This window comes from Adiantum capillus-veneris, chromosome 13, assembly GCF_014529385.1.
Source record: "Adiantum capillus-veneris isolate H3 chromosome 13, ASM1452938v2, whole genome shotgun sequence".
Taxonomy (NCBI): domain Eukaryota; kingdom Viridiplantae; phylum Streptophyta; class Polypodiopsida; order Polypodiales; family Pteridaceae; genus Adiantum; species Adiantum capillus-veneris.
The window spans coordinates 23,359,907-23,504,085 of record NC_140943.1 but is presented as its reverse complement, the minus strand read 5'-3'; the positions used below and the strand labels follow the sequence as shown (position 1 = coordinate 23,504,085).

The 144,179-nt window shown below is 45.4% G+C and overlaps 1 protein-coding gene across 5 annotated transcripts; it reads right to left on the bottom strand.

Annotated features, from left to right (window-relative positions):
• Positions 1-26,206: 26,206 nt before the first annotated feature.
• Positions 26,207-134,522, bottom strand: PUM23 (pumilio 23). 5 transcript variants are annotated; one of them, XM_086526507.1, is made up of 12 exons: positions 133,989-134,522; positions 98,031-98,412; positions 97,647-97,937; positions 96,753-96,911; positions 96,527-96,670; positions 79,023-79,142; positions 78,738-78,923; positions 78,315-78,463; positions 78,051-78,233; positions 77,452-77,501; positions 30,179-30,255; positions 26,207-26,787 (listed from the first exon to the last, which is right to left on the bottom strand). In XM_086526507.1, exons 1-12 carry the CDS (start codon positions 134,186-134,188, stop codon positions 26,743-26,745), a joined length of 1,986 nt encoding a protein of 661 aa, XP_086382633.1. In that variant the 5' UTR covers positions 134,189-134,522; the 3' UTR covers positions 26,207-26,742. The 5 variants fall into 5 exon arrangements, with proteins under 5 accessions (XP_086382633.1, XP_086382632.1, XP_086382634.1 ...); XM_086526508.1 differs by lacking the exon at positions 30,179-30,255 and having other exon boundaries at positions 26,617-26,787; XM_086526509.1 differs by lacking the exon at positions 77,452-77,501 and having other exon boundaries at positions 26,648-26,787; positions 30,179-30,262.
• Positions 134,523-144,179: the final 9,657 nt, after the last annotated feature.

Below are 144,179 nucleotides of genomic sequence, written 5' to 3'. Positions count from 1 at the left end.
TGCTAGTCTCTTGTCTCGCTCCTGAATCTCTTGTAGTTGATGGGCTTGCATCTTTAAAACATTGTTTAGTCTGTTGGAGACATCCTCATTGCTCTCAAATACTGTCATCATAGGACCCATCTGGCTACCCATTAAGGCCAATGTGCTGCAATCACCCCCATATTGAACAACAGCGTCATTCTCATTAGTGTATTGTGCAACCAACTACCAAAGGAACCAATGCCCACGTTCCATGCCCCTTACACAACAAATATTTGTCAAAGGATTTACTAATAGGACAAAGGAAAACTATACTTGGAGCCTACGAAAGGCGAACCATACCTCGCATTGGTGTCCCATCCTCCTCTCGTGTCCAATCATCCTCTTGCAGTAAATCGTACCAAGCATCATCTGATGGAATGTCAATGGCCTCTGAAGTCCAAGTCTCTCATAGATGACACTAGCAACGTGCGCACGGTTCTACTCTTTCTTGCACACATGTGTCTTATACACAACCACATTCATGTGTTCTTCTCGCCAACCAACAATTGATGCCATATCTACACCATTCCATAACTATCTGACGGACAAACAACCAGGAACACACCTCTGTCATTGGCAATTGCCAATGCAAGTTGTGCGAGCTGTCCAAAATGGCATGCTTCCATCTTGTTCCAAATAGGAACTTCTGTTTCAGATAGCCCATACACAAGCACGTTTGATGCCAGGAAAAGAATAGATGCGTTCACCAATGAATCAAACACATGCCTGACATTGCTCAATAGTGCGTTTTTCAAGTCATCCTCTGTCTTGTCCCAACCAAGATGCAAAATCTGGACACGATCGCCACCGCCAGATGCAAAACCAAAACATATACTAAGCAAGCATGCTCTTGAATCATACTTAAACAACCATTCACCCAAGATTAGAAATTATCAGTGGATGGTAGTGTAACTAGTGGCAAGTTTGAGACATGCATATTTCTGTTTCCAGACTTGTGGCGAAGTCTACCACCTCCTCTGCAGACATCTCACTTCTTTTTTCTAAACAACAAGACCATATTAACAAGCTAAACAATAGACTATGATTCTTATGTAAATCAATAGAACTCGTGTTTCTCATTCATCCTAGCCTCTTGTTGTGAGCCCGAAGAGTGACCGGACTGTTCGATCCACATAACAAAGCTAAATTGCTTAGTGAAAACGAAATGCCACCACGTTGACGGTGCTCATAAGTGAAGATTTTTTAAACAATGGAATGATGGTACATGTGAAGTCGTATCAAATCCCTCTCCACCGGGCAATTGCACACTAGACTCTACTACTATGGACATTTCTGTACCTGCATGTGCTCTTTCTTCTGTTTCTCTCAGTGCATCATTGTGTGTTTTTTCCTCGCTTATAGGGAAACATCCCTCATCATATTCCAAGAACCAAGGTAGATCTTGGTAAACTCTTCCCTTGAAGTTGTGAGCTAGTTGCAAAGGGTTGAACACTTGCCCTGGTTTACTGATCTCAAGCATTTTTTGCAAGCTTGCAACACCTCTGATGTTGAACTTACACTTTCACAACCATCTAATACAGTTACAGAATCACAGGCACTCAAAAATATGTTTCATTTTTTTCAAGCAGTAATATGTAGTGATCTAACCTACAAAGGCATCTTTTTTCTGCGTCCGCCAATTCTTTGAGTTCCCTTTTTCATTATAGCCAACTCGTAAGTGAAGCTCTTTCCTCTATGAGAAAGCTTGGCATCATCGATGAACAAATCAAGGTCCAAACAAGGCAAGGATGTCAAATGTATACTATGAATGCTGATGTGTATATTTCCTGCTTCTCTTGCAATCGACGCCCAAAAAACCTCAACTTGTAGCCACTCCCTAAATACAACTCACTCTCCTGGGTTGTGAAAACATCTATCACGACAATTGGATTCCATGCCAAGCTAGAGAGGTAGACTGTTAAGGCAATGGCCAAATGTGGTCACTTGTCTGTGGTATTCCAAACTCTTAATGTCTACTTGGTCATTAGAAGCCATTGCACGAAGAATGAATGTTTTCTTCACAGGCAAAAGATCCACATGTGCCAACCTGTACGGTCTTTCCTCTGTTAGCCACTTTGGTTGGCTGGTCGACTCAATTGTTTGAAATGTCCTTCATTGAAGCCAACAGGGATCAATTCCATATTTTCCAACACATGAGAGGTCAAAACAATATACCTCCACCAATCAGCTCCTAAAACTAGATCAACAATGGACAAGGCATGTTTTGTTATTTTTTTGGACGCTGCATTTGTTTCAAAGAATTCCTTTTTATAATTGCTTTAAAACTCCAAAGGAAGCATTCTATCCTTCTCGAGGATGGTCTTTTTCAATGCAAGGGTATACTTTTCCTACATAAATTGCATTCTAATTAATTACATATTGCAATATTTGATGCAATCTACTGTAAAAAAACCATAGTGGCACTCACAAGATGCAGTAGTTGAGACATTAGAGCCACAAGCACATTATACAAGGTAAAAGACTATGTAGATGAGAAGTAGAAGTACCTGTGTGATCTTGGTAGTTTGAGTTACCTTGAGGTTTTTGATTGCTATCTTTAAAAGTGTTGGCAATGTTGACATCCATCTCCATGTTGAGCACTTGTCGATGGTCATTATCATCTTCAATCCCCTCAATAAAGTGTGAGGAAGGTGCTGACGTGCTTTCAAGACATTTGTTTCCTGTATATTCCATCTTGTGATAAGTGTAGCAAACAACGGTCTTCACATCGACTTTTTCATTATTCTTGTTGCCATTATTGTTATTGTTGTGATTATATGGAACCTTGTTCTATGAATTTATGAAAGTAGAAGATGAATGTTTAAAAATATTACTTGAACCATTATTATTTACCTTCCTTTGTTCAAAACCATTTTGATTGGAATTGCTTGATTGTGGTTGATATTGATTGTAATTTTGCATCCATCATTGTCCATTGGTACCTTTGGTCCTTGGTTGCGGCGTAGTAGGATATGTACATTGTGGTGGTGGAAGAGAATAATAACCCTTTCTGATTGGTTACCCTTTTGGACTTGGATTTTTATCTTTCATAGCTTCAGTCTCTTGAGCTAAAGAAATAGCTCTTTCCAATGTATGAGGATGAAATTTTGTGACCTCAGCACGCAAGTATACTCCAAATTGGAAATATATTTTCATATGAAAGTAGAGAGAGAAAAAAAATTCTACATTTTGAAGAGCAAATAGAATTTTCCAAAATCCATCTATGTATTGTGTAACAGTTTCCCGTATCTTAGAATGAAGAGTATCACATGCATGTTTAGATTTCTCTTTGTATTGAGAAGGGAGAAAGTACTTCATTACCATTCTTTGAAATTTCTTTTAAATTCATGGTCATTTGTGTCATTTGGGAGTCACGTTCCACCAAAAGCATGTTTCATCATTTGGTTTTCTACACAGTTGATTTTGTCTTGTTCGTTGAACATTTTATCCTTGAAAGTAGTCATCCAAGGATGATAACTAAGAGAAAAGCATACCTACATCCTTTCTTCCATCGCACTTTATGGAAGTGAATGATTTTTTTGAGATCTTATTTTATTTTGTTTTTGCTTGAGTATCCAAAGTATACTTCACTTTGCTTTGTTTGCCATCATCATGATTGCGCTTGTGGAAACTCTATTTTTGTAACTTACCATGATTTTTTTGAAGGAGAGTAGGTGCAACACGTTCCTTTTCAAGATCCTCAAAAAGAACATCAGTCTTTTGATCCATACAAGGGAATCTTTGGTGTTCATAGTTGCTTAACTCAAGCAAAAGAAAAATCAAAATATAGATGTAACTCCAAAATATATACAAGAGTTAAATTGCAAAAAGGAAAAAGATTATAAGAAAACCAATAAGATGATATCTATGTATGTTGAACGAGCCAAAAGGATTCCAAGAAGATCTCAAGTGAATATACAAAGTCTTTGAACAATCTAAAATGGTGGATAGAAGCAGTTGAGAGAGAATCTTCTTGTCTTATTGATGATTGTAGGCACTTTGACTGACTTTGAGTCTAATTTGCATTTGTTCTTTGAGAGTCTAAGTGATGCATAAACTGTCTTTGTTGATTTTCTTCAATTGCTTACATCGTTTCTTCAAAGTAGGCTGCTTGGAGTTGTGATTGAAACTATTGAGATGAGAAAGCTTGTTGTTCTTGCATCTTTATCAAAGGGAGAGTCTTCCAAAAGCAATCTTCTTGAGAGTATTCATGCTAGAATTTATTTGGTTTGCCCACAGGGAGCACTCTTCTTCTCTTCTACAGACTATCTAGAGCATTTTCAAAGCTCTACTACCACGATTGGCTTTCTGAAATCTTCCCAACACTTTCAACACAAATTTGATTCATCAAATGAAAATAAAATTAGCAAAACAATTAATTGAATAATCACAACACACAAAGAGAGCAACATAAACAAGAATCAAAACACAAGATGCCATACTGGTAGCAACCATCCCCCTCAATAAATATGATTAAGTATTTACCTTCCACCATCTTTATTCATGTCAAAAGGAATGAATTACAATAAGATAAATATATGAAATATAAGAGAGCAAGAGCTACACAATCAAAAGATTATATGCCATGATTACGAGAGAAAATTAGAATAAAAGAGGACAAAAGTGTATCTTGTATAGCTTTGCTATGATGGAGGTTCTGATGGCTCCTTTGGCTTTGAAAGGGGGGTAAAATACCAGATCACTTGGTCAGGATGCTCTCGGAGTTCTCACCTTTCTCATGAAGAGTTAAGAAACTTTTCTTGTTGAAAGGTGCGGTGCACTCGAAGATGCGATTTTGGGATTCTCTCTCTCTCTCTCTCTCTCTCTCTCTCTCTCTCTCTCTCTCTCTCTCTCTCTCTCTCTCTCTCTTCATGCATACACCTAGAAATAGAAGTAATTGCTTTTCACTTAAACTCTAAGAATAGTAGGTAGCGGAGAGTTCTATTTACATTGCTTCTTTTGAATGGTTTTTGAGAATAAAAAATAAGCAAAATCGATAAAATTTTCAAAAGTAGTAATAGTGATAACAATGGGGGACTTTTTGTTTCTTTATTTCTCTAAATTTTACACTCAATATTCCCCCATATCCTAATCTCCCCCCCCCCCCCACACACACACACACACATACTAATTGCATTGATTGGATTCATCAACAATATTCAATCAATTGATTGGGCATGAGATTATTTTTATTTTTTGGAGAAATAGACCTCTTAATTGCATCATTAGGTCACTCCTTTTGCAATTAATTTGTGTCTTTTCTCACCTTCTTGCATCCACAATCACTTCTCTTGGTAAGATCAAATCAGTACATCATTGATGTGTATGAAATATCCTTATCATTAACTCTCAATAAAACCCCTAAGCACATTTACACCTAAGGTTCATTGGAGCCTTATTAATTTTCTATAATTAGGTGTGTAAGAGAATTTTATGTATAGGAAGCTTTACTATAAAGTATGGCATAAGGTTCTCTTTTTTGGGTTACTCCCACATGCAAGTGATGGGGACTTTGTGGTTAGAACACCTAAAATAGGATGTTGACTTGGAGGTCATGGGCTCAAGGCTTGTGGATCTATTTCAGGTGGCAAGGTGGGCTTGAAGCTCATTACAATTCAAACCTATAAAGTGCCAAATCTTGGTGGGCTCACAGCCGGTGGTCATTGGTCCTTTTGAAATAGCATGTGGACACCAAAAACTTTACAATCAATTTTTTTTCTCCTTTTGAATTCACAAGAGTACCTTCCTGTGCAAAGGCTAAACCTCTTGTACTAAGAGGACATCCCCACTACAAGGCCTCCAAAGGCAATGTTTTTGGATAAGGGGAGGTTCCCACTTGAGAGCCATAGCCATCTTCTACTAAGAGGGAGTTTCCATAGGCACCAAGAATTTTTTCCATAGAGTTTAGAGCTTCAAAATAAGAATTCAAAGCACAAAGGAGAATCTTCTATGTCTATCACTCTCTTCTTACATTTGATTTAACCTCAAAATTCTTGCATTTACTAGGCACAAACCAAAATGTATGCCTTAATATTCATTTTTGGAGATCATGATTTTTTCATGCTTTTGTGAAGTGGGCAAACACTATAAAAGAAGAGTCTTTTTTATTAAGATCCCTCTATAGAAGTATGCTAACTTTTTGGTGATGTACTATTGGAACCTGAGGCTATGGTGGGTGTAGCCTGAGGCAAGCCATGGTGTGGAAGATGAGCAACAGAAAGAACGAGAGAGAGAGAGAGAGAGAGAGAGAGAGAGAGAGCTTGACACCAGTAAAAATAACGATATATGTTTTTGATTGATTGTAAGGCCTTATAAAGTAAAAATATGCCATGCAAACTGTAAGTGGCCTACATGCCTTGAGACTTGTTCTCACGGGCGTAGACATTATGGAATCCGGGCTTGCACACCCAACAATCTCCCCCTCAAGCCCGAACTGGATAAGCAACTCATGATACTTGGAGTTTTTGGTGTACTCATCAACCGTGAGTTTTAGGTTCTCTCACAACCAAGGAATTTTGGTTTATCCATAACCTGGTGCTAGACAGTAACCCCCCCTTGAACAGATAGGGTGTAGGCCAAAATATTTAGCTACCAAAAATATTGGAGTTTTTGGTTCATTGCCAAACCTTGGGTTTAAGGTGTACCCAGTAACCTCATGAGAAGCGGTAAAAACAGGTTGAGAACTGACAAAAATTGGGAGGTCTTACCACTTATCTGTGTGGTGGCAGTGTCTGTATCCCGTACAAATTTTTTATCATGGCATGACTGACAACAGATAAACTAAAAGAGGCTTTGACTGAAAAAGAGAATTTTGTTGACAAAAGACAAACCATAAGTCTATGACACTTAACAAGAAGAATAAAATTTTGGATTGTGTATATGTTGAGTGTTTTGAGTAAACCGTTGAAGGAGCTTTCCTTTCGTGCTGCATGAGCTTTGAATTTGAAGTCGTATACCGCATTTTTGAAGTGAACATCCATGCATGACAGTTGATGCTGCATATAAAACAACATAGCTCCAAATCTCCGCTTTATCATGTGCCTCGAGCACAACTCCAAAACAACCTTCAACACATCGCGAACTGAAATAGTTTGAAGACATCTCTGCCAATTGAAGAGGCATGCTTTAAGAGGTGATGAAGACTTCTCGAGCTTTATGTGCACTAGCACTAAGATTAAGTTACACACATGTATGAAGAGATTTTCCATGGTCACAAGAGCCTGGAGGAAGGGTTCATGGAGTCGTAGCTTCAAACCGACCAATTTAATCCACTGAAGCTTGAGAATCACAGTTGTAAGGTGGGCTAAGAGGCCAAACAACATAGGCATAGGGCTGTCTACTCGAAGGAGCATCGAGCTCGGCATTTGCAAGGTATGAATGGCTTTATGTGTGAGTTATCACACTGTGTGGGAACCCAAGTTTCAATAGGGGTGATGTAAGCAAATCCTTAATATATAAAAAAACGAGTCTTCATCTTAGAGACACAGCAATGCAGAGTTTGCCCGCCTTGCCAGCGCCAATACACAAGAATTGGGTTATGCTCGGCCTCGTCTGCACGCTTGCTTCCCTCTGTGATTCCCTATGTTGCGTGCTATAGTCGACCTTGCTCGATCTCTGGCAGCCTTTATTGCTCACGGGCTTGGCTAGCGTTGCCTTTACTGCTCACGGGCCTGGCTACGTCCGTTTGTTAGTCTTCCTTCCAGCCTGAGATCTTGTCGCTTTGTGTAACTCCTAGAGTAGCACCTTGTGAAGGCTCTGGGTTCGCCAATCAGCATGGGAATTTCCGCTTGCTAGCAGCGTTTTGAGAGGCCCGATTTGTCGGCTTACTACACGAACCACCTGCTGTAGCGAGCACCGAACTGCCGAGGAGCTACCGCGCTCTGATACCAGTTGTTGGAACTTGAGGCTATGGTGGGTGTAGCCTGAGGCAATCCATGGCGTGGAAGATGAGCAACAGAAAGAACGAGAGAGAGAGAGAGAGAGAGAGAGAGAGAGAGAGAGAGAGAGAGAGAGAGAGAGAGAGAGAGAGAGAGAGAGAGAGAGAGAGAGAGAGAGAGCTTGACACCAATAAAAATAACGCTATATGTTTTTGATTGATTGTAAGGCATTATAAAGTAAAAATATGCCATGCAAACTGTAAGTGGCCTGCATGCCTTGAGACTTGTTCTCACGGGCGTAGACATTATGGAATCCGGGCTTGCACACCCATGTACAATATCTCCACCTATTCTCCATGTCAATCTCAAACAACTTAAGGTGTCCATAGCCAATGCAAATGTTTAGAGCGATGTATCACAAGTATTCATGCAAGCAAAGGGTAAAAATGAGAATAGAGTTTTACAAGAGTGAGAGAAAGCAACCCTACTAAAAGATCAATAATACATCATCCGTCACTGCTCTATGATGACTGGTCATGCGGGAACCCTCCCTCTCCTCTTTGTGTGGTTAGAGTAATGAAAGCCAAGCTCTATACTAGAAACTACATGATTTTTCCAGTTTAATAAATTAGTTGTCTCAATAACAGATCACCACTAGAGAGAGTAAGCTCACTCATGCATATTATATTATACACACAACTTTTTTATCTAGATCCTCTATCAAATTGTCTAACCATCTCTACCTTACCCCTCTCTCTCTCTCTCTCTCTCTCTCTCTCTCTCTCTCTCTCTCTCTCTCTCTCTCTCTCTCTCTCTCTCTCTCTCTCTCTCTCTCTCTCTCTCTCTCTCTCTCTCTCTCTCTCTCTCTCTCTCTCTCTCTCTCTCTCTCAAAGAGAAAAGGGAGACTCATGTTGAGAAGGAAATTTGCCAAATCAGATTAACATAAGCTATGATTTTTTGTGTGCAGGAAGTACATACAATGGCATCAAAACGTCCAATCATAAATGTATGAAGAATGCCTTACCTTACAATAGCCAGCATATGAGCACAAAGCTGAGATCACGATATGTGACTAGACGCATGATAGATCAAGAGGCTTTCTCTAGAGTGAATATATTGGTTGCACCTCTAAAGAAGAGGGGATGCCTTAAAAAAAGTTGTCAATTTATTGATGACAAGGTGCAAGTGGATGAGGATTCTAACAATGTTAATGAAGAGACTAAAGCCACATGGATAAGAAATGCTTTCTGAAGTTTCTAGAATTAAAGTCACCATTTCTAGTTACATATTCATCTCTTTTCAAGCGAGGTTAATTTTCTTTCTTGAGATCTTTGTATGTATGTGCAAAGATTGAGTGAAAATGAATAGGTCATCAAGACAATGAGGAGGGTGGAGATAATGAAAAGAAGCAGTCAAGGAACTAGGCAAGCAAGTATCAGTGGTTTGATGAAGGATGTACTTAGTCAATTATATATCAAGAGAAATATCACCTCCCCTTGCTCCACTCTGTTGGACCTCAATTGGTAGTACATAAAATGGTCAGGCTTGCCATCAATGATGCCTAGTGGTTGATACCCGTATTTTACACTACCACCTATCTTCAGAACATGGGACATTTCTTGGTTTTAGTGGGAGGTCCTAGTGAGGGATCAATGCATGTGGCTACCCATAACCTTGAAGAGTGGGGCCCTATTTGGTTCCCAAGGCCAAGGAGTTTGAAAGGGATGTTGGGAAAGGATTTAAAGGCCAAGAACCTCCACAACTACTATTGGGCTTACAAATTGGCCAGTTGGTAAAACGGGCAAGGCTAGTTGTTGTGCTCCCCATGCTTGTTGTGATTGATGTGGACCATTTTGGGAATTCCCATGCAAAATGGCCTTCCTTGCCATAGCCTTTTTTGTTTCACTCCTAAAGGCAGTCATCACAGTACCCTTGTCTACCCTAGCATTTCTATTGTTACTGATAGAGCCTAAAGAAACAAAATTAGGCATTGCCACTTGAATTCCTTACATCATTCTCATGGGAAAATTCTCCCATAAGTGCCCCCTCCATTCACAATAGTCACACTTATTTCATCCAATTGTGGCAAGGTCATCCACCCTACAATGCACGATGCTACAAACAAGAGTGTGGCATGCATGCAAAATACATAAACTTCCTGCTACAAGGACTAAATCAACAAATTTGTATACTTGATTAATTTCATGTGCACCATAATCAAAGCTATACACAATGTGAGAGAGAGAGAGAGAGATTGATTGATTGATTTATCATCCATTGAGGTCAGATATGACCTTTGGGACCAAAGCAAAAGCTGTACAATGATTCCTTTTGAGTGAAGGCATGGGATACATATCAGTTAAGGTATGAGGGACCGTCGATAGGGTAAAAGAAAATAGCTTAAAAACTAAAGAAAAAAATGAAGAAGGGTCAAGGGATGGAAGCGTCATTTTAGGAGTTCGAAACTCTTCAATGACTGCTTTACCACCTAGGTAGACCGCCCATTTACCTTGCTTGCAGGCTTCGTGTATCTTCTTCAGCTCGCTTGCCTTGAGTTTGAGTTGGTTGGTAGTCAATTCCTCTGCCATCCAAAACTTGGTTCTTTTGAGGAGGCGAGATTGGCGTAATAGCTTCATCCGCTCCTCCTTTGCCTTGAAGGTGATGACGCAATGCTCAAGTGGCACACATCTTTTTGTGTTGTTGATCCAAGAGACTGTGTTGGGATCGATGGTGATTGGTTGGCGGATGTCATTGAGCTTGGTGATCGCATCCTCTAGTATGTCCTCATCAGTGCACTAAGGTGACGAAAGTCCCCAATTCTCACTTTAAGGCTGAGAGATTATCGTAGTTTGCGTTCTTCAAAGGCCACCTGTTTTTTGGCGTCAATCTTCTTTGTGATTCCATGTGCTACCTCGTGGACTTTCTTTTGAACAATTGTGACCTCGGCGAGGGAGGCTTCAACCTCATGTGCCTTTGCAAGCAGGGTTTGACTCTTCGCCTCTTGCGATCTCTCAAGCTTGTGTAGCCGTTGCATGAGGGCTACCTTCTCCTCTATGAGGACTTGGATCTAAGCTTCAAGAGCCGATATTCTTGTTTCTTAGCGGATGGAGGGATCCTTTTGAGGGGCAACAGGCACAACAAGGAAGCTCCGTGGGCAAGATGCTGGTGTGCCAAAGGTAGACATGCCACTTGTGAGATGTGAGGCTTGCTGCAATTCTATTAAGATCTTGGGCATAATGGCGCCCCTTGGAGGAGGGTCAATCCTTCAACTATGGGATTCCCAGTAGCGTTCTTGCAAGGAAGCTAACTGGATCTTCAGCTCTAAGTCGGCAGCGTGTTAAAAACACCATCCACCAATAGCTATATCTCCTCGCAGCAGCAAGCGGCACAATCTGTCAACAGAAAAACCTATCAGCTCTTTAGCTCCACAAGGGAGGTCATCATGACCATTGATATTATTATGAGGAGATGGAGGGCTATACCCTTCCTAGGAGTGCAAGGTTGTGGTTTAACCCCCAAGAGAGCAGATAAAAGTACATGCAAGTGCACCTCCTAGAGCGGAGTGCTGCATATGCATGGAGAGAGGAGAGGTGAGAGAAGAGAAGAATGACACAAAGCACTGGTGCAATCTCGCCCCGTACAAGAGTGAGCATTTTCCTCTTGTAGTTATTTACTTATAGATTTTTTGAATGCTCATAATGAGCTCTTTAATAATACAATATCAATAAACTTGGTATCCTTTTACATATTCCATAGACTAGCCTTGATTTTCCACCTCACCTGTAATGAATATATATAATTTATCATTTTCATTACATACCTCTTTGTTAGGAAAGCAACTGTCCTTAATTTCTATGCTATTAATCTACAAATCATGCTTGTCAAAAACAATGGTTTAAGTTATGTGGCAAATTGAGCTACTAAATTAAATTAATTTTCTTATGCCTTCCGTCATCCATATACTTCATATTTTAGTGTCCCATACCAAGAGAATAAGAAGCATATGTCATATCATGATGTATCAGGATATCATTGGTCACAATCATCCTTCAAGAATAAAAACTCATAAATTGCAATTTCAATTTCATAAACACTATTGATAGGAAATCATGATAGACCAAATACAAATCCAAATCTCATACGTGAGTAACAAAATCATACTAGGGGCCAGTGGTGGCCAGCCACTATAGCATGATTTTGTAGTCAGTGTTGCCTAAATTGGTGAATCGAAACTAATAATTTGTGCTATCTAAATTGGCAAATCTACACTTGTGCTACCTAAATCAGCAAATCTACATCGCTATTGTTTAAACTAGTAAATCTATTGTTTGTTGGTGTGAAGCAAGATGCGAATATGGGAGTATGTGATGCTTCCCTTCTGGAGCACGGTGAAAGTGATCAATTCATTCATGATCCCTTATATAACCTTTACTAGTCTACTTCTCAATCTAGCCAAGTGCAACTGGAAGGATTTCTTGAAATTAGTGAAAATATTCTTATGGGAAAATAACACCAAAAACACGATGCCTTAGCAGTGGGCCCAATGGGAATTTGTTGCAAGACCATTGGAGCAAGGAGGCATAGGGTTTCTCAACCTTGTTATCCATGTAGAGGCCCAGTCTGCAAAATTTCTAACAAAAATTCTGAACAAGACCAAGCATGGGCTATTATGACAAAGGACATGATTGGCAAGGCAAAACTATTCTCTGAAGGTGGCCATTGGAAAGGCCTTGAGGTACACAACAAGCTCTTGGCCCCTCAATGGTTTAGAGTTAGACTTGAACAACATGCAAATTAGTTAGGAAGTTTACTAGAGTATCGGAGGCATTGGGAGTGGGGAGAGCTAACCATGTATTTCCAAAACTCCACCAATCACTGGTCCCATTGGTTCTATTAAGAAAGAAACATACCTTTGAACCCTTTTGTGAGAGATACAACCAAAATGTTGAACAATAAAGGACTTAGACGTCTAGCCCATTTTTGGGACTACAACAACAGGTGATGGAAAGTGATTGACCAGCTGTCTTCACAGTTTAATCTCAGTGGGGCAAAAATTCATTAATCTAATTTCCGGTCATTAGAGTTTCGTAAGGGCTAGACAACTATTGTATGCCAGTGTGTGAGCCCAAGTTCGAGTGGAAATCCTAGCGTTGGTGGCCCAAGAGTAGACACTTTTTCAAACCAAAAATCAAGGATGTATACTCACTATTATGGTCTCTTTGATTGCTTCTCCCCCTAAAAAATCAATGGGAAAACAATGATTGGAGGCAAGATGGATGGTGATTGCAATATAGCATTAAGATTCCACAATGGCCACTGGTGATGAAATTATTTATATGGAAGGTATTATGCAGGGATTTTCCAATAAGAGTAAAGATTCATGCCAGAGGGATTGGCTTCGATAGATGTTTGGGCTACAAAATGGCTTGCGAGGTCCTTCATCGGCTATTAGCGGCCTCGCAAGGAAAATTTGCAAGTGGGTACAAAGGACCTAGAGAATAGGGTTCTTCAAGAATGACCTGCTCCTTGGAGGGATGGTGATGAAAATCCAAGTTCTTTTGAATGCACACAAATCGTTAAATTATGCTACTTTAAGCAAATCTGGAAATTGAAGAACTTATGGGTGTTTGAGAATGCTCTGTTAATTGCTAGCTTCATGGAGATCGTCCAATAAATCAAGGAATTGATTATCTCCATCGGTAAAAGGAAGGACGTGGATCAGTGGTGTAGGGCCATTGATGCAGTATTGAGTTGAGCTAGAGCATACCAGAAGTTGGGTTGCTGCTTGCCTCTTGGTGTAGCTTATCACTGTAATCTAGTATCCCTCAAGGCTTGACACAAGCTTGAGGTTGCTCTGTACATTTATTTTGGAGAATAGAATACATCCACTCACTACGGAGGGGAAGAAGGGTTGACCAAAACCTTGCTTCGCATGTGCGCACTTATCTACGTAGCACTCTCTCCTATGTAATGAGAGTTCAACCCTTGATACTCTTTTATATATGTTACCCAAGGTGAAATTGGTAAGTTCAAGTAAGGGTTGTCGAGGAATTAAAGTGCAAAGTCATAAGTTGGTTGCTTTAGAAGGTTAGTTTCTTATTCCATTTTATCAAGGCTCACCAACCTTTGATCATTATGATCAAGGTTGACCAAAACCCTAATTGGCATATCTGCACTATCAAATTCCTAATTTTCATGTGTGCACTAATCAATGCACAATTTAAAAAATTCCTTCTAGGGAAAGCCCTAGTGCTGATCTTGATGACATGGACCCACCTATTTTGGACTTTACAAGTGCAAAGAAAAAAGTTAATTTGCTTAGGCAAATACTTTTAAACTGTGAAATGTTTTGTTAAGTGCAAAGGGTTGAAAGGAAATTTTTTTGTGCATTCTTTACTAGATTCTAACCAGCCCTCATACTAATCCTAATGGTACTAAACCTTACTCATAATGATGTGAGGAATCTCAATTGTGGGGGGCTTTGTTGAGGGGTTTAGATCCTCTCTCAAAACCTAATCATGATTTCTCATAATTGTTAACATAAGCTCAATCTAAATGTGGGAGAACTAATGTAAGAAGCAGAACAAAGATAATTAATGGTGGTCTCCTTGATCAAGTCTGCTACCTACTTCCTAACAACAGTACCAAAGAAGGTTGTGTGGTCATTGTTGCATGATGCCCTCTACAAACAACCAAAATGTCAATACTAGGAGCAAGGAAGCTAACATTAACCTAGAGTATGGAGATTATATAATCCTCCCACTACACTAGAGGTCTCAAGAATCCTACCACGCTATAAATGTGAGCTCAATCACTCCCTTAATCTCAACCTAAACTACCTTGGGATGTAACCCAATGCCTAGACCACCCAATTCCCAGTCCTTCTAATTCCAAATCTTCTTTTCCTTGATGTTCTTAGAGAATTTATTCTAGATATCAAAAGAGGGATGTAGCACCTCCCTGAGTACCTAAAGATTCAATGATAAAACTCTAATGTGACCCTTCTTGCCTCTTCTACCCTAAGCCTCTTGTGCAACCTAAAGACAAGAGACTATCCAAATGGAACTCAAACACATTAGTAAGGGGTTCATCATAGATATAGTGGGAGTAGCAAGAGAAGGTGTTGAACATGCACTTGATTATGAAGATAATTTTCTTGAAACCATAATTCTCCCACTTTTGCACCCTCCTCAATGAGTTTTGTTATCTCTCTCTCACTTTCTATCTATCTCGCTCAAGGCCAGCATGTGGGGTGAGCGCTAGCGCTCACACCACACATGCTGGTCTTGAGTGAAATAGAGAGAGAGAGAGAGAGAGAGAGAGAGAGAGAGAGAGAGAGAGAGAGAGAGAGAGAGAGAGAGAGAGAGAGAATGAATAGAAGAGGGTGAAAGAGAGGGAGAGAGCGGGTGAATTTATAAAGAGTCAATAGATGAGATTTAGATGATGTGGGGCATAAAGAGCTATTAAGAGGTATGGCCTAGGAGATTCTTGAGTCATCCAAGCAGGTATCAAGCGGCTATGAACAAGGTGACAAGACATGTATACACTCTTTATCAATGAATTTCTCACTATCCCCCTCTATCTTGTCACAAACCTCTCTCTCCTTGTCCCGATTGTTCTCTATTGACATAATAATAAAATAGTAGAGTGTTATAATGTTTATAAGTAGAATGATGGTAATTTGGTTTTGGTTGATTCTGCAGAGTTTACTATCTTTGCATTAACGTCTAAAGCGAAAGATGGCCAAGAAAACCGATGATGGTGCATACATTGAATTTATTTATAATGGAGAAGCTATTGGTGTTGAAAAAATAGATAAGACTTCAAATTTGGCCAAGCTTCATGGAAGCAGATTGCCGGTTGGATGCTTCTCTGTTGCTGTGGTGGAGACTTATGAAGGGAAGGATACTCCCTTGCCTCATGTTCCTTTTGGAAATGAGGATATGACTACTTTGAAGAAGGGGGAGAAAAGTTTTGTTACATGGCCTAGAACTGATTTGGTAATTTTTGGTTTTATTTCACTAATGGATAGTCAATGATTTCCTCTGAGTGAATAGCATTTTGTGTACATCTGCAATGGGTTAACTTGTTGAATGATCTTTTCTTTGATTTTTGTTAAATAGAGGGTCACCAAGACTGCAAGGGTTGAACCAACACAAATGTCATGATGTGCTACTATCAGACACTACACTAGTAGTCAACTAGTTAGTGATGTCCCATCTCTGCCTGTTTCGTCTATGAAAAAAAACTAAAAAGGCTACAAAGGGCAAGACAAAAGTGCAGGAAGAGAAATCTTCTGTGTTTGTGAGAGACACTATCAGCTTGGATGAGGATATGGATGATCGAGAGATGGAGGCTTACATGACAGCAGGGGAAAATGTCGGTGTGTGTGTGGGGGGGGGGGGGGGGGGGGGGGGGGGTCTGATTAACAAGGATATCACTGTACGACATGATATTTTGTCCAAGCATCTTAAAAATTTAAAGGTTATTGTAATCCTTTGTATTGAACTTAAGCGGTGACTTATACAAATTAAGTTTTTGGACATAATTCGGTTATTGCAGATAGAGCATGAGACTCCGTTGCCATGAGTTCCTCTATGCCGATTGCTTAAACTAGAGAAAGCAAGACAGATAAGCTGGGATTCCAAGCGTCTCCAACCACTAGCAGATACGTTTTTGTTGGAGGGATATTATGATCCCAAGGGATGCTTCATATGCTCTATCGATGCAACGGGCTATCCTAGCGTCGATGTTGACGGCAAACATGGGATCCATTGTGGTGAATGGTGAATGAAGACTTTGAGGCTGAAATCAAAGATACATGTTGGGGTGACCTTTGTGGAAAAATATTATATACGTGAGATGGGAACCATAGGTTGGCTGCTTGGATGGAAATTCTTAAATAGAGTGAGTTTTGTTCTCTATGTAGTTAATCTGAATGGACGTTTTGGGGTGAATTGCTACATATATTTCATGTGATTGTGCGCGTGGCCTACGAGAAAGATATCAATTTGCATCCAAGGATTCGTGTCGAGCTTGTGGTGATAGACACTTCAAATGAGGCTGACATGATGAGCATAGTGATGCGTGTAAACAAGTAAGAACCTTTAGGAAGTTTCGATTCAAGTGTTGTCTTCAAAATAAATAATATTATAATTCCATCATTCTCAATCCAATGTAGATTGAATGAGACGGGATATATTGCAACATCCTACACTGATATGTTATGGATGGTACGGGCGATTGAGCTTGCTTTGACGGAGGCAATAATGGAGAAACTAACATGCGTAGTCTATAGTTGGATGCAAGTAGACATTGACAAGAGGATAGGGAGACAATCATATGCAAGTTCAGATTGGTGATGATGCATTTAAGTAATTATATATTGATGGGAGCACACATGATTTCATTTCCACACGTGTTGCACAAAAGTGAAATTACATATGACTCCCACGAATTATAAAGTAAAAGAAACTTTCCAAGGAACCAAAATAAATTGTGTGTATATGGTAAAAGATTTATAATACCAATTAGGAAACTTTGTTAAATCACAATATTTCTTAGTAGCACCATTGCAAAATATAGATTTAATTTTGGATATACCTTGGAGATATCATTTTAATCCAAAGATTGACTATGATAAGCATACACTCATCATCGCACGTACTGAAAAATCTTTCATATTACAAGCTAACCAAAAGCTATAACTAGAACCTCTTCTTAGTCACACTTAGGCTAAAGGTTAGTTCAAAAAGATAACAAACAATTTTTGGGTTAATGCAATGAAATTGAAACACACTAGGACCAATTGTCTTCTTCTCAAGAAAATTTTTTGATTAAATATAAATAATTTTTGTTGAAGATTAACTTTTAGTATTAAGTTCTTTTAGAGTGGAAGACCACACAATAGAGTTGATTCCATGGATTACACCACCTTGCCAAGCAACATATCGTCAAGATTAAGTTGAATAAAGATAAATTTAATATCAAAATGAAGAATTATTAAATTGTGGTTTAATTTAGCACAGTAGTTACCCTTCTGTGCACCTATTTTCTTAGTCAAAAAGAAAAATGGTACTTGTTGTTTGTACATTGACTATGTAGCACTTAATAAAATCATGATATAGAATCGTTTTTACTATTCCTCATGTTCATGACTTACTTGATAAATTAAGTAGTGCATCCATTTTAGTAAGATAGATGTTAAATTTGGGTATCATCAAGTGCGTATGATAGAAAGTGATGATCATAAAATTGTATTTTGGACACAATTTTATCATTATGAATTCCTTGTAGTGTCTTTTGATTTAACAAATACACTTGCTATATTTTCACGCATGATGAATCGCATCTTTTTGAAGCATCAAGATTGTATTATGGTTGTCTTTGATGATATTTTGGTTTTTATTAAGAATGAAAAAAACCATTATGCACATTTGGATTTGGTTTTTTAATTGTTGCATGAAACTAACTTTATTTGATTCCTGACAAAATCTTATTCTTCAAAAGTAAGATTTAATATTTAGGTCATATTGTCTCTAGTGAAGAAATCCGTGTGGATCTTGATAAGACTCAATGCATTAAGGAATGGCCAACACCTCAATCTATTCATGAGATTTGTTCTTTTCTTGGTTTGTGTCGTTATTATAGAAAATTCATTCAAAATTTTTTATACTTGGCTTTACCACTCATAAACCTTTTGAAAAAGAACACATCTTTCACTTGGAATGAATAACATCAAAAATCTTCTGAGAAACTCAAATATGCACTCACACATACCCTTGTTTTACAAATTCTTGATTTCAAAAGACCATTATTTTTTGTTATAATTGATGCTAGTGGGTGTGGTATTGCTATTGTATTAATACAAGATAATCATTCCATTGCATATGAAAGTAGAAAGTTGAAACTCAATGTGCTCAATTATAGCACTTATGACAAAGAATTATTAGTTGTTGTGCATGCTTTGAAATTGTGGGAACATTACTTAATGGGATATCTTGATTAAAATTGATCAACAAAGCAGTCGTCATTTGCTTTTACAACCAAGTATCTCTAATCGTCACATTAAGTGGACATTATTCATTCAAAGTTTTCATACACTCTTCAATATCAATCAGGACAAGAAAATAAGGTTGAAGATGCACTAAGTTGCATGCCATCAGTTAATAATTTTTTTCTTGTGTTTGCTAAAACTTTTTTTTAAAAGATTGATACTTATGACTAACTTTGCTAACATTTATGCTCACTTTTGTAACCATATATCTTTTTTTTAGGCACAATACTGATGATGGGTATTTGCTCTTTAGAAAAGTGTCTGTGTGTCTCCATTTCATTTCATCAATTTGTCCTTAAAGAGTATCATGTACCACCTTATATAGGCCACCATGGGATTGCCACAACTATTCACATAGTAGAATCTCAATTTTATTCTCCCTACCTTCAAAAAGATGTTGTTACATATATTGAACAATGTTTTGTTTGTCAATGAATCAAGCATCATCATGGTAAGCAATATGGTTTGTTGTTGTCTTTACCTATTATTAACTCTCCTTGGCAACACATATATATGGATTTTATTATTGGATTGCCACTCACTCGTGCATAAAACGATATGATTTGAACCATCATAGATAGATTTAGCAAGCATGCTTACTTTCTACCTTGTAAGAAGACCCTCTTAGCTAAGCAATCAGCTCTATTATTTCTTAAACATATTTTTGTTTTACATGGAATGCCTAAATCTATCTTATATGATTGAGATATATGTTTTTGCAATGATTTTTGGCTGACACTTTTCACAAATTTAAGCACTCACATAGACCACTTTCGTATTTCATCTGGAATCCAATGGACAAATAGAAGCAGCCAAACTACCATTCTAGATCTTTTACGAACATATACTCATGAGAGACCAGGAACTTGGGATACATATATTCACTTGATTCAATTTGCATGCAAAAACACTCCTCATTCATCCACAAAAAAATCGCCATTTCAAATTTCATATGGATACTCATTGCCTACTCTTTTGTCTCGCATTTCTCATAAAGTACCATATCCTAATGAAATTTCTTGACAGCACACCCAAATCTTGGAACAAGTAAAACAAGAAATTCACAAAGCACAACATGCATTCATCAAACAACAAAATAAAAAGAGACAACCCATGGAATGCAAAGAGGGAGATTTTGTGATGCTTTGCACTGAAAAAAGGCGTCTTAAGAGCGTAGATATCAGTCATGACATCATGCTAGCACCACATTATTATGGTCCCTTTAAAGTCACTCATCGTATTAATGATGATTCCTTTCGATTAGCTCTCCCTATTGCCAAGCTAGCACCACGGTATTATGGTCCCTTTTAAATCACTCATCGTCTTAATGCTAATTCCTTTCGATTAGCTCTCCCTGACTCGTGGAAAATTCAAAACACATTTCACATAAGTCTTCTTCGTCCTTTCAAATGTTCTCCACCATCACTCTCTATCATTGGTCTACCTTTTTTAGAAGAAGATTTTGAAATGCTTGTACGTGAGACCATCACAAACCATCAAGACACTTTGGCACGCAATGGTATATTCTACTTATACATAAGAATCATGGCCTTGAAAACACCAAGTCGATGCGAGAGAGACTTTTTCGCTCTCATCCTAGTATCGCGGAAGTTAAAAGTTGAAAGTTCATTTAGTTGTAATTTGATGCATTCTCCCTTTTACTGTTAGTTTGTGGTATTTGATACCTGAGGTTCGCCCTTTGACAACTATTCAGTGCATCATTTAGAGAGATAATTGACTGATTTATTGCCCTTTGAACAATATTGCTTTTCACTTATTTCATGCTCTTCTTGTCTTTGTTAGAGGTCCTACTAACAAAGCTCTCTTTCAATTTCGTAGATATTTGGATATGTAGATTGCATTTACCCTTTTCGTTTCCTCTTTCAAGATATTATGATGAGCAGTGGAAAGTCCCCTTTGAGTACTTTACTTGATTCAACATAAATTGTGTGGAGATATCCTCGTCTCCACACAAATTTTGAAGATTCCTAGTTTTTTCTATTTTCCACAACTGAGGGTAGTTGCTTCTCTATTGGGGAGGACTATTATTACTATTACTACATTTGGACATTTTATCAATTTTGCTTATGCTTTATTTTCAAAAACCATTCAAAAGAATCAATATAAATAAAACTCTCATTTTACCCACTATTCTTAGAGTTTAAGTGAAAAGAAACACTTCTATTTTTGGGTGCATGCATGAAAACAGAAACAGAATCCCATAATCGCGTCTTCGCACATATCGCACTTGTTTATCAAGAATCAGCTTCTTGACTCTTCACAAAGAAGACAAGCTCTCGAAGAGCATCTTGATTAGGTGACTCGTTGTTTTACTCCCCTTTCAAAGCCAACAGAGCAATCAAAATCTCCATCAACGCAAAGCTGTTGAAGTTACACTTTTGCTCTCTTTTATACTAATTTTCTCTCTTAATCATGGCATATATTCTTTTGATGTGTAGCTCTTACTCTCTTATCTTTCATATATTTATCTTATCGTTATTCATTCTCTATGAGATGAATAAAGAGACGGAAGGCAAATACTCAATCATATTAATTGAAAGAGATGGTTGGTACCCAGCATGGTGTCTTGTGTTTTGATTCTTGTTCATGTTACTCTCTTTGTGTGTTGTGATTATTCATTCAATTGTTTTGCTAAATTTATTTTTATTTAATGAATCAAAGTTGTGTTGAAAGTGTTGGTAAAATTTTAGGAAGCCAACACCCACATTGCTAAACCACAACTAAAATCCATGTAAAGAAACAACAAAAAACAAGAAAATATATCTCAAGCTTGAAGTAGAATTTGTTGCTAGAAGGGGAGAACTTGCACCAATTCAATTGTAGAGTTGAGAGATAGTCCACCGAGAATATGCAAAGAGCAAGAAATGGCATTGACCAAAGAACATGCTCTTGAAAGCGTCTTTCCAATGAATGAGCTTGAGGAGAAGCTAAAGAATGAGGTTAGCAAAGATCCAGTAAATGCTACTCTGAAAATGGTTTCTAGCAACTTGCCACTACATTACCTGTACGCATATGAATTTGAATTTCCTTTCTAAGTGGTGAGAAAGGCCGATGAGCGGATAGATCCTCCCAACATGCATAAATTCAAACTCTAAAGGGACTTGATCACAGGAGTCATGGTCTTTATGGAGCAATGTCTACACGCCAAAACCTAGGTTTGCTCCTCAAGCCCATATGAGAAAAATATTGCCATTGGAAAAAATATTAGATAAGGGATGATTTGTCCTTTTCACTTACACATAACCCTAGAATATGACTCTAGAATAGATAATTGGCCTCCTATGAGCATGTCACTATAAGGTGTGCTCAAAAATAGAGAAGAGAAATCCCCAAGTTTGCTTTTCTATAGTCAAGCTGCAAATTGGCAAAGAGTTGTTAGATGTTGACAACCCTTCGAATGCACAAGGTAGCGTTGACTATAGGAAGAGGGGTGTAACAATATAAGTTTCCCTCCATGGGAAAGAGAAATAGAGAAGGCTAAAGAAATGACATGCTTGATAACAAAGGTAGGCCTCAACCACTCTATCAATAAAGCACGGGAGCTACAAAAGGATCAATTAAAAATCAAAAGATCTAGAAAATTCCCAATGTTTCTCTTCTGAAGAAACCTATGACCCATTCTAGGAAGGGGGTGTGACACCTATCCACCTTCTCAGAGATCCCCCAAGGTAGCTACAAACCCTACCGTCTCATGGTGGAATGATAGACATGTAAAAGTTGGCTCCAATCTAAGCCAGCTACAATTAGTCAATCACAAGGTGATACATATGCTCGTGGACAGATATCGGTTAAGGTCCATACCTTCAATGGGAAATGACTCATCCCTATATGAAATTGACAAGGGTACGGTGCTTCAAGATTCTTACATTGAGGGATGACAATGTGGTAAGAGAGAGTAATAGACCCTATGGTATTCAAATACTTGCATGTCTCACGGGTCATTTCTATATAAAGAGATGTAAAGAAAAATGAGTATCACCCATATCTTGCATTTGTGATGCAAGAAAGGAACATGATCTAAGAGCTACCATGAGTCAATGCCTAAGCTTTGAGCAAGTGCCACGGTCCATCTCCTCCTACAAAGCTCACTTTCAAGATAATCCCTTAAATCAGTATCAAGAAGTCAAGTTTTTCCTCAAAAGGAAATGGAGCTTCGCATGCCAAAACTAGCCAAGTGTGAAATGCAAGCTCATTTGAGACTCTTGCAAAAAAGGGTCAAGGGAAAAAAAAGTACGTTTTTATTCTAAATGACAACAGTCTAAGTTTAAATGTCATGGGAATTCTTTTCAAATTATTAGCACACATGCCGTTGAAAAGCAAAAAGAACAACAAACTAAACTAGATCTCATTGAGAATGAATTAATAACTTGTTTAGAGCTTGCCACAAGCAATTTGTTAAGTATGGAGCTTGATTTACCCTTGTAATTCTTATTCTAGAAAAGCACATTTGTAAGGATCCCGTTATGAGGAAAAGCCATCGTGCATGAGAAAAATCGTGCGTCAAAAAACCAAAAATCAAACCTGGCTTGTCGAAATATTCCCTTTTTGTTGGAATATCTTGGCCGCACAATGGCCGAAAAGTGGTTGGCGGATACTTGACTAGTGGGCGGTGGTCAATGGTCGGTGGTTGTGGATGTGTGTGCACATGGGCAGCTACCTCTCTTGTGAGAGGGCAGCCCATAGAGGCTCCTTGGCATCTATAAAAGGAGGCCTCTTTTACACATGATGTAGAAGTTGGAAGTGCAAACTAGGGAGAGAACTAAAAGGGACGGCCATTGAGGGCTTTTAAGCTCTTTGTAAATTACTTCCAAGTTTGAAGTATAAAGCCAGTGAGTTGTTGCTTTTTTGTGGATGTAGCCCATACTTGGGTGAAGCACGTATACCATGTGTATGCTCTCTCTCTCTTCTCTACTCTCTCTTGTGTATGTTCTCTCTCTCCAAGTACATAACTCTAATTTCTACTTAGTAACCCCTTAATCCTATCACAATTTGACGAGGGAGAAAACTCCTCTAACAAAGTCAGATTCTATCTCGACAAGTGTTGAGGAACTGCATCAGACGCTCTTCGACAAGGTGACAAGTTACTAATGGCCCATGTGATAAACAACAACATCAAGCTAGCTGCAAAGACTTAATAAAATCATCAACCTCAAAGTACATTTGCATCTACAAAGAAAAGGAGCTTCAATGCCAAGCAATCATAGATCCACATTCGTAGGTCAATATGATGTCTTATCGCACATGGATGGACCAATCTCGAAAAACCATCTCTATTTATTCCAACTTTGATGCCTAATCCAAGAGAGTGTCTTGAAGCACTCACAACTGCTATGAACCTTAATTCCCATGAATATGTTCTATCCTTTATGCCACCTACAAAGCAACAAAAAATGTTGGAATCTACAAACTCAAAGGAGCCAAATAGTGCAATAAGCAAGTAGGTGCTTAAAGCCCCAAGGAACAAGGAAAAATCAATCTTTCCCCATAAAAGCTTGCACAAAGAATGAAATCAAGGACCAAAGAGAGCTAGCTATTTGCTATAAGCATAGCGAAGCTCAAGAATATCATATGGGTGAAATTAGAAGCAAGAATACCTTATATATAATAGTATCTCCACCAGCACTAATGAAGCCCAAGGGCTCCAAAATACTTGTTGCAAGCCAATAGGATGCACCAACACTCTCTCACCAAGATGGAAACCAAAGTATCAATCATTGAGAGCACAACAAAGAAAAACATGTCAAGTTTTATTGCCAAAATGAGCAGTAGAAGCACGAGCACTTAGTGACAAAGACAAGCACAAATGGATACAAAGCCAATCCACAAAAGTGGTGTCTTTGTGGATGCCTAACTAGTCAAATGAAACATGGATGCACTAGGACATACTTGAGAGAAACCCTTCTTAAAGTGGTAATAGCTTGTAAAGCTTATCTAAATGCTTTGATAGTTGCGCCTACTTTGAAACCCACTCATCAATAATCTCTAATAGCTCAACGTATTGTCCTCCATTGATTTTCTATGTAGACATATAGAGATCTCAACATTGGATGTATGCATTGGACACCTTTCATTTTTCCACCCATGCACTCACTCTCTAACAATGACACGACAACCAACCATGAAAACAATCTTCCCACGACTACCATAGCTATCACTTTTCTATTTCAAAGAAGTTCACTTCTACATTTATTTGTACTCTACGACAATTCCCACGCCTACTTTTAGAAGTCGCTACATATAAGCTACATGCATTCAACCAAAGGGACTCTTTTTCCATTGGGTTTGTTCCTTTTGCTTATCTCGATATTTAGGACCTGTTTTAGCTTTTTCAATAAAAATTTCTACACCAATAAAATCCCTTTCAATTTCACCCCAATGGCATCGGAACCTCTCTGCAACAAATTGACAATAGATCATTACCTCTCGTTCGGCAACCACCTATGTATGCAAACTCTCTTGACTAGATAGACAAAAATGAAAAATTGGCAGAACATTGGATAATAAGTTTTATCAAGCTTGCTTGGCAGTAATCACTCCCTGCTTCAAACTAACTCCATCACCATCATGATTACTATTAATTACACAGAACAAGTCAATCTCTTACCTGGCTAGTGAGTGAGGTCCGGATGGTATATAACTCAAGACATTGGGCAGCTTTGAATCCTTCATCAAATCCTCGGTCTTTGAATCCATGAATGCAACAAGATGGGTGTCAGGGGCAACCTCATTTTTTACTTAGGTGTGGCTTATCCATAAGCCTTCTTAAAATCTTGTTGGGCTCTTTGTTTCTCCTATTAAATTCTACACTTCACATGCCCTTACCATCATAGCTCATTAAGGCATTCTATGTACTGCTCACTTCGGCCAGAACATGTGTGCAAAATAATTTCCATAGTTTAAACTAAGTCTCTCTCTCTCTCTCTCTCTCTCTCTCTCTCTCTCTCTCTCTCTCTCTCTCACACACACACACACACACACACACACACACACACATTGTGTGAGAGTAGTGTCAGTGTTTGTTAGTCTATGTTAAACTCTAAGAAAGATAACAGGTAAAAACACAATAGCAAAACCCTGTGCTCAACTCGAGTTAGCATGTCTGATAGGTTTGATGTGATGCTGGGGCATGCAGAGCATAACTTCTAAGGTGACACAGCTATAAGTATTGATAATGTTAGTGATTGTCAGATACAATAAGAAAACTGTTGGTGATTGTCACATAGCAAGTGTCTATCACACATGGCTGCATGCCCTTTAATAAACCTACAAACAAAGATCAGTACACTTAAGGATCTCCAAAACTGCAGCGATCTAAAGCAATGACATGGTATCTATAGCTACCCATCAAAGTGTTTGAAACATACATTGGAGCACCTATGATGTTCATTTTGGCTTCTCACAAGACAGTATTTTGCATACTTCACATCAAATGGAAGCCTAAATGTTAAAGAGTAAACTTTTCAGATCGTAAAAAAGCTCCTTGGCAAGGATTTTGCTTTTGCTCTTGTTTCTCTTGATCTTCAAAATTGACAAAAAATACTTCTCTTTTAATTCTGCTGCTGCTTTCCATTTGTCCTCTCATGGCTTGTTTCTTCGTGAAAGGACCCATCATTGTACAGAAAAACCTTCTACACCAGTCAATTCTTCCTCTTTTTGGGGTTACTCAGGTCTGATTCGAACCCCATGCCTTTCCTTTTGTCTTTTTGCCTTTTTGTGGAGGTCTCGTTGAGATCAAAGACATCAGCAAAGGCTTTCAGTGTCCCCTCCTTAGAAATTAATCTTTTTCTCCAATGATCTGGGGCTTTGGAGTATCTGGGCACACGCAATCACAACAATATGTGTGTGAGAGAGAGAGAGAGAGAGAGAGAGAGAGAGAGAGAGAGAGAGAGAGAGAGAGAGAAATGAAATGAAATGATATATTAACGTCTACAAAAGGCCAAAATGACCTATGAGACCAACTGATTACAATGATGAGTCTAGTACCAAGTCTGGGTACAAACAAAGAAAACTACAAACAAGGAAACTGATAGGAGTGCTACCGACTCCTATGGGTGGCTGGTAGGCTGATCAATGGTATCATGCCATAAAGGTACAAAGTGGGGATAAATGTCACCATGATACAATATAACAGTAGCATGAAGCCTATCTTGATCGACACTCTTGGGTGTCGTGCTAGAATCCTGTGGATCCTCTGCCGCAATCTCCGCCGGTGCTGCGTGGCTCCCCTCCTCATCAGTCGCGGTTGTCTCGATCTCCCTAACTCTATAGCTCGATCAATGAGAGTACCGCTAGTGTGTGTATGGGTGGGAACCGAGCTCTGTGATGGTGGTGTCCCCTCTGCCTCTGTGGTACTCAGACTGAAGAAATCTGAGATGCGTCTCTGGGACTGTCTCTGTCTTTGCCCACTCAATAGAGCGTCTCTATGTCTCTGTATCTCAAGTAGGAATAATCCAAGACATCTTTGATCCTGATATCTCATGACTCTATCTAGCGAGTCAAAACCATCTTTGAATAAACAATGAAAGCGTCCCGGTATCTCATAGTAGACTGTGCAGCGACATATGTAGTGAAACTCTGTCTCTAGCTCTGCATGGCATAACTGGCATATCCTACTGTCTGCTGGTATGCCTCTGAATCTACCTGTCTCAATCCCAAGCTGGTGTGAAGATGTGCGAATCTGGCCTATAGCACATCGTAACCCATGAGATAGATGTGTGTCCATGTAACTGGGCCGTGTGACAAATCCGTCTGTCGTGAGTTGGAGAAGATGCTCTCTATAGAAAACCCTCTTCGTACCCAACTCCCGTGCTGGCTCTATCCATGTCCTCTTGCTATCAAGCTGGATAAGATCCTGCCGAATGAGTCTAGTAGTCTCCATCCGTGTAAGAGCCAAAGATGGTGCATCAAGAGAATACTCGAAAGGGGGCAGCCTGTCCATGCTGAAACCGTGCCTCTGAAACCATGAGCTCATATGTGCATACCAACATGATGTATCTCCCTGTAATGCCAGCTGTCTAGATGACTCAAGAGCAAGCCTGGCATACCTGTCCCTGGTGGTGTCCCATAAGCTGTGTACAAATGATACTTATCTGGTGAGAGCCTCAACCTCCATAGGTGGGGCAGCCAGCTCCGCTCGTATTATGTCATGTGGGACTAAGGCCTTGGCTCTAATCAGCCTAGAAATCATAGATATCAAGGGTCTCTCCATATTACTCCATCCAGCACTGTCAACAGATGGCCCCCAACCTGAACCCCGTAGTGCATAACTGAAGCGACCAAAGTGTCGAAAAGCCATAGCTTTGTTCGAGGTTCCTGGAACTGAACCTGCGAACAAATCCTCTCTAAACCGCCTAGGGCTGCATAGGCACGAGTCAATCTAGTGTCTGCTACCACTTTCAGTGTGAACCTCGGTCCACTAAAGACCACCCCAAGATGTGTGTATGCATCAGTGTACTCCATATTGTCCTGCCCATATGTGAAAGTAAGTGCCCATATGTGAAAGTAGGTGCTGATCTCCTAACCCACTGTGGCGTGGTATTAAATACCATGACCTTGGTTTTACCAAGGTTGACAGACAATCCACTATCCTCTGCAAAACTATGCAATGCGTCCAGATGTCTCTGCATACCCTTTGGTGAGTCTGATATCAACACGATATCGTCAGCATATAATAAAAGAGGGATCCATGTCCCAGCAAGCTGAGCACCTCTATCTCCTCCTCTGTCAATATAATCAACGACCTCATCAACATACATACCAAATAAAGTAGAGGACAGTGGGCATCCCTGTTTCACTCCGATAGTGGAGTGAACTATGTCAGATATCCCCTCTGATGTGCGTACATGGCCCATCACTGAACTGTACAATGCCATAATCCCCCATATCAGCTCTGTGGGTACCCCCAATTCTATAAGTCGGCGCATCAATCTGGCCCTCGGTACTGTGTCAAAAGCTTTGCGGAAATCCACAAAGCTGCAGTATATCCGTCTACCATGTGCTCGACCCTCCTCAATGATAGCTCTGAGTGTAAAGACATGATCTAGTGTGGAGAAACCCCTCCTGAAACCAGCCTGCCCAGGTGCCCGTATGCCCATAATCTTTGCCCAACTGCTTAGCCTATGCTCAAGGATGGATGCATATAAACGTGCCAATGTGTGTCCTACCATGATAGTACGGTAATTCCCCGGCACTGTGGGGTCTCCTGTCTTGAAGATAGGTACAATAGTAGATAATCTCCAAGACTCAGGGAAGCCCTCACACATGACACGATTGAATAACCGTGCAAGCATCTCTGCCAACAAATCCCCAGCATGTATAATGTGCTCTGCTACCAAACCCTCATGATCCTGTGCCCGTCTGGTCTTCATCCTGTCAATGGCCTCCTTTACCATCTCAGTGGTAAAGAAGGTGCTCGTAGCCGGACATGGCTTTGGTGGATCTGGTAGTGGTGGTTGTCCAGGTACAGTGTATAAAGATGCTGCATACTGCCCCCATATCTCTATAGAAGTAATCACTGGTGGGGGAGACTGCTCATGGAATAGACGCCAAGCCTCTCCTAAATCTCTACTAAGGAAGAGCTGATATAAATCTTGCTCCATCTGGACCAAGAAAGCTCGCTTCTTCCGTCGCACCAGTCGTCGTGTAGCAATACGAGACTATCTATAGGTGATCACTCCCAATGTAAGCTCGCGCTGTATCTGAGCTCTACTCTGTCGACACTCCACATCATACCAGCTGTTCTGAGGCATGTGCCCAGAACGACGTCTCTGACCAGGCTGAGCGTGTGGGTATGCCTCTGTCGCTGCCCCATGTAATGTCACTGTCAGCAGAGATGTGATCTCCTCCACTGTGTATACTGGCTCTGATGTGCATAAAAGCCTACGTATCTCCTCTGCATAGATTGAGTCAGTCTTTGGTGTAAAAGTATAGCGTGGATGTCTACCACCCCGTGAGGCCTGAGATGTACTGTACTCAAAGGAGACTGATAATGTCAAAAGTGCATGATCTACTGCTATCCCTACAGGCCTGAGAGAGAGACTCTATCCCATACAGCAAGCCAATTCAGGAGCATGTTGATTCATCCACAAGTATCAAAGTTTAACTGAAAGATCAAAGAGAGCACAGCACGTAAACGCAAACACAAAATGCACACACATATTTAAAAGACTGAAGACCAGGATTCAGTGAAATAAATGAGTCTTACTTCAAGCCAGCACCTCTTCCTTATAGGTAGATTAGTGTAGTTGCACAAGTGACGACCTTGGACCATATCCACTCCACCTGCGACCTTTCTCTTCATGCTTGAATTTTAGGGATGTCATGATTTTACCACACACAAACAAACCCCCCCCCCTCTCTCTCTCTCTCTCTCTCTCTCTCTCTCTCTCTCTCTCTCTCTCTCTCTCGTCGTTGGATAGATCTTTAAGGTCTCTTGGGATAGTTTCCTACAACGTTAAAATTCTCTTCTTCTTCTTCTTCTCTCTCTCTCTCTCTCTCTCTCTCTCTCTCTCTCTCTACTACTGGGGAGAGGAGCTACACAGCATCGACGGAGACTACAACAGAAGATTCGAGCCATACTCTCTCGACATCCAGAGTGCAGATGAGGATGGATCCTCACCATTTCTTCCATCTTTGTTTCACACACTGTTACATCCAGTTTACCGGGTACCTATTGTATCAGCTGCTACACCCACGTAGTTTTAGATTGTAGTAGTAGTAGTATTTTGTTCCACTTCTAGTTCTTTTCTAGTTCTTTTGTACCCAGACATGGTATTAGATTCACTATTTTGTAACTGATTGGTCTCATAGGTCATTTTGGCCTTTTGAAGACGTTAATATAACATTTCATTTCATTTCATTTCATTTTCTCTCTCTCTCTCTCTCTCCCCTAGGATGAGGACTAGGAGAGCATATGATCATGATGGTTTGGTGGCAGAGCACTTGATACATGCTAGAGATTTACTATCAGAGGTTCTTGCGCGGTTGTTTAACCGTGTCATGTGTGAGGGACTACCCGAGTCCTGGAGATTATCTACTATTGTACCTCTCTTCAAGGCAGGCAACCCCACGGTGCAAGGGAACTACCGTACTATTATGATAGGGCACACATTGGCACGGTTGTATGCATCCATTCTTGAACAGCAATTGAGTAAATGGGCGGAAAATGAGGGCATACGAGCAGCAGGACAGGCTGGATTCAGGAGGGGTTTCTCCACTTTGGACCATATTCTTACACTCAGAGCCATTATTGAGGAAGATCGGGCACATGGAAGACGGATGTATTGTTGCTTTGTGGACTTCCGCAAAGCATTTGACACAGTGCCGAGGGCCAGATTGATGCACAGGCTACTGAAGTTGGGAGTACCCACAGAGATCATATGGGGGATCATGGCTTTATACGACTCAGTGACTGGCCAGGTACGCACTCTTGAGGGGATTTCTGACATTGTTCATTCCACTATTGGAGTGAAACAGGGGTTTCCTTTGTCCCCTACACTTTTTGGTATGTATGTAGATGAGGTCTCTGACTACATTGAGAGAGAGGGTGACAGAGGCGCTCAGCTAGCAGGGACATGGATCCCTTTATTATTATATGCTGATGATATTGTGTTGATGTCAGAGTCGCCGAAGGGCATGTAGAGACAGTTGGATGCATTGCACAACTTTGCAGAGGATAGTGGACTGTCTGTGAACCTTGGTAAAACCAAGGTTATGGTGTTTAACACCACACCACAGTGGGTCAAGAGATCGGCACCTACACTCGTATATGGTCAGGACACTGTGGAGTACACAGATGAATATACATATCTAGGGGTGGTATTCACAGGACCGAGGTTTACTCTGAGGAGAGCAGCAGAGACTAGACTGTCCAGAGCCTATGCGGCATTGGGAGGGCTAGAGAGGATGTGTTCGCAGGTTCAGTTTCAAGAACCACGAACAAAGCTATGGCTCTTTGATACTTTGGTTGCTTCAGCTATGCTTTATGGGGTCCAGGTTTGGGGACCATCTGTGAATCATGACAGTTGGAGGAACATGGAGAGACCCTTGGTATTTATGATATCCCGGATGATTAGAGCCAAGGCCTCCGTACCACATGCGATTATTCGAGCGGAGGTAGCCGCCCCCCCATAGAGATTGAGGCTCTTACCAGATCAGTGTCCTTTACGCACAATCTATGGGATACACATAGAGGCAGATACACTAGATTGGCTCTTGAGTCCTCTAGACAATTAGCGATGCAGGGAGACGCATCATGTTGGTATGCGCAGATGACCTCATGGTTTCAGAGGCATGGTCTCAGCATGGATAGATTGCCTCCTTTTCAGTATTCCCTGGATGCACCCTCCCTGCCAGTCACACGGACGGAGATCACTAGACTCATTCGTCAGGATCTTATACAGTTGGACACCAGGAGGACATGGGTAGAGCCGATGCAGGAGTTGGGCACGAAGATGGCTTTCTACAAAGAGCATCTTCTCCAACTTTCGGGAGATGGGTTTGTGACTCGTCCGAGCTACATGGACACTCATTTGTCTCATGGTCTGCGATGTGCTATTGGTCAGATTCGCACATCCTCACACCAGCTGGAGATTGAGACGAGTAGATTCAGAGGGATACCACCGGAGTCTAGGATATGCCAACTATGCGGTAGAGAGCCAGAGACAGAGCTACACTACATATGCCACTGTACTGTGTATTATGAGATACGAGGGCGCTTCCATTACTTATTCAGGGAGGGTTTTGGACCCCTAGATAAAGTCATGAGGTATCAGGATCAGAGATGCCTTGGCTTATATCTACTTGAGCTACACCGACATAGAGATAGTATGCTGAGGAGACAGGGAGTACGACAGTCTCACAAAGACAGATCACAGACTTCTTTGGATTGAGGGAGCCAGGAGACCAACCACCAGCACAGGGTTGTACCCGCATTCATACCAGAGGCACCCTCATTGACAGGGCGACTGAGCTCGGGAGATCTAGACGACCACGACCGAGACACAGGAGCACACTCCATCGACGGAGACTCCAACAAAGGATCAGAGGCATTCTAGCACAACACCCAGATTGTCATTGAGGGCCTATTCTAGATTTTCACATTTCACACTTCACACTTCAATTTCAGTTTTCATCTTTTACATTCAGTACTACTTTTTGTACTTGTACTTCAGACATTGTATTAGATTCACCACTTTGTATCTGATGATCTCATAGGTCATTTTGGCCTTTTGAAGACATTAATATATCATTTCATTTCATTTCTCTCTCTCTCTCTCTCTCTCTCTCTCTCTCTCTCTCTCTCTCTCTCTCTCTCTCTCTCTCTCTCTCACAATTCATAAAGGTGGGTAGGTCACGTCAAATTAACTTGTATGCAACCAGGCAGTTCACAAACTTGGGCAGGTCACATATGCAGCCAAGGTTCGCGTAGGAGATTGGGTTCTTGCGTGCAACCAAGCAATGGAGACCAAGAGGCTAAGAGCAGCTCACCCATGTGCAAGTCTCCCTCGACGGTAACGAAGGCAACATTCATGGTCACGAACAAGAGATGAAAGAGTGAAAAAAGAGATGAAAGAGTGGAAATCGGAGATGGAAGGATGGTGGAAAGAAAAGGCCAACCCTATCCAAATGGTCTTCAACAAGGGCAAGCAATGGAAAAAGGAGAAGAAGACTTTCAGGCCAGAGTCCAAGCGCTCCGGGAGGAACTCTCGCAGAAACTAGAGTGGGGAGTGGACTTGAAGAAGGAGAAATCCAGCCTCGGTGATAGAGGAACTCAAAAGTCATCAAAGAACTGTGTGCGGAAGATCAAAGAAGAAGAGAAGCAACATGAGGTGAAGACGTCATCGTGGGTAGATGTAATCACGAAAACACAAAAGAAGGTAAATGAGGCCGAGAAATAGATAGAAGTCACCAAGAAAGCGAAAGGGAAAGAACCAACAGCCATCCCCATTCCCACAATCATCAACATGACCCTAGAGGAAGAGCAAAGGAGGAAGGCTAGAGCTTTACATGTACGAGTGACCAGTCTAAAAGACCGTGATGATGTGGAGGGGGAAGTCAAAGAACTTCTGATTATGATGGGAGTGAGACAACTCACACCAAGGCATGGAGAGTGAGGAAGAGGAGAGAGGAAATGGGGAGACTTCGAAGGAGAGAGCATTGATCCTTTGCTTCCCCTCCATGGAAGCAAAGAGGGATTTCTTGAAGAAGCGTCCTACACTAAAGAAGACGGGGATATTCCTTGGGGATGACCTCACACTCTCACAGCTTGCTCATATGCAAGAAGTTATGCCTGAGATAAGGACGACCTGAGAGAAAGGAATATTGGCCTTCTATACAGATGGACAAGTAGTTATTATGAAGAGGCGCTCGGCATGACAGCGCGAGACCTATGGACCACACTCAAAGTCGCTACTTGGAATTGGCATGGATCTCTACGCCTTGATGTGGGTGCTTTTGAGGATAATTTCACTGGGACGGACATCATCTTCTACTCTAAGACACATCAGGCGCCTGGATACATATGGGAGACATCTTGTAGACAGAAGACTTGATCAAAGCACATAGGACGGGGCTCAGAGGGAGTGGCAGTTTTATTCAGGGAGGAGTTGCAACCATTGATACATATAGCCCGCAGGGATGAACAGGCTAGGTACATGTGGATGAGATTGAGGGTAGAGACAAGCAGATACCTCTACATTGCTATTTGCTACTTTACTCCAAGTACATCGGTATATGCACCACCTAGAGGACAATCCCCCTTTTCTAATTTGGATGATGACATATGGGAGTTCTCTAAGGATGGTGACATTATCATCCCGAGGAACTTCAATGCTAGGACTACCCATCACCAGATAGTATTTTATGATACTTCTGAGCAGATGTTATGGAAGCTGAATGTTGCAGAGATGGGCCTATCTAGATTATCACACGATGTGGAGCATACTGAGTATGGACGTCAGTTGATAGACATGGGGATTGCACATGGATTGGCCATTTTGAATGGCCTACAAAGATTTCCCGATGCGGGAGGTTTTACATGCTTTCCACACAGACATGGAGCCAGCACAATGGATTATGTCATATGGCATAGCGAGCTTTATCTCTAGTATCCAGGACCTCACAGTTGGACCCTGACCTCTTGGTGTTGCAGTAGATCATTCCCTTGTGTCGATGAGCATCTCTTTCCAATTTAGTGCAGCATACATACCACGGATAGCAGCCCCTACTCACTACACCTCTACACAGGAGACAGACTTTGTCTACATAGATGGGATCTACAGACGCCTATGCACCGAGGACTACTATACTAACATAGACATTGCATGATGCAGCAACAGAGGGCCGAGGCATACCCACACACCCAGCCTGAGTAGAGACGACGTTCTGGAAGCATGTCCCAGAACAGTTGGTACGATGAGGAGTGCCGCGAGACGAGAGCCAAGCTTCACAGGGAGGTACTTTTGGGGGACATCACTCACAGACAATCACACATTGCCTTCCAACACCTAGTGCAGCGGAAGAAGAGGGCAGTTTTGGCTCGACTAGAGCAGGATCTATATCAGCTATTCTTGAGTTAGGACTCAGGTAAGGCATGGCGACTCTTTCATGAGCACCCCCCCCCCCCCCCCCCCCCCCTCCTGCCATTATTTCTATAGATGCTGGGGCCAATATGCATCATCTCTGTACACAGTTCCTGGACAGCCACCTCTTCTCGACCCTCCTGAGCCATGCCCACACACGTGTTTTTTTCACCGCTCAGATGGTAAAGAAGGTCATTCATAGGATGAGGACTAGGAGAGCATATGATCATAATGGCTTAGTCTTAGCATTTTATACATGCCACGGATCTGCTCGCAGAGCTTCTAGCAATGATGTTCAACTGTGCCATGTGTGAGGGCCTACCTAATACTTCAAGTTTATCTACTATTGTACCTATCTTCTAGTCAAGAGACCCTATGGAGCTTGGGGATTATCGCACTATCATGATTGGACACACATTGGTGTGGCTGTACGCATCCATTCTTGAGCAGTAGCTGAGTAGATGGGCAGAGAGGGAGGGTATACGCGTAGCCGAGCAGGCAGGCTTCAGGAGAGGTTTTCCTACTCTTGACCACACTCTGACACTTAGAGCCATTATTGAGGAGGGCGGGGATGGATCTATTGTAGCTTTGTGGACTTCTGCAAAGCATTTGACACAGTACCCACAGCTAGATTGATGCGGAGACTACACGAGATGGGAGTACCCACAGAGCTGATTTGGGGGATCATGGCATTATACAAGTCAGTACTGGGGCATGTACGCACTCCAGAGGAGATTATTACTCCGCTATCGGGGTGAAGCAGGGCTGTCCGCTCTCTCCTACTCTATTTGGTATATATGTGGATGAGGTTTTTGACTATATTGAGAAAATGAAAATGAAATGATATATTTACGTCTACAAAAGGCCAAAATGACCTATGAGACCATCACGGTTACAAAATGGTGTATTTGATACACTGTCTGTAGAACTGAAAAGATGAGAAAACTACGAAAGAAAAACTAGACTGAAAGCTGTAATGACAAGCTGGGGTGGGGTGGGGGGGGGGGGGGGGCGCATTGACTAGAGACTCTCTAGCCAGTACAACAATCCAATGATACAAACTCATGCACATGGAGAAGCTGAGGGTGAGGGAGCATCTGCACATCAAGGTCCCAAGATGTCCAGCATCGGCCGTTGGCGAATCTCATCAATGTCCTCCATAGTAAGCACTCTGGCTGGGCGTCTCCCATATCGTGCTAGAATGATCCTGATCCTCTGATGAATCCTCCGTCGATGCAGTGATAATCCTCCCAATCGCGGGCGTCTAGATCTCCCAAGCTCCATGGCCCTGTCAATCAGTATACCTCTAGTGCAGGTAGGTCCTGGAGGCTGCTCTGGATCCTGCTCCTCTGACTGGTGCATCTCTACACGAAAGAAATCAGTGATCTCCCTCTGGGACTGTCTCCCCCTATCTGATCTCCACAAGAGGCTCTCTCTGTGTCTGCGCAGCTCTAGCAAGAATAGCCCAAGGCATCTCTGATCCTGGTACCTCATAACTCGAGACAGTGGCCCAAAACCATCCCTAAAGAGGCAATGAAAACGGCCTCGTATCTCATAGTAAACTGGGCAATTGCTATATAGTGCAGCTCTGTCTCTGGCTCCAAATGGCATAACTGACACATCCTGGCCTCTGTTGGTACTCTGCTAAATCTACCCACCTCAATCTCCAGTTGATGAGAAGATGTGCGTATCTGACCAATGGCACATCGTAAGCCATATGACAAGTGTGTGTCCATGTAGCTAGGTCGAGTCACAAAACCGTCCTCTGTGAGCTGGAGAAGATGCTCCCTGTAGAAAGACATCTTCGTGCCTAGCTCATGGGTCGGCTCTATCCAAGTCCTGGTATCCAGCTGAGTCACATCCTGTCTGATGAGTCTACTAGCCTTTGTCCGAGTAAGGGACAAGGAGGGTGCATCCAATGAATACTGAAAGGGTGGTAGCCTGTCTATGCTAAAACCATGAGTCTGGAACCAAGAGGTCATCTGTGCACACTGCATACCAACATGCTGTATCTCCCTGTGAAGCCAGCTGCCGAGAGGCTCCAGTGCTAAACATGCATACCTGTCTCTGGGGAGCTCCCAGATGCTATGTAAAATGGAGACTGATCTAGTGAGTGCCTCTACCACCAACGGGGGGGCAGCCAGCTCTGCGCAGATAATCTCATGTGGTACTGAGGCTTTGGCTCTAATCATCCGCGAAATCATGGAAACCAAAGGTCTCTCCATGCATCTCCACCCATCAGTACTGCTAGGGCGATTGCTATGAGCCACAGAAGGGCCCCATATCTGAACTCCATGTAGCATGGCTGAGGTCACTAAGGTATCGAAGAGCCAAAGCTTTGTACGAGGTTCTTGAAATTGGATCTGTGAACACATCCTCTCTAATCTGTATGTGCTCTTGTCAGTCTCATCTTTGCTGCTCTCCTCAAAGAAAACCCTGGGCCGCTAAAGACCACCCCCAGGTATGTGTATGCATCTGTATACTCCACTGGCTGATGGCCATAAGTAAATGCAGGAGCTGACCGTCTGACCCACTGTGGTGTGGTGTTAAACACCATAACCTTAGTCTTGCTAAGGTTTACAGACATACCACTATCGTGAGCAAAATTATGTAAAGCATCCAGATGACGCTGCATCCCCTCTGGAGAATCAGAGATCAAGACAATATCATCCGCATATAACAGCCAGGAAATCCATTTGCCCACCAACTGTGCTCCGCTTCCACCGTCCCTCTCTATGTAGTCTGAAACCTCATCAATCTACATCCCAAAGAGAGTAGGGGAGAGTGGGCATCCCTGTTTCACCCCAATGGTGGAGTGAACTAGACTAGACATACCCTCTGGAGTGCGTACCTGTCCCACTACTATCCTGTACAGGGCCATAATCCCCCAAATCAGCTCTGTGGGCACACCCATCTCATGTAATCTATGCATCAAGCTGGCTCTAGGGACCGTGTCAAAGGCTTTGTGGAAATCCACAAAGCTACAGTAGATCCTCCTGCAGTGCGCTCTACCTTCCTCGATGATAGCTCTGAGCGTCAGTATATGATCAAGAGTAGAGAGTCCCTTCCTGAAGCCTGCCTGTCCTAAAGCCCGTATGCCCTGTCTCTCTGCCCATCTACTGATGTGATGCTCGATAATAGATGCATGCAACCTCGCCAAAGTGTGTCCAATCATGATGGTACGGTAGTTCCCTGGCTCCATAGGGTCTCCTGCCTTGAAGATAGGCACAATAGTGGATAAGCTCCAAGTGCTAGGAAATCCCTCACACATGGCTCGGTTGAACATCACTGCAATCAGCTCTGCAAGCATATCTCTAGCATGTATAAAGTGTTCGGCCACCAAACCATCATGGTCATAAGCTCTCCCACTCTTCATCCTGTCAAGGGCTTTCTTTACCATCTCAGCAGTGAAGAAAGTGCAAGTCTGTGGACAAGGCTCTGGGGGATCAGGTAAGGACTGCTGCCCTGGGATCGAGTAGAGAGAGGTTGCATATGTACCCCAAGTCTCTGTAGATGTAATGGCAAGTGTAGAGGAATACTCGTGAAAACGCCTCCACGCCTCCCCTGAGTCCTCTCTCAAGAAAAGCCGATATAACTCCTCCTCGAGCTGAGCAAGATAAGATCTCTTCTTTCGCCGTACTGGGCATCAAAAGAGAACCTGCGACTGTCTGTGTGTGATAATCCCTAAAAGTACCTCCCTCTGAAGTGTAGCTCGCATCTCTCTGCACTCATCGTCATACCAGCTGTTCTGGGGCATACTCCGAGTTGAGCTGAGCAAGATAAGCTCTCTTCTTTCGCCGTACTAGGCGTCGAAAGAGAACCTGCGACTGTCTGTGTGTGATAATCCCTAAAAGTACCTCCCTCTGAAGTGTAGCTCGCATCTCTCTGCAGTCATCATCATACCAGCTGTTCTGGGGCATACTCCCAGTGCGGTGTCTGGACTCAGGCTGGGTGTGAGGGTATGCCTCGACTGCTGCAGCATGTAATGTATCTATCAAGATCTGAGTGAGTTTTGTCTAGAGGGCGGCCTGGCTCCTCTGTACATAGGCGCCTATAGATCCCATCCATATAAACTGAGTCAGTCTCTCTAGTAAAGGTGTAGCGGGCATGTGTGGGTGGCCGTGCCAGAGATGCTGAACTAAAACGAAATGATATGGTGAAAGTCAGGAGTGCGTGGTCCACCGCTATACCGATAGGTCTGGAGCCGACCGTGAAGTCATGAATAGTAGATATGAAACTGGGCTGGGTCATAACATAGTCCATTGTACTGCCGCCATGCCTATGTGGGAAGCAAGAAAACTCCCCGCTTCTGGAAATCTCTGCAAGCCATTCAAAATGGCAAGACCATGTGAAGTTCCCATTTCTACTAAGAATCTCCCGTACTCTGTGTGCTCCAAGTCCTGTGAAGTCCTAGACAAGCCCAAGTCGCTGGAGAGAGAGGGTGAGAGGTACACAGCTAACAGGGACATGGATTCCACTATTATTATATGTTGATGTTTTTAATCTCCGACTCTCCGAAGGGGATGCAACGTCACTTGGATACTTTGTATAGGTTTGCCCACGACAGTGGTTTGTCTGTCAACCTTGATAACACCAAGGTTATGGTGTTTAACACCACTCCACAATGGACAAAGAGATCAGCACCCACATTCACATACGGCCATGAGACAGTGGAGTATACAAATGCTTGCACCTAGCATTGGGTGGATTGGAGAGGATGTGATCACAGATTCAGTTTCAAGAGCCTTGGATGAAGCTCTCGCTTTTTGACACTCTGGTGGCTTTTGCATTGCTCTCTGGAGTTCGGATATGGAGGTCTTCATTGGACCATCATGGGAGGTTGGATAGCACTGATGGATGGGGAGACATGGAGAAGCCTCTAGTCTCTATGATCTCGCAGCTTATTAGAGCTAAGGCTTTAGTACCTGTCACGTGACACATCCAACCATATGTTATTAGAGCTAAGGCTTCAGTACCTGTCACGTGACACATCCAACCCTATGTGTCCGTGGACAAGCTACAGCATGATCAGGGTTCAGTCACTCCAGTCAGTCTAGATTAGAAGTGATCTGGCACTTTTGTGAGTCTATTCGTAGACCGTGCATGCCCAATCGCTTAGTGTATATACATATCCTCTGGTTGCATACAGCATGATAATAAGCATTCCCATCAGAATCCTTCAGGGGAATTTTCTAGTGCATTTAGCATATTTTACCTATTTTTGACATTTTTCACTTATTATTTTTAAGTGACTTTTGTTGGAAAGTAGGTAAGGGCAAATTGAGTAAGTTTATATATAAGCAAACCTAAACTAGCACTAAATGGCAGAAGAGGCAATAGGAGCCAAGCTCGGCAGGCAACTTCTCCAACAAGACCCCTTGGTGGTTTTCCTCCGAGCAAGAAGCAAGAACCTCCCCTAGCGTTTTTGAAGACCCCTTTCCTAGCGTTTCCAACAGGCATCCTCGCCAGGCAGTTCCAGCCACTAGCGTTTTTGCATCTAGATGCCATCGCCACAGATTCCTTCAGCTAGCGTTTTTGCAAAGCTCAGCATACCTAGCGTTTTGACAGTTTTCAGCCACAGAAATGCAGCATTTCCAGCAATGAAGCACCTGCAAGATCAGCCCCTAACGAAGTAGCAGATTCAGCCCGGAAAGACCATCAGTTTTCAGCCTTGAAGAACCTCAGTGTTCAGCCCTTGGACATTGCAAAACAAGTCCCGAACCTCGCAGATCTCACCTTCCCGCAGCAGTTCACGGTCAGTTTCCGCAAGGTTTACAGTTTCAGCCCGGAAAACGCAGATTTCAGCATCTGCGTTTTCAGCGCGTCGTCGTCGCATCGTCGCCATCGACATCATCTACGACATAGAGTCAGAATTCAGCAGATAAAGATTTGCAGATTTCAGCCCTTAGCGTTTCAGTTTTCAGCCCGTCTCGTTGTCGTCGACATCGTCGGTAAGTCCAAGCATTGTAGAGATTTGTGCAATCATAAGTAGACCGCTCTCGCCATAGAGAGTGACCACATAACTTTATTCGAGCAGAGCTAGCTGCCCCCCCACTAGTGGTTGATGCGCTTTACCAGATCAGTCTCTGTTATACACCCCTTGTGAGACCTCCCCAGAGACAGATATGCGATATGCCCACCTAGCACTTGAGTCCTCTCGACAGTTAGCTATGCACGGAGATACAGCATGCTGGTATGGGGAGATGACATCATGGTTTCAGGTACATGGGTTCAACATGGACAGATTACCCCCCTTCCAGTACTTATTCGATGCACCCTCTCTGACTCTTACATAGTCCGAGATCACCAGGCTCATGCGCCAGGACGTGACTCAACTAGATACCAGGAGGACTTGCATACAACCAGCACGGGAGCTGGGCACAAAGATGGCTTTCTACAAAGAGCAACTTCTACATCTCACTGAGGATGGTTTTGTGACAAGGCCAAGATACATTGACACCCACTTATCTCATAGGATACGATGTGCTATTGGCCAGATAAGCACATCCTCACACCCGCTTCAGATCGAGACTGGTAGATACAACGGAGTATAGCAGAGGCCAGGACATGTCCCCTATATCACATGGAGCCTGAGATAAGAGTTGCACTACACATGCCACTGCCCAGTTTACTATGAGATACGAGGCCACTTTCACTGCATGTTCAAAGAGGGCTTTGGACAACTCTCTAAAGTCATGGGGTATGAGGATCAGAGATGTCTAGGACTGTTTTGCTCAAGCTGTGCAGACACAGAGAGAGTCTGATGAGAAGAGAGGCTAGCCAGTCTCAGAGACAGACCACGGACTTCTTTAGAGCGGACACTAGGCAGCCGGAGGAGCAGCTACCACAGTAGAGCTCACATTCTCCTCACACTAGAGGCACGTTGATCGATCGAGCGACCGAGCTAGGGAGATCCAGACGCGCACAACTGCGGACTACACGACATTGACGGAGGCTGCATGAAAGGATTTGGATCACTTTGGCCCGACATGCACGACGCCCGGTCCGACTACTGGCCATGGAGGAGATTGATGAGATCCACTAGTGACCGATGATGGATCTCCTATGATTTAGCTCTTTTGAGGATTGTACACCCTGCTCATCTTGTACCAGCCTTTGTATCAGCTCTTACCCATTATATCCCCACACCCACACCCACATTGTGTTGTATTAGCCCTCAGTCACTACTTTCACCCCCTATTCATATCCTACACAGTTCCAGCTAGCTGCTAATTCACATCCAGCAGTTTAGGATTCTATAGTACCCTATTTCAGTACCTTTTTTCCCCCCCAAGAAAAAGATCCTTCATTAGTTAATCAAACTACCCATAGGGCTACAAATCACCTTTACTAGAGAGGGCTACATCAAGAAAATGGGGAGACTCTCCCAGTGAGTAAACAAATATGTATAATGAGGGGGCGCCAAAGTCGCAGGAAAGCCTCTCTGCGGTCCCTCATGCGGTCGGAGCTGCCCTAAACTCTCTCGAACTGACCCCTGAGAGTGGGGATTAGCTCCAACCAAAAGTCGCGAACAGTCTCTGCCGATGGGACGGGACGAGCCTCGAAGATGCGGGAGCAGCGGGCCCGCCAATTGAACCAGTGTCAGGCCACATACGAGCTCCCAACACACCTCTCTCTCTCTGCACCACTCTTGGGGGGGTAAGCTCTATGGCAAGCTGGAGTGTAGGTCAACCACCCCGGATCACTATCATCCTGCTGGTGAAAGCCAACTCAAAATGGAGCGTCGGGCCCGTGAGAGTGGACCAGGCTGTTGCACCCCAAGTGTATTGTCCAGCTGTGGAAAGAGCTCACATAAGCCGAAGAACCCGAAGCCAAACCTGTTGTGCCGTGGGGTTGTCCCACAGACAGTGACGCTGACTCTCCAAAGGATGACCACAATCTGCACAGACTGCCGAGAAGCCATTGTGAACTAGCCAGCTCCCAACTGATGTAGCTTTGTGTGCGACTAGCCACTGGAATAGAGTGACTCCTCAGCTGCCTGCAGTCCCACAGCTGCTCCCAAAAACCTGACAAGAACTCAACTATGAGACCCTCCTCCTGCCAATGAAGTGCTGCAGCAGCAGGGTGATCCTCTCTCCGTGCTGCCAGTATGTGGCGCCCCAATCAACTGTGAATTGGAAAAAGGGGATCCGAGGGTGATCGGCTCAAGAGAAAGGATCTCTCTAGAGACACTCTCCAGGGTCCCACTGCACTCGTGCTAGAGGGCAGCTCTCCAAAGCCCAAAGCCGCCAGTGGCCTGTCTCAAGATCTATTGGGTCAAAATCTATGACAGGTCCTCCCACAGTTGCCTACAGCGCGTATCAGCTGAAGGCAACACTCTGTGACCTGTGGAGCCTCTATTGGGACTCTATGAAGGGGACCCTCTCCCTGAACCTCAAAAAACATGTGGGGTACGGACTCCAAGAAAGCACGAACTGCAATGAGGACCTTCAGTCGCATGAAGGCCCCCATCTATCTAGGAGCTGCTGCCTCTAGAGGGGTGAGCCAATCAGCTGGTAAAGCCTCTGTAATATCCTCAGACATGCTCTGCAACCCCCTCATGCCTCGTAGCTGGATGCTTTGAACCTCCTCGCACAATCCTGAAAACTGAAGCCAGTCGCCAAGAGTGCAGGTTGGACCCTCTACCATGGGACCCCAAGAAACATGAAACCTACTACCAAGCAGATGGCCTCTCTGAGAGCTAACCATGGGGTTCCAAACAAGGGGCTGCCTCAAGCGCTCCTCCGTACAAGTGGGCTGATGCTGCTCCAAGCCACTCCTCAACTGCTCCCAAGACCTAAGTAGGCTCGCAGCAAACCGATCCTCCAACCTCCTACTCAAACCAACTCTGCGCATCTCAGTAAAAATCCACTTGATAGAAGAGCTCCAAGGGCCTCTTGCATGAGGGATTCGAGCTCAAAGCCGATGAAGCGGAAAATCCTTCCAGGACTCCTCTGTTGGAAGCAGTTCTCTGACCACAAACTTCCCAAGGAGGGCTCTACTCTGTTGTGTTGGGTTAATGATCCACAGCCTCCCCTGAGAACATGGTAAGGTGATGACCTGCCAGGCCAAAGTGGCCTGGGCTAACTGGGTGTAACAGACTTGGACACTCCAAGTCGAGAATCTACCGCGACAGAACCAAATAACCACTTCAAAACAGTTCACAATTCACAATTTATTCGACACTGGCCCAGCGGTGTTCCGTACCTAGAGATATTGGCCCCAAAGACTAGTGCTCCTTTCGGTATTTCTTTTTGTATTAATCTGAGTCCAAAGTACAAGAGTGCGGGTAGCGCTCACACTCAGACTCTGCGTCCAGATGCTCTGAGTTGTGAGTGGCCAGCCCGCTTATTTAAAAGTACAAGGGATGCCAAAAGCAGAGCCCAAAAGTTGGTAACCTCAAGAGCTTTGAAAATAAAGCAAAAGCTATTTTTCTCTCTTAGGCTTTAATAAAAATAAAGCCAAAAGTTCTGTATCTCTCTTTAATAAAATAAAGCAGAGTTTTTTTCTCTCTCTAATTCCTTGCATAGGAAATAAAGCAGGTGTTAGGTGCAGCGGAATGAATGTTTGCGCTTTGCTCAAGATGAGTGCTCCGAACTGTGCTCAAGGTTCCTTTTGTTCTTATGGAAGGTAGAGCCTTCCGTTCTTAATGAGAGAATGCTATGATCACAAACAAAGTGAATGGACACTGTGCGTGCAAGTGTACGAGACTGAGAGATAGAGAGAGAAGAGAGATACGACACCAGAGACGTAAAACCCTCCTCCGAAGGCCCCACTCTCGTCGGCGAGAGTAGTCTACTTATGATTGCACAATCTGGTACAAACGCTATGTATGAGACTGATGCAAGTCTAGGCTATGTCGACGATGGCAACCGTGATGACGAAGTCGACCTAATAGCTGAAATCTGCAATCTTTCTACTGCTGTCCAAAAACACTACGGGCTAAAATCTGCGACTGAGCCAAAAACGCTGATTTTGGGGCTGTTTTCTGTGGGTCTTTGACGCTGAAAATCTGCAGGTTTAGGGCTGAAAACTGAGGTTCATCATGGCTGAAAATTGAGGTCTCTACTGGGCTGAATCTGCTACACTTGAGGGGTATCTGGCTGGTCTTGATCTACTGCTGTGGCTGAGGCTGAAAATGCAAGCTTGCTGATGTAAGAAACGCCAGCTGTTGTGTTCCAAAAACGCCAACTGCTGCCTTGCAAAAACGCTAGGTTGTGATGCTCCAAAAACGCCAGATCTGCTGGTTGCTAGGGCGATGACCTTTTTGCTGGAAACGCTAGGGAAGGTGCTTGGAGAAAACGCTAGGGAAAAGAATCTGTTGCTTGGAGAAAACGCCAAGGCTTGGGATCTTGCTTGGAGGGGGAAACCGCCAAGGTTCTGCTGAGAAGTTGCCTACTGAGCTTGGCTCCTGTTGCCTCTTCTGCCATTGAGTGCTAACTTGGGTTTGCTTATATACAAACTTAGCAAAATTGCCCTACCTACTTTTGTTGGAAAGTCACTTAAAAATAATAAGTGAAAAATGTCAAAAATAGGCTAAATGCACTAGAAAATTCCCCTGATGGAATCTGATGGATTCTGAAGGGAATACTAATGATCATGCAGTGTGCAACCAGAGGATATGTATCTACACTAAGTGACTGGGCATGCACAATCTACGAATAGACTCACAAAAGTGCCAAATCACTTCTAATCTAGACTTGACTGGACTGACTGAACCCTGATCATGCTATAGCTTGTCCACGGACACATAGGGTTGGATGTGTCACGTGACATCCCCTCCTTTTCAAAGTGAGGTATTGGTACCGAACTGTATGGCGTCGAGGGAGATCGCCAATAGCATCCGGAATCCTGGAAGGACTCTTTGCCGGACCACTCAGATGTGTGGGTCGTGCGGTACTTGAACTTCATAAAGGTCTGCAACGCTTGCTTCTCTGGGCCGAAAGCGACAGTCTTCTGTGGCTCCTTCGATGCTTCAACTTCGTCGGGAGTCATGCTTCTTTCTTCTTCAAGAATCTCCATGGTTGAAAATTCCTGAAACCATTTCCAACACAAAACCATGAACATACCCATTCCATGTAAAGCGAGTGGAAAAAATCTTGTCTTTTCTAAAGACTGTGCATGCAATGTAAATGAACCAATAGACGGAATGCCAAACCGTTCACCACATGCACGCAAACAAAACCGTTCACCACACAAAACCATGAACATACCCATTCCATGTAAAGTGAGTGGAAAAAATCTTGTCTTTTCTAAAGACTGTGCATGCAATGTAAATGAACCAATAGACGGAATGCCAAACCATTCACCACATGCACGCAAACAATGAGATCGAATCTTTCTCTTATGATCTAGAGCAATCAACTGTGGCAATTCACAACGGAAATGCCCATGCTTGGTGCTCATACTTTCATGTGCTCGTTCTACGAATGTGTCATGCCAAGGAAGAGACATGGAATGTGACTTCCTTACATACATACTTTTCAGCTTTTCATGAACAATCCGCATACATTCGTGTTCATTCATGAGTGAAACGTGCTCAACGTACAATATGTCATGCCTTGAAAAAGGGATCACATAAAGATGTTGACTAAAATACAGGAAACGAATGAAACACTCGAACAATGCTTGCGTATCAATCATGCGAACACATCATACTTCCTGTGAGGGTTCTTTGGACCAAGGCTCGACAGCCAAGATCGGTTCTTCCTGAGGGGGTTCTTTGGACCTAGGCTCAAGAGCCAAGATCGATCCTTCCCGAATGATCAAATCGTTTTGTGGCGGTTCTTTGGACCTCGACTCGAAAGCCAAGATCGGTTCTTCGTGATTGATTGAATCTACAACGAGGTTAGCTTTGCTAGAAAAAGCATCCACTAACATGTCATCCTTGTGAACAATCACATCATCATCATGCAACTCATCATGCTTGTGAGAAATCACATCTTTATCATGCAAATCATCATGCTCATCATTATCATCCAAATCATCATGCAAATCATTGTCATTCAAATCATCATGCTTATCATCATGCAAATCCTGTGTGTCATGCTTTGGAGAAGAAGAGACTGAGAGAGTCTCTGTCTCCTAAATCTCTTACATCTGTGCCAGCACTTGAGAAAAGAGTCGCAAGAACTCTTGCATGTGTCGCTCGCACTGTACTTGTCTTGCCTTTCTTGCTGCTTCTCTTTTTGCTTTGTCTTCTGCGTGCCTGCGATCCATTTCTGCTTTTATTTCTGTGTGTCTACAATTCATTTCTGCTATTCTTTCTGCATTTCTTGCTTCGCGTTCTAAGTTGTTCCTTTCCATAAACATCAACTCCAAAGCCTCCATAGGAGTTAGTGCAATCCTTGATGTCGATGGGAAAGGGGGAGGGTCAGAAAAACCTCCTGGTGAGAAAAATTCTTCTTCGCCTCTCTCATGCTCATCACCTCTAAGCAAAGTATCCATTCCGCTTTAAGTGATGACCATTCTAAAGTCGTGGGTTCTTGTGGGTTCTTGTGGTCTTGGGGTCTTAAGTTCACGAGGAACTTGGGTTCTTGGGTTCTTGAGGGTCTTGCGGTCTTGAGGTTCTTTAGGTTCTTGAGGTTTTCTTTCGCCTGCAAACCGTGTTTGAGAAGGATCTTCTCTTCACCCAAGTTCTACTCCTTTCTGCGGGCGCACCCCTTAGCGGCCTTGCGCTCACACCAAGGTTGCTTTTTCCCACCTCACGTCGATTGGCCGGCCGCTAAGTGCACGGTCCGCTCTCAATGAGTGAAAAGAAACACAAGGGGAGGCTGGACAAGCCCTTCTTTCCTGGGATTCCTGTCACTCTTCAAAAACACGATTAGGAATCGACAAGCCCAAGCGAACTTGGGTTCGTGCGACCGCAACAAGCAAAAAAAATTATTGTGATTCTTGTGGTTCTTTCCTTGAGTGATACAGAACACTGCCAAAGCTTTGATACCAATGTTAGGTGCAGCGGAATGAATGTTTGCGCTTTGCTCAAGATGAGTGCTCCGAACAGTGCTCAAGGTTCTATGAAAGGTAGAGCCTTCCGTTCTTAATGAGAGAATGCTATGATCACAAACAAAGTGAATGGACACTGTGCGTGCAAGTGTATGAGACTGAGAGATAGAGAAAGAAGAGAGATATCCGCATTTTACGCTGCAGCCAGCCATGTCCAGCAGTGTGTGTGTTGCCACGTCACCAGTTTGTGACATACCCCCCTCTTGAAAGCATTGTAATCGCCCTCGATTACGCCTGCAAAACAGACAGAGGCCATAAACTATCTTAGCAGACACTGACTGTTAGTACCGACGCACTAGGAACACACATCTAGCACATGTACCAATCAACAGTCACATCACAGGACATCACATGACAAATCACATTCAACATTCATTCGGATCCTAGACCATGATTTATCGGCAATGTAGCTAGCAATCACATCTAGATCCAGTCATGACCTCATAGATGCCCCGATTGACTAACCCCTATTCCAACCATGTCTATTCGAGATCATTTAGACCAAAATGTTGCAGTCATTTCGTCTATTAGTTCCTGCACTTAAAAACAAGTCAAGAACAAATCAGTTTCATATTCCGGAATTCCATTTCATAAAGTCATCCACCAGAATACTGTCAACTCTCAGTATCCCTGAAGCTCAAAGAGTTAGTCAAAAATCGAAGCATCTGTTGACAAAGGAGCGGAGTAACTCCCCTCTTGTGCAAACCCACTGCACCAGATCTACAGCCAAGCTGAATTCTGGGTTCCATTTGGAATAGACTATGCTAAACCAAAAGCTTCAAGGTAAAGATTCACATTCCGAGGAATATCTGCTAGGTCTTCCTCCTCCATTCGCTTCGCATCCACTACGAAGTAGGTCTTGAATTTCACCAAGAACCGCCAAGTTCGCTTTACCTTCTTTCTTTCTTTCTGTGCCAATTTCTGTTCTGGAACAAGTATCTGCTCGTTTTCGTCCAATTCGGGTTGCACATCTAGCTTCCCATCATCAGGCACATCGCCTTCAAAAGGCTTTAAGAGACTCACATGAAAAGCATTGTGAATCCTGCAAGTATTCTGGCAGCTTCAGTCGGAAGGAGACATCATTTATCTTTTCGGAAAATCTGGAAAGATCCACATTATCTCATGCTAAGCTTTCAAAGAAGCCGCTCCTTTCCCTTTTTTTCTTTCTCGAGAGTGCCTTCCCATAATGTAAGAGCACCCAATCATTCTCCTTCAATTTCAAATCGCGACAATGACGATCTGCTACCTTTTTCTGTCTTTCCTGAAATTTCTGCAAAGCCTTCCGGACCAAGTACTTCGTGAACTAGTCGGCTTCAAAGAAAAATCTTATCTTTCGTGCTAGAGAAGGATGGAACCTTCGTAGCAAATTCGAGAATCTCAAATGGCACCTTCCCCATCAAAGAGTTAATCGTGTTTCACTGAATTAGCAATCTCTGATTGTCCGTCAGTCTGCGGGTGGAACGAGAACTGCAACCGCGTGTCTATGTTCTCCCAAATAGCCGTCCAAAACAAACTCGTGAACATGGGGTCCTGTCGGAGACAATCATCTAAGGCATGCCATGTAATCTGAAGATCTCGGCAATAAACAGTTGTGCCCACGCAGTGTTCTCAGGAGATTAAATCCATTGCAATACTTTCCCAGGGGCGGGTGGATATGGGTAAAAAGGCAGTAACAATCTCTGTGCTTTATGCCTGTCAAACTTGACCTTCTCGCACACCAAGCAACTGTGCACAAACTTGTGCACATCCGTCTTGAGTCTCGGCCAAAAGTAGTCTCTCTCTACCCCTTTCAAGGTGGTAGCCATGCCGCGGTGACCCGTAAAAGGCGGACAGTGGCATTCTGTTAGAACCTTTTCCCTCAACGACTGTGTAACGCACAACATGGTTTTCTTCATCAAGTAGCTATCCCGAATGGAATAGTCCGCTACCATCTCCCCTTTCTGTATTCAACGGAATACATCTGCAAAATCTGTATATGTGGCTTACTGACCGACCATATCCTCGAAGTTTGTATAATGTATCGCAGAAATAGCCAGAACCAACGGCTTTTGCGACAAAGTATATGCCACCAATTTCTTTTGTCCCTGCACATGGACAATCCGGAAGGAAACCGTGACAATATGTTTGCCCACCGCATTTGCTTTTTCCGATAGCTGCTTCCGTGACAAGAAGTAGCGTAAACTCCCATCATCTGTGAAAACCGTAAAATCAACTTCGAGTAGGTAATGTCGCCACAGAGCATGGATAGCCACCAAAAGCTCTTTCTCATAAATCTTTGCAGTCAATTCCGCCTTGAGAACAATCGGCTCTCGTAGGCAATGACATTGGCCTTCTTGCATTAAGACAGCATCCAGACTACGACCACAAGTATCACAATATACTTCAAACAACTTCTGCAAGTCCGGCAAAGTCAAAACTGGTCCCGTAGTCAATTTCTCTTTCAAAGTCTGAAAGGCAATTACCTCTGTGGGTCCCCACGAGAAAGGGACTCCTTTCTGTGTCAAGATATGCAAAGGGGAAGCAACCTCTGCAAACTTTCGAATGAACCGCCTGTAGTATGAACACAGTCCCAAGAAGCTTCTAACTTCCTGGACATTCTTCAAATCGGGCCAATCATGGATAGTCTCTATCTTGGCCGGATCCATCTGCACTCCTGCTGCTGCTGAGACAATGTGTCCCAAAAAGTGTATCTCTGGTAGGGGAAAAAAAATCACTTTTCTTTGCATTAATCACTAACTTGTGATCTGGTAATGCCTGAAAGACTTGAAGCAGATGATCTCTATGTTATGTCTCATCCTTGGAGAGAACAATGATGTCATCAAAGAAAGTGCCAACAAATAGTCTATACTCTCGAAAAATCCTGTCCATCATCTAGTTAAATGTCGCAGGAGCATTGGTAAAGCCAAAAGGCATCACCAAAAACTCAAATAACCCAAAAGTCGTCCAAAAGGCTGTCTTGTAGGCATCTCCCGGCACGATTCGGATCTAATGATATCCACTCTTCAAATCGATCCTGCTAAAACACGAGGATCCCTGTAACCTGTCGAGTATATCATCGATCCTAGGAATCGGAAATCTGTTCTTGATGGTGATTTTGTTGAGAGCTCTATAATCGATGCACATTCTCCAAGATCCGTCTTTCTTCAAAACCAACAACACTGGAGAGCAATACGGTGAAGTACTAGGCTAGACAAGGCCCTTTTCCAAGAGGTCTTTCACTTGGTTCATAATCTCTTCATTCTGTGCTTGGCTCACACGGTAAGGTGGTCGGTTCGGTGGTGTGCTTCCAGGTATCAGATCAATGGTATGATCTTCAGGACGAGCAGGTGGTAACTCGCTTGGCAGGCCCTCTAAGAAGCAATCAGCATGAGAGTGGAGAAAATCTTGGCGTTCTTTATCAAGTTTAGACATATTTGTCCTATCCTCATCACTCAACTCTTCCATAAAGATCGAGTAAACAAACAGACTAGATTTCATTAATTTAGAAATGGCCGAAGCCGATACAATAGGGACAGACTCACCCTTAAGTTTAGTGTCAAGTACAATGGTTCTACCCTTCTCTGATGTCAATGTCGCTTTCCTCGCCCGATAGTCGACCACGGCGTTGTCCTTGTGGTAGCAAGGGAATTCCCAAGAGGACATCACAACCTTCCAAAGGCATTATGTAAAAGTCCTCATGCCCCAAATACCCCTGACAATGCAACCGAAGTTTGCCAATGACAGGTGTAATGGCTACGTCCCTACCGGGTGCCGCTAGAACTGCCTCCGCAAGTGGTCCCATCCGATTGGGAGTGATCTCGAGCCGCGCCTCCAATTCCGGTGTCATGAAGTTGGCCTTGTCTCCTCCATCAAAGAAAATCAGGGCTTCTTGGTCTTTCACTTTGCCCCAATCTCGGCAAAGTTCTGTACTCTTGTCCAATGTGTTGGGATCGGTACCCATGCAATCTGGAGCTGGTCCTGTTTTCATCTTGCCTTTTCTTCCACATTCCTCAGTTGCTCTCGAACTCTCAGGCCTCTCGTCGTCCTTGTCGTTTTGTTTTTTCTGTGCCTTTTTAGGGCACTTCGCGGAGATATGTCCAGTTTCCCCACATCCAAAGCACTTCCCTTCCCTGATGTAGCGAGCCCACTCCTGAGGAGTAAGCTTGGGTCGTGCATCTTTCTTCTCTGGGTTGCTCTTCCTCTTTCTGCTTTCATTTGTCGAAGTCTGTTCAGCTCTTTGTGTCATGATCTCATCTGTGGGGTAGGTCAAACTGCCAGAGTGAATGGCAAAACCCCGTTTCGCATGACTCATCATCAACTCCTGAATGGAAGCTGACATTTGTTCCAAGCAGTAATCTCGGATCTCTGTAGGAAGACCCAAGGTAAACCGCTAAATCTGTTCCTTGAACGAGATCTTCTTAAAAAAAGAGGTGGGTAGAAAAGAGCTCTAGAATCTCTCGCAATAAGTGTCCACTTTATCCTTCTTGGTCATCCGAAGATGGTTCCAAGCAGTGCGTATATCACGTTCATACTCTCGAGTCAGCCAAGAAGAAATAAAAAGCCTCTTGAATTTCAGCCATTTAACTGGCGCAGTCTTGTTTAATAGAAGCGTGGACCACCAAGTTTGAGCATTCCCCTTAAAGTAAGAGGCAGCTCTCCGAATCTTAGAGTGCTCTGAGTAACGCCCTCCCGCGAAAGCGATGTCAAATTGCTGTACAAAAGACAAAGCCTTCTGAGCATCTCTATATCCAGAAAACGTGTCAAATTTAATTGACTGTCCACCTTCCTTAAACTCTCGGACTTTCTTCCTTTTGTCTTCCAGAAAGTCATACTGGTTGGCCTTGTAAAAATTCTTCTTCTTTGCATAAAAGTTGTCGTCATCAGAGTCCGAACTGTCTGTAGACGAGTCCTCAGTAGAACTGTCAATCACGGGGCGAGATTTAGACTTCTTTGCCTTTTTCTTGTCCTTTCCGAAGCGTTGCTCTTTGGTACGCTTTTTGCCTTTCGGTCTTCTTCGCTCGAGCTAGATGAGCTAGAAGAACTATCAGAAAAAGAAGAAGAAGAAGAACTGGGTACTCCTTCAAATCGAACACGCTTCTTCTGTTTCTTTGCCTTTTCAAATGTCGACTGACAACCCAAATAACCCGGGAAGTCAATGCCTTTCTTCTGCTTTTTGCCGTGCTTTTTAGCTTTGTTCTGCGCGTCAAAAAGCTAAGCAATTCGTGCATCAACCACCTCTTCTAATTCTTTCTCTGTATACTTCTTGGAAGTAGGAGGTTTCTTGAGAGCGGGTTTTCGGGGTCATTCTGTGGTTTTCTGCCATTGCGTGTGCACTTCCTCCAAAGAGGTCTTGCTCATATGTTTTGCCGTTTTCGGGTCCTTGGCAAAATTAAGCATCATCCTTGTTGCATCACCGATCAAGCGTTGACGTTCCATCTCTCGACGCTCTGCCTGAGTAGGCCGAGGCGAGCCATACTCATTGCCTGAATCTTCGTTGTGATCCCTTCCCGCATCTCCGGATGGAAAGGGAGTCGACTGATCTTTGCCTGAAGCCATAGGTGCCGCGGGAAAAAAATTGGGATCGGATTTCCCGTAGAAGAGAAATCGGCCGTGCTCTGATACCACTGTAAACAGACTTGGACACTCCAAGTCGAGAATCTACCGCGGCAGCACCAAATAACCACTTCAAAACAGTTCACAGTTCACAATTTATTCTACACTGGCCTGGCGGAGTTCTGTTGTCGTGCAGCTCCGCTTTCATGATAGGAAAAAGAGCAAAGAAATGCAAGCCAGAGGCCCCCGGCGCCTGCCCGACTCACATTTCGAACACACATCCCCCGACATCGTGACTAGAGATATTGGCCCCAAAGACTGGCGCCCCTTTCGGTATTTCTTTTTGTATTAATCTAAGTTCAAAGTACAAGAGTGCGGGCAGGCGCTCATACTCAGACTCTGCATCCAGATGCTCTGAGTTGTGAGTGGCCAGCCCGCTTATTTAAAAGTACAAGGGATGCCAAAAGCAGAGCCCCAAAAGCTGGTAAACTCAAAAGCTTTGAAAATAAAGCAAAAGCTATCTCTCTCTCTCAGGCTTTAATAAAAATAAAGCCAAAAGTTCTGTCTCTCTCTTTAATAAAATAAAGCAGAGTTTTTTTCTCTCTATAATTCCTTGCATAGAAAATAAAGCAGGTCCAGTAGCGTAGGAAAAGCGTCGCCCAAAAGCTGCCAGAAATCTGCTGTACAGCGCTGCCATGTCAGCAGTACTGAAGTCCGCAATTTGCGCCACATTTTGCGCTGGCGTCTGTACAGCTTGCCACGTGGCAGCCTCTCCGCATTTTACGTTGCAGCCAGCCAGGTCAGCATTTAGGGTTTCTTGCTACTAGCTTTTATCCGGCAGTTTGTGTATATGTTGCCACGTCACCAGTTTGTGACACTGGGTGTTGTGCCCTGACCACAGAAAGTTCCTGATCAGCCTCTCTAGCTAGCTAATACAAGAGCTCGAGAAGATCCAGCAAGACGTGATGTACCACATAGTAGCCAACAACATCTGGTTGGCCACTACAACTCTGCCTGCCAAAGAGAGCCGTGCCGAACTCCAATGAAGCAGTTTCCTTCTAATGGATAGGAGGGGAGCAGTCTGTTGCTCCAGGGACAAGTCCAAGCCAACTTGACAACCCTGATATCATATTGGAGTCCCTAGGGGAATCCAACTGAAGCCCTCACCTGGCAACCAATCAGGCGTAGGAGCACTGCCAACCGAGAAAGCCACTGTCTTCCTCCAATTGATTAGTGCTCCTGTTGCACAACAAAACACCTCAAGAGCTTGTTCACACCTATGCAGATTGGCCACCTGGCCCTCCAAGTACAAGGCTGAGTCGTCAACAAAATCAACATCAAGTAGCTCGTCTCTCCTAAAAGGGAGCTCTAAACCCCGCAAGCCAACCTGTTGTGAAGTCAAAAACCTGCTCATCGCCTTAGCATAGAACAAAAAGAGGAAGGGCAAGTGGGCAATCCTGTTTAACCGATCGCGTGAGCATGAAGCATTCCCCTCTACCCCTTGCCAAGAGCACCTCTCGGACTCTCTTGCTTTTGTCTTCCAAAAAGAAGCTGGGAGTCCTCCCCTGGACAGCTACCTCGGGGGAGGACTCTGAGGGCCTCATGGAGCTCTTCTAACTAGAGAGGAAGCTCTAATCTTAGATGCATCTTCTCAGTAAAGAGGCCAGGCACCTATGCCCAAACCTGCTCTCTGCATGCAGCCTGCCGCTCTGACTGAGGCTCAACTGACAACAAAACACGATAGAAGTCAGTAGCAACTACACGTATATCCTCAGGCTCTGTAGCAACTGACCCATCGGGTCTCCTCAACTGGCTGACTAGTGTGCACATGGGTGGGCTCCACCATCTCAAAGAACTCCCCAGTAATTGTCACCCACCTGGGTCCACTGAGATGCCTATCGATGGAAGGCAAACTCATGCTGCCGCTCCTCGATGCTAGCCAGACCCTCTCTAGCCTGCTGCATCTTCTCCTCCAACCAAGGACTATTTGGGTGGTTCTCCTGCATCCTCTGTAAGGAAACAATGCCCCATCGGAGACACTTCTCCTCCTCCCTAGTGGCAACCAAGAGAGTTGCAAACTCCTAGAGGAAGAAACGACTAAGCGAACACTGGGTATTGTGAAAAAGCCGCCCACTCGCTGCTGCTCCTGCGCGTTCCCCTCCCCCCCCCCCGCCTGCTCCTGCTCCCCCACGCCATAGCCCCCCCTTCGCCCTCGCCCTCGCGCTGCCCCTGTTGCGTGCTGCCCCTGCCTGCGCGCTGTCTGTCCACACGCGCTGTTGAGCTTACACCCAGCCTGCGCGCAGCCCCGCCCGCTGCCCCCCCTTTTGTTCGCTGCTCGCTGCCTCCCCTCCCCCCTTATCCCCCCCCCCCCCCCCCCCCCCCCCCCCCCCCCCCCCCCCTCCTCCGAAGGCCTCGTTTGAATTGCCTAGCAGTGGATTCTCAGTTGGTTTCTCCTTGCCGAGCTCTCAAGTGTTGGCCTTCTCGTCCGCCCTTCTCCTTCAGAGTAGCAGACACTGATGGAGGCTCATGCTCCACCTCAGAGGGACTCCTCCGAAGCCCCCTCGCCCGACACCGCTGAGCCCACCATTCGACTTGCTCTCTCACCGACAGAGCAAGCGAGCCTAGCCGATGAGGTAGAGCGTCTGCAGGCGACCTCGGTCATCTGCAAGATTCTCGGCACCCGACCCAGCAGAGGAGAGCTGGGTGACCTTCTCCAGGCCCGCCTTCTCGCAAAGGTGGGCAAGATTTTGGATGTCCAGATCCTCGGACGGGGGTACTACCAGATCGAGTTCGAGACTTCCGAGATGGCCTCCAAGGTCATAGCTAAGAGTCCACTGGCTATCCGAGCATCACGCGCCCACTTTCGACAATGGCGACACGGTTTTGACCCGACTTCGGATGTGCTCGTAGAGGAGGCAAACATCCCCATCTCAGTCTGCTTTCCGAGTTTACGGAGGGAGTACCTTCCACTGCTCTCCAGGATTGGCTCCGCCATCGGGACTGTTCTGGAGACACCTTGTACGGCAGCATCAGTAGCTGCCAAGGCGGCCCGCATCCCTTCAGTTCGAGTTTTGGTCAAAGATACCCACACGCTCCCGAAGGTCATCCTTTTGCCTCGGGTGAGTGGGGGTTGGTTTAGGCAGAGTGTGGAGTACTCGGGTCTCCCAAACCAGTGCTTCATTTGCAGACAGATGGGCCACCTAGCCAAGGCCTGTCCACGGAGGAGACCACGACCTGCACCTCAGCCTCAGCCTCAGCCTCAGCCCCAGCCAGCCAAGGCTGGGCCGCAGCCTCAGCCTCAGCCAGCGGCACAGCGCACAGATTCTGAGCCACCCTCCGAGCCTGGGGCTCCAGCAGAGGAGGGGTGGCAGTAGGCCCGTGGCCGTCAACGCCAGGGGCCACAGCGACAGCCTAGCACTCAGAGTGGCCCTCAGGTGCCTACTCAGCAACAGTGGGTTCCCACGGGGAACCGCTTTGGTCCTCTTGAGCAGGAGGAGCCTCCTACGCTAGCCTTCTCTTCCGTTTCACCCTCGCCAGCACCTCCACCTTCAAATTTCCCCTCTTCCTCCTCATCCCCCCCCCCCCCGCCCTTTGCTCCCGCCCACTCCCCACCTCACCCCCCTGTCTCTGTCGTCCCGCTCCGTTTCTCTTCTCCTCCGCAAGGATCTTTGAACAGTTACAAGAGGGGCAACATCACGAGCACTACCTCCTCAGAGATGGTTTTATGATGATGCATGGCAGACTTTGTGTCACTAGGCCACTGCGACATAAGGTCATGGAAGAGAGTCATGTCCCACCGTATGCAGGGCAACGTGGCATTGATGCAACAGTTGAAGCGGTAGAGACGTTCTTCTATTGGCCTACCTTGAGGAGAGATGTGGATGCCTTTGTGCGAGCATGCATAGTTTGCCAAAAGGTCAAGTTTGACAGGCAAAAGGCACCAGGGTTGTTACAACCACTGCCGATTCTGGATAAGCCATGGGAAAGCATTGCTATGGACTTTATCTTTGATCTTCCAAGGACGCCAACAGGGAATGATGGTATATGGACCATTATCTGCAGGTTCAGCAAGCAGGCCCATTTTATCCCTGTCAGGAAGAAGATAAAATCTGATCAGATGGCACGCTTGTTCATGTACAATGTGTTTAAGTACCATGGTATGCCACAATCGATTATCAGTGATCGTGATCCTCGCATGACCAGTTTGTTCTGGAGAGGATTGTTTGAGAACATGGGTACTACGCTCAAGTTCTCGTCTTCATTTCATCCACAAACTGATGGACAGTCAGAAGAGGCCAATTCTACTGTCTTAGATCTGCTGAAATGCTATGTGTCAGATAATAAGGGCAAGTGGGAACAGTATTTGCCTATGCTTGAGTATGCGTACAATAATACGGTGCATTCGTCTACTGGCAAAGCACCTTTTGAAATTGTTGAAGGCGGTAAAAAGGTTCCTCCCATTTTGCACACAAAGGACAAGATCTTTGAGGCAGATCGATATGTTGAGAACATGGATGAGATGTATAAGAAGATTAAAGTTGCCTTGGAGCAGACTCAGGCAAAACAGAAAAAGGCTGCTGATCGTCACCGTCATGAATTGCTACTATCACCTGGTGATTGGGTTCTCTTAAGGTTCGAAAAGGCAAGGTTAAAGAAGATGAAGGGCAAGGAACGGCTGTTTCCTAAGCTCAGCATGCGTTACTATGGGCCTTTTCAAGTGCTTGACAAGATCAGCGATGTGGCTTACAAGCTGAAATTGCCTAATGCGTGGAAGATTCATAATGCGTTTCACGTGAGTCTTCTAAGACCCTTCGTGGGTGATGTGCCAGAAGATATGCCAGTTGAGTGTCACAAATGCGGGTACCACGTGCCAATAGAAAAGAACAGACTGAACAGACTTTTAGCACTTCAATAACAACTGTTCAATAACAACTGAACTGAGAGAGAGAGAGAGAGACGACACGCGACACGGAGTGGCGAAATTCCACCCCAGAGAGTATTGGCCCCAAACCTTGGCGCCCCTTTCGGTATTTCTTTATATTACTGCTGATTCGCAAAGTACAACAGCCGGGGAGCACCTCCTCTGCAATCTGCGCGCTGAAGAGTGCCAGAGAGGGCTCCCAAGGCTCATATTTAAAGGCCCAAAGCCTAAAAGCATCAAATATGAAAAGCTGGCCCCAAAAAACCACTTTCCTAAAATTTCGGGATTTCCCTAAAAATCCGCCGCGAATTTCGGGACGTCCGTACAGGTGCCACATCATCATATTTTGATGTGCAAAGTCTTTTGAGTGTGTTCTGCTTTATTTTTAATGCCTTTATGCCACTTGGGACCCCATCGGACGGGATCCCCATAAGTTGGTAGGACTTCTTCTTCTGTTGCTTGTTCTTCTTAGGGTTTCTAGAATTAGGGTTTGCAGGTTTTAGGGTTAGGGTTTCCAGAATTAGGGTTCAGCAGTTAGGGTTTCTGGCAGAAATTAGGGTTTGCAGGTTTTAGGGTTAGGGTTTCCAGAATTAGGGTTTCAGCAATTAGGGTTACCACGTCCTCACTCTGTGACACTTCTTCTACTGCTTCTTAGGGTTTAGGCCCCTCGGCCGGCATCTGTAAGTTGGCAACATTCTTTAGGCTTTGACACGTCAGCATTTGTTACATCTCCCCTTCTTGAAAGAGAGTAATCGTCCGCGATTACAGCATATCTGCAAAACAACTCAAGTTAGTTCAAAAATTTCTGAGGGTCATTCCGAGGGACATTCCGAGGGACAATCAATTTGCTCTTTTTATTAAGGAGTTAGCTTCTCCTTTCGGCTGTTTTGATCAAGGAGTTAGCTTCTCCTTTCCGCTCTTTTGATCAAGGAGTTAGCTTCTCCTTCGGCTGTTTTGATCAAGGAGTTAGCTTCTCCTTTCGTCCAGATTGGAACTCTTGATATTCTAGCGTAGTAAAATTAGCCATCACACCCAGACCGTACTGATCTTCCACGGGTGTCTTGAAGCACTAAAATTACATACCCAGGCAATCTCATCCAATTAGGAATATTCAGTAATTGACACATCACAATGCAACACAAATGCTCACATATGCATGTTACAAGACACAACAAACAGCGCCGCTGAGCACTCCTCCGAGACAAACGGTCTGCGGTATGAAGCTACTCAACGACTACCTCGTCACTCCCCCCGCAAATAACCTAAGAAGGTCCGGGCCATGAGCTCAGAGGACTGTACAACCAAACGCTCCCCAGACCGCAGTCTGCGTCGCTCGGAGGTGCTGAGAGTAACCACTGCTCAGACTTCTTAATACTCCTCCCACATAACCATCCAGGTCCGGGCCGGGAGTCACAACAACAATTATTTTACAAGCATACAACCAAACGCTCCCCAGGCATCAGCCTACGTCGTTCAGAGGTTTTCAAACATACAACGAAACGCTCCCCAGGCATCGGCCTGCGTCGTTCCGAGGTTCAAACAATACCAAAACAGTATTTCTCACTTCTCCACCCAGGAGTAAAATCACCAATCATTGAAACCAGTATCAAACCAGAGTCAAACAATTCAAATCGGCACCAAAACAAGTTCAAAACAGATACCATCCATTTCAAACAAATTCCAAACAGGATCACCAAACAAGCTCAAACAGAACTCAAACTTAAAAAGCAATCTCGACATCAATCAAGCTCGAAAAGTCCACTGACTTTCCATCCTGAAACCTACACCAAAAATTAGGGTTAGGTTCATTCCATAAGGTCATAGCCAAGCACAGTATGGTCCATCAGCTCTTGGACAAACAGTGTTTCTTTGGCGGCGATAGTAGTCCCAAGATAGCAATCGCACTCGGTCTCCAAGTTCATCTGCTCGTGAAGAGACATCTACTAGGAGATGTCGAAAAACTTTAAGTTATAATCTGCTAGGGTTTCCATGGCAAGCATTTCAGGATACCCCACTCTACCAAAAGTTGCACTCCGAAGGAAGATGTCAGAAACCATATAACTTCGGGCAAAAAAATTTCTTGAAAGCTTGCCAAGTACTTGGAGTATGCTGCTTGGTAGCTATAGACATCAACATCTGCATGGCACTGCTTCTGAGAAAAACAGTGACTTGAAACAAATATGGATCCTTCTCTTGCATGGCTTATGCCATGTAAGACATGAGCGGTGAAGACGGGAGCGCACCCGATGCGCGATGAAGTAAGGGTGGAAGTGGTTGATATCTCAAATATAATTCAATTCCAATAGCTCTGTCTGCTCTTTTGTAGGACCGGTATGCTTTCAGAAAAGCACACGGCTGATGCTCTGATACCACTGTCACAAATGCGGGCACCACGTGCCAATAGAAAAGAACAGACTGAACAGACTTTTAGCACTTCAATAACAACTGTTCAATAACAACTGAACTGAGAGAGAGAGAGAGAGAGAGAGAGAGAGACGACACGCGACACGGAGTGGCGAAATTCCACCCCAGAGAGTATTGGCCCCAAACCTTGGCGCCCCTTTCGGTATTTCTTTATATTACTGCTGATTCGCAAAGTACAACAGCCGGGGAGCACCTCCTCTGCAATCTGCGCGCTGAAGAGTGCCAGAGAGGGCTCCCAAGGCTCATATTTAAAGGCCCAAAGCCTAAAAGCATCAAATATGAAAAGCTGACCCCAAAAAATCACTTTCCTAAAATTTCGGGATTTCCCTAAAAATCCGCCGCGAATTTCGGGACGTCCGTACAGGTGCCACATCATCATATTTTGATGTGCAAAGTCTTTTGAGTGTGTTCTGCTTTATTTTTAACGCCTTTATACCACTTGGGACCCCATCGGACGGGATCCCCATAAGTTGGTAGGACTTCTTCTTTTGTTGCTTGTTCTTCTTAGGGTTTCTAGAATTAGGGTTTGCAGGTTTTAGGGTTAGGGTTTCCAGAATTAGGGTTCAACAGTTAGGGTTTCTGGCAAAAATTAGGGTTTGCAGGTTTTAGGGTTAGGGTTTCCAAAATTAGGGTTTCAGCAATTAGGGTTACCACGTCCTCACTCTGTGACACTTCTTCTACTGCTTCTTAGGGTTTAGGCCCCTCGGCCGGCATCTGTAAGTTGGCAACATTCTTTAGGCTTTGACACGTCAGCAGTTTGTTACATGAGGATCAGCCAGAAGTTGAGGAACTTGATGAGATCCTGGTACCTGAGCAAGTTTTGGCACATAAGGACAGAAAAGTTAAAGGACAAGTTGCAAGACGTTATTTGGTGAAGTTCAAGAACTATCCACCTATGGATGCAAAGTGGATGGAAGAGCATGAACTGTCAGAGTCACCAAATGTATTGCAGCTCTACCTTGAAGCCTTTGGGTTACAGCCTACTTATGTCCCAACCCAACGTGTGCAAAGGAGCGGTAATGATAGAGCTAGTACATCAAATGTACATATGAATTCAGTGCCATAGATAGAAATGGCAAAAGTATGAAGGCCTCATTAAGTCATTTGTATCTATGTATGTTACGACCTTTCTTGCGGATACATGCGATGATAAAAGAGTGTTGATAGCACAAGATCATCAGTGGCGTGTATTTATGGAATGCAATCGAGGACGTTTGCGATTTCAAGAGGGGGGTATGTCACGAGGACGTGGCAGTTATTAACCATGTCACAGAGATGTGGCAACTGCTAACCTTGGTTGTTGGTTTCTTTCCAATGGGGTTTATTTTATTTGTTTAAGACCCTCTTTTTGAAGTAGCAAACGGTCGGACATTGTATGGCCAATGTGAACGGTAGATTCACTCGCAGACGGGAAGTGGTCGGCACTGAAATTCGTATGGTAAGAGGATGTCTAGGCTCAGAGCAAGATCATATAGGTCCCCCCGTCGCACTTAGCAAGTTGGTGGATACTAGGAAGTGAACTCAATTAAGGCGTAAAGTCAAGGTGGAACTTCCAACAAAAAGTATCCGACAGTTGGGCCACATTGCACTTTTGAATGCAGTCCCAATGAGGATAGATGGTCAGAAGACCAGTGGGAGCCCAACGGAAGCATCTCCTAAAATTTAGGGAACTGCTATTTTGGGCCGTGAAATGTGTTCGCGTCATTACCTCCGGTATGACTAGGGGAACATTTTATAACTCTCCCGTGAAGTCAACTGGGCAACCGATCAGGATATTTTTAAGCGGCGAACCCGAAACGGGCAAATGCTTGTAAATGCGCCAAGTGTCGAATTTTCATGCACTTTCCTCTTGCAGAAGAAGTGGCGCTGAATTTTTATGCTGGGAGAGGCCTCATTTCAGCTTTTGGTCACAGGTTAAGAGCTATGGAGTGCTTCCTTTCCCTCTCATGTACAGTGTGGTGCTAGGAGTGATGCCCTGCACACTACACACTGCTCTCTCTCTCCCCTACGTGCAGTTATGTGATGCCCCACAAGAGGGCTACTCATTTGACTGATGTACAGTTGTGTGGGTTCATGCTTTTGTGCTGAGGCAAGAGCCTCCTTGAGCAGGAACAGGGGTAGCTAGCTGCTGCTCCAAAGCAGGCACTGGTGAGGGTCATAACCTCACCGTACAGGTGCAAAATCAGCGCTGTGTATGCGCTGTAATTTCACTGTTTTTCAGCCATACGGACGCCAGGATCATTGGGAATCGTGCCCCACTGGCAGAGGACAGTTAGGGGACTGTTTGGGGCTGAAAACAGGGCAAAAACCAGTAAATACAGCGTGCTGAATTTACTGTTTTTGGACAGGAATCAGAGGGTATACGACAATGCAAGCGAGTTCCAGCAGGGGAATTGGTTTCCCGCAAGTTTTGGGGCTGTTATGCTGCCGAAATTTGGCCAAATCAAATGGTATCGAGGTGGATACACGTGAAGGATTCCCAGGACCTTACCTTGTAATTTACCCTCCTAAAGAATAAAGAAATACCGAAAGGGGCGCCAATTTTGGGGCCTACAGGTTGTCTGCGTCTGCTCGGAGCATTCTAGCTTCCGAGCCGTGTGTGTATTCAAGTGTTAACTCCCGTCGCAGGTTCTCTTTGCAAAGTGCTCTGTGTGTGTGTATAAAGTAAAGAATTTCGGGTGAAAGCCAACGCCTACCGCCCTATGGGCCGGTTTCACTTGGCAGCGCTTTTGCCACGAGTCGCCTAGCGAGAGAGGGTCAGCCCTTCTTGCGGCCCCCCTTGCAGATTCAGACATCTTCCCTTGCAGCTATCCCTCGTGGTCTGACGAGCATTGACCTCCGACGCCGCTGGGACTTCTTCGATTACGGATTCACTCGCTTTCTCGGCGATTCTGCAGCAGACCACGAGGCAGCCTGCTTCAGGGTCCACGCTCTGTTCCTCGCCGCTAGGGAGACAGAGGCCTTGGACTCAGCAGTTGGTTTCTCCTTTCCTCTCTGCGGTAGGACCGAGACAGAGTGGTCCCTCGACTCAGTGGTGGGATGGTTGCATACACATGTTCTCGAGTTCTCTCACCACATGGGAGAACTTGGAGTTACAGATTTGCTGCAGACTTTGTGGCCACTGGCCAAGTTTGCGGTGACACCCCCAGACTCAGCAGGATGTAGGCACATTGTGGTGTACTTTTTTGCTGATACACAGTGTTTGCCTTGCTATGTATACATACATGAGGACTCCTGGACAGAGGAGGTTGCTTTACGCTCGGCTCGCTCTGCTTGGGCTTGGGCCAGGCACTCACTACAGGCTCGCCTATCTAGAGGACGCTCGGATGCGGATTACTCCCCATCCAAGCCTGCCTCGAAGATAGCCCGTCTTGCTGCTGCTGCAGCATCTATTCTCTCTCGCTCCCCATGAGGATCGTCTCATGGAACGTGCAGGGATTAGGTGGGCCCCAGTTTCAGCGACAGCGGGGCCGATTGCGGCAGGAGCTTCAGCGTTGCCTTGTGGGAGGAGAGATTGATCTCCTTATGCTTCAGGAGCACCATTTGTCTGAGAGCCGCATCCGGCGCTATGGTCAGATTTTGCGTGGACGTTATGATACCTTTTGGTCAGCTGCTTTTGGACCTGGAGGCATCCAGGGTGGGGTATGTATGACTATTGCGGACTCATTGCAGTAGGCCATTGTGGGCAGAGGGATTATTGTGCCAAGCAGGGCTCAGTGGATTACTTTGCAGGTTCAGGGTGGCCTTGTGGGCTTCCTGAACATCTATGCGCCCAATGTGGCGAGTGCTCGTGCAGAGTTTTGGTCACAGATTGTTGAGTCTTTGCCACAGGTTGACCATTGGTGTGTAGGAGGGGACTTCAACATGTTGGAGGACCCTTCTGACAGGATCGGAGGCAGCCATGCTACTGTGCATGGAGTCGTGTTAGCAGCTTGGGAGAGGTTGTGTATGACCTTGAGGGTCTCGGATACATGGCAGCATTCTGGCTTTGTGAGGCCTCCAGAGAGTCTTGCCTTCTCTAGATCAGACCGCAGAGTGGGAGGAGTCAATCTATCACGGATAGATCGCTTCTACACTAGTGACCACTTCAGTGACTTGGGGGGATCAGTGGGCATCCTGGCAGGGACATCCTTCTCGGACCATGCACCAGTGATCCTCACAGTGGCAGACAGGCAGAGGAGTGGGAGCACGATGCTTCGCATCCCAGAGCGGCTCTTGTTGGACATAGCACTCAGAGAGAGGATAGAGGCTCTTTGGACAGAGGGCATGGACAGCCAGGCTCTACCGACAGACAGAGTGGCCTTAGGACTAGCTCAACTTAGCCACTTTTTTCTGCAGGAGTCTTTAGCTCGACGGGCCGCAGCGAGAGAGGAGGAGCAGCGTCTCAGACGAGGCATTGCTTCACTACAGAGGATGCTGGAGCAACATCCAGACAGTCCATGGTTGGAGGAGCAGTTACAGCAAGCTCGACAGGAGCTTGCTTGCACAGAGGAGAGGCGCCATGAGTTTGCCTCTCACCGACAGGCATCTCAGTGGACTCAGGTAGGTGACAGAGTGACAGGTGCCTTTTTTGAGACAGTAGGACCTCGGCACTCGCATGCCAAGGTCACTCAGCTGAGGAGACCCGATGGGTCAGTTGCTTGTGAGCCTGAGGATATGTGTGCAGTTGCTACTGACTTTTACCGTGAGCTACTGACTGCTGAGCCCCAGTCAGAGAGACAGGATGCATGCAGGGAGCAGGTTTGGGCGCAGATGGCTTGTCTTGTGACTGAGGAGATGTGCCAGAGGCTGGAGATACCTCTTCAGCTTGAGGAGCTGCACACGGCTCTTAGGGCCCTTCCTCGTGGTAGTTGTCCAGGTGAGGATGGGCTGACTCCCAGCTTCTTCTTGGAGTACTGGGACTTGCTTGGCCCAGATCTTTGTAGTGCCTTTCAGTACATTCTGCACACAGGAGTGATGCCGGATAGCATGAGTGAGGGCCTGATTTACCTCATTCCAAAGGAGGGTGGCTCCTTGGATGAGATTCGACAGTGGCGCCCCATCACCATCCTCAACTCAGCCTACAAAATTCTTGCCAAGGCTCTGAGTTTGAGCATTCAACCACTTTTGGAGAGCCTTATACATGGGACTCAGACAGGTTTTGTCAAGGAACGCAGTATCCTTGACAACATCTTCACTTTCTGGGAGGCTTCTGCCCTGGCACGTCTCCGTGGGGAGGACCTTGTGATTCTTCTTCTCGATTTTGAGAAGGCATACGACAGAGTTGACTGGGACTTTCTAGAGGGCACGCTTCGCAGGATGGGCTTTTCAGATGCTTGGATCAGAGGGGTGTCGGCTTTGTACAAACAGGCTCACAATCAGGTGCTTTTGGTAGGAGGTAGAGGTGAGCGCTTCATGCTCACACGATCGGTCAGATAGGGTTGTCCTCTTGCCCCCTTTCTCTTTCTATTCTATGCGGAGGCGATGAGCAGATTTTTGGTGTCACAGCAGGTTGGTTTGAGGGGCTTAACACTCCCGATACGGGGAGATGAGCTTCTGGACGCTGAGTTTGTCGACGACTCAGCCTTGTACTTAGAGGGCCAGGAGGCCAATTTACACAGGTGTGGGCAGGCTCTTGAGACCTTCTGCTGTGCATCGGGCGCATTGATCAACTGGAGAAAGACAGTGGCTTTCTCGGTTGGCAGTGCTTCTGTGCCAGAGTGGATGCCAGGAGAGGGTTTCAGGTGGATTCCCCCAGGGACTGCAGTTCGATACTTGGGTTGTCAGGTTGGTTTGGATTTGTCCCCCGAGCAGAAGATTGCTCCTCTTCTCCTGTCCATCAGGAGAAAGCTGTTCCACTGCAGCTCAGCACGACTTTCGCTGGCTGGTAGAGTAGTAGTTGCCAACCAGGTGTTGTTGGCAGCTATGTGGTACATCACTTCTTGTTGGATCTTCTCGAGTTCTTGTATCATCCAGGTAGAGAGGCTGATCAGGAACTTCCTTTGGTCAGGTCGCGACACTCAGGTTGCCCGAGCCAAGGTGGCTTGGTCGGTCATCACACTTCCTTGTTCTCAGGGAGGGCTTGGGATCATTGATCCAGCACAGCAGAGGAGAGCCCTTCTTGGGAAGTTCGTCGTCAGAGGACTTCTTCCAGGCGAGGAGCCCTGGAAAGAGTTCTTGCTGCAGAGGCTTCGTGCCAGGGTGCCTCAGTCAGGAGGCCCTTGGCAAACTTCGACCAGATGGATCTTTACAGAGTTGCGCCGAGTTGGTTTGAGCAGGAGACTAGAGGACCGATTCGCTGTGAGTTTGCTTCGCTCTTGGGAGCTCTTACGGCGTGGCCTAGAGCAGAGACAACCGACATGCACGGAGGAGCGCCTACGACAGCCCCTCGTCTGGAACCCCATGGTTAGCACTCAGAGAGACCACCTGGTTGGGAGTAGGCCTCATGTTTCATGGGGTCCCATGGCAGCAGGTCCAGCGCGCTCTCTAGGTGACTGGCTAGAGTTCACAGGTTTGTCAGAGGAGGTGCAGGGTGTCCAGCTACAGGGCATGAGAGGGGTTCAGAGCATGTATCAGGACATCTCAGAGTCAATTCCAGCTGAGTGGCTCACGCCTCTCAAGCCTGTAGCACCCCGATGGATGGGAGCCTTCACACGACTGGAGGTTCTCATCTCAGTCAGGGCTTGTTCAGAGACTGTCCCAGCCTTGTTCTTTGAGCTTCAGGGTGGGGGACGATTACAGCGAGTTACAGTAGAGGCCCCGCAGGTAGCAGAGTGTTGTTTCCAGAGGATCCGAGTTGTGGGCATCTGTGGGAGGACTTGCGTCATAGACCCTGACCCAGCAGCTCTCAAGGCAGGACACTGGAGGCTATGGGCTTGGGAGTGTTGTCCACTGGCACGAGTACAGTGGGATCCTGGTGAGTGGCTATGGAGGGACCCCTTCTCTTCTGCAGACCGCCCAGGAGTCCCCTTCTTTCAGTACACTGTTCGGCTTGGACGTCATATACTTGCAGCGCAGAGAGAGACCCGCCCCGCTCCAGCACGTCATTGGCAGGAGGAGGGTCTCACACTTGAGTTCTTGGCAGCTTTTTGGCAGAGGCTGTGGGACTCCAGACAGCCGAGGCGCGTCACTTTGTTCCAATGGTTGGTTGCACACAGAGCCACAGCAGTAGGGAGCTGGCTTGTGCATAGTGGTCTCTCGGCCGCATGTACAGCTTGTGACCACTTGGTGGAGAGTCAGCGACACTGTCTTTGGGACTGTCCTTCGGCCCAGCAGGTGTGGCTACGAGTTCTTCGGCTGATGCCTGCCCTCTCCGCGGCTCGACAGTACACTTGGGGGGCAGCGGCTTGGTCCACCCTCACGGGCCCGGCACTACAGTTTGAGCTATCTTCCACCAACAGGATGATAGTGATACAGGGGGGGCGACCTGCACTCCAGCCTGCTACAGACCTTACTCCACAGGAGTGGTGCAGTGAGAGAGAGGAGTGCTGGGAGCTCATCAGCGGCCTAGCTCTTTGGTTCATCTGGCGGGCCCGTTGTTTCCGCATCTTTGAGGCTCGCCCTGTGCCACCAGCAGAGACTGTTCGTGACTTTTGGCTAGAGTTGATCCATACTCTCAGAGGACAGCTTGAGGGACTACAGGGCAGCTCCGACCGCATGCGGGAGCGCCGCGAGGCTTTCCTTCGACTCTGGCGCCCTGGGCCTTTCTACACCATGGTCCAGGGGGTGCTCAGATGGCACTACTGTCCACCTGTGTGGCTCTTCCCTCCTCCCATTTCTTGATTTAGCCCCATTGTATATATGCTGTTTTTTCATTGGGAGAGTCTCCCCATCATGCTTGTTGTAGCCCTCTCTTGCAGAGGTGGATGTAGCCCTATGGGCAGTTTTCATTAACTAATAGAAGGATCTTTTTCTTGGAAAAAAAAAAGAAACGACTAAGCAGGAGAGTCCAGAGGCCACTCTACCAGTAGGGGAGTCCTAAGGGTCCAGACTCTCTGTCCACAGTGCCACAACCCGCTCTCTAAGCTTTGGATCCAGTAGGACCCTCTCAGGGATGAGCAGCATCGTACTCCCACTCCTCTGTCTGTCTGTAACAGTGAGAATCATTGGCGCAGGGCCAGAAAAGGTGGTCCTGCCAGAATGCAAGCAGATCCACCCATGTCACAGAAGTGGTCACTCGCGTAGAAGCATTCTATCCGCGATAGATTCACTCCTCCTACTTTGCGGTAAGAGCGAGCTGGCTGGGGGCCGCACAAAGCTTGTATGCTGCCAAACATCAAAACCCTCAAAATTATACATAAACGCTCCCAAGCTGCCAACTGAGCCTCGTGCACAGTAGCATGGCTACCTCCAATCCTGTCTGAGTCGTCCTCCAACATGTTGAAGTCTACCCTACACACCATTGCTCTGCATGCGGCAAGGCTTCTACCATATGTGACCAAAACTCATCTCGTGCACTCGCCACATTGGGCTCATAGATGTTCAAGAAGCCCATGAGACAAACTTGAACTTGCATAGTAACCCATTGGGCCCTGCATGGCACAATAATACCTCTGCCTACAATGGCCTGCTGCCATGAATGTGCAATAGTCATACATACCCCTCCCTAAATGCCTCCAGGTCCAAATGCAGCTGACCAAAAAGTCTCATAACGACCACGCAAAATCTGACCACATTGTCTAATGCAGCTCTCACAAAAATAATGCAGCTCTCACAAAGATGATGCTCCTGAAGCATAAGAATACCAACCATACCACCCACAAGGCATCTCTGAAGCTCCTGACGCAAGCGACCCCGCTGCCCCGCTGAAATTGGGGTCCACCTAATCCTTGCACATTCCATGAGACGATCCTCATGGAGTCAATGAGAGAAAACCGATGCTACAACAACAGCCAACCTCGCTATCTTCGAGGCCGGCTTGGATGGGGAGTAATCCATATCCGAGCGACCCCGAGATAGTCGTGACTGAAGAGACTGTCCAACCCAAGCCTAAGAAGAGTGTGTCGTCCGTCAGGCTACCTCCTCTGTCCAAGAGTCCTCATGTGTATATACATAGCATGGTGGACTCTGCATGTCAGCAAAAAAGTGTACCACAATGTGCCTACATCTTGCTGTGTCCGAAGGTGTCACCGAGAACTTGGCCAACGGCCACAAAGTCTGTACCAAATCTGTCACCCCCAGGTCTCCCATGTGATGAGAGAACTCAAGAGCCTAAGCCTGAAGCCAGTCCATCACTGAGTCTAAAGTCCACTCAGACTAGTCCCTCCCACACAGAGGGAAAGAGAAACCAACTGTTGCGTCCAGGGCAAGACACAGTACATGGACTCTGAAGCAAGTTGCCTCAAAGTCTAGTGAAGAGTCCCCGAGGAATCATGTGAAGTCGTAGGCAAGAAAGTCCCACGGGCGATGGATGTCGAAGCTCGTCAGTCCTCCAGGGACTCAGAAAAAGATAACGATTGCACAAGAAGGGGAGTCCGCACGAAAGGCTGCTCCTCTTGCCAGGCGGCTCGTGGCAAAAGCGCCGGCAAGTGACTGGCTAGCAGACGATGAAGGTCCTGTCTCCTGAGCCGGCTGTGGGGCAAGAGTGGGAAAAGATGATGAGGCAAGGGGGCTAGAGGGTGGAATGGGTGTCACGAACTGCTGACGTGTCAAGTCACTGAAAAATGGAGCCAACCTTCACATCCCGGCCGAGGGGCCTAAACCCTAAGTGAAGAAGCAAAAGCAGTATAAGAAGTTTTACCAACTTGCAAAGTCTTTTCGAGAGGCCTATTTTTAAAGAGAAGTTCTTGCCAACTTATGGGATCCCGTCCGATGGGGCCCAAGTGACCCAAAGGCATTAAAAAAAAAGCGAGCCCACATACACAAGCTCGGAGAGCTGATGACGTGGCACTGCTGTATGGGTTTCCCAATTCTACGCGAGACTATTGACCTGGCAAACAGTACGGAATTTCGCAATTCACGCTAATTGTGTTGATGTGGCAGCTTGTACGGATTTTCGTAAAACGCACTGGCAGTTTTTTGGGTGCGGCGCTTTTGGACCAGATGCTGCTTTTCATGTAACTGCTTTTGAGGCCAAGGGCCTTTAAATACGTACAAAGGGATCAGTCTCTTGCACCGAAGGTGCAGAGCGTGAGTACCGGCATTGTACCAAGTTCAAGTAACATAAAGAAATACCGAAAGGGGTGCCAACGTTTGGGGCCAGTACTCTCTGTGTGGAATTCCGCCACTCCGTGTCGCGTGCTCTCTCTCTCTCTCTCTCTCTCTCTCTCTCTCTCTCTCTCTCTCTCTCTCTCTCTCTCTCTCTCTCTCTCTCTCTCTCTCTCTCTCTCTCCTCTCTCTCTCTCTCTCTCTCTCTCTCTCTCTCTCTCTCTCTCTCTCTCTCTTTCAGTTCAGTTATTATTGAAGTGCTAAAAGTCTGTTCAGTCAGTTCTTTTCTATTGGCACATGGTGCCTGTCTCGTGACTATGAGAGGGGAAGGGGCAGTATCGGGGGGAATGGGGGGAGGTGGAGAAGATGGAGGTAGGGGGGGGGGATAGGGGGAGGAGGGGCTGTCGGTGGAGAACTTGAGGTGGAGGGGGTGTCTTTGGTCTCGTCCTGCTATAGGGGGTCAAAACGATTCTCTATGGGAACCCACTGCTACTAGCCTAGTGTAGGACGACCACCAGGGGGGGCCAAACTAGCGTGGTGGTCCCTAGCGATGTCGACCATGGACCTGCTGTCAGTCCTCCTCTGCTTGGGCACCAGGCTCGGAGGAGGAACCTGCCTAAGCTCCATGAGTCTCTAACTACTGTGTCTGGCCAACCTTAGGAGGCTGGGTCTGGGTATGTGCCAGGGAGGTCGAGGCCTCCTCCGTGGACAGGCCTTCGCTAGATGTCGACAAATGAAGCACTGATTCGGGAGGTCCAAATACTCCACGCTCTAGTGGAGCCAACCACCACTCACCCAAGGTAGTAAAATGACCTTCGGGAGGGTGTGGGTGTCTCGGACCAGAACGCATACTATAGGTATGCCAAGGCAGAGGCTGCCGTGCAAGCTGTCTCCAAGACAATCCCAGTCTCTGAACAAATCCTAGAGAGAAGCGGGAGGTAGTCTCTCCTCAGGCCTGGAAAGCAGATTGAGATGGGAAGGTCTGCCTCCTCGACTAGAACATTGGTAGCAGGATCGAATCCATGGCGGCACTGCCGAAAATGAGATCTAGCTACTCGGATGGCCCGGGGGCTCATCGCAATGACCTTGGACGACATCTCGGAAGTCTCAAACTCTATTTGATAGTAGCCACACCCGAGAAGCTGAACGTCGATGATCTGGCCCACCTCTGCTAAAAGGCGGGCCTGAAGGAGATCACGCACCTCCCATCTCCTTGGTTTGGTACCAAGAATCTTGCAGATAGCAGAGGTAGCCTGAAGGTGCGTCACCTCTGCCTCTAAGCTCGCTTGTCGGAGAAAGAGCAAGTCGGATGGTGGGTTCCACGGAGTCGGGCGAGGAGGCTTCCGTTGAGTCCCTCTGTGGCAGGGCAGAATCTTCCATCTGTGTTTGTTGCTACGACGGTGAACGAGAAAGGAGCGAAGGCAAGACAAGACAGTAAGGCAATGTCAGAAGGCGACACCCCTGCCCTAAGAGAGCAAGAGCTGGGAGGGTGAGCGGGAGGCGATGCAGGGGATAGCGAGGGCGAGGGGTGGGTAATTGGCTGAGGGCAACGGTGGGTGGCAGGCTGGGGCAGAGTGCAGGTTACATGCGGGAAAGGGGGGGGGGGGGGGGGGGGGGGGGGGGGGGGGGGCGATGGCCCAGGTGGGGGGACTTGGGCGAGAGTAACGGTAGCGAGCTCGCCAAGTAGGTTTTTTTAGTACCTTTTTATTTTTGGTACTCAGACATTGTATCAGATTCACCGCGTTGTAACTTTTTGGTCTCATAGGTCATTTTGGCCTTTTGAAGACGTTAATATAACATTTCATTTCATTTTCATCTCTCTCTCTCTCTCTCTCTCTCTCTCTCTCTCTCTCTCTCTCTCTCTCTCTCTCTCTCTCTCTCTCTCTCTCTCTCTCACAACAGTCCTCAGTACACAAATGAGCATGCGGACAAGGAGCTAACAGGCCGCAGGTTGTGCACGTCACGCAGGTAGGGCACCCGCACAGGTGAGAGCAAGGCATGCACGTAGTGGGCAAGGCGCAGCAACGAGCAAAGGGTTGCTGGCTCGGGACTCAGACGCATTGGGGTTTTGAGGCGTCCGCAGTGGGCTGGGGGTGGTTCTGATTCAGAGCAGGCAACGGATGCATTGTTCTCAGCCGGTGATTGAGTATTGTTGACAGATGGAGTACAGGGCGGAGATGGAAGAGTGGAAGAAAGAGAAGGCGATCTTCCTTCAATGAAAAATCAGTGAGGACAAGCTTCACGAGAAAATGGAGCTTCGGACCGAAAATTGAAGAGCTCAAGAAGCAGATTTCAGCCCTTAACAAAGAGCTAGCCAAGGCAAGAGCTAGTGGTGGAGTCAAAGAGGGAGAAATCCAACCCTCAGTGATGGAAGAACAAAAAACAAATGCAAGCCATCAAGGAAGAGGAGAAGCAACAAGAAGCAAAAACATCTTTGTGGGTAGAGGTGATCACCAAAACCCAAAAGAAAGTGGATGAGGAGGAAAAGTGGACAGCCAAGGAGGACAAAGAAAAAGAGGTATCAACCCCCACTCCCACCATCAAGAGGAACAACGAAGGCGTACAAGGGCTTTACATGTGAGTCACCGGCCTCAAAGACCAGGATCAAGTCGACGAAGAAGTGAAGGAGCTCATGGTACTAATGGGGATAGATAAAGCGACACATGCAAGAGCATGGAGGGTTGGCAAGAAGAGTGGAGGCATCAGGGGTACATCGAAAGAGAGGCCTCTCATTTTGCGCTTCCCCTCTATTGAGGCGATGAAGGAGTTCTTGAGAAGGAGGCCCACCCTCAAGAAGACTGGTGTCTTTCTTGTCGACGACCTTACCCTTTCACAGCTTGCCCACATGAAGGAAGTCATGCCAGAAATTAGGGCCGCAAGAGAAAAAGGGAAGATAGCCTTTACAGAGATGGTCGGGTGGTGATTGTAGAGCAGAACTCTACATGACGGTGTGAGACCTATGGAACCACACTGAAGATGGCTACTTGGAATTGAAACGGGTCTATGAGGTTGGATGTTGGTGCCTTTGAGGACAATTTCAGAGACAGGGATATAGTACAATGTATTCTTATCAGAGACTCACAGGGCCCCTGGATAGCTGATGCCACATGTGGTAAGGAACACATGGGAGACAGCCCACACGACAGTCACGATATTTGAGCATGGGAGTAGAGGATCAGAAGGAGTAGCAATGCTATTTAGGGAGGAGTTACGAAGAGCTCGATTGATGCGCAGACTGCAGGATATGGGGGTACCCACAGTGTTGATTTGGGGGATTATGGCTTTATACAGATCATGGTATGACATGTACGCACCCCGGAGGGGATATCTGACTTAGTTCACTCCACTATTGGGGTGAAACAAGGTTGCCCATTGTCTCCTACTCTATTTGGTATGTATGTTGATGAGGTGTCTGATTACATTGACAGAGAGGGCGATAGAGGTGCTCAGCTGGCAGGGACGTGGATCTCATTGTTGTTATATGCTCTGATAGTGTGTTGATCTCTGACTCACTAGAGGGTATGCAATGACATTTGGATGCATTACACGGTTTTGCAGAGGATAGTGGATTGTCTGTAAACCTTGGTAAAACCAAGGTTATGGTGTTTAACACCACACCACAGTGGATCAGGAGATCAACACCTACTTTCACATATGGTTAGGATATTGTGGAGTATACAGATGCATACACTTACCTTGGGGTAGCCTTCACTAGACCGAGGTTTTCTTTGGTGAGAGCAGCAGACACTAGACTGACGAGAGCTTATGTGGCCTTGGGAGGCTTGGAGACGATGTGTTCGCAGGTTCAGTTCCAGGAACCTCGGACCAAAGTTATGGCTCTTTGATACTTTAGTAGCCTCAGCTATGTTGTATGGGGTGCAGGTATGGGGACCTTCAGTAGGCCAGGATGGTTGGAGACATATGGAGAGGCCCTTGGTATCTATGATCTCTCGACTGATTAGAGCCAAGGCCTCCGTACCTCACCCTATCATTGGAGCAGAGCTAGCTGCCCCCCCTATGGTGATTGAGGCGCTTACCAGATCAGTCTCCTTTGTGCACAGCCTATGGGATACTACTAGAGACAGATATGACTGGCCCTTGAGTCTTCCAGACAATTAGCTCTACAAGGGGGCCCTTCATGCTGGTATGCACGGATGACACCATGGTTTCAGACGCATGGCTTCACCATGGACAGGCTGCCTCCTTTCCAGTACTCTCTTCAAGCACCCTCATTGTCTCTTACATGGGTGGAGATTACTAGACTCATTCGTTGGGACGTTATCCAGCTGGACACCAGAAGTACATGGATAGATCTGCCTCAGGAGTTGGGCACGAAGATGGATTTCTATAGAGAGCATCTTCTCCATCTCACAGGAGATGGGTTTGTCCCAGCTACATGGACACATATGTCTCATGGTTTGCGTTGTGCCATTGGTCAGATACGCACATCCTCACATCAATTCGAGATTGAGTCTATAGATTCAGAGGGATACCAACAGACAACAGGACATGCCGCTTATGCCAGATAGAGCCAGAGACAGAGTTACATTACATATGTCACTGCACAGTGTACAATGAGATACGGGCCCGTTTCCACTGCCTATTCAAAGAGGGTTTCTGTCCTTTATCTAGGGTCATGAGTTATGAGGACCAGAGATGTCTTGGACTATATCTACTTGAGTTACACAGACATAGAGACACTTTACAAGGGAGAGCTAGAGAGAGACAGTCCCAGAGACGGATTACAGATTTCTTTTCACTAGATATGGGACAGCCAGAGGAGCAGCCACCGCCGTAGAGCTCGGTCCACACTCACCCGACCACTACTAGCACTCTTATCGACCGAGCAGTGGAGCTACGGAGATCCAAATGACCACGAGTGAGGAGAGGAGCTACACAGCATCGACAAAGACTACAGCAGAGGATTCGAGCTATACTCTCTCGACACCCAGAGTGCAGATGAGAATGGATCCTCACCATTTCTCCCCCCATTCTGTCATTGTTTCACACATTGTTACATCCAGTTTACTGGGTACCTATTGTATCAGCTGTCACATCCACACAGTTCCAGCTTGTAGCAATAGTATTTTTGTTCTAGTGACTTTTGTACCCAGACATGGTATCAGATTCACTATTTTGTAACAGATTGGTCTCATAGGTCATTTTGGCCTTTTGAAGACCTTAATATAACATTTCATATCTCTCTCTCTCTCTCTCTCTCTCTCTCTCTCTCTCTCTCTCTCTCTCTCTCTCTCTCTCTCTCTCTCTCTCTCTATATATATATATATATATATATATATATATATATATATATATATATATATATATATATATATATATATATATATATATATATATATATATATATATATATATATATATATATATATATATATATATATATATATATATATATATATATATATATATATATATATATATATATATATATATATATATATATATATATATATATATAGAGAGAGAGAGAGAGAGAGAGAGAGAGAGATACACACACACACACACACACACACACATTTACACTTATAAAAAACTGTATAAACTTGTTTCTTTCGTTTCCTGAGATTGTTTCATGCTATGACGTTTCTGAAACCCTAGATAAGGATGTAGTTGCACGTACATCAATTATCAGTAAGATGTTACTGATGCAACTATGCCAAAATCGGCATAATTACAAAAAGCCTTGCATAGTTGCATATAATACAAATAATTGGTGCACATGTGACCATGCATGATTTCAAAAAGTAACTGATAACTATGTCTAAAAATGGCAATGCTTGAGACAAGGCTACCAGCAAGAAACGTTGAGATAATAGTCAGTCCTAATGAACTGGGAAAACTCTTCAATGCTGTAGGCTGCTTCTGTACCTGATTTATCTCCATGGTTACAATTTATCCTTCTACTTGACTTCAGAACCCTGCTTTGACACATCTGAGATTACATTAGTGTACCTGGCATCTCTGCATCAGAGAAGATACGCAATGTACTTAAGAGCAGCTGCGAAAGGACGGTCACTAGTAGCTAGGAATGCATAGTAGCAGCTATTGCCGATTGAGGGGCTGACAGCTTTGAGCTACAATCACAATATTCTGCGAGGGATACCAGGACATCCCTAGGTCATTGCTGTTGCATTTGAGGCTCCGTACTCTAAGCCTGAGAATCAGTAATACTCGCAGCCTTCTTGAAAACTTGTAGAGAAGCTCAAGAAGTGGACATTTAGGCCTATGTTGCCTAGGCTGGATCATGCAAGAAACCATCCTATAACAAGACCTAGCAAGAAACAAGCAGCTTTGCACCATAACCTTCTACGACCATCGACCATACATTCCACAATGCAACAGATGTAAGCATATCCATAGTCAGATAACTGCTCTCATACAAATAAAATGACAACATGCAAACCTCTGGCTAAACACTTGCACGTGCATACACACACATCCACAAACATTTGTTTTCATGAAATTACCCTATTATGTCAAATCGCTTGATATAATGTGGCCCATGTTTACTTTTCGCAAGATCGCTTTGAATTGCAACTAGTTCTGACACTATTGCTTCCTTCAAGTCGATGGTTCCAGCACGGAAGCACTTTTCTACTGTGAAAGCACTAAGCATCTGGGAAGCCAATTCTGCAAAATGACCTTTCAACCTGAAATCCACAACTTCCATCAGAAAATAAACTATGAGCTTGAAAACAAGTTACAACACTCTAATGACCCAGTGATATTACTTTGCAATCAGTCGATTCTTGTGTTTTGATGGAATTTCGGAAGACAAGAAGCTTTCAACAACACGGCATCCTCCTGGATCCTTGATAGTTGCAAGAATCTCTGCAGGCTCCATATTGAGCCAGCTTAGCCAAAACAGCTGGTTGCACTCCTACATTTGTTAAAAGGAAGCCTGTAAGCACAAAGACCAACAAAGCTTACAACATCAAAAGCACCATTATAAAAGCAATTGACAGATTAGGTGGGAGATACAAAGGAAATTCGCACCCACCTGACACCGCAACCAAATTAGCAAGAAGGTAAAGGGGTAACATGGCATGTATACGAGTTCATCAAGCATTCAATAAAAAGACTCGAGATTACAATTGAAGCAACTTGAAAGGAGAAAAATTGGGTCAATCGATGACTCAAAGACCAATACTTGCCGTAGGAAAAGTGAATATCAACTGCAGCATTGCACAACCGAGTACGGACATCCTTTCCTTCAAAAGTGGCTTCCAGTCTTTTGAGCCATTACTACTTGCATAACCCTCAAGGAACAGCAAACGTAAAACCAAACAAGAGGACGAAGCAGCATCCAAATTTAAAGCTTTCGCCAGTGAACTACACACCTGTGTCATTATTGAGAATTTAATAACTCAATATGAAGTAAAACACAATGCGATCAAGCATGCAAAGTGACCAGTAGCTTCAGTAGTAACAACTCTTACCTCCTGTTCACTGGACTGATACTTCTTACACACTTTCAAAAGGCTAGTAATAATTCCTGCTCTCTTTCCCCTGATCAAGGTCCAAAAATTGGGCTTGAGCACTGACAGCAGCGAAGCCACCTACACCAGCATATTGTAACTCTCTCTCTCTCTCTCTCTCTCTCTCTCTCTCTCTCTCTCTCTCTCTCTCTCTCTCTCAAACTTGAACATTCCAAGTCTAGATTCTGTCGCGAGACAGCAGAGATTCACTTAAAACCAATTCACAATTCAAGAGAGAGTCGACACGGCCCGGCGTAGTTCTGTGCCAAGAGAGATTGGCCCCAAAGACTGGCGCCCCTTTCGGTATTTCTTTTATATTAATCTGTGAGCAAAGTACAACTTCCCGCGGGTGCTCGCTCTCAGACTCTGCGTCCAGATGCCCTGAGAAGTGAGCCCCCTTGGGTCACTTATAAAGATTACAAGGGGTGCTAAAAGCAGAGCCCCAAAAGCATGAAACTCAAAAGCAATCGAGTCCCAAAATCTGCCAGTAAAAATACCCAAAGCAAAAAGCGGAAATTTCCATACAGTTCTGCCACATCAGCCTGTCAGCGTGAAAAACGGGATTTTCGTACAGCCTGCCACGTCAGCAGCTGTCAGTGCAAAACGTGAAAATCCGTACCGTCTGCCACGTCAGCATGCCAACGTAAAGTCCAAAATCTCCGTACTGTCTGTTGCCACGTCATCTGTCAGCCCACAGGTGGTCATGCCACGTCATCAGTTTGTGACACACCCCGCTCTTGAAAGAATTGTAATCGCCCTCGATTACGCCTCCAAAAGAGACAGAGTCCATAAACCAATTCAATAGACACTGACTCTAAGTACCGACGCACAGACACGACACATCTAGCACTTGTACAAAGACGACAGCTACATCACATGACAAATCAATCACAGAAAAATTCATTCCAAATCTCAGACTATGACTGCCAGCAACGTATTTAATAACCGCATCTAGATCCATCCCGGACCTCACTGATGCCGGATTAACTAATCCTTATTGCGATCATGTGTATAGAGATTTATGAGACCGAAATGCTACAGTCGTTTCGTCTTTCAGTTCATGCACTCAAACAGGTTAAATGAGAGTATTAATCAATCATCTTCAATTTTGGGAATTCCGTTTCATAAAGTCATACAGCAGAATACTGTCAGCCCATCAGTATCACTGAAACCCAAAGAGGACATCAGTGACCTTAATCAATCGAGGTAATCTGTTGACAAAGGAGCGGAGTGACTACCCTCTTGTGCAATCCTATGCACCATATTCAACCTTGCTGAGTTTGGGGATCTACCGGAGTAGACGATGCTAAACCAAATGCTTCAAGGTAAAGTTTCAAAATCTGAGGAGTATCTGCTAGGTCCTCCTCCTCCATCCACTTCCATCTAATGTCGGAAATTTCTTGAATTTAACCAAACCGCCAAAAATCACTTTACCTTTCATCTTTCTTTCCTTGTGTGCCAAAATCTGTTCAGGAACGAGTATCTCCTCACTCTCTTCCACTTCGGGTTGCTCATCGGGCTCCCCATCAACTGGCACCTCACCTTTAAAAGGTTCCAAGAGACTCACATGGAATGCATTGTGAATCTTCCAAGTATTGGGCAGCTTGAGTCGAAAGGAGACATCATTTATCTTTTCTTTAATCTGGAAAGGGCCATAATACCTCATGCTAAGCTTTGGAAAAAGCCAACCCTTTCCCTTCCATTTCCTTAGGCGTGCCTTCTCAAAACATAAGAGCACCCAATTGTTTTCCTTTCATTTCAAGTCTTGTCCATGTCGATCTGCTGTCTTCTTATGTCGTTCTTGAGATTTCTCTAAAGCCTCGCGGACCTTGGCAAAAGCAGTGTCCAAGTCCTTCGTGTACTCGTTGGCTTCAAAAATCTTGTCTTTAGTGCTGAGAAAGGGTAGAACCTTCTGAGCACCTTCAATTATCTCAAATGGCGCCTTCCCCATCGAAGAGTGAACCGTGTTATTGTAGGCAAATTCCACCAAAGGTAAAAAAAAATCCCATTGAGTCTTCTGGTCAGAGATGTAAGACTTCAATAAATCCAGAACAACTGAATTTGCAACCTCAGATTGCCTATTTGTCCGCGGGTGGAATGATGACGAGAATTGCAACCGTGTGCCAATGTTCTCCCTCCAAAACAAACTCAAGAATTGGGGATCTCTGCCGAAGACTATTATCTCAGGCATGCCATGTAATCGAAATATCTGTGCAATGAACAGTCTCGCTAAATGGTCTGGCTTGATTGTTTTCTTCACTGGAATGAAGTGAGCTTGCTTACTAAATCTGTCAATGACAATCCAAATGCCATCGTGCCCACTCTGTGTCTTCGGGAGATCAAAGATGAAATCCATTGCAATACTTTGCCAGGGGCGGGTGGGAATGGGTAAAGGCTGTAGTATTATCTATGCCTTATGCCTATCAAACTTGACTTTCTGGCATACTAAACAACTGCGAACAAAGTCGTCCACATCCTTCTTGAGTCTCGGCCAAAGAAATAACGCTCCACACATTTCAAGGTGGCGTCAATGCCGCGCTGACCCGTAAAAGGTGGACAATGGCACTTAGCCAAAACCTTTTCCCTCAACGGCTATGTAACACACAACATTGTTTTCTTCATCAAGTAGACATCCCGTATGGAATACCCTGGCACTATCTCCCCATTCTATATCCAAGTAAACACATCGAAAAGATCCAGATCCCCACGAGAAAAGGACTCCTTTCTCAATAAGTGCAAAGGGGAAGCTATCTCTGCAAACTTCTGAATAAACCGCCGGTAGTAAGAACACAAGCCCAAAAAGCTTCTAACTTCATGAACATTCTTCAAGTCTGGCCAATCGCGGATAGTCTCAATCTTGGCTGGGTCCATCTGTACTCCTGCTGCTGAGATGATGTGTCCCAGAAAGTGTATCTTCGGCAAGAAAAACTCGCTCTTTTTGGCATTGATAACTAATCTGCAATCACGCAAAGCCTGAAAGACCTGTAGCAGATGGTGTCGATGCTCTGCTTCATCCTTGGAGAAAACTATGATGTCATCAAAGAAAGTGCCCATAAAAGATCAATGCTCTCGGAAAATCCTATCCATCATTCGGTTGAATGTCGTTGGAGCATTGGTAAGTCCAAAAGGCATCACCAAAAATTCATATAAATTAAAGCTTGTCCGAAAGACTGTCTTGTAGACATCTCTCAGAGCGATTCTGATCTAATGATATCCGCTTTTCAAATCAATCTTGATGAAACAACAGGATTCCTGAAGTCGGTCAAGAATATCATTGATCCTTGGAATCAGAAATCTGTTCTTGATAGTGGTTTTATTGAGAGCTCTATAGTCAATGCACATCCTCTAAGATCTGTCTTTCTTTAGTACCAGTAAAACCGGAGAACACTAGGGTGAAGTACTCGGCTGGATGAGACCCTTTTCAAGGTGGTCTTTCACTTGGTTCATGATTTCTTCATTCTCGGCTTGGCTAACACGGTAAGGTAGCCGGTTCGGTGGTGTGGTTCCGGGAATCAAATCAATGGTATGGCCCTCAGGACGAGATGTGGGTAACTCGCCTGGCAAGCCTTCTCAAAAACAATCAGTATGTGTGTGCAAAAATTATTGTCATTCTTTGTCTAGTTAAGACATGTTCGTTCGTTGTTTATCATTCAATTCTTTCAAATAGATCAAGTAAACAAAGAGACTTAATTTCATTAATTTTGAAATGGCCAAAGCCGATACAATAGGGACAAACTCGCCCTTCAATTTTACATCTAGTACAATTTTTATGCCCTTCTCATTTGTCAAAGTCGCTTTTTTGGCCCAATAGTCAACCACAGCGTTGTTCTTATGGTACCAAGGGATTCCTAGGAGGACGTCACACCCTTCTAAAGGCATGATGTAAAAGTCCTCCTGCCCTAAATACCCCTGACAATGCAAACGAAGTTTGCCAATGACAGGCGTAATGGCTACATCCCGTCCGGGTGCTGCTAGAATTGTCGCTACCGGTGGCCCCATCCTGTCGGGCGTAATCTCAAGCCGCGCCACCAATTCTGGAGAAATGAAGTTGGCCTTGGCTCCTCCATCAAAAAAGATAAGGGCTTCCTGATCTTTCACTTTGCCCCATGCGCGGCAAAGTTTTGTACTTTCATCCATCTGGCTTGGGTCAGTTCCCATGCAATCAGGTACCAGTCCTGCTTTCATCTTGTCTTTTTTGCCACGTTCCTCCGCTGCTCTAGAACTCTTTAGCATGTCTTCAGCTTGTCCTCGTCGTGCCTTTTTAGGGCACTTTGTGAAGATGTGCCCTTGTTCCCCGCAACCAAAACACTTCCCCTCTTTGAGATAGTTATCCCTCTCTCTAAGAGTCAATCGGGGTTGTGTATCTTTCTTTTCCTAGGGATTCTTTTTCTTTCTATTTTCATTGTTCGAGGTCTGTCTCGTCCTCTGAGTCAAAATTTCATCAGTGGGATAAGTCAACTTCCCTGAATGTATCAAGAATCCCCGTTTCGCATGTCCCATTAGTTGTTGTATAGACTCAGACTTTTGTTCAAAGCACTAATCCCGGATCTCTGTAGGGAGTCCGTAGCAAAACCGCTCAATCTGTTCTTTAAAGGTGACCTTCTTAAACGAAGAGGTCGGTAGAAAAGAATCCAAAAACCTCTCACAATATGCGTCCAAAGAATCACCCTTGGTCATCCGAGGATGAATCCAAGGGGTTCTTACATTTCGTTCATACTCCTGAGTCAACCAAGAAGCAATAAAGAGCCATTTGAACTTCAACCACTTCACCGGGGCTTGTTTCCTCAAAAGAAGAGTGGACCACCATGTTCAAGCAATTCCCTTTAAAAACGATGCAGCACCCCTGATCTTGGAGTGCTCAAAGTAACACCCTCTAGAGAAGGCTATGTCAAACTGCTAAATGAAGGCCAAAGCCCAATTTTATTGACTATCCACCCTCTTTAAATTCCTTTTGCTTGCTCTTATCTTCGAGGAAATCGTATCTTATCTTCCAAAGCTTTGCTTTTTGCTTCACTACTTGCCCTTTATGTCCTCCTCACTCAAGTCGGAAGAGGAAGAGCTAGAAGAACTATCAAAAGAAGAGGAAGAGGAATTGGCTAGTCCTTCAAAACGCACACGCTTCTTCTGATCTCTTGCAGATGCAAAAGAAGATTGATGGCCCAAGTCACCGAGGTAGTCAGTCCCCTTCTTGCGCTTCTTCAATTGCTTCTTCGTGTCCAAAAGCTAACTGATCTGGGATTGGACCACCTCTTGAAGTTCTTCTTATGTAAACATTCTTGAAGTAGGAGGCTTCTTGATATCCAGTTTGATTGGTGGTTTGATGGCTTTCTGCCACCGCTGAGTATGCACTTCAGCCATGGATTGCTAGGGCAAAAAATTTGCAAATTGGGGATCTTTTTCAAACTGAAGCATCTGCTTTGTGCACTCGTCAACCTGTTGTCGACGTTGCATCTCCAACAGTTCATACTGTGTAGGCCGAGGTGGCCCGTACTGATCTTCTGCTAAGTTGCTTAAATTTGCCATATTTCCTCCTCTTGCCTTAGCGGTTGCACAAGAGGTCGATTGATTCTTCTCGGAATCCATAGGTGTCCCGAGAAAAGGGATCGGCTTTCTCGGTAGAAGAGAAATCGGTCGTGCTCTGATGCCACTGTAACAAACTTGGACACCCCAAGTCTAGATTCTATCACGACAAAGCAGAGATTCACTTAAAAACAATTCAAAATTCAAGAGAGAGAGTCGACACGGTCCGGCGTAGTTCCGTGCCAAGAGAGATTGGCCCCAAAGACTGGCATCCCTTTTGGTATTTCCTTTTTATTAATCTGTGAGAAAAGTATAACTTCCTGCGGGTGCTCTCTCTCAGACTTTGCATCCAGATGCCCTGAGAAATGCGCCCCCTTGGGTCACTTATAGAGATTACAAGGGGTGCTAAAAGCAGAGCCCCAAAAGCATGAAACTCAAAAGCAATTGAGTCCCAAAATCTGCCATTAAAAAAACCTAGCGCAAAACGCGGAAATTTCCATACAGTTCTGCCACATCAGCCTATCAGCGTGAAAAGCGGGATTCCGTACAGACTGCCACCTCACCAACTGTCAGCGCAAAACGCGAAAATCCGTATTGTCTGCCACGTCAACATGCCAACGCAAATTCCGAAATCTCCGTACTATCTGCTGCCACGTCATTTGTCAACCCGCAGGTGGTCATGCCACATCATCGGTCTCTCTCTCTCTCTCTCTCTCTCTCTCTCTCTCTCTTTTTTTTTTGAAAAAATCAGGGCTGTATATTACTGAGTACAATAGAATCCCCAACGGATGCCAAAATAGCCTGTCACGTGGGGTGTACAAGCTGAATGTAAGGATGAGAGCCACTATAGTGACAACTCGACTAGTACAATCTCATGGTGGTCTGTGTGATGAGTGGAGGAGAAACCACTGAGAAGGCGCATAATGCCATGTAATCTGTCCACCTGTAAGTGTGAAGAAGAGTGGAGATCTTGCCCAACACCGAAGGAAATCAAATCGACGAGCCTCGGCTGCTCTAGATGTGCCTGAGGAAGAATCCCACTGCCAGATGAGGGTGTGAATGATGTCCAGCCAAATGATAGTGAGGGTATCCTGAAGGAGCTGCGGTGCCGCACTGAGAATATGAAGACAACGAGCTCTCCAAACATTCCAGAGTGCAATGCTGGTGATTACTGAGAAGATTTCATCACGTGTTTGAGGATCTCCTTGCCAAGCAATCTGTGGTAACATAGCCAAAGTCCCTCGTCTGTAACCAGTCGCGGTAAGCATAAGAGCTGGATCTGTGTCTGAGCCCTCCTAGAAAAGATGCGGTCCGGGCATCGGCATCAACCAGGAAACAGATCCCCAAGTGAGAAATCCATGCTGAACTCCAGCTCTGCTAAGTAAAAAACCAACTGCTAGCCAAACTGCATGAGAAGATGAGCATGACCAAAGGCAATGCGCAGGTGACTCAGGTAGGCGCAAAGAACATCGAGTACATAACGGATCGTGACCCATAGAAGCTAACCAAGTCCCAACTGGAAGTCCTACATGTGCAATCATCCAAAGGAAAAAGGAAATACGACGAGCCACATGTAAATCCCAGATGGCTGACCAAAATTGCCGTAGATAGGCGTGTGAGAGACCTGAATGTAACCAGAAACGCATACGAGTGGGCTGCTCTGGGTGTTGTCTCATCAATGCGAATCTTCCAATTCTGACTGTATACTCAAAGAATGATACATGTGCGCCGGTACGGTTAGAGTGAGGCCAATGCCACTCTCCTGGGTCCCAATAAAGCTGAGATAGGGCACGACCCTCCCACACCCAAAACCTCCAAAGTGCAGCATCAGCGGAAGCGAAACGGGGGTCAACACAACGACGCTTCCCGCGGGAGCCAACTACTCGTATGGCCTCCCAGCGAGCATCGGGGTAGACAAGGTGCGGAGAGGTAGTAGCATAAGTCAGTCTAGCATGCATCCCCGAAGAGTAGTCAGTATCAACTGTGAACAGCATAGTGTCGAAACGAACTAGTAAGAGAGTGCTCTGATAGAAGAGGCCTTCCCAGCCACAATGTGGAGGCATCTGAACTGTACCGCGCATGACTGCGTCCCAGTGTGAAGGAATGGCGGAGCCAATCTCAAGCAGTCTGTCTGTTACCCCGCGACCAATGTCATAATGTTCTGCCACAAAATCTGCATCCAGCATACACGTCTCATGAAACAACCGCATAGAGGCAGCAGGTCCAGTGTCCCAAGCAGCCCAGTCAATGTGAGTCCTCTCTCCAAGCTGACGAGGTGGATTAACCGAAGAATCAAGAACTGCATCATTCCAAATGAGAGGCTGGCGCTCAATCTCCTCACGGCATGAGGGAGGTGAGCGTTTGATAGCGCGTCGCATGGATACCCAAATCTGAAGGAGCGAACGAATGAAGGGTGAGAGAGTGCTGGTGCACAAGGGGGCATCCGTGAAGAGAAAACAATACCCTGTTTGCCAAGTATGGCCATCTCTAGTTTCGAGGCACGGAGTCGCTGTGGAAAGAGCGGCCTGAAGAAGCATCTTCCAAAGTTCTTGGCCGGGAAAAAGACCCCGAACAATAAGCTTGGTAAGAAGGGCGCGACTCTGTAATTCTGGATCAATAATGCCAAGGCCCCCCTCTGATCTAGGACGAATAATCGTGGACCAGCGAACTCGAGCACGAGTATCAATAGTCCCATCTGTGCCACTCCATAAAAAGTTCCGCACGAGTCTGCGTAGCTGAGCTATCACACCAGAATGTAGCATCCAACAGGAGGCCGTATACCATACTGTAGCCAGAATGACCTGGTTGGCGACCAATGCGCGGCCAGCCAACGACAGATGACGTGAAGACCAATGACAAAGCTTCCTGCGAATAGACTGTAGCACAGGTGCAAACTGCTGCTGTGAGGAAACGTCAAATCCAACCTGGAAGCCCAAATATCTGCATGTCTGACCTGGCTGTAGCCATGTGAAACCATCAGTTACCCCCCAAGTAGGCATGTCATTACTGCCAACCAATAACCCATAGGATTTATGCCAGTTAATGCGTGCACCACTGGCAATGCAAAAAACCTCCAGGGCTCCCCGCATGGCATCAAGAGTTGCTAACTCATAGCGCAACATCAGCATAGTGTCATCAGCAAACTCCTGATCGATAAGGTCCGGAGCTGAAGGTACTGGCATGGTCAAGCCACGAAATGCATGACTCTGAGCACGAAGAAAGTCTGACATAGTCTCGCCCACAAACAGATAGAGATATGCTGCTAAAGGGCATCCCTGACGGACAGATCAAGAGAGCTCAAAACTGCGACTGACACACCACCAATAGTAATAGCACTGCTGGCAGTTCTGAAGAGAGCGAAAATGCCTGAGATCCATCTTGAAGGGAAACCCATCCTAGCCAATGATCCTTCGAGAAACTCCCACTCAACACGATCGTATGCTTTCTCGAAGTCAAGGATGAAAAAAGCGAGAGGTTCCGAAGATGATCTGGCCCACTCTACTGCCTCATAAAAGGTGAAGATATTGTCCAGTATGCATCGATCCATAACAAAGCCTGTCTGAGAAGTGTGAATAATATCTGGTAAGAACGGTCGCAAGCGATGGCTGATCAGTAACGCTAATATTTTATAGACCGAAGGGAGGAGAGTAATAGGTCTCCACTGGCGAAGCTGAGTGGTGTCACCCCCTTTCGGAATAAGAGATATGAGTCCTGAACAAAGATCTGGATGCATATAGCCTGATGAAAAGATATCTTGACAACCACGAAGCAGTGGTATATGCAATACATCCCAATAGGTTAAAAAGAAAGCTCTATTGAGGCCGTCCTCTCCTGGACAGGAAGATGGATCTAGACTCTCGATAGCATCATGAAGCTCTGCAAGTGTGAATGGGGCTAACAAGATCTCTGCCATAGTGTCTGTACAACGATAGCGAGTGTGCTGCCAAATCTGCTCACGGGCAAGTAAAACCTCAGTAGTGCATACATCAGCACTGAACAATGCGTCAAAATAATCTGCAGACATATCAAGAATAACATCAGGATGCATATGAAGTGTTCCTTGAGCATCGCACAAAGTCCTGAGGGTGGTGCCAGGAGGACGCTCTTTATGCGCAGTGAAGAAGTCCTTATTCATTCGGTCAGCTTTAGCTATCCAATGAGATACTGAAGCATGATGAGTGAACTCAGACCTAGCCTCCTGTATGCTACGAGTTTCCTGTATGAGTTCTGTCTGTCTAGCAGCGAGATAAGCATCCTGAGGCCACTCCTCAAGCAAGCGCTGTGTGGAACCAAGAGGAATGTAAAGGTCAGACTCACGTACTCTCAACTGACGATGAATACTAGCAGTTTGAGCACGGCAGTAAATACTAGACTGAGTAATGCAATGGGCAAGGAATTCTCCAGGGGAACCACAATAAGAAGCTCCCGTGGACCACAAGTCGCGAATCTGCTGCTGCAAAACTTCAGTGGTGAGAACACTGTCAGGGATGCGGCAGCCTCGTCTCTGTGCAAAGGATCTAGGGAAAGAGATAAACAATGAGCTAGGAAAATGATCTGAGAGGCTGGTCCCTCGCCAAATAGTAGTAAATCCACCTAGAGCTGCTGCCCAAGGGCCAATGTAAAAACGATCAAGGCGCTCTAATAGTCTTCCCTGTTGTCTCTGAAACCCCCACGAGTAATGAAGTGTAGCGGGGTGATGACCGAAAGAGGGTATGTGCCAGGCATCAACACCTTGAATAGCTAGAAGAAATCGATCCCAAGCCGGCTGCTCATCTGGAGAAATGGATGATAGAACTGGGGGAGTGAGCGATCGCCAATCAGAGTCGCTCTCGACGTTGTTGAAATCGCCTCCAACAACCCAAGAGTCCACAGCAGGTAGAGCAGCAACCAAGGACGACCAAAAAGTAGCTCTCTCCCGAGGAGTAGTGGGTGCATATACTGACATAAAGCCAATGGTAGAGTCCCGAATCCGAATAGAAACATAGACTGCTCTGCCAGCAACAAGGGTGCCATGCTGCTGAACTGATGCCAAGTATCGTGACCCCACTGAGATACATACACCGCAACTCTGTCCATGAATGCCTAGAGCAGGCTCCCAAAAAGTGTGAGCGCCCGAGGGCATGAGATTACCAAAGGGACTGGCAATCTTATGCTCCTGTACTAGTAATACATCCACAGTGCCTACTACATGAGCATGTAAATCTCTACGAAGTAAAAGCTTGCGTGAACCTCTTACCCGAGAAGTCTGTAAACCATTAGTATTCCAAGAAACTACATGTAAATCCATAGTCTGCATGGAAGAATTGATAAAGCATCTGACTAACTGCGCATCTTCTTGGAGGCAGCTGGGCCATCCAAGGGATGAGCTTCTGGCGGGAGGAAAGCAACACGTAAGCCCTCTCTAAAATATGGCGTCTCATTGCACCAACTGCGGACCTCAGCTTGTTTACATTGCATGACGGATGCTGCAACTTTAACACCCCAAATGCGCAGACATAGGAAGCACCACATCTGAGGATACATGAATGATCATAGGCAATGAATAGCAAGCATAAACATCACTCCATTCCATTGCACCAATACAGGAAGGGAAGTGTGGAGACAATACATCTGGAGCGGAAGTAGTCAACCATAAATTAAGCTGAGCCATAGTTTGTGCATGCACAAAATGCAGAACCTGATCCTCGTTCCATTCCTGAGCTGCATGGAATGGAAGGAAAAAGGAATGGGTAGGCTGAGAGCGACTGCCTATTAAAGAGGGAACACAACCTGACTTGTGATGCATAAGGTAGAGCTGCACCCGCAATGGTCCTTCTGAGTCACCGCACATTTCAACTCGATGAGTGCCCCACGAAAGAGGGCAAGAACTTAGAAAACTACGAGGGACATAAGTATGGGCGGCTGAGGGAGGGGGTGGACCAGAAGGTGGAGGGGGGGGAGTAAGGGCGAGAGGGAGAGGAGGAAAAGGAAGAGGGAGCAATGGTGAAGGATCCATCTGCATGGGAATAGGAACCTCGGGAATAGGGGAAGGAGCAGGCAAGGGAACTACGACAAGTGAAGGAGGAGCTGGTAGCAGAGGTAAGTGATCCTGGGCTGAGGAAGAAGAATGGTGAGGAGAAGCTGGGGATAAGGGAGTGGCAGAAACTTGAGAGGGAGCAGGAGAGTTAACAATGGGAGTTGCTTGTGGGGTGGGTTGCTGACGAGGACGGAAGGAATGGTTACGACCTACTATCTGCCATGCAGTCTCAGTAGGAACTGAAGCAGAGGGAGGAACATGGACGATTGAAGCTCTGGGAGCACCCTTAGGCTGCTGAGGTGCTCGAGTAGTAGTAGTAGGAGCCGGCTGTGGCTGACCACGTGACTGAGTGTGGGTGCCACGAGCTGTCTGTTGTTGTCGCCGATGGCGTGGTTGAGTGGGGCAATCGCGTGCCAAGTGTCCCATCTCATGACAACGTAAACATTGTCCTGGGCGTCCAGTGACTACCATTCGGCAAGAGTAGTCTCGATCACGCACCGCCACTGTAACTTTATCTGGCAATGTAGTATCCCCAAACACCAGGACCTGAATGCGAGGTGGACCAGATGAGAAGATGCAGGATCCTGGGACTACTGTGCCAAAATGAGCAACAATCATATGAAGGAGATGCTCATCAATAAAATGGAGAGGCATATCCGGGAAGGAAAGCGTCAAGAGGGAATCGGGGGATAAGATGTCAACTGTCAAACTCCTCAATAGTGAACTTTGGATACCACCTTGTCAAGTATATCATTCTGCGATCAGAGAGTATCAGGGAGCGAGCCAGGAGAGCTGAGGCAGTGGCGGGATCTGAAAGACGTACCATGAATATGCCTCTGCCAAGTAATGTAAGTTCCGAGACACGTCCCTGAGTAGTGCCCAATGCAGTCTGACACCAATCACGTATAGAAGAGCGAGGTGGAGACTGTCCAATCATCCGGCCAACCAAGGCATGCTGTGCCAAGTGTTGAATTTTGGAGTCAATGCGTGTCAACAAGTCACCAGTACAATCCACGCGATAGGCAATTGGTGATGGAGCGCCGTGTGTGGCACTCAAGACCGGCAAAGCCGCCATGAAGAATGGGCTAGACTGGTAAACGGGAAAAGCAAGACCCAAAGCGAAGCTTGAACTCTTTCACTCTCTCTCTCGTTCTCTCCTTCCCTTGCAAGGTTTAGAACGATGCCCAGTGCAGTCTGACACCAATCACGTATAGAAGAGCGAGGTGGAGACTGTCCAATCATCCGGCCAACCAAGGCATGCTGTGCCAAGTGTTGAATTTTGGAGTCAATGCGTGTCAACAAGTCACCAGTACAATCCATGCGACAGGCAATTGGTGATGGAGCGCCGTGTGTGGCACTCAAGACCGGCAAAGCCGCCATGAAGAATGGGCTAGACTGGTAAACGGGAAAAGCAACACCCAAAGCGAAGCTTGAACTCTCTCTCTCTCTCTCTCTCTCTCTCTCTCTCTCTCTCTCTCTCTCTCTCTCTCTATATATATATATATATATATATATATATATATATATATATATATATATATATATAATATCACCCAAGTGTGGTAGATTGGTTATGCCATTTCCCTCTTGAATAACAAGTCTTGAGTTCAACTCTCCTCATCGGATAGATCTTTAAGGTCTCTTGGGATAGTTTCCTACGACGTTAAAATATATACTCTCTCTCTCTCTCTCTCTCTCTCTCTCTCTCTCTCTCTCTCATAATCGCAATCCACAGGGCTGATACCGCAACCAGGGTGTGCTGAAATCTGAAAAGCGTGCAAACTCTGAATAGTGCAAGCAAGGCAGGATCTGTTCCAGGACAGCGTGCAGAGATTAAACAATGCAGGCAGTGCAAGTTTTAGAGCAGCACACAGCCAGTGCGTGCAGGGTCTAAGCAGAACTTGTTCTAAACAGCACACATAGTAAAGCTGCATCTGAGCAAGGTCGCAAGCTACAGTAGGGCAGTGAGAACATCAACGGCTCTGTAGATTAAGCGCGGAAATCTTAGAGACAGTGTTGGGATTAAGCGCGGAAAGGATGGACCAATCAGCTGACCTCGGGGATGATGATATTTATGAAACCCTGCCTAAATCGAAAGCGACATTTAGGCAGAGGTTTCGAGAGGGGGCACTATCGCTAGGTTCTGTGACAGCAGAGAAACTGTCTAGAGTCAAAGATCAATTAGTGTATGAGAAATGTACAGGTGATGATTAAGGCGGAGCTGAGCCTTTTGAGGAGTGACATTGTAGAAAAGATGTATGCAAATGCAGAGACTTACAAAATAGCTATGTATGCAGATATGAGGAAAGCTTTGTACAAAGAGATGCTTAGTAAGCATGACGAGATATACATCATTGAGGGCCAAAATGCAGACTATAGTGAGGGCAAAAGTGAATGTAATGGAATGCATGATGCAAAAAAAATTAGAGGATGCACTTGCTGTTTTTGAGTTCTTGAAATCAAAAATGGAAGAACGCATGAATGAAAAGGATGCATTGATCGAAGCACTTACGGGAGAACTCACAGCTTGTAGGGAGAAAATCACCCCTCAATGATGCAGCAGCTCGAAAGCATTAAGGAGCATGTGAAAACTCTACGTGAAGAGGAAGAGTAGAAGGCACAAACCACCTCTTCATGGGCAAAGCACCTATTCAAAACACAAGAGAAGGTGGATAAAGCAGAAAAGTGGATTGACGATGCGAAGAAAGGAAAAGATAAGATGCATAGAGCCACACCGACATCCACTATCATCAATATGACGATTGAGGAGGAGCAAAAGAGGAAGACTAGAGCCCTTAATGTGTGTGTTACAAGTCTCAAAGACACTGGGAAAGTAGAAGAGCAAGTGAAAGAACTCTTGAAGCGTATGGGCATTTCTGAACCCACACACACAGGGGCTTGGAGAGTGGGAAAGAAGGGAAGAGATGAGAAAGGAAGTTCCAAGGAAAGAACACTCATTATGCGATTCCCTACATTGGAAGCTAGGAAGGAATTCCTGAAGAAGAGACCGACAATCAAGCAAACTGGGATATTTTTGGGTGATGACCTCACTCTAACACAAGCAGCACACATGCCAGAGATGATGCTAGAGATCAAAACAGCAAGGGAGAAAGACAAAAATTGCTTTCTACAGGGAAGGGAGAGTAGTGGTTTTGGAAAGACGCACCGCATGGTGCAAGACCTATGGGACCAACCTTAAAATGGCAGCATGGAATTGTAATGGATCAATGAAGCTAGACGTAGGCGCATTTGAGGATAGCTTCAAGGGAAGAGACGTTACTTTTTACTCGAACATCAGACTCATGGTGGCACATTACCTAGAGTGACGGGATACCATTGGCAGACTACCTGTAGACAGGATGTGAGATCAACGCAAAGAGGACGTGGGTCAAGAGGTGTGGCAGTCCTATTCAGGGAGGAGCTTTAGTGTCACATGCACATCTAACCCTATGTGCATGTGGACAAGCTATCTCAAGTCTAGAGTTCAGGTCAGCTTCGAAAGTGTTTTGGCACCTTTGTGAGCCTGTGAGCGGGCCGTGCATGTCCAGGCACTTGGAGTAGTTGCATATCCTCTGATTGCACACCCAGCATATGCATTGTTCAAGCAGAAGGTCCATTTTCCCGGCCAGTTTTGGGACACTATAGTTTACAGCCCAAAATGCCTGTAAACTATTATGTTCTAATTGCAACCCAATACCACCCAGTATATGCATTGTTCAAGCAGAAGATCCATTTTTCCGGCCAGTTTTGGGACACTATAGTTTATAGCCCAAAATGCCTGTAAACTATATTGTCCCAAAATTGGCCGAGAAAATGGACCTTCTGCTTGAACAATGCATATGATGGGTGGTATTGGGTGTGCAATCAGAGGATATGCAACTACTCTAAGTGCCTGGACATGCATGGCCCGCTCACACGCTCACAAAGGTGCCAAAATACTTCCTAAGTTGACTTGAACCCTAGACTTGAGATAGCTTGTCCACATGCACATAGGGTTAGATGTGCACGTGACATTCAATCCCTCATTTGTATTGTTTGGAGAGATGAGCAAGACAAATATATGTAGGTCAGAGTGAGTGTCACGTGACATATCCAACCCTGTGTCCGTGGACAAGCTGCAGCATAGCAAGGGTTCAGTTAAGTCCAGTCAGTCTAGATTAGCAAGTGATCTGGCACTTTTTGAGTCTGTTCGCAGACCGTGCATGCCCAGTCACTTAGTGTAGATGCATAACCTTTGGTTGCACACAACATGATCATTAGCATTCCCATCAGAATCCATCAGGGGAATTTTCCAGTGCATTTAGCCTATTTTCCCTATTTTTGACATTTTTCACTTATTATTTTTAAGTGACTTTTGTTGGAAAGTAGGTAGGGCAAATTGAGTAAGTTTGTATATAAGCAAACCTAGACTAGCACTAATTGGCAGAAGAGGCAGCAGGAGCACATGCTCAACAAGCAACTTCTCAACAGAACCCCCAAGAGGCCTAGCGTTTTTGCTCCACAGCAAGCACCTAGCATTTTTGGACCAGATCAGCCAACGTTTTTGCTCTTGCAGATCCCTGGCGACAGAAGACTCAACAAGAGACCTAGCGTTTTGCAGTTGCAGGCCATCCGGCGCCAGCAGAACCATTTTCAGCCCTAGCATTTTTTATTTGCAGATCAGCCCCAGCGTTTTACAGATTTACCGCGACGGAACATCAAGAACCATCAGCGTTTTCAGTTTTCAGCCCTTAGACACCGCAGATCAAGTCCCGAACCTCATAGATCTCACCTTCCTGCAGCAATTCCTCGCCGCGCGGTCAGTTTCCGCAAGGTTTACAATTTCAGCCCGGAAAATGCAGATTTCAGCATCTGCGTTTTCAGCGCGTCGTCGTTGCATCATCGTCACCGACATAGAGTCAGAATTCAGCAGATAAAGATTTGCAGATTTCAGCCCTTAGCGATTTCAGTTTTCAGCCGTCTCATCGTCGTCCTCATCGTCGGCAAGTCCAAGCATTGTAGAGATTCGTAAGTAGACTGCTCTCGCCATAGAGAGTGGGGCCTTCGGAGGAGGGTTTTACGTCGTCTTTGGTGTCGTATTCTCTTCTCTATCTCTCAGTCTCATGCACTTCCATTCACTGTGTCCATTCACTTTGTTTGTGTCCATTGCACTCTCTCATTAAGAAAGGAAGGCTCTCCCTTCCATAAGAACAAAAGGAACCTTGAGCACAGTTCAGAGCACTCATCTTGAGCAAAGTTCAAACATTCATTCCATTGCACCTAACAGTGAGAGCAGAGATAGGGAGGCCGCTCTACATTGCAATATGCTATTTTGCCCCCGGCAAATCTCATTATGCATCACCCAAGGGGCATTCACCCTAAATGATATTGGATGAGGGCATATGGGAGTTCTCTAGGGATGGAGATGTCATTCTTCTGGGAGACTTAAATGCCAGGATGGGCCAATCTCAGACAGCTTTCTACGATACCTCTGGGGAAATGTTGAGAGAATTGGATGTCAATGATATGGGATTAGTGTGGCTGTTCCCCCAACCTATCTCCTCATTTAGCCATCTTTGTACATGTTCTATTTCTCATTGGGAGTCTCCCCATTTGGTAATGTAGCCCTCTTTACAGGGGCAGTTTGTACCCCATTGGGCAGGTTTGTTAACTAATGAAAGAATCTTTTTCTCGCCAAAAAAAAAAAATGGAACAGCAATGAGCACATAAGTTTGAAGCAAAATTGCCTACAACATCAATTTTTGGCCCAAGTGATGTGAAAGATGAAATGTCTGGAAGTTTTGATATACAATGCACGTGCACACACATGAAAGAATTGTCACCAGGGAAAGCCCTCAAAAGCATATAGACTGGTCTCGTGAATGTAGGCCCCACAACTCCCTTAAGGTGCTCACCTATATATGTGAGAAGCATTGACTCTTATCATTACCTGATTGTGACTCCGCATTGAGATAATCAAAGCTTGTACAACAAAGTTGGCTGATGGATGAACAGCATATTCAAGGAGATGGGGTGTCAAAATCTGTTGAAACATTTCTTGGTAAGTATGATCAGAGGCCACTTCTAACATCACCTGCAGAGAATCTTCAAGAGTAAATACAGCTTGGAAAGTGATGTCATTTCAAGACAATAGGCTAACAGTAGGTGAGCCGTGCCTCAACAAGATGGCTACCATAGTTGTCAAACATAAGCTGCCGAAGATTTTGATTGGAGCTCTTGCCTTCTTCATTGGCACCTTCCTTGTCAGAACCCAGAAGTATATACAAGGCCTCTCTAACCAGAGCACGCTCTCCTGCTAGAACTCTCAGCAATGCCTGCCAGAAATGAATCAGAAAAGCTGCCAGATTATTGCAACAAACTTCTCAGACCTCGATGCAGAAACTAATATTTGGACATGCAACAATAAAAAAAACACAACACAAACACAGTATTTGCAGGTTCATGAGACACAGTCAGATTCTATAAATCAAACAGGCCTGCCATGAGAATCTACTATTGAGGCCAAAGCTATATATCAACAGCCCAATACATTATCAACCTCAGTTCGATCCAAAACCCTGAGCTGAACAAAAGTAAACTAAAAACCGCTTGCCAACTCATTAGTTCAGCACCATTAGCATGTAAGGCCCCTATAATACTGGACTTTCCAAATAAGTTCACCATTCTCTATCAACTTCTTCTCTTTCTGATCATGCTCATGGAGAGCACTGGGTGCTTTTTGAAAGAGGCTGTGCAATTCAAGGCATTCATTTGATGGCAGTTACCATTCATTTCCTTACACTGCTTAAGTTCTGAGAATTTTTTGTTATAGGCCTGAGGTTATGGTGAATACAAGCTGAAAATTGTACCTACATTCAACCATCACTAATTATTCTGTACATAGCTCAGTGCAGAAAACTGAGACAAACTCGTGATGCTTTCATGACATTTTGCTCAATATAGAGAAGTGTCAAAATTTGGTTTTTCAGAGGTCAAGACTATTCTTAAATTGTTATTTTTGACAGTAATGAATGAAGCAGTACAGTCTCTTGAAAGAAATTTTAACGTACTTGCAGCACTGGACTCGCAAAAGGATCCATGCATAGCTGAATTGTTCTCTCTTTAGCTGCCCCTAATATTCTCCTACTGAATAACTGCAAAAGATGTGGGAAAATCATGTCACCCTGCTTTATGCTGGCAGCTGGGTTTTCAGAAAGAGACAATCTGCTTGATAGACCACCTCCTCTAGACCCTTTATGTGAAAGCTCCAAAGTAACACCTGACAAAACGGACAAGAGGCTGCGCACAACATGTGAACCATAGCAATTGCAAATTACTTCCTCTATATTTTCACCCAGTACCTGCAATTATAAAAGCGACCATTTGGAAGCGGACTCAATTTATTATACAGACGTTTAATTCAAACAGCAGAATAAATGGCTGGTAGTACTTACCTGACAGATTATAGTAAAGGCTTGATCAAATGTCTTGAACCATGCAGCCTCTGTATCGTGCTCGTGAAGAATCACTGAGGCAGATTTTAGGAGGGCTTCTGCAACATGAGAACCTGCTGCATCAGTTGAGACCAAGAGAAAGGATGGACTCAATCTGTGAAGGAAAGATGCGACTTGTGTTGAATCACTAGAGAGAACAAGCATCTCTAGCACCCTGCTGCAGGATTTCTCACAAGCCAGCTCACACTCCTTTCCATGTGTCTCTTCTAGAGCATTCTCAATCAGGACCATTCTTTCTTCAGTATCTTCCACCTGAGTTCCAGTGCCCAAAAGGGAATTGATCTCTTCAAAATACTGTAGGGTCTCTGCGTCCACCTTCTTCCTGTTACAATGATACAGCAGCTTGCTCGGTATCCATGAACACGACGATTTCTAAAAATTAGATTAAAAGGCCTCACATCTTGGCCAAAAGAACAACGACAGGGTGTAGGGATAAAGACAGAAAGAAGGAACAGAGATATATTAACGTCTCTTAAAGGCTGAAAAAAATTTCCAAGAGACCAGAACAAAGTACACTGATGATGACTCGCACGATAGAATATAACAATAAATAAAGTATAATCCTTACTAAATCCCTGCTAGAGTAGGAATGAAAAAGCTCTTAAATGCCTCTAGAGATGTAGGCTACAACAGGCAAGTCATAGGAGTGATCTTTGCTCAGCTGAGTGTCTCCATCAGGGTTGCCTCAAGAGGGAGAGACCACTTAGTTGTCATGTATTATTCCTCAGATGGCGGGCAATGATGGCTTGAATCTGCTGATGGTGAGGGAGCTGTAAACAGGGTCATCGTGATCATGTATGTCTCGCTCTACAGATGGCAAAGAAATCATCAACAGCCATCACTATAAAGACAAACAAAGAAACTAACACAACAATGTCCAAACGAATAACAAGAACTTCAGTGGAGGCTTACAATTTGTCAAATGATTTCCGATTAAAATTAGAAGACTATAACAAGAACTTAAGCCAATCCTAATGATTCATCAACAAATGATTATCTAAAACCCAACTCTCGAGGATAGAAAGTGGCTGCAAAATTGGCTTGCATGATGGGGGCAACCGACAAAGAAGGGAAACACATAGCAGCCAAGGCACAGAGGGTATTAGAACGACCATATAAGGGGGAGTCGGAATCGAACAACACAGTGAGTCTTAACCCCTTTCAAAACATCAGTCATTGGTGCAGCTATGCGTGCAAAATTCCCTATATGCAAATTATATGCATGACACAGACTTAAAAATGAACACACATCATATGCTGTTTTAGGTAAATCCCAATTATGACCATGTTCTACCTTTGCAACGTCCAGCTTGAAACCGTTTGCAGAGATGATATATGTAAGGTGCAGCAGAAGTGAATGTTGAACTTTGCTCAAGATGAGTGCTCCGAACTGTGCTAAAGGGTTCCTTTTACTTACAGATGGGAGAGCCTTCCGTTCCTTTAGTGAGAGAGTGCAAATGATCACAAACAAAGTGGATAAACATTGTGAATGAAGGTATTGAGACTGAGAGATAGAGAGAGAAGAGAATACGACACTAGAAAGTTGTCAAACCAATTCACGAGCTCGCTGCTGCTAGCGCTCACCCACCCCGCCATCGCATCCTCTCCCCCCCCCCCCCCCCCCCCCCTTAGCTCGTGAGGCCCTGCTCCACCCCCCGCGTGCTGCCCACTGCCCCTGTTCTTGCTCCCGCACACCCGTGCTGCCCCAGCCCGCCCACACACACCCTACTCGCGCTTGCTCGCCCCCCCCCCCCCCTCATTTGCCTGCCCTCGCGCCCCTTTCGCCATCACTGCACCTGCCCACCCCTTGGCCTCAGCCCTCCGACTCACCCCCCCCCGGCTTCTGTTCTCTTTTCGCCTTCCGCCTGCCTGTAGGCTGTTTTTTCAGCTTGCTGGTATACGCCTCGACACCAACGCCCCTATCTTTTCTGCAGCAGACACAGAATGGCGGCCTCTGCTCCACCTCAGAGGGACTCCACAGAAGCCCCCTCGCCCGACACCGCGGAGCCAACCCTTCGACTTTGCTCTTTTGCCAGAAGAGCAAGCAAGCTTGATGGCCGAAGTGGAGTGCTTGCAAGCCACTTCGGTTATCTGTAAAATCATTGGCACTCGGCCCAGTCGGGGCGAAGTTCGGGATTTACTGTAGACCCGTCTTCTCTCCGATGTGGGCAAGATTACAAATGTCCAGATCCTCGGGAGAGGGTACTACCAGGTCGAGTTCAAGTCTGCAGATATGGCGACCAAAGTGATTTCGATGAGCCCGCTCGGCATCAGAGCAGCTAGAGCTTACTTCCGACGTTGGCATCACGGTTTCGACCCTAATACAGATGTGCTCGAGGAGGAGGCAGACTTGCCGATTTCTGTTTGCTTTCCAGGCCTGAGACGAAAGTACCATCCCCTCCTACCCAGGATTGGTTCCATGTTGGGGACAGTTTTGGAGTCTCCACGCACGGCAGCTTCAGTTGTGGCCAAGGCCGCAGGTCTACCTACTGTGCGGGTTCTTGTTCGTGACACACACTCCCTCCCCAAGGTGGTACTCCTGCCTAGGGTGAGTGGGGGATGGATTAGACAGAGTGTGGAGTATTTGGGTCTCCCGAACTAGTGTTTCATTTGCAGACAGATGGGCCATATGGCAAAGGCCTGTCCTCGCAGGAGACCTCAACCCACAGCGCATGCGCAGCCGCCCAAGGCTGAGCATGCCAAGCAGCCAGGTACACAAGTACACAAGATACATAGGCTGGTACTTCGACAAAGACTAGTGACCAGCCAGCTGATGGTTGGCAGCAGGTGCCTGGCCGCCGCCGTCAGGGGAGAGCTCACCCCACTGCTCCTCCTGGTGGCCGACCTGCTGCAGCTCAGCAGCATTGGGATCCGACTGGGAACCGTTTCGACCCCCTTTAGCAAGACCTGCCTGAGGAGGCCCCGTCCACTTCTGTTCCTCCACCACCGCCGCCTCCTCCCTCAGCCGCTGCCTCCCCCGCCTCCTCCCCCCACCTCCACTTTCGCCCCCCGCCCCTCCTCGATGGGGCCCACAGCCTCGTCTCCGGACCCCTCCGCCACTCCTCCTCAGACACAGGGTACTGGTCACGCTTCTGCCACGAGGCGTTCTCTTGGTAGTGCTTTCGCTACCAGCCGTGTGGCTCGTGAGGGACAGCCCCACTTGAGGCCGCCTTTTCTTGTGCTCAGTTCTCCCTTTGCAGCGATCCCCAGAGGTCTGACCAGCTTCGACATTCACACACGTTGGAATTTCTTCGATTACAGCTTCACTCGGTTTCTGGGTGATTCCTCTTCCGACTTGGAGGAGGCCAGCTTTCGAGTCCACGTCCACTTTCTTGCAGCTAGAGGCAGTGAGGCCCTGGACACAACGGTGGGTTTCTCCTTTCCGTTGTGTGGTAGGCATACCACGGAGTGGACCCAGCACACAGTCCTGGATTGGCTCTTGACACAGGCTATTGAGTTCTCACATCACACAGGGGACTTAGCAGTGACAGATCTGGTGCAGACACTTTGGCCTTCAGTGTGACACCTCCAGATGCAGCAGGTTGCAAGCACATTGTGGTACACTTGTTTGCTCACACTCAATGCCCTCCGTGTTATGTTTTTGTGCATGAGGATTCTTGGACAGAGGATGTAGCCCTTCGGGCTGCACGCTCGGCTTGGGCCTGGGCGGGACAGTCACTTCTTGCACGCTTGTCTAGAGGTCGTTCGGATGCGGATTAATCCCCATCCAAACCAGCCTCAAAGATAGCGAGGTTGGTTGTTGTTGCAGCATCTGTTTTCTCTCACTGACTCCATGAGGTTCATCTCATGGAATGTGCAGGGATTAGGAGGGCCCCAGTTTCAACGATAGAGGGGTCGGCTGCGTCAGGAGCTGCAGAGATGCCTTGTGGGTGATGAGATTGACATTCTTATGGTGCAGGAGCATCATCTTTGTGAGAGCCGCATTCGGCGTTGTGGTCAGATTTTGCGTGGTCGCTATGAGACTTTTTGGTCAGCTGCTTTTGGACCTGGAGGCATCCAGGGTGGGTTATGTATGACTATTGCGGAGTCTCTACAGCACGCCATTGTGGGCAGAGGGATTATTGTGCCAGGTAGGGCTCAGTGGATCACTATGCAGGTTCAGGGTTGCCTTGTGGGGTTCCTATATGCGCCCAATGTGGCAAGTGCACGAGCAAAGTTTTGGTCATAGATTGTTGAGTCTCTGCCGCAAGCAGAGCAGTGGTGCATTGGGGGTGACTTCAACATGTTGGAGGACCCTTCTTACAGGATTGGTGGTAGCCACGCTACTATGCAGGGAGTTGAGCTGGCAGCTTGGGAGAGGTTTTGTATGACTCTGAGGGTTTCGGATGTGTGGCATCACTCTAGCTTTTTGAGGCCCCCAGACAGCCTGGCCTTCTCTTGTTCGGACTGCAGAGTGGGAGGAGTGAATCTATTGCGGATAGATCGCTTCTACACAAGTGACTTTTTCTATGACTCAGGTGGGACAATTGGCATCCTGGCAGGGACTTCCTTCTTGGACCATGCACCAGTGATCCTCATAGTGACAGATAGGCAGAGGCGGGGGAGCACGATGCTACGCATCCTTGAGAGGGTCTTGCTGGACTTTGCACTCAGAGAGCCAGTAGAGGCTCTTTGGACAGAGAGCTTGGACATGCAAGATTCTCCTACTGACAAAGTGGCCTCAGGACTAGCTCGGCTTAGTCGTTTCTTTCTCCAGGAGTCCTTGACTCGCCTGACTGCAATGAGAGAGGAGCAACGTCTCAGACGGGGCGTTGCTTCCTTGCAGAGGATGCAGGAGGAGCATCCAAACAGTCCTTGGTTGGAGTAGTAGTTACAGCAGGCTCGCCAGGAGCTTGGTAGCACAGAGGAGCGGCACCATGAGTTTTCTTTTCACCGATAGGCATCTCAGTGGATGCAGGTGGGTGACAGAGTGCCTGATGCTTTCTTCGAGGCAGTGGGACCTCGGCATACGCATGCCAAGGTCAGTCAGTTGAGGAGGCCCAACGGGTCAGTTGCTTCTAAGCCAGAGGACATGCCTGCAGTTGCTACTGACTTTTATCGTGAGTTACTATCTACAGAGCCTCAGTCAGAGAGTCAGGATGCATGCAGGGAGCAGGTGTGGGCACAGATGCCTTGCCTTGTGACTAAGGAGATGCGCCAGAGACTTGAGCTTCCACTTCAGCTTGAGGAATTGCACACGGCTCTTACTGCACTCCCCCGTGATAGCTATGCAGGTGAGGATGGCTTGACTCCTAATTTTTTCTTGGAGTACTGGGACTTGCTTGGCCCTGATCTCTGTGGTGCTTTCCAGTACATCTTGCACACGAGAGATGCCTGACAGCATGAGTGAGGGTCTAATCTACCTCATTCCCAAGGAGGGTGGCTCCTTGGATGAGATTCGACAGTGGCGCCCCATCACCATCCTCAACTCAACCTACAAAATTCTCGCCAAGGCTCTGAGTTTGAGGATCCAGCCACTTCTAGAGACCCTTATACATGGGACCCAGACTGGTTTTGTCGAGCGTAGTATCCTTGACAACATCTTTACTTTTTGGGAGGCTTCTGCCCTAACAAGGCTTCGTGGTGACGATCTGGTGATTCTTCTTCTCGATTTTGAGAAGGCCTATGACAGAGTTGACTAGGACTGTCTGGAGGGCACTCTATGCAGGATAAGCTTCTCAGATGCTTGGATCAGAGGGGTATCAGCTTTGTACAGATGAGCACACAGTCAGGTACTTTTGTTAGGAGGTAGAGGCGATCGTTTCATGCTCACATGTTCGGTCAGGCAGGGCTGCCCTCTTACCCCTTTCCTCTTTCTGTTCTATGTTGAGGCGATGAGCAGGTTCTTGGTGTCGCAGCAGGTTGGTTTGCGGGGCTTAGCACTTCCTATTCGGGGAGATGAGCTATTGGACGTTGAGTTTGCTAACGACTTAGTCTTGTACTTGGATGGCCAGGAGGCCAACCTTCACAAGTGTGAGCAGGCTCTTGAGACCTTCTGTTGTGCATCTGGCGCACTGATCAACTGGAGAAAGACAGTGGCTTTCTCGGTTGGTAGTGCTCCTATGCCCGATTGGATGCCAGGTGAGAGTTTTAGGTGGATTCCCCCAAGGACTGCAGTTCGGTACTTGGGCTGTAAAGTTGGTCTGGACTTGTCTCCAGAGCAGCAGATTGCTCCCCTCCTCCTGTCTATCAGGAGGAAGTTGTTACACTGGAGCTCAGCGCTACTTTCTTTGGCTCGCAAAGTAGTAGTGGCCAACCAGGTGTTGTTGGCGACTATGTGGTAACATCACTTCTTGTTGGATCTTCTCGAGCTCTTGTATCAACCAGGTAGAGAGGCTGATCAGGAACTTCCTTTGGTCAGGACGTGACACTCGGATAGCCCGAGCCAAAGTGGCTTGGCAGGTCATCACTCTTCCTTGTCCACAAGGAGGGCTTGGGATCATTGAGCCAGCACAACAGAGCAGAGCCCTTCTTGGGAAGTTCATAGTCAGAGGACTTCCAGGTGTGGAGCCCTGGAAGGAGTTCTTGCTACAACGGCTTCGTGCTAGGGTGCCTCAGGCTGGAGGCCCCTGGAGACCTTCGACCAGATGGATCTTCACAGAGATGCGCAGAGTTGGTTTGAGCAGGAGACTGGAGGACCGCTTCGCTGTGAGTTTGCTTCGATCTTGGGAGCACTTGCGGCGAGGCCTGGAGTAGTGACAGCCTACTTGCACGATGGAGCGCCTACTACAGCCCCTTGTTTGGAACCCCATGGTTAGCACTCAGAGAGGCCACTTGGTTGGTAGTCGGCCTCATGTTTTCTGGGGTCCCATGGCAGTGGTTCCAACGCGCTCTTTAGGTGACTGGTTAGAGTTATCAGGCTTGTCAGAGGAGTTGCAGGGTTTCCAGTTACAGGGCACGAGAGGGGTACAGAGCATGTGCCAGGACATCTCAGAGGCAGTTCCAGCTGAGTGGCTCACACCTCTCGAGCTAGTAGCACCCAGGTGGATGGGAGCCTTCACACGGCTGGAGGTTCTCATCTCAATCCGGGCCTGCTTAGAGACTGTTCCATCCCTTTTTTTTGAGTTACAGGGTGAGGGACGCTTACAACGAGTTGCATTAAAGGCCCCACAAGTGGCAGAGTGTTGTTTTCACAGGATCCGAGTGGTGGGCATCTGTGGGAGGACTTGTGTCATCGATCCTGACCCAGCAGCTCTTGAGATTGGACACTGGAGACTGTAGGCTTGGGAGTGTTGTCCACTGGCACGAGTACAGTGGGATCCTGGAGAGTGGCTTTGGAGGGACCCTTTCTCTTCTGCAGACCACCCAGGTGTACCGTTCTTTCAGTGCATTGTTCGACCGGGACGTCACATACTAGCAGCACAGAGAGAGGCTCGCCCCGCTGCAGCACCTCATTGGCAAGAGGAGGGTCTCACAGCTGAGTTCTTGGCAGCCATTTGGGAGAGGTTGTGGGACTCCAGAGAGCCGAGGCGAGTCACCTTGTTTCAATGGCTGGTCGCACATAGAGCTACAGCAGTTGGGAGCTCGCTAGTGCATAGTGGTCTCTTGGCCACATGTGCAGCTTGTGACCATCTTGTGGAGAGTCAGCGTCACTGTCTTTGGGACTGTCCTTTGGCATAGCAGGTGTGGCTTCGTGTTCTTCGGCTGATGCCTACTCTCTCCACGGCTCGACAGTACACTTGGGGAGAAGTGGCTTGGTCCACCCTCACGGGCCCGCCACTTCAGTTTGAGCTATCTTCCACCAGCAGGATGATAGTGATGTAGGGGGGGCAACCTACACTCCAGCCTGCCACAGAGCTTACTCCACAGGAGTGGTGCAGTGAGAGAGAGGAGTGTTGGGAGCTCATCAGTGGCCTGACACTCTGGTTCATCTAGCGGGCCCATTGCTTCCGCATCTTTGAGGCTCGCCCTGTGCCACCAGAAGAGACTATTCGTGATCTTTGGCTATAGCTGATCCACACTCTCAGAGGACAACTCGAGAGACTACAGGGCAGCTCCGACCGCATGCGGGAGCGCAAAGAGGCTTTCCTTCGACTCTGGCGTCCTGGGCCTTTCTACACCATGGTCCAGGGTGTACTCCGATGGCAATACCGACCACCTGTGTGGCTTTTCCCTCCTCCCATCTCTTGATTTAGCCTCATTGTACATATGTTGTTTTTTCATTGGGAGTCTCCCCATCATGGTTGTTGTAGCCCTCTCTTGAAGAGGTGGTTGTAGCTCTATGGGCAATTTCATTAACTAATAGAAGAATCTTTTTCGCGGAAAAAAAAGAATGTTGTCAAACCCTCCTCCAAGGGCCCCTGTCTCAATGGCGAGAGAAGTCTATGCTATTGATTGCACAAATATGATACAAGGTGTTGATGCAAGTACTTGATCCTATGATGCAATGAGGATCTAAGTCAGAGACGACGGTGACGACGAGGGCGGAGACGACGAGGACGGCGGCTGGCTGAAAACGCTAACTTCAAGGCTGCAATTGATGCTCTATCTGGGCTGAAATCGCTGGAGTCTTCTGCTAGGAAAAACACTAGATAAGCCTGCTGAAAATGCTGTTTTAGGTCTGCTGAAAATGCTGGTTCACCATGCTGAAAAACGCTGGTTTAAAGCTGTGTAAAACGCTGCTGTATCTGGCTGCTCTTATCTGCTGAAAACACTGGATCAAACTGCTGAAGCAGGCTGTCCAAAAACGCTGGTCTAAAGGCTGATCTGCAAACACGGCGAAGGCTGGTTTGCAAACGCTGAATGCAAAGGAAATCTTGGCGGCGACGGCGATGGTACTTGATGAAAAAACGCTGGTCTTGCTGAGGAGAAATCTATAGAGCCTGCAGACTCTGCCTGTGCTCTCTTGGTTTCTTCTGCTTCTCTGAGTGACTTCCAGTTTTCTTTTATATTAGCTTAGCAAATTTGCCCTACCCAGTTTCCCAACAAAGTCACTTATTAATAATAAGTGAAAAATGGCTAAAATAGGGAAAATGGGTTCTGTGCACTAAAAAATGTTCATGATGGCTACTGCTGTAATGTTGATGATCATGTTGTGTGCAACCAGAGGATATGCAACTACTAAGTGTCTGGACATGCACGGCCTGCGCACAGGCTCACAAAGGTGCCAGAACACTTCCTAAGACGACATGAAACCTGGACTTGGAAGTAGCTTGTCCACATGTACATAGGGTTAAATGTACACGTGACAGTATAGCCTAGAGAAGTAACCTCAATCAGAAAAAAATCCGACTTCTTAGCTACAATATACAGCTGGCACTCATCTATACAAGCTAAAATCTTCACAACGTTCCGTTCATGTTGTTCCCATGATGTAGAAAAAATGAGAATGTTAGCAAGGTCAATCTCAAGAGTAGGTACCATCAGGTAAGGGTATTCAAAGGAGACATCTACAAGACTGCCTTCAGAACCGAGCGAGGGCAATGGGAGTATGTTATTATGCCTTTTGGATTGATAGGCACCGTGGGTACTTTCAATTGTCTCATGGTAGGTGACATGATTAGCATGTGTGTGCTCATCATCGGTAGCAAGATGTGCAGTGAAAGTGATTGATGGTGAATGCTTAGGACGAGTGCTCAATGGGTACTCTAGGTTCCTTTCATTTCATGAGAGAGATGTGCAAAGACTAAGAAGAAAAGAGAGAATACTGTGAGTGAAGATTCTAAGTGAAAAAAAGAGAGAGAGAGAGAGAGAGAGAGAGAGAGACTAACACCAGATGGGATCCTAAACCCCCTCCAAGGGCCCCTCTCCCTATCGCTAGAGAGGTATTTGCTTTAGATTGCACAAATGTTGATACAATGGTCCTAGATGCTAAGATGCTAATGGGATCTAACCCTGTGTGCATTTGGACAAGCTATAACTCCTACTTCTAGGGTTTAGGGTAGCCTAGAGCCTATACGTAAGACATGCATGTCCAGGCACTTTAGCGTAGTTGCATACTCTCTGATTGCCCATGAGCACAACCAGTGTCTACTAGGTGTAGGCACTACATTTTAGCTAGCCAGGTTTTTTATTGGCATTGCCCAACCCAACTTAAATTCCATATATAAGTGACCCTAGGGGTACTCTCAGTACAAGCACCAAGTATTGCAGTACCTCAGTATGCTAGCATTTTTCACCAACATATCTAGCACAAATGGCGTTTTTGCCTAGCATCAGCCTGCCGCACCTGATTCAGCCCGCATTACCAAATCAGCCCTAGCATTAGCAGTTTTCAGCCATAATGTCCTGCCAGCGTTTTCAGATTCAACCCTTAGATCAGCAAGCATTCAAAGTCGGCCATAGTAGATCAGCCATACCTCGTTGACAGTTGTAGATCCCATTTGTTCCACTAGTGTTTTTGCTTTCAGCCCTTAGCCTCTCAAATCCAAGCATCCGTATCAAAGATCCCATCAGCATCTCAGTATCTAGGACCATTGTATTAGCATTTGTGCAATCTAAAGCAAATACCTCTCTAGCGATATAGAGGGGGACCCTTGGAGGGGAGTTTGGGACCCCAATTGGTGTAAGTCTCCTCTCTCTCTCTCTCTCTCTCTCTCTCTCTCTCTCTCTCTCTCTCTCTCTCTCACAGTATCTCTCATCTCTCTCTTAGTCTTTGCACATCTCTCTTATGAAATAGAAGGAATCTTGAGTACGCACTAAGCACTCATCCTGAGTTATCACCACAAATCACTTCCGTTGCACATCACATGTAAGCTTGGTTTTCAGCTTATGAGTTTTCCTAAATTTTTGGCAAGTTCCAACCCTTTTTCAAAGTGTCTAGAAAGCTTAGGCGCCCCCATCTGCTCCTAAATCTGGCATCAGTGACTCTCTCTCTCCCTCGTCTGGCGTGGGAAGCAAGCCAGAGTCTCTCTCTCTCTCTCTCTCTCTCTCTCTCTCTCTCTCTCTCTCTCTCTCTCTCTCTCTCTCTCTCTCTCTCTCTCTCTCTATACTATTCTTGCAGGGGGAAAGCAACCAGAAGTCCCTATTCTTGCCAGGCTTCTAGGAACTATAAAACCGATCTCTCTATGACTCTCTAGCATTAGAGAAAACAAGGTGCCCTCAGCCCCTGGTACTGCAGATTTCAACCACCGAGAAGACGTTGCAGACGGCCCCTACGGCTGCCCTAAGTGCACCAATTGACGTCGAGACCAAGTAGACGAGTTCCATCGCGAAGAACTGCCATCAAAAATTGTTTCCATCGCGATAACTTGCTGTTTTCCTCAGTTTTCAGCCCGTAACGTCATAGACATGGCTGATTTACAAGAAGGAACCCAAGAGTACACATCTTCTATGTGCAGGATTGGAAGAGGAGTTGTTTTCCAAGTTTCGAGTCTTCACAGGTGATGAAACAGGCCCGTAGACTCACTAGAGCAAGGTGGTACCATACGTAATGTACGGTACGTATCTGTACGTACTGTACGTCATTCCGTATGGATAAATTTTTTATTTACGTAAAAATACGTACCTTTGTAAAAAACCAGTAATGAGAGAACATTTTTTTTTTAAATTCTATTATTCATTAGAGATTAAGAAAATGTATATCATGCAAACTACTTGGGGACACATTACTACACATTATCAACTCTAGATTCACTAGCCAAGTACCAAGTAACGATCGCGTAAAACATACATTAAACATTTGTATCTGGTGACAAAAGAACAATGAAAAACCTTCCAAGCATTCAATGAAAGTACCTGCTAACAATTGAACAATGAAAGTAGAGCATACCTAAATAAAAACACCCTGCTGAAATATGTGAAAATGTCTGGACCGTGGTTGCTGCCATGAGGCCGCCAAAAAAAGAAACACCGTACAATAGGATCAATCTGTGTACAATACACATCAGTACGGACGTGCCGTACAGTACGGATCAGCACGTACGGACTGATCCAACCTTGCACTAGAGGACGGTAGACTTTAGCTTTCACCCGATCTTTACATTGATAACTTTACTTGAACTATATGACACAAAGGAACTTCACAAATAATCATGTGATTGGAATTAACACTTCAAACAAAAATACAGCTTGGCAGCCCATAGTAACACATGCTGAGCTTGGAAAATAACCTTTCCTTGCCCTTCATCTTCTTTAACCTTGCTTTTTCAAACGTAAGAGTACACAATCACCACGTGAAAACAACAATTCAAGTCGGGGACAATCAACAACCCTTTTCTGCTTTGCCCAAGTCTTCTCCAAGGCAAGCTTGATTTTCTTATACATTTCATCCATGTTCTCAACATATCTATCTACTTCGAAGCTCTTGTCCTTTGTGTGCAAAATGGGAGGAACCTTTTTACGACCCTCAACAATTTTAAAAGGTGCCTTGCCTATTGACGAATGCACCGTATTATTGTATGTATACTCAAGCATGGGTAGATATTCTTACTAAACGTCAACTTCTAAGTGACTGGATTGTTGGAGGAGTCGTCTCTACATGTTACGTGATGACTCGCCGGCCTCCTTGAGTGGCTCTCTCTTCGAAGAGTGTACCTGTAGACCAACTCTTTCATGCGTTGGCTCTAACTCCATAGCCAGGCGCTTTTCTTCAGCCGCTAAGAGTTGAGCTTCGCGTCCTTGCTCATGCTTTAGCTCCATAGCTGCCCTCTTTTCTTCAGTCGCCATGCCTTGAGTTTCGCGTGCTTGCTCACACTCGATCTCCATAGCTGCCCTCTTTTCTTCAGTTGCTATGCGTTGAGCTTCGCATGCTTGCTCACGCTCGAGCTCCATAGTTGCCCTCTGTTCTTCCCGTTCGCTGTCCATGGAGGCACGTTGAGCCTCTTGTAGACTTGACCAAAGTCTCCATAGGATTTGTTGCAATCCGTGGCGTAGATGGGGATGGAGGAGGATCAAGAAACAGTCCTCCTGGTGTAGGGACTTCTTCTTCTCCAATTCCACTCTCATCACCTTCATTTTTCGTCGCAGAAAACCTCCTCCTTCCATTTGCGTTTATTGCTGCCATCCGCGTTTTTGGCCTGTTGCTGCGTTTTGCAGCAGAGGAGGGGAGCGCTAGCCATGCCCACCATGGATCTTGCCTCCTACCCGGCCTGCCATCCAGTGCCTTGCCGGTGATTTTAGACCACCTGCTTTTAGAGTTTGATGCTTTTTATGTAACTGCTTTTCATTGGCCAAGGGCCTTTAAATATGAGCCAAGGGCTCATTCTCTGGCATGCTTTTGCGTGAAGGTATAGAGGATGGAGTACCGGCAATCTACTGAGTTCAAGCAATATAAAGAAATACCGAAAGGGGCACCAAGGTTTGGGGCCAGTGCTCTCTTGGGGTGGAACTCCGCGACTCCTCGTCTCGTGTGTCGTGCATCTCTGTCAATTCGGTTGTTATTTGAAGTGCTTAAAGTTGTTCAGTTTGTTCTTTTTCGTTGGCACGTAGTGCCCGTCCCCGTGATAGTGGTATCAAATCTTCAAGCGTGCTTTTTTGAAGCATGCCGGTCCTACCAAAGAGGAGACAGAGCAAGATGGCGCTTCCAAAGCTCACCAGAAATTTTATCAAGGAATCTCTTTGCCCCACCCTCGGACTTACTAGAGACTCCCACCCTTACTCCATCGCGTATCGGGCGTGCTCCTGTCTTCATCGCTCTATCTTACAAGGCATAAGCCATAAGGAATTCAAGATCACTTGCACAAGAAGGATCAAAAAAAAAATTCAAGCCATGGTTTTTCTCAGCAGCAATGGCATGCAATGGTGGAAGTCTACAGCTACCAACCCGCACACTTCAAGGACTTGGCAAGCTTTCAAGAAAGAAATTTCACGAAGTTACATGCCTTCAGACATCTTTCTTCAGAGTGCAGCTTCTGGCAGAGTGGGATATCCTAAAATTCTTGCCACGGAAACCCTAGCAGATTACAACTTGAAATTTTTGGACATATTGCAATAGGTGTCTCTTCTCGAGCTAATAACCTTGGAGGTCTAGTGTGCTTGGTATATATTGGGGCTACCATCACCGCCACAAGAACACTATCTATTGAGGCTTGTTTCGAGTACTCAAGAGCTTATGGACCATGTTGCGGTCGGCTACAACCTTATGGAAGAAATCTAACCCTAATCTTGGTGCAGGTGGAAAGCCAATCGTCTTTTGAGCTCGATTGATGTCGAGATTTCTTTTTAAGTTTGAATTTTGTTTGAGAACTTGCTGTTTGGAATTTGTTTGAAATGGATGGTATCTAATTTAAATCTGTCTTGGTGCAGATTTGAATTATTTGACTCTCGTTTTAATACTGGTTTCCATGATTGGTGAACTTGTTTGGTGATCCTGTTTGAAATTTGTTTGAAATCGATGGTATCTGTTTTAAACCTGTCTTGGTGCCGATTTGAATTATTTGACTCTCGTTTTAATATTGGTTTCAATAATTGGTGATTTTACTCATGAGTGGAGTAGTGAGAAATGATGTTTGAGAATGCTTGCTCATACTCATGGCCCGGACCCTTGTGGTTATTTGTGGGGGGAGTATTGACTGTTTGAAAAGTGTTGTTTTTATGTCACGTGCGCACTTCACTTGCACCACGCGGACACGCTTCTGCCATAGTCTAAGCCTGGCACCTTTGTGAGCCTCTAGCAGGACGTGCATGTCCAGGCCAATCACACTTGCATACCCTCTCTTGCACAAGAACATTCATTTCATCATCAAGGCATTTTACCACGTGAACCACTTCTTATACGTCATTTTATTAAAAGTGACTTTTGGAATTCTTTTGTAAGTTTGTTGGAAAAGTAGGTAGGGCAAATGGCTAAAGATCTATAAAAGCAACCCATTGGGCACTCAATAGAAGCTGTCACAAAGTGATGACGTGTTTGCCCGAGAGCATGCGGGAAACCCTAACCCTGACTGCTGTTGAAACCCTTATTCTGCAAACCCTAACCCTAAAACCTGCAAACCCTAAAATCTGCCAAAAACCCTACCCTAACCCTAACCCTAGCAGCAACTGATAATCCCGAATAAAGCGTTGGCATGCTGACGTGGCATCGTACGGCAGGGCTGAATTTGCGGCAGCTTTTCCGAGTTGCTTTTGCGGCAGCTTTTTTTTACTCTACGCAAGAGAGAGGAAGAGAATGCTTTATTGTTAAAAATAAAAGAGAGCTTGAGAGAGAGAAGAGCTTTTGGGCTATTATTTTTATGCTTTTAACTCGAAGCTTTTGGGGCTCTGCTTTTGACATCCCTTGTAAACTTTAAATAAGCGGAGAGGGTTCTCACTCTGGAGAGCATCTAGACGCAGAGTCTTAGAGTGAAACCCTAACCGCTCTCTTGTACTTTGACATTGATTAATACATAAAGAAATACAGAAAGGGGCGCCAGTCTTTGGGGCCAATATCTCTAGGCACGGAACTCCGCCGGGCCAGTGCAAATCTATTGTGATCTGTGAATTGTTTTGAAGTGGTTATTTGGTGCTGTCGTGATTGATTCTTGACTTGGAGTGTCCAAGTCTGTTACAGTGCTATCAGAGCACGGCCGATTTCTCTTCTACGGGAAATCCGATCCCAAATTTTTTCTTTCCGCGGCACCTATGGCTTCACGCAAGGATTAGTCGACTCCCTCTGCATCTGGAGATGCGGGCAGGGATCACAACGAAGATTCCGGCAGAGAGTATGACCCGCCTCAGCCTAATCAGGCGGAGCAACGAGAGATGAAGAGTCGTCAATTGATCAGCGATGCAACAAAGATGATGCTCAGTTTTGCAAAGGATCCGAAATTGGCAAAATATATGAGCGAGACTTCTTTTCAGGAAGTGCATGCGCAGTGGCAGAAAACCACTGCACCACCCCCGAAACCCGCTCTCAAGAAACCTTCTGATCACAAGAAATATTCAGAGAAGGAATTAGAAGAGGTGGTTGATGCACGGATTGCTCAGCTTTTTGACCCGCAGAAGAAAGCTAAAAAAACGGCAAAAAGCAGAAGAATGCACTGACTTCCCAGGTTATTTGGGTCGTCAGTCGACATTTGACAAAGCAAAGAAACAGAAGAAGCGTGTTCACTTCAAAGGAGTACCCACTTCTTCTTCTTCTTCTTCTTCTTCTGACAATTCTTCTAGCTCTTCAGATTCGAGCAAAGAAGACAGAAAAGGCAAAAAGCGAAGCAAGAAACAACGCTTTGGAAAGGGCAAGAAAAAGGCAAAGAAGCCTAAATCTCGCCCAGTGAGATTGACAGTTCTACAGAGGACTCGTCTACAGACAGTTCAGACTCCGATGACGGAAACTTTTATGCGAACAAGAAGAATTTTAATAAAGCCAATCAATATAACTTTCTAGAAGATAAAAGCAAGAAAGTCCGAGAGTTTGAGGAAGGTGGACACTCGATCAAATTTGACACTTTTTCAGGATACTCAGATGCTTCGAAGGCTTTGTCTTTTATACAGCAGTTTGACATCGCTTTCGTGGGAGGACGCTACTCAGAGCACTCCAAGATTCGGAGAGATGCCTCTTACTTTAAGGGGAATGCTCGAACTTGGTGGTCCACGCTTCTTTTAAACAAGACTGCGCCAGTTAAATGGCTGAAATTTAAGAAGCTTTTTATTTCTTCTTGGTTGACGCAAGAGTATGAACGCGACATACGAGCTGCTTGGAACCATCTTCGGATGACCAAGAAAGATGCAATAAATGCTTACTGTGAGAGATTCTGGAGCTCTTTTCTACCCGCCTTTTCATTCAAGAAGATCTCGTTCAGAGAGCACATTGAGCGGTTCACCTTGGGTCTACCTACAGAGATCCAAGATCACTGCTTGGAACAGAAGTCAGCTTCTATTCAGGAGTCGATGAGTCATGCGAAGCGGGGCTTTGCCATTCACTCTGGCAGTCTGACCTACCCCACAGAAGAGGCCATGACACAACGAGCCGAACAGACTTCTAGGAATGAAAGTAGAAAGAGAAAGAGCAACCCAGAGAAGAAGGATGCACGACCCAAGCTTACTCCTCAGGAGCGAGCTCGCTTCATCAAGGAGGGGAAGTGCTTTGGATGCGGGGAACATGGACATATCTCCGCGAAGTGCCCTAAAAAGGCACAGAAAGGACAGAATGATAAGGACGACGACAGGCCTGAGAGTTCGAGAGCAGCTAAGGACGTGGACAAAAAGGCAAGATGAAAACAAGACTGGTTCCAGATTGTGTGGTTACCGATCCCAACACCATGGACGAGAGTACAAAACTTTGCCGAGCTTGGGGCAAAGTGAAAGATCAAGAGGCCTTGATCTTCTTTGATGGGGGAGCCAAGGCCAACTTCATTTCACCGGAATTGGCGACGCGGCTCGAGATCACTCCCGATCGGATGGGACCACTTGCGGAGGCAGTTCTAGCGGCACCCGACAGGGACGTAGCCATTACACCTGTCATTGGCAAACTTCGGTTGCATTGTCAGGGGTATTGGGGCATGAGGACTTCTTCATAATTCCTTTGGAGGGTTGTGATGTTCTCTTAGGGATTTCCTGGAACCACAAGAACAACGCCGTGGTCGATTATCGGGCGAGGAAAGCGACATTGACTACAGAGAAGGGCAGAACAATTGTACTTGACATTAAACTGAAGGGCAAGTCCGTCCCTATTGTATCGGCTTCGGCCATTCCTAACTTAATGAAATCCAGTCTGTTTGTTTACTCGATCTTTATGAAAGAATTGAGCGATAATGATAGGACAAATATGTCTAAACTTGATAAAGAACGCGAAGATTTTCTCCCCTCACGCCGATTGCTTCTCAGAGGGCCTACCACGCGAGTTACCACCTGCTCGTCCTGAAGATCATACCATTGATCTGATACCTGGAAGCACGCCACCGAACCGGCCACCTTACCGTGTGAGCCGAGCACAGAATGAAGAGATTATGAACCAAGTGAAAGACCTCTTGGAAAAGGGTCTTGTCCAGCCTAGTACTTCACCGTATTGCTCTCCAGTGTTGTTGGTTTTGAAGAAAGACGGATCTTGAAGAATGTGCATCGATTATAGAGCTCTCAACAAAATCACCATCAAGAACAGATTTCCAATTCCTAGGATCGATGATATACTCGACAGGTTACAGGGATCCTCGTGCTTTAGCAGGATTGACCTTAAGAGTGGATATCATCAGATCAGGATTGCGTCGGGAGACGTCTACAAGACAGCTTTTCGGACGACTTTTGGGTTATTTGAGTTTTTGGTGATGCCTTTTGGCTTACCAATGCTCCTGCGACATTTAACTGGATGATGGACAGGATTTTTCGAGAGTACAAGCTATTTGTTGGCACTTTCTTTGACGACATCATTGTTTTCTCCAAGAATGAGGCAGAACACAGAGATTATCTGCTTCGGGTCTTTCAGGCATTACGGGATCACAAATTAGTGATTAATGCAAAGAAAACTGAATTTTTCCTACCAAAGATACACTTTTTGGGACACATTGTCTCAGCAGCAGCAGGAGTGCAAATGGATCCGGCCAAGATAGAGACTATTCGTGTTTGGTCGGATTTGAAGAATGTCCATGAAGTTAGAAGCTTCTTGGAACTCTGTTTGTACTATAGGTGGTTCATTCGAAAGTTTGCAGAGGTTGCTTCCCTTTTGCATATCTTGACAAAGAAAGGAGTCCCTTTCTCGAGGGGATCCACAGAGGTGACTACCTTTCAGACATTGAAAGAGAAATTGACTACAGGACCAGTTTTGACTTTGCCGGACTTGCAGAAGTCATTTGAAGTATATTGTGATGCTTGTGGTCGTAGTCTGGGTGCGGTCTTAATGCAAGAAGTCCATGTCATTGCTTACGAGAGCCGATTGTTCTCAAGGCCGGAGATGACAGCACAGATTTATGAGAAAGAGCTTTTGGCGGTTATCCATGCTCTTACTCAGTGGCGGCATTACCTACTCGGAGTGGATTTTACTGTCTTTACAGACCATCAGAGTTTGCGCTACTTCTTGTCACAGAAGCAGCTTTCAGAAAAGCAGATGCAGTGGGCGAACATCTTGTCACAGCTTCACTTACAGATTGTCCATGTGCAGGGACAGAAGAATGTGGTGGCAGATGCTTTGACTCGGAAACCGTTGATTCTGGCTATTTCCACGATACATCATAGGAGCTTCGAGGATATGGTCGACCAGTATGCCACAGATATAGATTTTGTAGACGTTTTCACACGGATACGCGATGGGGAGACAGTAGCAGGATACTTCATTCGGGAAGGCTACTTGATGAGAAAAACCATGTTGTGCATTACACAGTCGTCGAGGGAAAAGGTTATGACTGAATGCCATTGTCCACCTTTTATGGGTCACTGCGGCATTGCTACCACCATGAAAGGGGTAAAGAGATACTTCTTTTAGCCGAGACTCAAAAAGGATGTGAAAGAGTTTGTGCGCAGTTGCTTAGTATGTCAAAAGGTCAAGTTTGACAGGCATAAAGCACAGGGATTGTTACAGCCTTTACCCATACCTACCCGCCCTGGAAAGTATTGCAATGGATTTCATTTTTGATCTCCCGAGAACACAGAGTGGTCACGATGGTATCTGGACTGTTATTGACAGATTTAGCAAACAGACTCATTTCATTCCAGTGAAGAAAACAATCAAGCCGGATCACTTAGCGAGACTGTTTGTGGCCCAGATCTTCAGATTACATGGCATGCCTGAGACAATTGTCTCCAACGGAGACCCCAGATTTACGAGTTTGTTTTGGAAGGCAATTTGGGAGAACATTGGCATGCGGTTGCAGTTCTCGTCATCGTTCCACCCGCAGACTAATGGGCAATCTGAGATTGCAAATTCAGTGGTTCTAGATTTATTGAAGTCTTATATCTCATATCAGAAGACTCAATGAGAAAAGTACCTACCTTTGGTGGAATTTGCCTACAATAACACGATACACTCTTCAACGGGGAAGGCGCCATTTGAGATTGTTGAAGGTGCTGCGAAGGTTCCACCCTTCCTAAGCACAAAAGATAAGATCTTTGAAGCAGATGAATATACGCGAGACTTAGATACAGCTTTTGCCAAGGTTCGCGAGACTTTGCAGAAGTCTCAAGAACGACAGAAAAAGGCAGCGGATCGCCATCGTCACGACTTGAAATTGAAGGAGGATGATTGGGTACTCTTACATTTTGAGAAGGCACGCCTGAGAAAGAAAAAGGGAATGGAGAGGCTCTTTCCAAAGCTTAGTATGCAATACTACGGACCTTTCCAGATCACTGAAAAGATAAATGATGTCTCCTTCCGATTGAAATTGCCAGTACTTGGAGGATTCACAATGCATTTCATGTGAGTCTCTTGAAACCTTTTAAAGGTGATGTGCCTGATGATGAGAAGCCTGATGAGCAACCCGAAGTGGAAGAAAACAAGGAGATCCTTGTTCCTGAACAGATTTTGGCACATAAGGATACGAAGAATAAAGATAAAGTCCGAAGGCGGTTCTTGGTTTAGTTCAAGAACTATCCTGCATTGGATGCGAAGTGGATGAGGGAGGAGGACCTAGCAGATACTCCTCAGATTGTGAAACTTTACCTCGATGCTTTTGGTTTAGCATAGTCTACTCCAAATGGAACCCTAAATTCAGCTTGGCCGGAAATCTAGTGCAGTGGGATGCACAAGAGGGGAGTCACTCCGCTCCTTTGTCAACAGATGCCTTGATTTAGATACTAGAGTCACTGATGTCTCTTTGAGCTTCAGGGATACTGAAAGCTGACAGTATTCTGTTGTATGACTTTATGAAATGGAATCCCTGATTATGATACTGATTTGTTCTTGACTTCTTTTAAGTGCAGGAACTGATAGACGAAATGACTGCAGTATTTTGGTCTGATTGATCTCGAATAGACATGGTTGCAATAGGGGTTAGTCAATCGGACATCGATGAGGTCCCGATTGGATCTAGATGCGATTGCTAGCTACATTGCCTATAAATCATGGTCTAAGATCCGAATGAATGTTGGATGTCCTGTGATGTCATGTGATGTGACTGTCGATCGGTACATGTGCTAGATATGTGTTCCTAGTACGTAGGTACTAACAGTCAGTGTCTGCTAAGACGGTTTATGGCTTCTGTCTGTTTTGCAGGCGTAATCGAGGGCGATTACAATGCTTTCAAGAGGGGGGTATGTCACAAAGTGATGACGTGTCTACCCGAGAGCATGCGGGAAACCCTAACCCTGACTGCTGTTGAAACCCTTATTCTGCAAACCCTAACCCTAAAACCTGCAAGCCCTAAAATCTGCCAAAAATCCTAACCCTAAACCTAAACCTAAAAACTGTCCTAAACCCTAATCCTAACCCTAGCAGCTGCTGATATTCCCGAATAAAGCGTTGGCATGCTGACGTGGCATCATACGGCAGGGCTGAATTTACGGCAGCTTTTCCCAATTGCTTTTGCGACAGTTTTTTTTTTACTCTACGCAAGAGAGAGGAAGAGAATGCTTTATTGTTAAAAATAAAAGAGAGCTTGAGAGAGAAGAGCTTTTGGGCTATTATTTTTATGCTTTTCACTGGAAGCTTTTAGGGCTCTGCTTTTGACATCCCTTGTAAACTTTAAATAAGCGGAGAGGCTTCTCACTCTGGAGAGCATCTAGACGCAGAGTCTCAGAGTGAAACTTTTCCCAGTTGCTTTTGCGACAGTTTTTTTTTACTCTACGCAAGAGAGAGGAAGAGAATGCTTTATTGTTAAAAATAAAAGAGAGCTTGAGAGAGAAGAGCTTTTGGGCTATTATTTTTATGCTTTTCACTGGAAGCTTTTAGGGCTCTGCTTTTGACATCCCTTGTAAACTTTAAATAAGCGGAGAGGGTTCTCACTCTGGAGAGCATCTAGACGCAGAGTCTCAAAGTGAAACCCTAACCGCTCTCTTGTACTTTGACATTGATTAATACATAAAGAAATACCGAAAGGGGCGCCGGTCTTTGGGGCCAATATCTCTAGGCACGGAACTCCGCCGGGCCAGTGCAAATCTATTGTGATCCGTGAATTGTTTTAAAGTACTTATTTGGTGCTGTCGTGATTGATTCTTGACTTGGAGTGTCCAAGTCTGTTTACAGAAGCAAAAGTAGCAAGGACACAAGGAGGCAGGTGTCACAAGACGGGCACCACGTGCCAATAAAAAAGAACAGACTGAACAGACTTTTAGCACTTCAATAACAATTGAACTGAGAGAGAGAGAGAGAGACGACACGCAACACGGAGTAGCGGAATACCACCCCAGAGAGTATTGGCCCCAAACCTTGGCGTCCCTTTCGGTATTTCTTTATATTACTTCTGATTCGTGAAGTACAACAGTCGGGGGGCACCTCCTCTACAATCTGCGCGTTGAAGAGTGTCAGAGAGGGCCCCCAAGGCTCATATTTAAAGGCCCAAAGCCTAAAAGCATCAAATATGAAAAACTGACCCCAAAAAATCACTTTCCTAAAATTTTGGAATTTCCCTAAAAATCCGCCGCGGATTCTAGAACGTCTGTACAAGTGCCACATCATCATATTTCGATGTGCAAAGTCTTTTGAGTGTGTTCTGCTTTACTTTTAATGCCTTTATGTCACTTGGGCCCCATCGGACGGGGTCCCGTAAGTTGGTGGGAACTCTTCTTTAAAAGTAGACCACTCGTCAAGACTTTGTAAGTCTATAAAACTTCTTCTTCTGCTGCTTCTTCATAGGGTTTTGGCTTCTCGACCGGAATCTGAAGGTTGGCTCCGTTCTTCAGTGGCTTTGACACATCGGCATGTTACATCTCCCCTTCTTGAAAGAGAATAATCGTTCGCGATTACAACATATCTGCAAAACAACTCAAGTTAGTTGAAATTTTTTTTTTTCCGAGGGACATTCAGTTTGCTCTTTTTGTTAAGGAGTTAGCTTCTCCTTTCGGCTCTTTTGATCAGGAGTTAGCTTCTCCTCTCGGCTGTTTTGATCAAGGAGTTAGCTTCTCCTTTCGTCCAAATCGGAACTCTTGATATTCCGGCGTAGTAAAATTAGCCATCACACCCAGACCGTACTGATCTTCCACGGGTGTCTTGATACACTAAAATTACGTACCCAGGCAATCTCATCCAATCAGGAATATTCAGTAGTTGGCACATCACAATGCAGCACAAATGCTCACATATGCATGTTACAGGACATAGAAACATAAAGTCGCCAATGAACACCCCTCCTGCATAACCTAACAAGGTCCGGGCCGGAAGATATTCAACGACTCCCTCATCACTCCTCCCGCATAACCTAAAAAGGTCCGGGCCGGGAGATATAGAGGCCTTTTACAACCAAACGCCCCCCAGACCGCTGTCTGCGTCGTTTGGAGGTGATGAGAGTAACCACTGCTCAGACTTCTTAATACTCCTCCCGCATAACCATCAAGGTCCGGGCCGGGAGTCACAACAACAATACTCCCCCCGTAAATAACCACAAGGGTCCGGGCCATGAGTAAAAAAACAGCACTTTTCAATCATTCAATACTCCCCCCGCAAATAACCACAAGGGTGTCCGGGCCATGAGTATGAACAAGCATTCTCAAACATAATTTCTCACTACTCCACCCGGGAGTAAAATCACCAATCATTGAAACCAGTATTAAAACCAGAGTCAAACAATTCAAATTGGCACCAAGACAGGTTCAAAACAAATACCATCCATTTCAAAACAAATTCCAAACAGGATCACCAAACAAGTTCTCAAACAGATTTCAAACTTTAAAAAGCAATCTCGACATCAATCGAGCTCGAAAAGTCGACTAACTTTCCATCCCGAAACCTGCACCAAAAAATTAGGGTTAGGTTCATTCCATAGGGTCGTAGACGAGCACAACATGGCCCATCAGCTCTTAAACAAACAGTGTTTCTTTGGCGGCGATTGTAGTCCCAAGATAGCAATCGCACTAGACCTCCAAGGTCATTTGATCATGAAGAGACATCTACTGGGAGATGTCGTGAAATTTCAAGATATAATCTGCTAGGGTTTCCATGGCAAGCATTTCAGGATACCCCACTCTGCCAGAAGTTGCACTCCGAAGGAAGATGTCAGAAACCATATAACTTCGTGCAAAATTTTTCTTGAAAGCTTGCCAAGTACTTGGAGTATGCTGCTTGGTAGCTATCAACATCTGCATGGCCCTGCCTCTGAGAAAAACAGTGACTCGAAACAAATCTTGGATCCTTCTTTTGCAAGTGATCTTAATGGCTTATGCCTGTAGGACATGAGCGGTTTGCTCTATCTGCTCTTTCGTAGGTGCTCAGATGCCACTGTCACAAGTCAGGCACCACGTGCCAATAGAAAAGAACAGACTGAACAGACTTTTAGCACTTTGATAACAACTATTCAATAACAATTGAACTGAGAGAGAGAGAGACGACACACGACACGGAGTGGCGGAATACCACCCCAAAGAGTATTGGCCCCAAACCTTGGCGCCCCTTTCGGTATTTCTTTATATTACTGCTGATTCGCAAAGTACAACAGCCGGGGAGCACCTCCTCTGCAATCTGCGCGCAGAAGAGTGCCAGAGAGGGCCCCCAAGGCTCATATTTAAAGGCCCAAAGCCTAAAAACATCAAATATGAAAACTGACCCCAAAAAATCACTTTCCTAAAATTTCGGATTTCCCTAAAAATCCGCCGCGAATTCCAGAACGTCCGTACAGGTGCCACATCATCATATTTTGATGTGCAAAGTCTTTTGAGTGTGTTCTGCTTTATTTTTAATGCCTTTATGTCACTTAGAGCCCCATCGAACGGGGTCCCGTAAGTTGGTGGAAACTCTTCTTTAAAAATAGGCCACTCATCAAGACTTTGTAAGTCTGTAAAACTTCTTCTTCTTCTTCTTTTTCTCCTTCTTCGTAGGGTTTTGGCTTCTCGGCCGGAATCTGCAGGTTGGCTCCGTTCTTCAGTGGCTTTGACACGTCAGCAATTTGTTACAGCAGGCATCCGGCAGGCAGGCAGCACCTCTGCAGGAGCCCTAGCATTTTAAGAAGAAGACCCGGGTCAGCCTGGCGTTTTTCAGTTTTCAGCAGACAGCCCAACATTTTCAGTTTTCACCCTTAGCCTCGCAAGAACCCGCTCCCACCAAGTTGAAGATCCTCGCCACATTCCCCATCTAGTACCAAATCAGCCTAGTATTTTCAGAATTCAGCAGATCAGCCAGCGTTGTCGTTTTTGCATTTCAGTACTAGCCCGGCGAAACGGTTGCAAATCCATGCTGCAATAGCAGATCCCCCGCAGAACACCTAGCATTTTCAGTTTTCAGCCTTGACGCCGTCGTCGTCAACACCGTCGTCGTCGTCGTCGAAGTCCCTATCTTGACGACGACACCATCACCATCGTCATCGCAGATCCCTATCTTGACGACGACACCTTCGTCATTGTCATCGCAGTCCCGGACTTAACGACAACACCATCGTCGTCATCGTCACAGTCACCATCGTCGTCGTCAACATAGACGAGCAGTACCCGTCGTCGACATCATCGTCTTCGACATAGACCCCGTTGTCGACATCACCGTCTTCAAAGCAGTACCATCGTCGACTTCGTCGTCGTCGACAAAGACCCTTAGTACCTCATCATCGACTTCGTTGTGTTCGACATAGACCTCGTCGTCGACCTCCCTGTCTTCGACATAGAACCCGTAGTACCCGTCGTCAACATCATCGTCTTCAACATAGGCCCCTTCAGTACCCAGCATCGATAGCATCAATACCCATTAGCATCAACATTTGATCATTGTAGCAGCATTGTGCAAGAATAAAGAAAGTACTTGCTCTGGCAACAGAGCAAAGGGGCCCTTGAGGGTTGGGACCCGACATCCCTGTGTCGTCTCTTTTCTCTCTCTCATCTCTCTCTTTCTTTCAGTTCAGTTCAGTTCTTTCAAGTGAAGTAAAGTGTCCCTTGTGTTTGTGTGCAGAAAACTAGATCCGAGCAAATCCTTGTTCTCTTCCGCTGCACCTAACATTGGTATTCAAGGGAAGTACCAAGAAGAACCAAGAACCTCAAGAACTCAAGAACCCAAGCAAGACCAAGAACCCAAGGAACCTCTCCCAGTTTTTTTTTCCTGAAGAATCTGAGTCCCAACCATGGACTCACCAGATCCCATCTTCATTACCATGTCTTTGAAGGAAGATTGACATTGGATACACGAGAACCCCGATCTTGAGTACCAAGATCTCCTAGCCTTGTATGCGGATATGGAAGGAGTTGAAGACAGGATCCCTAACCTCTTTTGCATTCACATTCCCATGTAGCATGCATCCATTTCCCTCGTCATGAACCTTTGGAAAGGATTCCGGAACCAAACCTCAATCCATCAGCACCGGCAATGTTTTCACCACAGTCAGTGTTCGGGAAATAGCTCTTGCTACAGCAGGCAGAGTCAACACTATCTGGTATAGAGCCCAGACTGATATTCGGTAAACGTAGTAAGGCTGGACAATGCCCCTTACACGGTGTTTACATCGCCAGCAGTACCCACAGTCCCTGGTTTCGAAGGAATTTTCAATGGTGATGCATCCACAACATAAGATGTAACAGACTTGGACACTCCAAGTCAAGAATCTACCACGACAGCACCAAAGAACCACTTCAAAACAGTTCACAGTTCACAATTTATTCGACACTGGCCCGGCCGAGTTCCGTGCCTAGAGATATTGGCCCCAAAGACTGGCGCCCCTTTCGGTATTTCCTTTTATATTAATCTATGTTCAAAGTACAAGAGTGCAGGCAGGCGCTCACACTCAAGACTCTGCGTTCAGATGCTCTGAGTTGTGAGAGGCTTGCTCACATATTTAAAGTTACAAGGGATGCCAAAAGCAGAGCCCCAAAAGCTAAAAATCAAAAGCCCATAAATAAAGAAAAGGCTCTTTCTCTCTCTTGCTTATAAACTAAAGCAAGTTCCAAAAAGCTGTCCAATCAAAAGCTTTTAGAAATAAAACAGAAGCTTTTTCTCTCTCATTCCTCTACGCTTTGATAAAATAAAAGCAAAAGCTTCTCTCTCTCTCTCATCTCTTGCGTTGAGTAAAAGCAAAAGCCAAAATCACCCAGCTTTCCGTAAATCACGCTGGTGTCCGTATAGCAGGCCACGTGTCAGCCCGCCACGTCAACAAATCAGGGTTAGGGTTAGGGTAGAATTAGGGTTTTGGGCAGAATTAGGGTTTTTTATTTTAGGATTAGGGTTTCAGCAGAATTAGGGTTTCGAGCAACCACGTCATCACTTTGTGACATAAGGAGCATTCATTAATCAGCATCAGAAGTACAAATAGAAGTTCGGCAACTGTGCCTCACTTTTACAAGGGGGGGAAGTCACGTGCGCACTTCACTTGCGCCACATGGCCACACTTCTGCCATAGTCTAGCATGAGTCTTAGCTTAGGACTGAGCCTGGAACCTTTGTGGGCCTCTAGCAGGACGAGCATGTCCAGGCCATTCACACTTGCATACCCTCTCTTGCACAAGAACAGTCATTTCATCATCCAGGCATTTTACCGCGTGAACCACCCAGCAGGCAAGCAGTACCTCAGCAGGCAGGCAGCACCTCAGCAAGAGACCTAGCATTTTCGAAGAAGACCCACGTCAGCCTACCGCTTTCAGTTATTAGCAGACAGCCCAGCGTTTTGAGTTTTCAGCCTTAGCCTCGCAAGAGCTTGCTCCCACCAGGTTGCAAATCCTCGCCAGATTCCCCATCTAGTACCAAATCTAGTGTTTTCAATATTCAACAGATCAGGCAGCGTTTTCAGATTTCAGTCAGATCAGCCAACATTTTTGCATTTCAGTCCTAGCCCGGCGAAGTAGTTGCAGATCCAGGCCGCATGGTTGCCGCAGTAGGTAGCAGATCCCCCGCAAAACCAGTGTTACCAGGGAACGGACATTTCAGGCCTTGGAACGCAGGAACGGCGTTCCGGCCGGCTGGGATTTTCTGGAACACGTCGGAACGGAACGGCGTTCCGGCTAGAAACTGTCACCGGAACGGGACGACCGGAACGGGACGGAACGGCCGGAACGGCCGGAACGGCCCCAACGGCCATAAACGGCAGTTTTTGAATTGAAAAAAATGACTGTTAGGCAGCCAACGGCCATTTTCAGCAGTCAAAAAAGTATATAATGCCCCCCTCCTCCCCCATTCTTCACACACTCATCAAGCCTCAAGGCCCATTCTCCCTTGCTTGAGCCTTGCTCTCAACTCTCAAGCCAAGCTCATTCTCCCTAGCTTGCTCTCAACTCTCAAGCCATAGTGTGGCGCCGCGGCATGCCTCAAGGCTCAAGCTCTCAACCTCTCTCTCTCTTGGGCTAACTTCTAAGTTCTAACCCTCAACTTTCAAGGCTCAAGGCTCAAGCTCTCACGGAATCAAGCGACAAGCCTCTCTCTCTCAAAGTTCAAGATCAAGCTCTCTCTTTCACGGATAATCCATCATCCATGGCCTCTTCTTCTCGTTCAACCCCCTCCGTTCATGCGGGCAACACTCAAAAGGCGAAGGAATGGTCGTGGTGGGATGAAGTGACCTCGGAGGGCACCTTGTCGGCGGCGGGAGGTTCTCGTGCATGGGGATGCAAGCTATGCTCTTACACGCGGAAAGGGGGGCATGACAAAGTGAGGGCACACTTTCTTCGAGTGCCGGGACATGAGGTGAAATTTTGTGCCAACGTAACCATCGAGAAGAGGAAGGAGCTCGAGGAAAAGGATCGGCAATTCAACCATAAAGCCAAGCCGGCACGCAAAGGTATTGATCCAAAGACCCTCATTTTCCCTTCTTCCTCTCTACCCGGTGTAGGTGTTGGTGCATCTTCAAAAGGTTCAATTCGTCGCCAAAAGACCCTTACCACCTCTTGGGACCCAAAGAAGAAAGAAGAGGTGGATGCGGCCGTGGCCCGATTCTTCTATCACGACCATATCCCATTTGTCGCAGCGAGGTATGTACATTGTTTTATGATTCATCAATCTTCTCTCTCATTTCTTCCGTTATCGTCGTTTCCACTTTTTTGATACTAACCTCTTCTATGTTTGATCGAAATAGGTCGGAGTATTGGAAAGTCATGGTGCAACGGATAGGAGAGTATGGCACCGGCTATGTGCCGCCATCTTCAGAGGCTCTCCGAACCACCTTGCTCGATCGAGAGAAGGCTATCGTGGAGCAAGCAACCCTCAACATTCAGCGTCTTTGGGCAAAACATGGCATTTCCCTCATTGCTGACGGGTGGAGCGATACAAGGAAGAGATCTATCCATGGTCTCGTCGCATACTCCAGTGGAGAGATGTACTTTGTGCACTCTCATGATGCCACTGAGAGTGGCAAGTCCGCCAATGTCCTCTCTGCAGAGTGGACAACAGCCATAGAAACCATCGGTGAGCAACACGTGGTGGCCTTTGTCACAGATGGGGAGGCATCAAACAAGGCAACAGCAGCTATCATAGAGGGCCACTATCCGCATGTGACAGTGTGCTTTTGCATGGCACACTGCTTGAACAACCTTCTGAAAGACATCGGCAAGCTAGACTGGATTGCTCCAGTCATTGCTGATGCAGTGAAGATGGTTACTTTCATCAACAATCACAACTTGGTTCGGAGTGAGTACCTCAAGAGGTCGGGCGGCAAAGTGCTTCTAAAGTATTCAGATACCCGCTTCGCATTCAACTTTCTTCTTGTACGCAGGTTGTCTGAATGTCAAAATGCGGTCCGACACGTCTTCATCAGTGATGAGTTCACCACCTCCCCCTATGCAAAGACAGTTGCAGGGATTTTGTGCAAGGATAAGGCAGAGGATCTTGAGTTCTGGAAGGAGCTCAAGAGTCTAGATGCACAGGTAAAACCGGTGGTTCATTTGCTTCGAGTTCTGGATGGCATGGATCCTTGCATTGGCAAGATTTATGAGGCAATGGACCGCATGATTGAGCAGCTTGCACAGCTTGAGCCGAACGCAAAGCGATATGAGGAGATCCATGCGCTTTGCAGCTCGAGGTGGAATTCATATGCCTCTCCTTTACACGGGGTAGCGTACATGGTGGATCCAGAGTTCCAAGGTGCAGGGCAAGAGACAGATAGGGAAGTCATGAACCAATTTACAGAGATCTTAAACAAGATGGTTCTAGACAAAGATGGGCGACGCATTGTCAGAGATCAGCTGAGACAGTACAGAGAGATGCGAGGGTCATTTGGCAGTCCAGATGCTCAGATTGATCGCAGGAAAATAGGTTCAGTGCTTTGGTGGGAGGACTATGGCTATGATGGCCCTGAGCTTCAGAGATTGGCGATCCGTATTCTCAGCCAGTCAGTTAGTACCTCATGCTTGGAGCAATTGTGGAGTACCTTTAGCCACATTGCTTCCAAGAAGAGGAATCGGCTTGGAGTGGAGAAGGCTAATGATCTTGTCTTCGTCAGCGCAAATTTGAAAATGCTTTGCAAGAGTACAGACAAACAGACAGATCCTTTTACACAGTGGGAGATGGAGCAAGAGGCTTCTCAGGCGGGTGGAGATGCACATCCACCAACACCAGGTACTTCATCTGTGGCTGAGATCGAGCCGGACCTAGACCTCGATGATGAGGAATGGGAGGATGTGCATGATTTACAGCCGGCTACTACGGATTGGGAGGCCTCTCAGGCTAGTGGCTCTTGAGTCTTGAGTCTTTGCCATTTATCCACCTTTTTGTATGGCTGCTTGAGCCTTGCCCTCTTTGCCATTTGTAGCTACTAGCATCTTTATGGTATTTGTCACCTTCAGTCTTTTGGTATTGTGGTCACTGAAGTCTGGTTTGAACTTTGCCCCCCTTTGGTTTTTTTGTAGCACCTTGGCCGCTGGCGGCCCTTGAGGCTTGTTACTATGTTAGCCATAATTAATTCCAAAGTGTTATCTCTGACTACTACTCTTGCAATTATTTGAGAGCATTGTGTATGTACTATGGGCATTGTGTTTGCTCATTGTTGTTCATCTAGCTATGTTGTTCATCTGGCTATGTACTCTGGGCGCCTCACATCCCAATCAAGTCATAATAAGGTTAAATGGTCTTCGAATCGTGTTTTTTGTGGGTATTAGAGTCAAAGGACTCTAATACTACTTGTATTCAAACACATAACGCTAAAAAAAATAATATTTGGGTGTTTTTTTAGCCTGCCGTTCCGCGCCGTTCCCGTTCCAGGCCCATTCCCGTTCCCCCGTTCCGCAGGGAGGCCCGTCGCCGTTCCCGTTCCGCGTTCCGGGTAACTCTGCGCAAAACACCTCGCGTTTTCAGTTTTCAGCCTTAACGCCGTCATCGTCAACACCACGTCGTCGTCGCCATCGTCATCGTCGTCGAAGTCCCTATCTTGACGACGACGCCATCGCCATCGCCATCGCAGATCCCTATCTTGACGACGTCCTTCATCATCGCCATCGCAGTCCCGAACTTGACGACGACACCATCGTGGTCATCGTCACAGTCACCATTGTCATCGTCATCGACATCATCATCATCGACATAGACCAGCAGAATCCGTCCTCGACATCATCGTCTTCGACATAGACCCCGTCGTCGACATCACCGTCTTCGACAAAGAATCGTCGTCTTCGACACAGTACCGTCGTCGACAAAGACCCTTAGTACCTTGTCGTCGACTTCATCGTCTTCGAACATAGACCTCGTCATCGACCTCCCTGTCTTCGACATAGAACTTGAGGTACCCGACGTCGACATCATTGTCTTCGACATAGTCCCCTTCAGTACATCGGTACCCCTTCAGTACCTCAGTACCCAGCATCGGTAGCATCACTACCCATTAACATCAGCATCTCAGCATTTAGTCATTGTAGCAGCATTGTGTAAGAATAAAGAAAGTACTTGCTCTGGCAACAGAGCAAGGGGGGCCTTGAGGGTTGCGACCCGACATCCCTGTGTCGTCTCTTTTCTCTCTCTCGTCTCTCTTTCTTTCAGTTCAGTTCAGTTCTTTCAAGTGAAGTAAAGTGTCCCTTGTGTTTGTGTGCGGAGTACTAGATCCGAGCAAGTCCTTATTCTCTTCCGCTACATCTGACATTTTGCTCATGGCCCAGACCCTTGTGGTTATTTACGAGGGGAGTATTGTTGTTACTCATGGCCCGGACCTGGATGGTTATTTACAGGGAGAGTATTAAGAAGTCTGAGCAGTGGTTACTCTCAACACCTCCAAACAATGCAGGCTACAATTAGGGGGGGATTTGGTTGTAGAAGGCCTCTATATCTCATGACCTGGACCTTTTTAGGTTATTTGCAAGAGGAGTGATGAGGGAGTCGTTGAATAGCTCATGACCCGGACCAAGATGGTTATTTGCGGGGGGAACGTTCATCGGCGGCTTTATGTTTCTATGTCTTGTAACATGCATATGTGAGCATTTGTGTTGCATTGTGATGTGCCAACCATTAAATATTCCTTATTGGATGAGATTTTTCTAGAAAGCCCCGACCCAAGATATCAAGAGCTACGATCTGGAATGAGACTCCTTATTGGATGAGATTTTTATGGGAAGCCAACAACCCAGAATATCAAGAGCTCCAATCTGGATTGAGAAAACTGATTGTCCCTCGGATTGACCCTCACAAATTTTTGAGCTAGCTTGAGTTGTTTTACAGATATACGATAATCACGAACGATTGCTTTCTTCCAAGAAGGGGGGATGTCACAAACTGCTGACATGTCAAGCCACTGAAGAACGGAGCCAACTTGTAGATCCCCGGTCGGGGGCCTAAACCCTAAGAAGCAGTAGCAACAGAAAAAGAAGCAACAGAAGAAGTCTTTACCAACTTATGAGACCCCGTCCGATGGGGACCCAAGGTACTAGAAGTAGACGTAAAAAGATGATGAAGTGGCACTATACGGACACGCCGCATTTCGCGCTGACATGCTGACGTGGGAACTGTACGGACGTCCGCGTTTTACGCTGATGACGTGGCAGCTGTACAGATTTCCACAAAACACGCTAGCAGCTTTTAGACCAGTTGCTTTTAGAGTTTGATGCTTTTCATGTAACTGCTTTTGATTGGCCAAGGGCCTTTAAATATGAGCCAAGGGCTCATTCTCTGGCATGCTTCTACGTGAAGGTGCAAAGGATGGAGTACCGACAATGTATTGAGTTCAAGCAATATAAAGAAATACCGAAAGGGACACCAAAATTTGGGGGCAATGCTCTCTTGGGATGAAACTCCGCCACTCCTTGTCTCGTGTGTCGTGCATATTCAGTTCGGTTGTTACTTGAAGTGCTTAAGGTTGTTCATTTCTTATTACATTAATGCTTGAGCCTTGAGCAAAGTACAACACCCAAGGGGTCCTCTACTCTCAAACTCTATGTACAAATGCTCTGAATAGTGAGGCTCCTTGGTTCTATTTATTCTTACAAGGGATGCCCCAAAAGCAGTAAACTCAAAAGCAAACTGTCCCAAAAGCAACTTGTTCCCAAAAACTGCCAAAAAAGCAATTAGAGCAAATTACGAAAATCTGTACAGTCTGCCACGTCATCAACTGTCAACACAGTTCGCGAAAATCCGTACAGTCTGCCACGTCCGCAGTCAACGCAATTTTTCGGGATTCAGTACAGTTAACAGTCAACGCAGATTCCGGGATTCCATACAGCTTGTCCTTTGGTCCTACCCGGGTGGTCATGCCATGTCATCGGTTTGTGACATACCCCCCTCTTGAAAGAATCATAATCGCCCTCGATTACGCCTGCAAAATCAGACATAAACCATAAACCAATTTGATAGACACTGACTCTAAGTACCGACTCACTAGGCGACACAAATCCAACACTTGAACGAAGACAACAATCACATCACATTCAAATCGTATCACATAGAGTCTAGGACCATGATTCCTGGCAACGTATTTAGCAATCGCATCTAGATCCGCACAGGACCTCACTGATGTTGGATTAACTAATCCCATATTGCGATCATGTCAATAGATTTCGTTGTGATCTAGGACCATGATTCCTAGCAACGTCTTTAGTGATTGCATCTAGATCCATCCCGGATCTCACTAATATCAGATTAACTAATACCATATTGCAATCATGTCCATAGATTTCTCAAGACCGAAATGCTGCAGTCATTTGGTCAATCATTCCATCTGCACTCAAGCATTGTCATGTGCGACTAATCATTTTTGAGAATCCCAATCCATCAATTACTGAACAGTGGTTCAATCATTCAGTGTGACCATCTCATCCCGCAGGAACTCTTGATGCGCTCACGACAGTTCTATTCGATCATTCAGCATGATTCAAAATTCATGATTCTTATTGTTGGTTATGTTCATTTTGGAGCTGTCATTGCTCCAAATTCTCATCTCATTCTCAATCCAGTTATCTGTTCACAAATAGCAGGTTCTTCCATAAAACATTAGTTTCATACATAAATCAAAGTCATCTTCAAAAACTTCTACTTCATTCATAAATTTATAAAGCAAACAAGTTACCCGAATGCATAGCAAATCCCCACGAAGCAAGAGCTTATGAACCATGCCGCGGTCGGCTACAAAATGATGAAAGGAAAGTTGGAGTTTACCACGGAAGCAACTTCGGAACTCCTAGCAGCAACGAACAAATTCTCGGAAATCCCGTGGAAACCAGCCTCAACAAGAAGGCCGATGCTTTGAATGTTTCCAAACAGGGCATATATTTAATACATGTCCTGAGCGAGCCTCGACGTCCTCAGAGCAACCTTCTGCTCCCATGTCAGAGAGATCCTCGAGGCCACCTCCGGGGCTAGACCTGCTATTGGACTAGTACCCGATATTTATGGTATACACCTCGAGGATTCTAATGCATCATGCAAAGCTTATGGAAAAGTCAACGGCTTGAAAGCCTTGATCTTCTTTGACCCCGGAGCTATGGAGAATAACATCCATCCAATATTCTTAAAGCAGATGCACTTTGATTATGATGAAGAGGATGGAGAAATTGAAGTTGAGCTAGCTACAAGGCAAACTCAGAAAGTGTTACCGCTCATTGGTGCTCTTCCAGTGACTATCCAAGATTATCATGGAAAAGCTGATTTCCACATTATGAAGTTGGGCAACTGCGACATTCTCTTGGGCATGCCCTAGCATGACAAGAATGATGCGACTCTCCGGGTTCGAAACCGAACCATCACCGTGATACAGAAGAGCAAGCCTTTTGAGTTGTGGATCTGGACATTTATTTGTGTGTGTGCGAGAGAGAGAGAGAGAGAGAGAGAAGAGAGAGAGAGAGAGAGAGAGAGAGAGTTGTCTCGGAGTTGCAAATACTACCAATATGTTTCCACGATCTTGGGAAATCAAGATTAAGTGGAATCTAGGGAGATGCACTTCGGCAATCTCTCTCTCTCTCTCTCTCTCTCTCTCTCTCTCTCAAATCTCAATGTATTTGTGGCCTTTGCATGGCTTCGCATAAGAGACAAACACTAAGATATAATATACCAATATTCTAATAATTTGCTAATGATCAAATTTTATTAAAGAATACCTAGTATGTTTGCTAATATGCTAGCTCCTCTTAAGGAACAACGAATGGTACACCAAAAGCAAGTGAATATTTCAGAGGAGCAAGAAAATTAAGGGGTATCGAGTGACGGGTTGGTGCATTTTTGCCTTGCATGATGACGGGCCAAGTGTATGATGGCCCATCCTCCCCGAAGGCCAACTAAGGGAATTCCCCTTCCCTAGGAAGGACAAGGCCACCCTTCAATTTCCAGGCACAGTCACTACAACCAGAAACAAACGAAGTTCCATACGGCCAATGACCCTACAGTGCAAAAATTTCACACCAAAGGAAGTTTTACATGATTTATCTTTTTTGGACCTCTTGGCAGGCGAACACTATTGCATTCCTTTCCATCTACCGACTGTCCCAATAGCAGCATCGAGTTTAAATTTAATTCCAGTTTTCCATCGTTGTGGCACCTGAGAGCTTTTGAACTATCAAACATGTTTGATTGTGCGTGAGACATTACACCACTCCAAAAGCCCCAAACCACCCATTAAAACCATCGGTCTGAACACATGAATATGGATGAGAGAGGCAGACTGGAAACCTGGTAGGATGGAGGGAGGAGCTGGCAATATTCCTTACAGCCCTCGTGTGATCAGCACCCTGGCCACTGTGTCTACTCTTCTCTGGGCTGAAAGGAGATTTTTTCTGTCGGGTTTTCTCTGCATCGAATCTGCCTCTCCGGTTTTGGTCTTTCTTCTTGCTTAGGCTTCGATTGGCTGGTTTCTTTCTGTTCCCATCCATCTCTGATGCCGGGGGGTAAATTACCTTTTTCGAGAATGGAATATTCTGCTCTGAAAATTTAGCTGGGTGTTGTGAATTGAAGGAGAGGGGTCTCGTCTAACGGTAAGATTCTTCTCTAGATTGGGTGTTGTGAGTTGAAGGAGGCGTCTCGTCTAAGTGCAGAGCCTCAGACCTTGAGGCGATTCTCGCATAAAGTACTGAGCCAGCGTTTCCTCGAGCCCACCCCAAGTAGCAGCTTCTTTGAAGAGTCCACGAACACACGGCCAGTCTGCTTAACAACAAGGTGGCGCGTGCGCGCAATGGCACTGAATCCGGGTAGGTGATAAATCACTAGGGCATGCCCACGAATAGAAGCAATAGAGGTAATTTTATATATGTGCAATATATAAATATATAAGTATTTGTGTACATGTATGTATATTTGTATGTATGTGCGCTTGTTATTGGTAAATTTGCAATGCTGGATCCGTGACTTTATCCATACAATTAATTTTATATATAAATATTTTTTTATTTTATCAATATATAGATACATACGTGTGTGTGTGTGTGTGTGTGTGTGTGAGAGAGAGAGAGAGAGAGATTTAGTGTGGAATGTTACAAAAGGAGAGAGGGAGTAAATTAGATCATATGGCATGGCTCTTCTTGGGATACACTACTTATAGGGTGCTTCTTATCTTTTACATAGTACGACAATAATTGAACACTTAAAGTAGACCTTCATTGGTGAGCTTGCTTTGATGGATAAGCATGTTGTGGTTCACATCCAATCCAAAGTAGTGAAGGAAGAGACAATAAATATGCTATTTGGCCAACAAAGTCTCCACATGTACAAATTGGACTATTTGCGAGATTATGTGAACTTCATACAACTCGCCTCAGACACGTGAACTAGCTGTATCAACCATGAATTTTTCCTTTGTGTTGACCTTAACAACAATATGATGTACAATTTGAGCTTCCATTGTAACTGCTGAGTCTATTTGCTTTGAGGCTGCAATTGAGATACATGGTTGATCATGCACATTGTGTGAATCTGTCATTTCACTCTTCTTCATTGTGTATCCTGCAACCTCTAAATTCATCAATTCACTAGTTGTTAAGTTTGTTCCCGTCTCTGCAAGCTAGATGTTTGGTACTCTAGCTGGAAAGTGTGTGATTGTGTTGCAAATTTGCCAAGTGTGATCCACAATGTCATTGCAGAACCACATAAATTGAGCCTTTGAGCCTCTTCCATAAGCACTATCTATTCCATTATCCCAAGTTCTCATCCCCCAAAAGGACGGTGTCGTTGCCCCTATACCGGTGTTTTTTATGCTCTTTTTGAATTTTCTAACTTGCAGACCCAAACATCCTTGGCATTGCACTCTACTACACTTTGGTATTCAACGAATTTTCCATATTGTCTTATGTATGTCAGTCTCCTCTACTACCAAATCCTCATGATATTTGTCGCATTGTTGAGGGGCCACTCCGCTTGCTACTTGCGTACCTCTTTGATTTCTAGCAACATTTTGTGTCAGGTACTCCGATCGACGTGAAGCATTTTTTTCCTCACATTTGACATGTCCCGTTTGTTTTCGCTTCCTAGATACTATAACATTACCCCCTTCAACACTTGGATGATGATAGAGAGGAGTCCCCCTATGTGATCTTCAATCTCTCTTGCAATAGCTGTTGGTGTGGGTGCTTCCCTTTGTTCTACACGACGAGACAACTTTTTTGCAAATGATCTATCCCCATGATATTTGCCCTCCACAAAAGCTAGCATCTCTACGCTTTGAAGCAATGAATTGGATAGATCAAATACACATGCATCATACAAGCTCAACATCTCTTTATTACCCTTGCTTGCTAACCAGCTGGCATGCTTTGTTTCCGCCAAGTTTGTTGTGGGAATGAATGATAAATCCTCCACTACCTGCAACAATTTTTTTGTCAATGACATTATAAGATGATGAGTTTCAGCAAATAGTATATCAAGATGAATGTAAAAGTTTTTTGGGAACATATTTTTAACATGAAAACTAGATAGTTATTGCTACATTACAATCAAATACTCTTATTTTTTTGTGTAAAGCAGTAGTGCAATGTATACATCAAGATAGAGCACAAAAACTGTCTGGTGGTGAGTAGTCTTAGCATTGAAGTCCCCTAGAATGATAATATTACCATCTCGATAACTCCCATCCAAAATAGAAAAGGGTGATTGTCCTCTGGGTGGGGCATATACTGACGTACTTGGGGGAAGTAGCAAATGGCAATGTAGAGATATTTGCATGTCTCTGCTCTCAATCTTACCCACATGTACCTAGCATACTCATCCCTGCGGGCTATCTATATGTATCAATGGCTACAACTCCTCCCTGAATAACACTTCCACTCCCCTTGAGCCCCGCCCTCTGTGCTCTGATCGTGTCTCCTGCCTCTGCAGACTGTCTCCCATCTGTATCCAGTGATGTGAGGCATAGACTACCCAGGGATCTTATGTGTCTCATAATAGAAAATGATGTCTCTCCCAGTAAAACTATCCTCAGAAGCATCCACATCAAGGCGCATAGATCCATTATAATTCCAGGTAGCAACTTTGAGTGTGGTCCCATAGGTCTCGCACCGTCATGTGGGGCATCACTCCAATATCACCACTTGAGAGAGAGAGAGAGAGAGAGAGAGAGAGAGAGTCGACATGTCATGGCGGAGTTCCTCTCTCAATGCTCCCAAGCTAATCTGAGGATAAGGAGGCCATGTGCACACTTACAAAGGCCCTTGGCCTATCCCAAAAATTGTTACATGAAAGCTACACTTCTAAAAGCAATAGGACCAAAATATGGCGCCCCGAAAAGCTTAGTGTGAATTGCAAAAATTCGTACAGCTACCATATTATTAGCACGAATCGCTGACCAGTTGTGAGGATTAGTGGTGCTAATCCTATAATTAAGACTTAAAACTTCATACTTAAGATCAAACTGAGACTCAAGAGACTAAATGTGTATTTGATTGATTGAATGATGCTTCAAAATTGAGTACAATAGGCTCCTTATATAGGAGACGAAGAGACATAAATGAAAAGACATGTCTCATGGTGAAGACTTTTTAGACGTAAAGATACATCCTTTCGGCGAAGAACTGCAATCATTGGACGAAGAGTCACAACCGTAGAGCAAAGGGGTGTGACCAATCGTCAAAGGACTTGGGCTTTTGGGGAAGAGGCACGTCTCTTGAGCGAAGGGTCGTGACCATCCAAGCGTAGGGGTTCTCATTGGCATGGCACTTTGTGTATCTACAACTAGTGGTGTATGTAATACTGCAACATAGTCACAATCATGACATTCCCTCCCACTTAAAATAAGAGCCCGTGTCAAAGAAATGACTTTTGATGTTGATAGAACTCTTGAAAAGCATTGAATCTTTGAAAATCTTCTGTCTTTGAGTTATCCAAAACCTTTGTCTTGAATCTTTGCTTCTTGTGAAACCTTTTTTGCTTTGACTCCTAGATCCCATGTCATTGCATTATTCAAAGATGTTTTAGAGGAATCGGGCATAATCAAGTTGACTGCAACAAGAGATTGATCTTCAAAATCCTTCATGCAATGTAAGATTTTTCGTTTAAGATCTTCCAGTAACTGTGAAATATTTGGTGAAGAGGAAATCTTCTCAAGGCATTCTTCGAAGGGAGTAACGTCATCTTTACGAAACATTGGAGAGGATTTTGGCTTGAGAATGTAATCATCTTCCAATAATGAATCCCAAAATTCTTCTGAAACTTTCACTTCATGACCTGCAATTGGCATATCATCATCTAGCAAAGAATCAAAGAAAGCATAGTCGTCTTCAGACTCGGAATCTGCAACCATATCCTTATCTTTGTCTGGTAAGAAAGTATCGCTTGGAAAAACTTCTTGCATGAACATCTTTGTCTTCATCAATTGGTTCAGGAGAAGTAAATGAATTCAAAAATTCATCAACTATAATTTCGGCATCTGCATCAAAAATCATATTCGTTTCATAATCCACTGTATCATGCCGTTTGACTTGTACACGTGAGGCTTGAATCACTTGTCCGCATGATAAAGCCCGTGCAAAACCAGTTCACGTCCATCTTTGAAAAAATTAATAGTATGTCCTCGAAAACTAATTACTGGATCGTACTGGAATAACCAATACTGACCAAGAATCATGTCATAATAAGATAAAGGCATGACCTTGAAATCCAGTTGATCTGCATAATTTTGAATATCGAACTGCAACTGTCGAACTGTCTCATCACAAGTTAAAATTGATCCATATGCTCAATTCCACATCAAATAAGTGAGATGTCTTCTGAGTTGGCAAGCCAAGCTGTCGAACTATCTGAGTGCTGAGGAAATTATTTGAGTATCCTCTCTCCACCAAAACATTGATGGAGCGACCATTGAGAGTTTCAAGAAGACTCAAAACTTGCTTTGAAAGAGGCTCAAAAACTGAAGAATTGCACCGAGCATGCTTTATAAGAATAGTCGTATCCTCTGAGACATGAATTGTATTGACCACTGATTTTCCTTTATCTTGAACAGAAGTTGGTTGTTCAGCATTCGATGATGTTTCCGCGTTGGAATTTGTTTTCAAATTAGACGGATTTGGTCTCTTTGGACATTGATACCATCTATGGTCACCACCGCAAATTGTACATAAACCATCCTTCTTTGAAGTCGAAGAAGCATTTGAGGAAGAGCCTTGTTGAGTATTGGAACGCCGATCTTGAGAAAAATCACATCCTTTACCACAATCAAGTGGAGCATTTAAAGAAGATCTACTTTGAGATTGTCGATCTTGAGAATAGAACCTTGAAGTTGAATAAGGCTTCGTTGCTTGCTGTCTGAACTGAGATTGTTGCTATTGACTTTGGCTATAGCTTTCTCTGCAATCGTGCTATGAAAATAGAGCGCTATTTGAAGATCAATCACCAAGGAGAAAATTTTGTATAGGGCACCGATTATCGCCAAGACGCTCCACATAGGCTATTGCAGCATCCAAGGTGGTAGGGTTGTATTTGTGCACATCGTCGTTCAGGTTGGGTTCGAGTCCGTCAATAAAACTTTAAAGTTTATCAGAGGGACAAAGGGTCTCTATCTCCAGAGTTAGCCTTTGGAACATTGTGATATACGCAGCCAAGGAACCTGTTTGGCTCAAGCGGTGAAGAGGGGACTGGGCATGAAAATCTGCATTGGTAGATTCGAACGCCTTGCGAATAGCACGCAAGAATTTATCCCAAGAAGGTGTGTGTTTACCATCAGTAACGTGTCGTTGCCACCAAAGAAATGATGTGTCCTTGAGCAAAGAACTAGCAAGTGCAACTTTTTTACTCTCGAGCGACTAAGTCCGTGTTGGACAAGTAGACCTCCATTTTGAATAGCCATTGGTCCAGCACGTGCTTGTCCCGGAGACCATTATATGGTTTCGGCCATTTAACATCAAGCTTCTTCTTATGTGCAACATTAAAAATTTTATAAAGCAATTGAAATTCGCAATTGTGTACCTCTTTAGTTGGATCTGGTGCGAAGCAGCATTAGTCGTCCGAGAAGTATTTTGCGTCTGTATCTGATCCAAGCGATTGTGAAGTGATGCGAGGCTTGTGGAAAGTGTGGCCATCTGCTCTTTGATAAGAGTAAGGGCATCGTCAAATTGACCACCTCTGTCCTGAGAATTCGGCATGGTTACGACTCAAAGAGAATAACGAACAGGTGCAGGTTTTGGGTCGGATGCTCAAAGAGTGAAAAGTCCTTTTGGAATAAGTTTGCATAATGTCCAGCTTTGAGTAGGAGAATCCGGAATCACAATCACTACAGGTGGAGTGAAATTGTTGAGCAAAATGTTGTCCGGGAATTTTTTATTTTATTTTTTGAACAGGTTATCCAATTGCTCTCGTTGGCGAAGGGTAATGCGTGCAAAGTGTGCACACCAAGTCAGCAGTGGGAGGAGAAGCCGGAGGAGAACCTTCGAATAAAGTGGTGCATCGTTGGCTTTTTGACACTTTTTTATAAGTTTAATTGAAGGGGCTGTCACATGGGGGTTTAAAAATTATAAGGGTGCTATTCACATTGGGTTTTAATTTTGGGGTTAATTTGGGGAAAGGCCGGCTAAGTGTTTGTATAATAATTTAAATGTCAAATTGCAAGTGGCTGCTAGCGTTAAATTCCCAACATAAAATTTTAGCTAACGTAACTCTTCAGCGCAACCAGATTTCGTGCACTGCCGCTTAGGAGAGAGATTGCCTTGCCAGCCGAAGGGGTGCGAGCGTGGAAGAAAAGAGGGTAGGCTACTTGCTGTGAGTGTGTTCGCATGAAGGGGTGCAAGAGCAGAGGTGCAATTCAGCCCAGCAAATCAGCTAGTGTTAATTCAGCAATCAGCTCAGCGTTTCCAGAATTCAACCCTTCGGGTTGTGTGGGGAAGGGTGCCGCGAAGGGGCACATCACCTTGGGAAAAGGTGCGACCATTCATAGGAGAAGTGGCCAATCGCGATGACCTTTCGTTAGAAAGGGTGCGAGCACGAAGAAGCGAAAGAGTGCATAATTTTGTGGGGTACATTGCACACACTCATGGCTATCCTGTTGTGTTTATGTTTCTTTTATATGCGTAGAATTAAACCAGTTACCTCATACCATCGGCGAAAAAGTTGAATTCCATCTTTCTTCTACTTCCATACAACTCTAAAAAAGGTTAGCACGTAATGGCGAGGGTGAGAGGCTCACAACCTTTGGGTCCCAGAAAAAAAATTGCTCTGATACCACTGTGAGGATTAGTGGTGCTAATCCTATAATTAAGACTTAAAACTTCATACTTAGGATCAAACTGAGACTCAAGAGACTGAATGTGTGTTTGATTGATTGAATGAATGCTTCAAAATTGAGTACAATAGGCTCCTTATATAGGAGACAAAGAGACACAAATGAAAAGACACGTCTCATGGTGAAGAGACGCGACTTTAGACATAATGACACATCCTTTTGATGAAGAGCTGCAACCATTGGATGAAGAGTCGCAACCGTAGAGCGAAGGGGTGTGACCAGCCGTCGAAGGAGCGTGGCTTTTGGCAAAAAGGCACATCTCTTGAGAGAAGGGTCGTGACCATCCAAGCGTAGGGGTTCTCCTTGGCATGTGCACTTTGCGTATCTGCAACTAGGAGTGTATGTAATACTGCAACATAGTCACAATCATGACATCTGTAACATTTAATGGTCTAGTAACTTGTGTGTAGCGGAAAATAGCGTGAACATAGTGAGCATTTCATTAGAATAGATTCCTAATGAGAATAACAAGAGTGCTTGGGTGGAGAGAGCAACAAAAAGTATAACACCTAGTTAGATAGAATGAACAATACTTCAAAAGAGAGAGAAATTAAGCAATTGACAACAGTTGAGGACCGGATTTGCATGGAGCCGGTCTCCCCTCCAAAAGGCTTTGTATTATGGTTTCTCCCATCAAGAGAGACATTCTACAATACAATTCTTTGTGTTCCTTCAATACTAGCTAGTGCAATGAAGATAGGAACTTCAAGCACTAAGCAAAACACTTATCAAACACAACATCAATTCCCTCACGGTCTTAGACCCAAGACCTCTCACACCTTCGAAGATGGTGAGAGCTAGCGGGGTATGAGAGTAGATTGAGAGGAAGAAGGAGTAGTCTTATGAGAAAGATGTACATCTCCTCACATAATCACTCATATCAGCATAGCTTAGCTTAGTAATAGCATGGTAGAGTGGATGAGCATGCATTGAAGCTTGGCTCTTGGTTGGATTTGCATCAAAAGCCAAGAGTTGTTGGTGTAGGCCTCCCTTCTCACAAGCTTGGAGTAGGTGGTAAGCTTTCCATTAAAGCTTGAGAAGGAGAGAGAGAGTCCTCGTGCTTCACACATTCACATTCATTGTGTGCGTGTGTAAGTGAATAATGCCTTTGAAAAATCAGCACCCTCTCTCTCTTGGTCGACCCCCCTTCCTATTTGCTCATGCTCACTCCCTATTGGACCTCCCCAGGCTCAACCAATGGAAATTAAGCAGTTGTTAACCCTCGTGGCTCACGGACACCCTATCGCCTACGACGGACACCGTAACCATATTATTTATTTAAGTAGAGTCAGGCACCGGGCTTGTCGGTCCAATAGGGAAAGGTAGAGTGATCGCCGATGAGAGACGCACTCTAACACGAACATGCTAGGGTTAGTTGGCTAAGCATGGGCGCCCAAGTGTGAATGGGGTGAGCTCAGATAAAAGCCAATTAAACCTAAAATTGAGTCATTCTCTCATTGTGCAATAGAAGCTGCTCTTGCTCCATCTCCACCTTCTCCTTCACCATCTCCTTGTGTGTGTGCGTGTGAGAGAGAGAGAGAGAGAGAGTGTGAGAGTGTGTGTGCGATCGAGCGTTGCGGCGGCACGACGGCGGCGAGGCGGTTGAGCGCGGCGTAGCGGTGTCTCCCTCTTCTTTGCGGCGCGGGAATCCTTCATTCGCAACTACGCAGGAAGGTGAGTGACACACCGTTCTTCCTTGTGAGCTTGTCTGTTGTATGACTGTGTGCTAGGAGCCTTTGTGGCTCGCACACGGCGTGTAGCAAGTCCCTAGCCTGGACATTTTTGGCGCCGCTGCCGGGGAGCTGTTGCGCGTGAAGCTCCAATGGCGACTTGTAAATTGTATTGAAGCTATTTTTTATGTAGGAAAGGCGCGGCTTAAGTTTGATCATTGTTGTTATGTAAAAACAGTAGAGAAAGACACAATGTTGTTGACTGCATTTAAGTTTTTTGAGTTTTGTTAAGCTCTGTTTTGTTAGTTCTATTAAGCTCCGATTTCAGCTTACACAGTTAGCATTTCTTGCGTTTCTGCGTTTTTTGCATTTTCTGGTTTGCACTGCACAGTTCTGTCAAGTTTCAATTTTTGCATTTTCTGTGTTTTCTGGTTTGTGCACAGTTAGGCGCACAGTTAGTTAATTAAGCAGGTTAGTAATTAGGTGAACCACTGATTAGCAGGTCAGTAGGTAGGTGGGACAGTAAATAGTTAGGTGAGGTCAACGCGCACCAAAACGCGTACCAAATAATATCCCAAAAAAAAAAAAAATCTTTTTCGAAAAAAAAAATCAAAAAATAAAAACGTGAGTGAGGAGGAGGTTAGATTTTCGAAAATAAAATACGTGAATTATAAAAACGGACGGGTTGGTTTGTATAAAAGTTAGATCGGGATCGGGATCATTTCCCCAAGCCCAAGCCCAAGCCCAGGCCCAGGCCCAGGCCTCAGGCCTCAGTCCTCTGATATATACTAGACTCACTCTTATATATATACCCTACCCCCTCAAGAGGGAATGAGAGCATGTGGGGCAAGTCCTCCACTCTCCTCCCTTCTCTTCCCACTTGCACCCTTAGACTTGCTATTTGGAGCCTAGTTCCCTAGCTAGGAAAAGACTGTTTCGGGCTTTTCTGGAGCAAAATAGAACCAAACGGTGGGCTGTAAAGCACAGCGCGTCCCTCCTAGCGATACGCTCATTTCGAGCTATCACACGGCCCATTCCACGACAAGCTCTAAAAAATCTAGCAAAAAAACAAACAAAAAAACACGCAAAAAACTAGTCACAAGGCCTCCTAGAGCAGCTTTTTGACACCTTAGGGTATCAAAAGCACATGCACTTATGCTCTGGGCGGGTGCTAGAATACGAGCATATTGAGGGTGCCTCTGTTCATACGGACACCCATTACCCATCCACGATAGGTTGTAGACCCTCAGCGGGGACACAAGGTAGCACCACCCAAGACCCTAAAATAGCCGCTAGTGATTCCTCCTCCGACTCAGAAATCATGGAAGCATACCCTACCCAAAACACTGAGAGAGAAGGCCATGCACCTCCCGAAGCTCCACAGCCTAGTACTAGTATGTTTAGCCGTTTCATGGAAACATTAGGTAGAGCTACTCGTTCGGAACCTGATGCAAATGAAGCACACGAAGGGGGTGGGGAAGTGGACTCTCCTTTCAC

Coding starts and splice junctions, on each gene's coding strand:
- PUM23 (XM_086526506.1), bottom strand. CDS start 134,188: ATGGATGGGAACAGAAAGAAACCAGCCAATCGAAGCCTAAGCAAGAAG. Junction 98,413..133,988: donor TCCTCCCTCCATCCTACCAG/GTTTCCAGTCTG, acceptor TCATTGTAACAG/GAAGAAGGTGGACGCAGAGA. Junction 96,912..97,646: donor TTGCGAGTCCAGTGCTGCAA/GTACGTTAAAAT, acceptor CATTTCTGGCAG/GCATTGCTGAGAGTTCTAGC.